The sequence below is a fragment of the Miscanthus floridulus genome, chromosome 18 (genome assembly GCF_019320115.1).
Source record: "Miscanthus floridulus cultivar M001 chromosome 18, ASM1932011v1, whole genome shotgun sequence".
In the NCBI taxonomy this organism is placed as follows: Eukaryota; Viridiplantae; Streptophyta; class Magnoliopsida; order Poales; family Poaceae; genus Miscanthus; species Miscanthus floridulus.
Window position 1 is genome coordinate 55178984 of NC_089597.1, and position 144179 is coordinate 55323162.

General features: G+C 43.9%; 1 protein-coding gene and 3 pseudogenes across 1 annotated transcript; 2 read left to right on the forward strand and 2 right to left on the reverse strand.

The window, feature by feature from the left end:
• Positions 1 to 29510: 29510 nt before the first annotated feature.
• Positions 29511 to 40913, reverse strand: LOC136523870 (uncharacterized). Its single transcript, XM_066517406.1, has 8 exons — positions 40034 to 40913; positions 39833 to 39931; positions 39652 to 39717; positions 39153 to 39259; positions 38842 to 39042; positions 38365 to 38562; positions 38191 to 38245; positions 29511 to 29587 (listed from the first exon to the last, which is right to left on the reverse strand). Exons 1-8 carry the CDS (start codon positions 40911 to 40913, stop codon positions 29511 to 29513), a joined length of 1683 nt encoding a protein of 560 aa, XP_066373503.1.
• Positions 40914 to 50167: 9254 nt separating this feature from the next.
• On the reverse strand, positions 50168 to 117881 carry LOC136523871 (pre-mRNA-processing factor 19-like; annotated as a pseudogene).
• LOC136524804 (uncharacterized) lies at positions 110165 to 110752 on the forward strand (annotated as a pseudogene).
• An 11077-nt stretch (positions 117882 to 128958) lies between the features above and the next one.
• On the forward strand, positions 128959 to 133711 carry LOC136523872 (uncharacterized; annotated as a pseudogene).
• The last annotated feature ends 10468 nt before the right edge of the window (positions 133712 to 144179 follow it).

Here is a 144179-nt window from a genome sequence, read left to right on the forward strand (position 1 = left end):
GCGGTGGCAGCTCGGTCTCTACAAAATCTATATCTTCACAATTAGTTGCATAGTATCGGTTTCAAGAACTACCCCTAAGAACTGTTTTTAACCAAAAAACATTTTTTACACAGTAGTGAGTGAGCGAGTTAGTGTGTGTGAGAGAGAAAATAAGGGTAGAAGGGACTTAAAAAATAGGGACAGTTGCATTTCTGCCCTTGTTTTCAACTCTAACTACTCGTTTGCCCTGTTTTTTAAAGTTTGCAAGTTTGCCCCTGTTTTTCACAATCGAAGGTACCATCTGCCCCTACTTCTCAACACCGTGAGCTGGTGATAAATAATAGCCAAAAAATAAATATTTGGAAAAAAGGAAAAAAGATTGTAGTGCCCCTTATCCAAACAGAGGACTCCTCCCCCTCATTCTCCCATGCCCGTCCACCCGACGCAGGTTCGAAAGAACACCGCCGTGGCCGCACGGGGTCCTTGCGAGGTGGAGGCAGGTCAGCGTGCTGGGGGGGGGGGGGGGGGGGGCGACGAGTGGGGTAGCTCCAGATCATTGGTGAAAGCTTTTTATGGGGTTAGTGGATTTCATTGGTGAAAGCTTTTTATGGGGTTCAAAGCAATATATTTCTCTGTGGCGGGCACTGGAGCATGATTCTATTGAGATTACAACTGATGAACAGCTGTCGGAGTGGTTTGAGCTCAACAAAGAGAATGAGAAAGTCCATATTGTTGGTCAAATCAATGACTTTGATGGTCCATTGCAGTTCTCACTGACCAAATGTAGGTTTCACCCTACTGTTTGGAACTTTCAAACTCTCCTTCTGAGTACTCAACCTATTGATTTGGATCCTTTCATAGATCCAACACAATAGACGGTCATCAACTACTGAGTCATCCATGTGTACTCGTTTCCTATTTCTTATGCTTTGAACATATTTCATGTCCACATCCCACATTGCAAACCTAATGATGCATTTTTCCTATCTGTTTAATTTGAAGTGATGATGCAAGTAATATTGGAGGAGGAAGGCCACGAACTAGTAGAGGTAGAGGTAGACGAAGTTCATCACGTACTGAATCAACCAAGTATGTCATCCATGTGTATCTTTTTCAGTTTCTTATACTTTGAATAGGTTTATGCCCACGTCCCATATTGGATATTTATTGATGCATTTTTACTACATTGTTTTGAAGTGATGGTGCTACTAATGTTGGAGGAGGAAGGCCACCTACTGGGAGGGGAGGGGTAGAGGCAGAGGAAGAGGAAGAGGTGCTTCAAGGCCTGCTACTTTGCTCAATTTATAGAAATGACTACTGATTGGGACATGTAATAACTAGTAGGTGATTTCTTACGTATGTGCTAGACCATGTATGACCTGGACATGATCTTGGCAGTGATGCCTTTATTTTGTTGCGCTTAGTTGTGATCAGCACATGAGAATCTTGATGTGGTTCGTATCAACTCTTGCATGATGATGCAAATATTTTGCTTATAATATTATCTGGATCTCTCTTCATTACCTTGTATCATGTGATGCTTGCAAAATATTATACTTTGATATTTATACAAAATATGTATTGTCATTCGTCTAAAATAAATGAAAAAAAAGCACATAAAAAATCCTATTGATTATTGTGTCATTCATGTCAAGGTCATTTGTGTCTTTTCAGCCTTCAGTTAACACCGTTAGCTCCCCTTCACGGAATAGGAGCAGGTGGAAGCTTCGGATTTGAAAAACAGGGGCAAATCTGCAAATTTAAAAAAAAATAGGGGCAAACAACACTAGTACAGAGACGGGCTTTACTCCCGGTGGGGAACCCCCTCTAGTCCCGATTCCCCACCCGGGAGCAAGCATCCGGGACTAAAGGGGGTCCTTTAGTCCCGGGCCAGGAACTGGGACTAAAGGGGGACCTTTAGTCCCGGTGGGTAACACCAACCGGGACTAAAGGTGCATCCTGACATGCCACGGGGCCGGCACCCTTTAGTCCCGGTTGGTAATACCAACCGGGACTAAAGGTTATTTTTTTGTTTTCTTTTCAAAATAGGTTTTCGAAGTCGTATTGTACGCTGCTAGTAATACATTTATATGCGCATATAGTATGTTTCAGTTCAAGCACAATGAACGTATTAAATGACACAATTCAAGCATAGAACTATATATATATATATATATATATATATATATGCATGCATGCATGCATGCATATGTGTATTTTACATTATATTATTTCATGTGTATATATTACAAAAGATTGCATTACAGTTGCTGTGATATAACAAGTTTTCTCTCATCCTCTAGCTTGGCTTCCATGGCAGTGTTGGGTCGAAGTAGAACTCGCCCTTGGAATCGATGACCTGGTCATTAAAAAATCTGGCTATAGACTCTTGAATTGAACTGGTCTTGCTGTATGACCTTTTCCTCCAACCATCGAGCCTACAGGTTTGAATTAAAGGAAAATAAATTAATATATGTACATACATACATATATATATAAAGACATAATAACACAATTAATAATAATAATTAAATAAATATATAGTGTATTTTTAACGTACTTTGAGTCTCTCTGTAGGAGTTCTTTGGAAGACCTGCTTGATAAACTCACAAACATAGTAACCACAGTAGTTGTTCCCCTGTTCCTGTCTCAGACACCACTTTACGAGAAAGATTTGTCATCAAATCTGGTGATCTGGTGAAAGCTATATGTTTAATGAATAAAGATGATGTGATTTAGGGGACTTACTTTCAAAGGGATTACATTCAGTGGCGCTTTGCATTTTTCCATGTGTTGCTTCTCAATAAAGGTTTTTCAAACACTGCCCAATAAAAAATTTGCCACGTCATCATATATAGTTAATCATCATGTTTGTGTGTATATATAGTTGCTAGAGATACCGAAATTACCTCTGGATAATATCTATCATATCTTGGTAGTCTTGTTGTGGTTTTCTCATCGAGTCATAGATTATCAAGTGACTTTTCACCAGATCGATGTCCATCAATATCCAGTGATTGTTGCATGTGTTTATAGGATATAACGCATAACACTCATTAATTAACTAGAATAAACATATGAGCCATTAAGGATGATCAACATTATTAATACTCATTTGAAGTTGTAGGGGAAGAGTATATCCTTCTTGTGACGTTGGTTCACTAAGAAGTTCATGAGGTTACTCTCTGACTCAGACTTCTAATTAGGCTTTGGAGTAACTGGGTCTTTGAATACTATATGGGGATCAACAAAACCAATTTCATTGCAGCCTTTCTTTCTGCGCTCTGTCATTATAAATCTGCATATATATAGTACTTGTTAGGATAATTTATATGCATATACACACATATGATGAGTTTAATAATAGATCGAAAGAATTATTACTTACAGGCAATAGCAGCTAATGATAACTTTGTCTAGAGAGGTCAGGTGGCACCAATGTTCGTCTCTAATTCTGACACCAATGCTGAAGTATCCACCGGTAGACGCCTGTATGTACCACTTGTTTAGCAGGTATATTTACGTCCCCAGATCATCTAAGGCTTGAGGGTTGTATAGACTCTGGCCTAGTACAAATTTTTTCTTCCAAATATCAACCTCCGCTGCACTCTCAAAGTTTCTATCACCAAACATCTGGTAAAGGTCGAGACCAGTCTCTTCAATAAATTCACCAAGGTGATCCAAATCGATATCCGGAGGTATGTTTGCCTGATGCATTAATCCTAAATTCGAACCATATTCATTACCAACAACTAGCGGGGGGACTGATTGGTGTGATTGTTGTCCGAGTTGTGCAACTCCTTTCCCTGCTCGCTTCTTTTTCTGTGCCGCCTCAATTGACTTGGTAAGAGTGCGGTCATAGTCCGTTAACGTTGCTTTGGACGGCTTACGAGATTCCCGCTGTTGTTGCTGGTAAGAAGCCACCTTTTTTCTTAGAATATCTAGAGCTACGAAGAAGTACGGTTTTTTCGGGTTTCTCCTTACTTCTTGATCCTTTTTAAGTTTGTCATAGAATCTGGACATATTTTTTTTATATGCATTAGTTACTTCTTCCTTCTCTTCAGATATTATTTTAAGAATAGCCCTTGGTTTCACGGTGGCTTTCTTTGCCGGCGGGGGCTGGTTCTTCGTTTGCGGGGCTGGCCTCTTGCTAGTACTTGGCTTCTTGGTAGGCGGGGGTGGGGGAGGTGGTGGAGACCTCCTTGGAGGTGGTGGCAGCGGCATTGGAGACCTCCTTGGAGGTGGCGGCTGCGGCGTTGGAGACCTCCTTGGAGATGGTGTGGATGCAGCCTCGCCTTCGAACACATTGTCATCGTACAGAGCACTATGATGATTTGGCGATTAAACAATTGGACTTAGGTTGGGGGAGGATCTGCTACAAAAAAAGGAATGACATATTATTATGAGCAGATTGTTAATTATTTAAGCCAATATAAATTAATGATGTAGTGTTTTCATCCGCACCTATGGTGAGGTAGTTCAGGAGGAGGTGGAGGCGACATCCCAAGAATGATGATGTAGCGCTTACGCCATAGAATGAATGTCTTCTCTGCTTCTCCTAGAGTCTTCTCGCCATCACCTCCAGAAATGTCAAGAGGCAAATCACTAAAACCTTTTTCAGCTTTATCTACCGAGATGGTAGCATATCCTTCTTGGATTATATTCTCATGAATCCTTGGTGTCTTGGTTCGGTCGATAGGATTAACAAGACCGATAGCCACCTTGATTGTGGAATTCCCCTTCGGAATGTGTAGCTCACACGATGTACAAGGTTTAGTGACGTCATCCACAGGGAAGCGCAGTCCTGTGTCCCCTTGATTTGGTATCTCCGTGGAAGCGCAGCTGCTTTTCAACTGAGCTGGGGGCTAATGTTGATTCCTGGCTCTGATGCCTGCTTGCTTGCACTCACTGCTATTTGCACTTGCCTTCTGATTTTCTCCTGCATTCTCGCTTCAAGGTTTTTTCCCGCTCCTGTGCTTCACGCACCGCTTCCTCCAACCTCTAGAGCCGCTGTGCCTCTTCTTCCTTCTTTCTCTAGCGGCTTCTGTAGGAAGGTCTGTCCTGAGGGAATCCATGCTCCCACGAGACACTTCCTTTGCCTCTAGTTCGACCACCGTGTTCAATAGTCCCGATGGCGTATGTCAGTTCATTCTTCTCTCTGTTGGGCCTAAACGCACCACTAGCAGTAGCTCTATGAGCATAAAACAATCTTTTTGCTGCTTCTTACAGTCTTGCGCCATAAACACACTTCCCTATCTCCTGGTCTAGTGTTCCCCCATGAGCGAAAAACTAATTCTTTGCACGCTCTCCCCACTCGAGTAATTCTGGTGTGATACCCTTGGCAAGAAGGTCTGCTTCCATTTTGTTCCACTTCTTAATGGCAGTCGGGTAGCCACCTGATCCCAAGTTATGGTGGTATGTCTTCTGTTGGGCATTACATTGGTTCTTTATCACCCGACTCACACCCTCTTCTGACGTCTTGTACTGTACAAACTCATCCCAATAGGGCCTCTGCTTTGAGATCGGGTCTGGGACAGTGAAATCTGGTGCTATGTTCTTCTTGACATATATCGTGTATAGGTGTTTCTTCCAAGTCTGAAACTGGGTGGCCATCTTCTTCATTGCCCAATCCCTAACTCACTCCTTCAATTCATCACCATCTATTATATCATCATAACCATCTGTTTGGAGCGTGAAATGTTCCAAGACATCATTCCAAATTAACGTCTTGTCACGATCGGAGACAAAACTGATATGAGGAGCATTGGTCTTCTTCTTCCATTCGCGAGTACTGATCGGGAGCCGGTCCCTTACAAGGTAACCACAGTGGTGCATGAATTTCGTTTTATTTGCCCCCCCCCCCCCCGGTTCGCCTGTATCCACATTGAACTCCGAGATGATAAAACGGCCCTCCAATGGCTTTTTGGAACCTCGAACATTTTTACTCTTCATTGTAGTTATTGATGTTGATCCAGAGGGCTACAAAACATAAACATTATTTTAATGTCATGAGCACACATAAGACATATGATAATATATATAGCTAATAATAAAAAAATATATACTTGGCCAATATCTTGTTGCTCATTTTGTTCAAGAGCTAAGTACTGACTCCCGTCATCTGCATCCTCTTACACGTTATTTTTAGCACCATCATCGCCGGCAACTTGAGTGCCAGTGTTGATCAAATTCATCATCAACTCCTCCTCATCCATGTTTCTCGGGTCAGCCATATAGCTTCAAAAAACAAAACCAATATATAGTATGTCAAATCTTTGCTTACATGCGTAAAATCTATGAACAATATGCATTATTAAATCTTGCCCCTCGGTCACGGACGCAATTCGCCACACTAGGGCAAACTGCGTCGGTACTAGGGCGAATTAGGGCTATACATAAATGGCCGAGGGTGAATTGTGTCGGTGACTAGGGCGAACCACGTCGGTGACATCAACAACGTGGTTCGCCCTAGTCACCGACACAATTCGCCCTAGTGTGATTGTTTAGCATTAACGATAATAATAATACGAATGTTGATCGACTAGGCCACGAGAGAGGGCGGTGTGATGAGAGTGGCGGTGCTCTGCTCCGCCATATATATGTTTGTACACATGGGTGAACGAGGGTGGCGGTGCTCCACTGTATAAACCCTAAACCCTAGGGCGAACGAGGGCGACGGTGCTCCGCCGTATAAACCCTAAACCCTACGGCGAACGAGGGCGGCGGTGCTCCATCGTATAAACCCTAAACCCTAGGACGAACGAGGGTGGCAGTGCTCCACCGTATAAACCCTAAACCCTAGGGCGAATGAGGGTGGCGGTGCTCCGCCGTATACATAGAAACGCATGGGGAACGAGGGCGGCGGTGCTCCGCGACGTATATATACATGCATATGAATACAAATGATGAAAACATATGGATCGCGATCGAGGACAAGGACGTACTGCAAGACGAGCGGCGTGGTCTCAACGTCGACGCAGAGTGGGCTGGGGCGGTGGTTGGCGTAGCAGAGTGGGTCGGGCTGTGTCGGCGCGGTGGCGACCGGCATCGAGGGCGCGCACACTGCGGTCTCTACTGACGACGACGACGTGAGGAGGGCCGACAATGAGGGCGGTGCTCGGCGTAGAGGTGGAGGGCATCGTGGGTACCAAGGTCGGCGGCGATGTTGGGGCCTTGATTCCCTTCTATTGTGGTCTCTACTCCTAGTAGCTCCAATAGTTCTGCATTAGAATGGAATACATGAGATTAGCGCACATTTTTCATGTGGACATCCTTTCATACATGTGAACAAAAAATTCATATGTGAAGAAGTCAATCAAAAAACATTCTTAATTTAGCATTCTCCATATACAGTGCACCGAGTACTTGACTTGTCAATAAGCATTCTTTTGTTCAGTGTGAACTCAAGCATAGATATCCAAAACTCATATGAAGCACAGCACTGTCTCAAGAAGCAACATTTCTTACACTGTAGGTCCAAAATTAGAGCAAGACCTAGTTTTATCTGAAACATAAATGGATAGGCATTAAAAATGACTAAAACACCATAAACCGGTGCTCTGTCTCCAACATCACACATTGGTCAATTTGGCTTCCATCGGTCCATGTTTGCGGTTGTACTTGATAATATAGAAATAGTTTGATAGATTGAAGGTGTAAACTTATTATTAATAGGTTCATCATGGGAAATAATAGTTTCATAATATGTACAGTCCTTTTTTAGACCAAATGCCACAATCTCAAAATATAATGTGAGATAGTCAAAGTTTAAATTTTGTCAACCAGGCCAAAATACAATTTTATATCTATGATCAAAAGGAGTATATTATATATCATGCATGCATGTCCACATGTTTTTTTTCTTTTTGCAAAACATAGTACAAACGTCAATATATAGCATTGCAAACTCTACTTTGAAAAGCAATTCAATTGCCTTGATTTACTATTTGAGAACATTTTATGAACAACCGTCAACGTAAAATGCATAATAAGATGACATGAAAATAGGCATACAATTTTGGGATGGCCGGTCCAGTCAAGGTATAATGCATAATAAAACGCCACAAAATGGCCAGGCAATTTCTCAATTACATGTTTTGCAAAAAAATAAAAAAAATGCACAACATCACAGTCAATCCTCTGCTCTCCTTCAGCTCGCACGCCACCGCGCGTCGGCCATCCCCTCATTCCCGGCCGTGAAACTCCATAGCCACGAGCAAGCCACGGCACCGCTCCATCATCCTCGCCACGGCCATGCGACCCCGCCATGCCCATACTGCGATTGGCTGTTGAATGGCGAAACCCTAGGCACTAGGAGAGAGAAAGCCGAGAGAACTCACCTCACGAATGCGGAGGCAGATCGATGGGGTCGCGGCGGCAGCGGCGTGGCGAACGCGCGCGCGAGGCGGTGGCGACGATCGGCATCGGGCGAGGTGGCGGCGGCGTCCTCGGTGTGGCGGGCCGAGTGGCGTGTGCGCAACGGGGGAGAGGAATCGGCGATGGCGCGCGCGGCGGCGAAGATCGACAACGCAAGGAAGAAGATGGGGCGACGAGGGGTTTGGGCACTGGCATATATATACCACACCCCTTTACTCCCGGTGCCAGCCCCCACCGGGAGTAAAGGTCCTTTACTCCGGGTGCGTGTTACCAACCGGGAGTAAAGGTATACCTTTACTCCCGGTTGGTAACACGCACCGGGAGCAAAGGTATACATTTACTCCCGGTTGGTAATACGCACCGGGAGTAAAGGTTTTTTTGGCGGGCCACGAAACTGCAGCCCACCTTTACTCCCGGGTGGGCTTCCTACCCAGGAGTAAAGGTGGGCTGCAGTTTCGTTACCCGCCTGTTTTGAGCAAATTTTTTTAATAGAAATGCAAAAGTCTTGTTAAATACATAGTAAATTAAATAAAATGCATAAAATTATTTTGTTAAAAATATGGATTTTCTTTTTCTTTATTGCACATTGGAAAAATCTATAACTTAACTTTTTTTATTTTTTGTTATAATTATAAAACATAATGTAACTAATATTTATTATTTCGTTAATGCAAAAATGTAGTGTTTAATTAAAATTATTAAAACTATTGGTTTTGGACAGGAAGTTTATTTTCACATCATTTTAACGTTAATATTTTAATTTTTCATCACTCAATATCCTAATTTAACTTTTCGAGAGAGAAATCCCACCAAATCAAACATTGATTTAATTTGAAATACGATATAATAAACATCTGAATTTACAATTATTACATAATATCTCAAACACACACTATATTAAATCACTATATCATCAAGTGGGCACAGCAGTGAACTTCTTCTTTACGTATGTCCCTTGGTTATGATCGCGTCGTAACCATGGAGTGTCCTCATCATTTACCAAGATGCTACGGTGTTTGTTCACTTTGAAGGGCGGAATTCGGTCATCCTTTTCATAATCTTCTGACATGTCCGACTTGTCCTCAATTCCCACGATGACTCTTTTCCCTGAAAGAACTATGTGGCACTTTGGCTCTTTGGTTGAGTCATTATCGTTTTTCCCTCTTTTTGGTTTGGTAGACATATCATTGACATAGAACACCTGATTCACATCCTTTGCAAGGACGAATGGTTCATCTTTGTACCCAATATTACTAAGCTCTACTATTGTCATTCCATACTCGTTGTCTACTGTTACCCTGCCTCCGGTCACCTTGACCCATTGGCACTTGAACAATGGGATTTTCAAAGTAGGTGCATATTCTAGTTCCCATATTTCATCTATGTGGCCATAATATGTCTGCTTATTTCCATTCGGGTCTGTGGCATCTATGCAGACACCACTGTTTTGGTTAGTACTCTTTTTATCTTGGGCTACTGTGTAGAATATGTTCCCATTTATCTCGTACCTTTTGTATGTGACGATATGCCATGATGGTTGCAAAGCCAATAAATATAGTTGCTCATGGATGCTCTCATCACCTTGACATTTTTTTCGCAACCAACCGCCGAAAGTTTCCATGTGCTTACGCGTAATCCAAGCTTCAGTCTTCCCTAGAAACTCGGATCGTAAGAGATTCTTGTGCGTCTCAATATATGGATCTACCAAAGAGGAGTTCTATAGAACTGTGTAGTGCACTTTATTGAAATAATCATCCTCCGTACCAATATATGTTTTCCTTCCTAGTGTCCCCTTTCTGCTTAGTCTCCCCTCATGTCTCGGTTCAGGAACACCAATCGAGTCAAGGTAGGGAATAAAGTCAACATAGAACTCAATGACCTCTTCTGTTCCATAGCCCTTGGCGATGCTTCCTTCTGGGCAAGCACGGTTGTGAACATATTTCTTCAGGACTCCCATGAATCTCTCTAAGGGGAACATGTTGTGTAGGAACACAGGACCGAGAATGAAAATCTTCTTGACTAGGTGAACTAGGAGGTGTGTCATGATATCAAAGAAGGAAGGAGGGAACACCAACTCAAAGCTGACGAGACATTGAACCACATCATTCTGTAGTTTAGCTAGATCAGTTGGATCAATTGCCTTCTGAGAAATTACATTGAGGAATGCATATAGCTTCACGGTGGCTAGATGTACATTTGGAGGTAGAATTCCTTTTAATGCAACTGGAAGTAATTGCGTTATGAGAACGTGACAGTCATGTGACTTTAAGTTATAGAATTTCTTCTCTGGCACATTTATAATACCCTTTATATTCGAGGAGAATCCAGATGGTACCTTGATGTTGTTTAAGCATTCAAACATGATTTCCTTCTCCTCTTTGCTTAGAGTGTAGCTAGCAGGACGTAAGTAATGGCGTCCATCATCTGTCTTCTCTAGATGCAGGTTGTCTCTTTCTCTCAAACAACGCAGGTCCTGTCGTGCTTCAAATGTGTCCTTAGGCTTTCCATACACACCCATGAAGCCTAGTAGGTTCACACAAAAATTCTTCGTTAGGTGCATCATGTCGATCAAGCTGCGGACCTCTAGGACTTGCCAATAGGGTAGGTCCCAAAATATGGACTTCTTCTTCCACATGGGTGCATGACCGTTAGCGTCGTTCGAAACAGGTTGGCTGCCATGTCCTTTTCCAAAGACGACTTTCACATCATTGACCATATCGACTACATCCTCACCGGTTCGGTTGCGAGGCTTGGTTAGGTGGTCTGCCTTCCCTTTAAAATGCTTGCCTTTCTTTCTTACGGGGTGATTTGCAGGAAGAAATCGACGATGGCCAAGGTACACAACCTTTCGACATTTTTTCAAGAATACACCTCTAATATCACTGAAGCAGTGTGTGCATACATTATATCCCTTGTTTGACTGTCCTGAAAGATTACTTAGAGTAGGCCAATCATTGATTGTTACGAACAACAATGCTCACAGATCAAAGTGTTTCTGTTTGTACTTATCCCACACACGTACACCTTCTTTATTCCACAAAATGAGAAGTTCATCAATAAGTGGTCTTAGGTACACATCGATGTCATTGCCAGGTTGCTTCGGGCCTTGGATGAGCATAGGCATCATAATGAACTTCCGCGTCATGCATAACCAAGGAGGAAGGTTATAGATACTTAGAGTAACAGGCCAAGTGCTATGACTATTGTTCTGCTCTCCAAAAGGATTGATACCATCTGTACTTAAAGCAAACCTTAAGTTTCTTGCATCATTTGCAAACTCTGGGAATTCTCTATCGATTGCTCTCCACTGGGACCCATCAGCAGGGTGTCTCAACATATTGTCTACCTTACGGTCTTCTTTGTGCCATCGCAACAATTTTGCATGTTCTTTGTTTTTGAACAGACGTTTCAAGCGTGGTATTATAGGAGCATACCACATAACCTTGGCAGGGATTTTCTTCCACGGACGTTCGCCCTCAACATCACCAGGGTCATCTCGCCTGATCTTATACCGCGATGCATGGCATACCGGACATGCATCCAATTTCTCGTACTCTTTGCCACGATAGAGGATGCAGTCATTAGGACATGCATGTATCTTCTCGATTTCTAGCCCCCATAGGACAGACAACTTGTTTTGCTTCATAGGTAGTGGCGGGCAATTCATTGTCCTTTGGAAGCATCTTCTTTTGGATTTTTAGTAACTCTCCAAATCCCTTGTCAGATACACCATTCTTTGCCTTCCATTGCAGCAATTCTAGTGTGGTTCACAACTTTTTCTGCCCTACATCACAAGTTGGGTACATCAATTTCTTGTGATCTTCTAGCATCCGCTCGAATTTGATCTTCTCCTTTTCACTTTTACATTCTCTTTGTGCATCACGAATGACCTGACAAAGATCATCAGCAGGCTCATCTTCTGCGACTACCTCTTCTTCAGCTTCTCCCATTGCAGTATCATTGAAGCACGCACCATTGGGAATAATATCATTATCGTCCCATTGTTCTTCTTCACCTTCTTCCATTACAACGCCGGTTTCTTCGTGCTTCGTCCAACAAATATAGTTTGGCATGAAACCCGACTTGAACAAGTGTGAATGAAGAGTCCTTGAGCAAAGATATTCCACCGTATTCTTACATATGGCACATGGACAGCACATGAAACCGTCGTGTTTGTTTGCCTTGGCCGCACGTAACAAAGAATGCACGCCGTCAATGAACTCTTGGGAGCGGCGATCAGCATTGTACATCCAATGCCGGCTCATCTACATTACATGACATAAATACCATATTAAAACCTAGATCATAATTAATTATTTATACAACATGCGTGCCACCACAAAAGGTATAAATTTATGAAAGCATCGCTACAATGTAGACAATCCCAACTACCACTAAAAGAACTAAAGCTAAAATACATTTCAGGAGCACAAGGATTTCGCGACCAATCTCAACTAAAACAGACAGATCCCCCAATTGTACAACATCTTTGGGCTTCTTTGGCTGGATCACTACCTTATTAGCCACCGTATCTGCCTGTTGTGCAAGATATTTTTGCACGAGTTCAACATACTCTTCCTCCCAGTAGAAGCCTGAACATCGTCCACTGCCATCCCACTGAAATTAAAACAAAAAATTAGAACTTTAATCACAACCATCATGAAAATAGGTATAAACTAACCATAATCATAAATACAATAAAATAACTCACATTGCGATCCAGACACTTATAGAAGATACGACTCTTGTTGGGACCCTCCTTCTTCACTCGGTACTCCATCACAATCTTCGTCTCATCACGACACTTGCTGTATGGAATAAGAGGGAGGCCCGGCCTAAGTCGCTTTGGAAACCCATGAGAGGCCGAGGACCCGAAAGCAGTTGCCATCTACTCTCTATACTCATTTTTAATACACTATAAATTTCTCATTTTATAAACAAATAAAATTAAGAAACTATAAAATTATCTATATCTCTAAACAATGAAGTATGTTATGCATGCTAGAAATAAAAAGTGAATACTAATTTTAAATACCTACTTTAACCTTTCTTCATCCAAATATGCAAACTATAAGTTATTTTGAGCTCAAATTGTTTACAAATAAAAAAACATCATAAAAACAGTATATATATAGTGAACAATATGAGATAAGCCAATGATGAAAAATGAGAGTTTGAGATTGGTAACCTTTACAACTGAAGAATCGATGGAGGAATCGAAGAAATCGACGGAGGAATCGAAGAATGGATGGAGGAACAATGGAGGGAGGAAGCAAAAACACTAGTGCAGTGAGCTTCAAAATGTGCTGAGCTCGGGCTCGGGGAGGAAGAAGGAGACGACCGGGATATAAAGGGGGACCTTTAATCCCGGTTGGTGGCTTCAACCGGGACTAAAGGTAACTTTCCAATCCTCGGCGCAGCCACAGCCTGGGAGTAGACATTTACTCCCGGTTGGAGCCACCAACCGGGAGTAAAAGTCTACCTTTAGTCCTGGTTGGCGGTTCTAACCGGGACTAAAGGTCCCTGCCACCTCTGTCTGGCGTAGTAGCCATTGGGCAGGGACCTTTAGTCCCGGTTGGAGCCACCAACCGGGACTAAAGGTCTCTCTAGTCCCGGGCGCAAAAAATGCCGAGGCTAGAGCCCATTTTGGCCGAGAATCAAAGGTCTGTTCTCTACTAGTGCAAGCAGTTATAGTCGAAAACAAGGGCAGAAATGCAATTGTCCCTAAAAAATATTACAAAATTTAATAAGTCATCTTGACAACATAAATGGAAATATAACACACATATATGCACTAGTGTAGAACTGAGCTGTAGTTCTGGTTGGGAAACCCCACCAGTCCGGATTTCCCAACCGGGAGTGCGAATCCGAGACTAAAGACCTGCCCTTTAGTCCCAGGCCAGCCAACCAGGACTGGAGGGGGGGGGGGGGGGGACTTCAGTCCCATTTGATGATACCAACCGGGACTAAAGGGGTCCTCAAGCCTGGGCACGGGAGTGGGCACCTTTAGTCGCAGATCACCAACCGACACTAAAAGTCCCTTTTCTTTTTCTTTTATTTTTTTTTCTTTTATGGTTTCTTTTTCCATTCAATTTGTTTTCATTTCAAATAGTTTTCATATACGTATTATATGCTACTATTATAGCTCCATAAACTATACATATATGTTTCAAAATAAGAATGAAGCTAATTAATAATAGCTTGTATATTACAATGAGATCATTCCCATTCATCAAGTTAATACAAACCATAATAATTTTAACCAAGTCAATACGAAAACAGATGTCCAAGTACACACAAAAGTTCATGCAAACATAAGTAGAGCACCAAGTTTGACTATGTTGTACTATGAACTCAGCGAAGTGTAGGTCACCGATGTAGTATGATAAAATATCATTGACGTAGAGCAACGCATTAAGTAGTGCACTCTCCCTTGCTTGACAAGCACGAGCACAGTCTTTTTTTATGGTAATAGGAGGGGTTTCCCCCTACTGGAATTTATTAAAAACTTTAAAACAGAAGAGGGTTCAACCCCACAGGTTCAAGATACAAAGAAGGAAAAGGAAGAAAATAATAAATATTACACAAGGGACTCTAGCCATTGAACAATATCAGGGAGGTACTTTGCATACGCTCTAAGAACAACTAGAGCAAATTCCGCTTTGAACTTCTGACGGCAGCATTCCACTGAAGGTCGAATACCATTGAAAATTTGATCATTGCAAGTACACCAAATGGACCAGCACATAAGCATGATTATCTCCATAAAGAAGGGGACAGCCAATTGATTTTTTGAAAGCAATCAAAATGTCTAAGGGGAGCACATCCGGCGGCACATGCAGTGCAATCGAGCGCCATCAATCAGTAGCAAACTAACAGTAAAGGAACAGGTGCAAAACTGATTCTTCCAAGTCTGGCTGACAGAAAACACAAGCATACGAGGGCAGATCCATGTTCTTACGTCGAAGGAGTTCTCTTGTATTTAGCCGATCCTTCAGAAGCAACCAAAAGAACACTTTATGCTTATTCTGACAATAGGATTTCCATAACCATCTAAAAGCTGGTAAAACATCACAATGCCCCATAAGATGCTTATAAGCTTTGGAGGGCAGGAAGCTAGGACCCCAAATATAACCCCATATGTCAGAATCTATCGAAGGATGCACTGAGTCTAAGATGTCAGCAATGGATTGCAGCTGATCAAAAGCTATAACCGAGAGGGGCAGGTGGAAGAGATCTGGTAGGGACTGAGAACTCTTAGCTTATTGCAAGGTAATGTTCTTATTTTTAGGAAAGTCTTGCATTGGAGAAACACCAATAGTTCTCCTTTGAAACAATGAAAATTCTAAAAGAGATCACTGGGTAATCTTGAGTTCAGAAGAAATAAAGTCTATTTTTTAGAAGGAGAAGAAATAAAGTCATGGCAAATCCAAAGGTATCTCAATAGGTAGGCATATAAATCCAATTGATCAATTGCTCAGATCCTCGATGGTTTCATGATGCAACCATGCAACACTTGTGTAGAAGTTTGTTAATGGATGTTTATTTGCTTGATTAAAATGTGATGGTGGTAGCGGCTCAAGCAGTTTGCCTTAGTGTGTCTTTAGATGCATTTGTAGCAAGATTCTGGGCCATGGAAGTAGAGAAAATTTGACATGATAGGGAGGAGAATCGGCGGAGGTAGGTACAACATTGGGAAGGAAAAAAGGCGGAGAGGCATTGTTGCATTGAAGAAGGGGGAGAGAAGCTGACCCTACGGGATGTGGCCATAGAGAAATCTCCTAGTGATGGTTAGCTATTTAGACATGAAGATACACACATAAAACATAGCAAAAAATATACCTTCTAGAAACTATGGTTCAATACAAATATACTCGTATCAATTCAAATTCAACACTTAAAAGTTTAGAATTGTTGACTACAGATAATGTTAAAAATTCATATAATAATCCTAAAACTTCACTTATTTGTGACCGGAGGGTGGACATGGGAATAGGTAAGCAACTAGAAGCGAACACAGTTTTACATGCCCTTAATATCAGAGAAAGGTTATAAACCATCAACATACAAGCTTTTTTTTTTCGAACAGGTCAATGTACAAGCTGTATCCTTCTATCTGCAAATATCTCTTGTAGTTAGGAATGTTTCTTTGATGGCTCTCTTTCTTAGTAATCATCTTATTACATGGTAAACCACTTGTTACACACATATCTTACTATTAATATAGGCTTTCAATGGACCCTCTACATTAATCTCCAACAGATGCACAAAAAAGACAAATCTTGTTATTCTAAAAGAATCAGAAAGATATGACCTTACAATTCAATAGACTCTAATCGCTGATCATAATAATAACCATTGCACCAATTCTATTTTTCAAAAAAAATTACCCAATATACCATTGAACATAAACTAACACCTAAATCAACATCTAAATTATCCACCTCATCCATTATGAAACATAATCTAGAATTAGACCTAAATTACCTTCCTTACCGGTTACCATTATGATAGATAATCTAAATAACCTTTTAATATGAATTTAAAATTGCATATTTATGCCATTATTAAAAATAAAGTAACAAATAGCCTCAAGTGTACATTTAAATTAACATCTCCTATGAAAGAAAATATAAATAACAACTAATTACGCCTATATATGTTTCTAAAGTACCCACTCTTACCACTATTAATATATAATAAGCTAAATTAAAGTAAACATATATGTTATAACATCATGTAGATCAAGTATACATGCATACATGAGTATATATATATATATATATATATATATAGATATAGATATATGGTGCATTTTATATACTCTCGAGAGTAGTTACTCCCATAATCAATAACTCACGTTGCGTATGTGTATATACTCATTTACCAGTTTGAGTATGTTGAGATACTAATATTAAGATACTCCAGATCTTTACTATGTGAAAAAAATTCAAAAGAGCACATATTTTTTAATATATTATATAATACTATGATAGTAGCATATAAAATAAGTATAACCATATACTCTAAGTATACATACATACTTGTCATACATTGTACCCTAGATGGTCTAGTATGATGATATACTCCATCTACATACACTTCGTCGGGCCATGTACGCTCTAAATCTAGAGATATACACATGGGAGTAGGAAATAATTTCCCTATATATATATATGTTTTAGCGATAAATATTACTTTATATAATTTTAAGCATTTTGATCGAAATAGTATGGCATAAATATTTATAGTATTATTGTTAACACTCTATTTTGTAAAAAAAAATATGATATGCATATAATTCTTTGATGTAATAACTAAAATTTATTGAGGAGTGGAGGTGGCTAGTGTAGAACAAAGATGGCTATGTCCCCTGGTTTTAAAACACTATTTACTCCAGTGGAATTTTAACACTATTTGACTCTAAACGAATTTAAATGAAAAGGTTATCAACTACATAGTTTTATAACTTTTAGAGATCTACAACTTTAGTTTTGGACGTTTCTCCATCGGAAGTCATTTGAAAAATTTGAATTTGAAACGTAATTTTCCATGCATAGCTGAATTCAAATAAAAAAATGTCAACTACAAATTTACATATTTTGATCGTTTTAAACTTGTATAAGAGTTATAATATAGCACCTCTAGCCACGATATAGAGTCTAATTACAAAATGTGTTAGAACAGATGATGCGATCATCCAAGCCGTAAATCATCTAGATTACCACGTAACAAGCAATTGTAACATGCGGGCATATTTGCAGTTTGCCAGTATAACTTTGCCAGGCCTACTTATTTAACTTATATATCTAACTTTGCCAAGGACTATCTATTAAAACATTTTTTGGGTCATCGTTGAACACTTGTAAGTACTTAAATGTATAGATGGCCAAACGGGCGATCCGGCTTGGGTCTGCTCAGGCACGACCCAATTATGATGGGCCTAGCATGGCATGGCAAATGAATCGGGTAATGTTGTCCCAACCCATGGGCTTAGCTCCTGGCCCAAGCAAGGCATAATGTAGGATTTAATCGTGTTTGGCTAGGCTCCATAGCTTGCCAGTAGCCTAAGGGAGGGGCACGACGACCAAAAGGGGAGGAGTTCACCAGCCGGAAGGAGTATGGCCAAGGTCCGAGGGCTTAGGGCACAATGTAATGGATTTCATCATCCATTTGGGTTCGAATTCCATGAAACTCATCTTGCTCTTGTATTAGCATAGTATTAGTTAAGAAAATGCCTATTTAATCTCCTCAACTATTGGTGTGCGTATACTTCACCCTCACACCTAGAAAACCATGTATTTTTACCCCTTAAAGTATTAAAAATTATGTAGATAACCCCTAAGTGGTTTCGAAGGCAGTCTTGTTGACGTGGCATATTACGTGGATGATAACATGGTTCTAAGTCATCAAACAATAGGAGAAAAGTCTACACAACCCTCTAAAATATCAAGGGTTGACTACATAATCGATTGAACTATAAAACCAAGTATTATAGCCCTTAAAGTATCTAATACCTTTCAAATGACCACCACATATAGTTTTAAACACTATTTCATCTTCATACCCCACTATATTGGTCTGGTTACCCATGCTTCATGTTGGCCCATTTGTAACTGGGTATATATTCATTTTTTTGTTTCCTTTTACCTTGCATCCTCTCTCCTCATTCTCCCTCTCCCATCTCTCTTTCTAGTCTACCCCACCTCCCGAGAGCAACCCATGATCTCTTATCTCCTACTCAACCTCTTGACATTCGTCAATGACATTGAGCTCATCCACCATATCTTCTCGCTCTCGTTTTCTCCTCTCCTATGGCTACCTCACTAACAAGTTTGGTTTCCTCCTGGCCCACACCCACCTTAGCAAGCCGCTAAGCCCACCCATCCACTACTACACAAATGATTTTACGTGACACCCCCAAAAACATAACCGTGGCGGACAAAATGGATGTCCGCCACGGTTAATGCCCGCGATTTACCGTGGCGGGCATTTTTTATTTACCGCGGCGAGCATTTTTGCCCGCCACGGTAAATCAATTTATCGTGGCGGACGTCCTTATATGTCCGCCACGGAAAATATGGTATTTTCTAAGGCGGACGTATAAGGACGTCCGTCATGGTAAATCTATTTACCGTGGCGGACGTCCTATGAGGCCCGCCTCGATTAAGGCCGAGGCCCATATGGCCCAGCGAAAGCCCAACATCAAGTCCGAGTATAAAACCCAACACTTAGGGTTTCAGCTCCCACCCCCCCCCCCCCCCCCCCCCCCCCCCCCCCCCCCGCGAGGCCGCACGCCGCTCTTCGCGAAGCCGCGACCCGCGCGCCGTGCGCTCCTCCCCCCGCGACGCGCTCCTCCCCCCGCGACGCGCTCCCTCCCCCCCCTCTCTCTCTAGTCTCTCCCCTCCGCCAGCGCGCCGCAACAGCAGGCCGGCGAGCCCTCCCTTGCCCCCCTCCGCCGGCGCGCCCCCTTGCCTCCCTCAGCCGACACTTCGTCTCCATGGTGGCAAGGTGGCCGTGGTGGTGCGAGGGCGGCTGGATCTTGTGGAGGGCTGCCAAATCCAGGAGGATGGCAGCTGGATCCGGTGGATCCTGGCCAGATTCGGTGGAGGGCGACGCGGGCGCGAGGCGTGCCGTGCGCGGGCCCGGCGACGCGGGCGCGAGGCGGCTCCCCCCGGCGACGCGGGCGCGAGGCAGCTCCCCCGGGAGTGGGGCAACGCGGGCGCGAGGTGGCTCCCCCGGGTGTGAGGCGGCCCTCTTCCTCAACTTCGGCCGGCATGCGCCCCTCCTCGCGGCGGCGGTGGCCCGCTCCCCGCCACCACACCTCCAGATGCGGCGGCAAGCGGGCGGATCCGTCGGTGGCGAGCTCGTGGAGGCCAGATTTGGCGGCGGCTGGATCCGTGGATCTGGCGGCGGCGGCGACCTCCACCATGGCGGCGCGATCCAGATCCAGCCGAGCCCATATCCAGGCCCGGTGTGGGTTTTTTTTTCTTTTTTTTGTTTATTTTCATCAATTAACCACGGCGGGCATATCTCGCCCGCCGCGGTTAATCTCCCATTTACCGTGGCCTCTGGAGCGCGGCGGACGGCTTTGCCCGCCGCGCAAAACCTAAAACGCCCGCCGCGGATAAGATTTGTGTAGTAGTGATCTTAGAGACGGTGTATCACATTCCAATATGGATAATTAGGCTAGTATGCCAGGTTACCATGGCAAAGCAACCCTATAAAACTATCTCGATCAGGTCATCTAAACATTATTGGATACTTCTAGTACTTGGTATTATAGTTGTGGGGCGTTAGAGGGTTATGTAGACTTTTCCTATTTTACAGCCATATCATCAACCATGTAATATGCTTGAGTATATATCTAACTCGACACGTACGTACGGCTGCTTGCTTCGCTCTGTTGATGTATGTTTGTAACGCTAGCTGTGCGTGTTGTGTTTCTTCGTTGGGCTCAATGAGGATCTGCATGGGCTACCCATGCGTATATAAACTAGGGGGCTGGGCTTGTACGGTTAGCCTAGTAGCTCCTGAAATCCTTGTTTGCATTATTGCATATGCATATGATGTGTGTCATGCATGACAATAGCGCAATAGAAACTCTCTTCTCTAGTACGAGTGTGCACCTGCGAGGATGTTACAGGGCTTCTTCACAGGAACGTTCTAGGAGGGCACTAACCTCACATGCTAATGTGCACGGCTTATTAATGCTATGCTAACTAAACCAAAGAGCAGCAGTGAACAATTCATTGTGGTGTGCATCGACCTTTCCGAGTGGTGGCCCAACCTTTTTTATTATTATTAAGGAAGAATGCGGCGAAATGGCACAACATGATTGAACAACCCAGATAGATTTCATTCGTCAATCATGCATCAGGAATCAGGAGACAAAAGAGCCTTTTGGATGAGAAGGATTCGTTTGATCTGGACGGAATTGGTGCTCCAAGCTTTTGCGACGCAGTCGGAATGATGGTTGGTCGTCGTCATCGTTGGTGTGTACATGCCGTCGTGTGCGTGCAGAAACTGCCTGCTTAGGCATGACGTCACTAGTAGAGAACAGACTTTCGGTTCTACGTTTTAGTCCCGGCTATTTTTGGGTCTGAGAGTAAAGATAGAATTAGTCCCGGTTGAAACTACCAACCGGGATTAAAGTCCCCTGTCCAACGGCTAGAGGCGTAGCTTTTGTAGGAGAAGAGCAGGAGGAGATCTTTAGTCCCGCTTGGTGGTTCAAATCGGGACTAAAGGTCACCTTCCAGTCCCGATTGAAGCTACCAGCCATGACTAAATCTTTAATTCCGGTTGGTAGTTCTAATCGGGACTAGAATTGTACCTGTAGTCCAGGTTTATACCACGAACCGGGACTACATGTCCCGGGCTATATACTTTCTCCTTCTTCCTCTCCCAGCCCGAGCCATTTCAAGCACTTTGCCTACTCTCTGTTCTTACTCGTGGAAGGAGTTCATGCTTACGGGATTGGTGAAGACTTCATTCTTCCATTCATTCTTCGATTCTAAGGTTATCAACTTCATCCTCCCATGTTTCGTCACTAGCATGACTCATTTTGTGGTCTAAAAATAGAGAAATTTATGGTTTTTTAATTGTGAATGATGGTGAATTTTTTTTTATTTATATACCTTTTGAGCTCGAAATCACTTGATAGTTTAAATATGAAGATGAAAGAAGTTTATAGTAGTTCATCAAAACTAGTATGCACCTTTCATTGCCTCATTTCATGGTATAGAAATAGAGAAATTTTTGGTTTTCTAGATTGTGAATAATGGTGGATATTTTTTTATTTATTTGCCATTTGAGCTCAAAATCACTTGATAGTTTGCATATATAGATGAAGAAATCTTATAGTAGCTCATCAAAACTAGTATGCACCTTTCATTGCCTCATTTCATGGTTTAGAAATAGAGAAATAAAATATTTTTTAGTATATAGCTCATTTAATTTCATTGTTCACAAAATGAGAAATTTATAGTAGTTGATGAAAATGAGTATAGAGAGTCATAGATGTTGGCTCGTTCTGGGTCCTCGGCCTCGCATGGGGTCCCTAAGCGACTGAGGCCAAACCTCTCTCTCATTGCGTGCGGTAAGTGTGGGCAGAAGACTGTTAGGGAGTACAGGGTGAAGAAGAAGGGTCCCAACCAAGGGCGCATCTTCTACACGTGTCCGGATCGCGAAGTGAATAATTTTCTTGTCATGTTTTGTTATGCTTTGTAGCCATTTTTTGTGATGATTTTGATTAAAGTTCTTGATTTGTTGTTGTAATTTCAGTGGGATAGCACTGGATCATGTGACGGTTGGTACTGGAAGGAAGAGTATGTTGAGCACGTCCAAAAATCTCTTGCAAAGACGACTAAGGCGACTGATGAGAGTGCACCTTTGTATGATGAAGCAGTGAACCAGCAGAAGAATGATCAGTCTAAAGATTGAATGGAGGAAGCAAAAGGTTATGCGATGTGACTAGATCAAAGCAATTTAAGAGGCATTGGCAGGATTTCTTATGGATGAGGTTATAGATCCCAAAGGCGCGTATCACTATGACCCTAAAGAATTAATATCTAGTAGCCATATGACTGAAGATAATTAAGGTTGAATGAAATCACAAGGACATGATCAGTACAAGGTTTTTGTGACTTTATTATGTACATATTCCATGCATGTACAACCTCTTGAAATATTTGTATATATATAGTTTCATACATTTTAGTGTGTTATTTAAGTATAATGCTCGAACAAAACCTTATATGTGGACGTATATTAGCAGCGTAGATTTCATATAAAAAAACTAATCGAAACAAAAAGAATTGAATTGATAAAAAACCATAAAATAAAAAGGAATGAAATAGAAAAAAAGAATATTTAGTGTCGGTTGGGAACACCAACCGGGACTACATGTGCTAGCCCCGGTACAATGCCTGCGGGACTATTTAGTCCCGGATGATCTGGGACTAAAGATTCACTTTCAGTCCCGTTTACCAGAACCAAGACCCGGATTCACAGTTCCGGTTGAAAAACCGAGATTAAAGGAGGTTTTTCAACTGGGACTGACGTCCAGTCCTGCACCGGTGCGTACTCGTGCTTGACGAACGCATGGATGTACGCAGGTGCATCATATTTGCTATTTTTTGTTGAAAAGCATGAAATGCATACGTGTGCGATTCAAGTAATACTAACTAATGCGTTATTAACCCATGCTCTACACCGGCTAGAATACAGGAGACATACTCTGCTATGCTCAATCAAGCTGGGAGGCTGCAAATCACCAATGCAGTCTTCTCAGCCTTGCCAACCTTCTACACATGTGCACTCTACAACTTCCTAAAGCAGTTGTAAAACACACTGCCTTTGGAGAGGCTCAAATATCAATGGTAGAATACAGCCCAAAGCTACCTGCGAAATGATCTGTGTCCCAAAAGAGGAAGGAGGATTGGGAGTCATCAATATTGAAATACAGAATCAATCTCTACTGATGAAAAACCTGGACAAGTTCTTCAACAGGAAAAACATCCCTTGGGCCAATTTGATTTGGGAGAAGCACTGCAAAAATGGAAAACTGCCAAGCCATGTCAAGAAGGGGTCTTTTTCGTGGAGAGATGTGCTGAAGTTGCTCTCAAAATTCAAAGACCTGGCATTCATTCAAGTTAAAAATGGGCAAACTTGCTTGTTTTGGAAAGATAGATGGCTAAACCAGCCCATTGAGCAGAGCCTACCGGAGATTCATTCGTTTGCTAAAAATAAACTTATTTCTGTTAGCAGAGCTTTCAGCCAAGATACAGTCATAGAAATGTTCAACCTGCCTCTCTCTCAAATTGCATTCACACAATTGCAAAGTCTGCAACAGCTAATGGAAGCCACAACTCTAGAAAATAATGATGACATCTGGTCCTATAATGGGGGTTTGAGCAAATTTGTCTCCTCAAGAATCTATAAAAAACTGATTGGACATCATCCAACGAATCCAGCTTTCAATTGGAACTGGAAATGCTTTTGTCAACCTAAGCACAAGGTCTCTTCTGTTGGTTGCTACTTAAAGATAGACTGATACGAGGAATATTCTTAGAAGGAAACACATGAATCTGGATTCATACAATTGTAATCTCTGTGCTCTTGGAGTTGAAGAAAGCACTGAGCATCTGTTTCTACATTGCCCCTTCAACTAGCAATGTTGGGCCTGATCAATTTAACAACTTCCTTGGATAGTGGGACTCTTGAAAACTTTACTGCTTTCAAAGATCAGATCAACTCCTAATTCTTCATGGTGGCAATCATCCTCATGTGTTGGACAATTTTAGCTGGCCAGAAATGAACTCATCTTCAATGGAAATCAAGTGAGCATATAGGATTGTAGAAGAATCTTTCTTAAAGAAGCAAGAATGGTCTCCCTACAAGTGAAGACAAGCCTTTCAACTCTGTTTGAACAATGGATCCAATCGCTAGAAATGATTTGAGCCTCGGCTTTTGCCTTATTTTATTTGTTTCCTTCTTTGTATCTTGAAGTTGTTCTTTCTCCCCCTAGTTTCTCTCAGTAGATTAACTTTGCATTGTAAATAACCCTCTTTTTCTTTTCAATAAAAACTTTTTGTAGGGGCTGCGACCCCTCCAGTTTCCTAAAAGGCTGTTCCACTCTGTGATTGCATACTCTGATATTTAAGGCCACCACATCACATGGAGGATATTAATTAAATTCTTTGGAAGAAATAACCCTCTACGGTACATAGAATTTTCATCCCTGTATCTCTAATACAAAATAGAGACTGTGTCTATAACAGTAGTCTAAACTGAATCCATCACTGTGTCTACAACAATAGTCTAATAAATAAACTGCTGAATTTAATGCAAGTATCTATATTGGTGTCAAAACTGAATGAACATGTTGATACAAACTGTATTCTCTCTCTTCAATATAATTGTTTAGCACATAAGCAATGTATTCCCTCTGTTTCAATATGTACGTCGTTTTGGCTCTATGCCAAGTGCAGCAAAAATTAACTGAACCTGGACATAGGGGTTGTACAGATGCATTAAACATTGTGTGAATCGAGACACCTACTCCTACTCCTAAAATAACACACGTTGGGGGACAGAGGGAGAGTATCCTACATGGCATCTCATAAATGCGTATGATACTCCCTATCAAGAATAGACTTAGAAGTTCATGTGTTTTGTACCTACAACTAATCAAAATTACTTGTCTTTTTGTGCTCCCTCAGCTCTTTATTCATTTTCAACAAAACACCCATATATAGACACTTATACACTACTATGAAATTGATTTTCAACAATAGGAGCTTTTTTTTAGAGGCGGGTCAATTTACAACCGCCTCTATGGTGGCTCTAAACCGAGCCGCCTCTAGAAATGTATTTGTAGAAGTGATTCTATTTCTAGCCGTCTCTAGAAATCGATTTCAACCTCCTCTAAAAATAGGAGCTGCCTTATAAAATTTGAATTTTTCAAATAATCTCGGATGTAGAAACAACAAAAACAAAAGTTGTAGATCTCGAAAAGTACTTTTATCTCTATTTGATCACCTACTACTACTACTACTAAGACCGGCGAAAACTCTTATGCTCATTAGAGTGGAGGTACCTATGGATTTTGGGGAGAGAGTGAACGACAAAAATTTAGAAGAAATTTTATTCTTTTAATTTCATATTAAGTATACATAGTATAAATAAATTTGGTTCAGCGTGCAGCCACAGCACACACCATGCAATCCGTCGGCAATTAGCTAATCCACGCTCTCCTTCCTCTAGAAAAAGGTAGTCGTCCAAAAGAAAACAAAAAGGGAAAAGGGAGAATTTGGAGGGAGAAGGCTAGTGGTCATGGTCAGCCTAGCTAACGCATAACGTCGTGCAGTCCAAATTCCAAAAGAAAGGCCGAACGCATAACGTCACATATGCGCGCATGCATGTTGCATATGTATATATATATGTTGAAGTTATTGATCGCCAATTTAAACTTGTCAGTTTACGAAACGGAGACCAACAAGTCCAGATTTCCAAAACACCTGAGCGAATGCATTGATCCATTGTTTGACCCCAGAATTAAAAAGCTGTGTCCGTGCGTACGTCCGGGTTGAACTTGGAGTCAGAGGAAACCTAAAAAATCAACATGCATGTGCCATAGGCGGTGGTCCTGCATTGCCGACATATGTACTATGTCTATAATTCTTGTCCCCCTGTACATATGATTAGGCTTTTAACCAGCAATTATATGATGCTATAGTTTTTATATATAAATATGCTCTTTGATTTGGACGTCCACTATACCTATGACCAAATCGTTGATGTGAGAGAACCACAAATTAGACTGTGTTTTCATGCAAAAATATTTTTGAGGTATTGAGCAAATACTGTATGGTTTTATAAAACACTTTGATCATCGAAACTTCCTATGTGGCTCAATGCAATAAACCTTTCCATTTTTAAAATTATGATATCATCGAAACTGTACTTTTTTGGAGCCTTAAAACTCTACTCAACAATTATTTTTTTTCTTGTAAACCATAGTTTTACACATCTTTAGCTTTTTCTTTGGAGCCTGCCGCTGCGCCATTCACTGCTGCACACGCGCGTTCGTCCCACGTCCGCCTCGTCCCGCTCCGCACGGGTACCCCGCCCCCTTCCGCCTCGCCCACCCTGTGCCTGCAGCTCCTTCCCCCTGCCCCCCTCTCTCTGCACGTGGGCAGGACCCGGGAGCCGGGATGAGGATGAGCACGCCCCATCTGCAGGACCCCAGGCGCGCCGCGCGCCCCATCCGCCAGCCCCAGCTCGCCACGCCCCTTACCCCAGCGCCCGGGCCATGACTTTGTGAACATACCTCTGAAACATGAAACACTTGCAACATGAAAAAACACTTGAATGCAACATACGTCTGAAGCAGATGAAATATTTAGAACATACACTTGCAACATGTGAAACATATACAACATCAAGATAAAACACTTGCAACTTGCAACATGAAAACACTTATTGCAACATAAGACTGAAACAACTGAAATATTTCAAACATACTCTTGCAACATAGGTGTGAAACATGTGCAACATTCAGATCAAAATTGTTTGCAACATACATTTGAAACATATGAAACATTTTGAACTAACGCTTACAACATGCCTCTGAAACATTTGCAACATGCCTCTGAAGCATGCAACACCCTGATCTACTTTTGCAAGATCATATTAAACACTTGCAACATATACCTATGATAGCATCTGAAACACCTGAAACATACATTTGCAACATAGGGGGAGGGAGAGAGCCAGGGTCGCTTGATTCCAGCCTCAGAGTGGGAGCCGGCGCCGAGCGGTAGTGTGCGAGCATCACGGGCCACGCTCGTGTGTGCCCTTGGCTAGGTGGGGACCGACTTGAGGCGTGCGACAGCACCACCAGCGCCAATAGAGGCAGGCGGCTTGCCCGATGGCGCGGGTGGGCACGCGGTAGGTGGGACTACAGGAGTAAGGAGCAAGAGGCATGGGTGGGGCACACGGCGGGCCGGAGCGAGGAGCGAGCAGCGTAGGATAAGGGCGCGCGGGGGGAGACGGCCGCTGCGGCGAATGTGGAGTGGGGCGGGCTGACGGCTGCACGGCGCTGTCAAGTATGCGTTGAGCGAGCGAGTAGGAAGATATTTTTGAGAGAGATGGGGGAGACGTACAGAGGTGGAGGCAGGCTTGTTGGGCCGGTAGCGCGCGCAGGCCCGAGAAGCGGTGTGCGATCGGACGGACGCCTGACCCTCAGCATTAGCGTTTTCTATACTATAAGTTTTGTAAACTGCAACATCCAAACAAGCGTTTACTCTGGTTTAATTTTGAGAGATTTGTTCCATCCCTCTCTCTTTTCTTTTGTTTCATTGATCGAATGGTATTATTCCATATTTCCTGTCTTTCTGCCTAGCTAGGGCACGGTCGTGATCCGAATGAGGCAATTTTCTTAACCAAAAAAAAAAATGTTACCTGTTAACTTCGCCTCAGTAGTCACTCTACCCGAATTTGAAACAGTCTGGATATCTCCACATGTTAATTCCCAATTGACTGAATGAGACGGAAATAAACTATATGACGTAAGTTGTATTTTAGAAGTAACAAATCTTTGAGATTAGGTAGAATTCTACCTTTAATTCCTCTTATAATGTATTGTCAAACACTGCACAATTAACATCATCATAAAACTAATTCATATATTAACATATTTAAATCACTTTTGCAAAATGGACATACTTTGACTAATGTGGTCAGAATTTGGAAATTTTGACCTTTTCAAACCAAAATGCAGATAAAATTGGTGGATGGAGTCCTCGATTAGTCAATTCACAAGAAAAGCGAATGATTTTGAATACATTAACGAGTCGATCGGTTAGCAAGCCTGTGAAGTTAGTGCTCGATTATAAAACTTGCCGTAGGTCCCCTGCCCTTTATATACGCATGGACGGTCCATGCAACTTTCATCATCCCAATGTGTACAACAACAGCACACACACAAAGAAGCAGATCAGATCGATCGAACAAAAGCTAGAAGTGCTGCTTGAATTGTGTTGATCGAGATTGACAGGTTGTTGGTGATCATTTATTTGCACTACTACATACATACGGTATGGCGAGAGGGATTGCTGCTGTGCCGGTGATACTCATTCTGGTCATAGCGCTCTGCTTGGCCGTCCCAGGAGGAGCGGCGCGGTCGTTGCGGGTCGATGGCGATGCGTTGTCGTCGTCGCCGGGCATGGAAGCCGTCCCCGGAGATGGTGTTTTGCAATTACCCCGGCAAATGTACCTGAAGCAGCTCCGGGCGGGGCCCTCGTGCGGCACCAACAGCTCGAACGGTGGCTGCCCACAGTCCCCATGATCTCTGCGAAAGATTTGGCTCCAGCTGGTTTACAGAAAAAATGGAGAGACTATAAAACAATATTTGAGCCTTGACACTGTGCATGACCTTTGCTTTCATGGAGGAGGGCGGAGTGTCAACTAGATGAGCGGCCACAGTGGTGCTGATATATTCCACATAGCTTCTTCCTATTCGCTTTGGGACTTTTGCATTGAGTTTTGCGTTGGTATGATTCACTATGTTCAATTTTGGGTTATTATATATATATATCAACTAGCAAATATATCCGTGTGTTGCAACTGGAGAAAACAAAGTTATCAAATGTTCAAATTGTTCTCTTTAGCTTGCTGCACAGCTGCTGCAGCTTAATTTGTACAGGTGACTCGATGTTACGAGTGGTTGCTGCAACAATTACAAACGAACGGGTCTGTTAATGAAAACAAGGATGATGATGTTAAATATTTATTTATTTAATATCTTTTTTATGAAATTTAAAATATATATTCCATTGTATAATGATCATTGTAACCTTAATATAAGTTAATATTGGCAATAATATGACAATGTTATATTAATTTTGTATTGAATTAAATTAGAACCTTGATAGGATTTTTTCTTTCGTTGTAGGGCACTAAAATATTTTCTTGCAAATGTATCGTAATTGTTGTAACACGGCCTCCGAGAGTAGCGGAGACCTACGCGGTCAGCAATTCGCAGAGACGTCTCCGACCGATCACCTAAGCGAAGGCCCAGCCACCATGCCTCCAGACCCTGACCCTGGCAAGATGACAGTTTCCCAGACTGTGCTCGCAGGACGCTGCGTGCAACCTCGGCGCAGCCTCCGCCCGTTAGGCGCGTAGGCACCTCCGGGTGAAGAGGGCGGAGACCGCCCCACTGATAGGCTAATCAAATGCCAACGTCTAATATGTGTGTGCAGGTAAGCAAAGGAAGGCGCTCATGGACGGCGCTGGCGCTCCGGTTCGGCCTCTGCTCATATGGGCGGAGGCCCGAGCAGGAGCACGACTGAACCGGGCGTCGGAGGTCGGTGGCTTTCGGCGTACCTGGGGCGGAGAACGACGGCGGAGGGCCAAAGGCCCATCAACGAATCCTGAGGTCCGCTGGGCCGGTTGGTCACACAGGCCCAATATCTGATGGCGGCGAGGCAAGATTACCCCCGAGACGAAGAGCAAGTAGAGGAATATTTCTAGAATGTACTGTAGCAGTTGAGGGGCACTGTTGTAAACACCGCAAAGGCGATAGTTGAGCCCTATAAATAGGGAGCACTTGTAACAGTACGGGGAGTTTTGGTGAATGTATTAATGAAACCACGGCATTACGTGTCACTCCTTTACATGCCCACTTGCCGTGCCAACCCTTCCAAAGCTTCCGCCCGATTACTGCACTCATCGGGCAGAGGCCCCTACCACTTCCTCACCGTCTGAGATCGCAAGTCTCAACATTGGCGCCCACCGTGGGGCCCGGCAAGGCAAACCGACGATGGCAGGGAAAAGAAAAACCACCACCAGAGCAGCAACGACCATGGGTCAGAGTGGAAGGCTTAGGCGCACCACTCGTAGCACCTACGCAACCTCGCCAGCGGAGGATGACACCAGAGCAGATGCCCAGGGTCAACCACTGGAACCCCAAGATCCAGAGATTCAAGATCCGGAGGCCCAACCAAACTTAGGCACAACACTCGAGCAAGAACTGCAACAGCTACAAGTACAGTTGCAAAGAGCGCAACAAGAGAGGGACAGAATGGCAGCAGCATTCGTAGCTAATCAGCAAGCTACTCAAGCGTCAGCACAAGCAGCAGAAATAAGGCAGCAGTTGGCAGTCCTACATGCTGAGATGCTAAGTATGCAGCATGCAGTACCAGCGTCAACCTCCACAATCCTAGCCTCCGCAGCAACACCAACTGCAACCATACAACAAGGGCCTCCGCTAGTGATCAGCCCGCCCACGATGCCATCTCAGGTGATGCGGAGGCCTATTGATCCTAAGTCCCCACTGTCTGAAGGCATACAACAGTCGCCATGGCCAACGGCGTACAAGCCAATCACACTACCAAAGTTCAACGGAAAGACAGACCCCCATCAGTTCATTATGAGTTATGAGGCAGCAGTAGCCTCCGCCGGCGGAGACGATGCTATCTTGGCAAAGTCATTTGTCATTGCAGTCGAAGGCGACGCGTTGGCTTGGTATTCTATGCTCAAACCAAGCACAGTCTATTCTTGGGAAAACCTCCGGGACAAGATATTGGCAAATTTCAAGGGGCTAACAGTACAATAGCTAACTTCCACAGATCTGTTCTAGTGCAAGCAAATGCAGGGAGAGACACTACACGACTACTTCCGGAAATTCATGCAACTAAAGCCGAAGGCACCAGACGTCCCAGACAAGATCGACATTGAAGCAGCGATCAAAGGCCTCCGAATCAGGCCATTCGCAACACACCTAGCAAGAAAGAAACCAACTTCCATACAGCAGTTGTATGACGAGTTTGAGAAATACTGCAGATCAGACAATGACCTTCGGAAAAGGCTAGAGGAGCAGGGTCAAAACAGATAGCAAAACAGCAGCAAAAACTCCCAGAAAAGCTATACGAACCAGAATGCATCAAATCAGAAAACAAGCCTCAGCATCGAGGGTTAACCTTACCCCGAATAAGGGCGACTGGCGGCGCCAGCAGGGCCAGAGACCCAGACCAGGAACCAAGGTCGGCAAGGTTACCAAGGCAAAAACTGGAACAAAAACCACAAGTAGAAACAACGCAGGCCATATTGCGTTTTTCACGACGAAAGCATAGGGCACATCACCAAAGATTGTCCGGAGACAAAAGAGACACAGGAAAGGATGAAGAACAAACAGAGTGCCCAACCTCCGACACAGCAGAGCGCAAGAGAGGTCAACACCACCTACACAACTGGCCACCAGCAGTACTGCCCAATGTACCGAGCGCTAAACGCAAACCAAATACATCCCTCCACACTGGCCTCTGCCTATTACCCAAACTTCCTACCAACATGGCGGTCAGCGCCTTCACAGCAGCCTCCGGCGGGTAACTACAGGTTGGAGGCAAGCCTGACCTACATAAACCCAAAACCTCCCCACATAATCTACCTCAAAACAAACCCACCGCCATAAAACGAAAGCAGGTTCGTGCCTCCGCTACAACAGCAGCACATGCAGCAACTGCCTCCGCCGCCACCTCACAACCAACCACCAACACCAAAAAATGAGCCAAACCCAGAAAACCAAGTCAACCCCCATGGATCGCTACCAACAATAGGCATGATACTACCAATCGCCGGAGGATCATCAATGGAGTTTCAAACGAAAAAGTAGAAAAAGGATCACCTCCGCCTGGTAAACAACGTAGCAGTCCAAGGCCTAGCAAAATACACAGATTGGTCCAGAGTCCCAATCACCTTCATAGAAGAAGATCTCTAGCTAGAAAGCTACCCTCACACATACGCGATGGTAATCAAGACCAACATAGCAGCATGGGAGATAAGCAGAGTATTGATTGACACTGGTAGTTCAGCAGATATCATCTTCGCAAATACCTTCGATCAAATGAAGCTCAGCAAAAATCAACTACAGCCCTCCGAATCCCCTTTGATAGGATTCGGAGGCAAACAGATACAAGCATTAGGAAAAATCTCACTCCCAATGTTGTTTGGAACCCAAGCAAATGCTAGAACCGAGTACATAACCTTTGACGTCGTCGATCTGTATTACCCATACAATGCCATCTTGGGCAGAGGATTCACAACCAAATTCAACGCAACCCTGCATATGGCCTACCTGTGCATAAAAATACCAGCACTCCATGGTATTATCATAGTCCGAGGCAGCCAGAAAGAAACAAGAAACATAGAAAAAGCAATCTACAGAGCCCAAAGAAACATCAATGCAGTCGAGTCGGTAGACAAAGAACTAGAGCCTCTGGATATGCCTAGAGGAAAAATAGATATGGCAGGTCAAGAAGAGACAAAGGTGACCCCTCTAGAAAAGGAGTTACCAGACAGAAAAGTAACAATCAGCTCAGAATTGAGCAAAGCAGAGGAGGAAGAGCTCATGGAAACTCTAGTAAAAAACAAAGACATCTTCGCCTGGTCAGCCTTCGACCTCTAGGGAGTCAGCAGGGACATCATACAGCATGAACTGGATATCAATGAAAACATGAGGCCAAGAAAGCAGAAATAGAGAAAAATGTTGGAGGACAGAATCCTGGCAGCAAAGGCGGAGGTGCAAAGACTGCTAGATGCAAAAGTCATCAGGGAAGTCAAGTATTCGGAATGGCTTATAAACGTAGTACTAGTACCAAAGAAGAATGGCAAAATGAGAATGTGCATAGATTTCACAGATCTGAATAAAGCTTGCAAAAAAGACCCTTTCCCATTGCCAAGAATAGATGCCTCTGTCGACAAGGCAGCCAGATGCCAGAGGTTTTCTCTCCTCGACTGTTTCTCTAGGTATCACCAAATCTAGATGAAAAAAGAAGACGAAGACAAGACAAGTTTCACCACTCCATTCGAGACATATTGCTACACCAAAATGCCGGAGGGCCTCAAAAATGCCGGAGCAACCTTTGCCAGAATGACAAAGGAAGTTTTGGGCTCACCACTAGATAGAAACATCATAGCCTACGTCGATGACATAGTGGTCATGAGTAAGAACAAGGATGATCATGTCTCTGACTTACAGGAGACCTTCGCCAACCTCAGGACAGCTGGCCTCCGCCTCAACCTAGAAAAATGTATATTTGGAGTCACAAAAGGGAAGATGCTCGGATACATCATAAGCAACAAAGGCATCAAAGCGAACCTAGACAAAACCAGAGCAATAATGACAATGGCAGAACCCAAAAACAAGAAAGAAGTGCAAAAGTTGACGGGAAGAATAGCAGTGCTCAACAGATTCATCTCAAAATCAGCAGAACGCAGCCTACCCTTCTTCCAAGCCTTGAGGGGTGGAGACAACTTTGAGTGGGGGTCCAAGCAGTCGGAGGCATTTCATAACTTGAAAGAGTATCTAGCAAACTCACTGGTGGTCTCCATCCTAGAATCGGACAGCCACCTATTGCTATATGTGGCGGCCTCCGACCATGCAGTTAGTGTAGTCTTAGTTCATGAGCTAGAAAAAGAATCAGGCAAAACTCAAAAGCCAGTTTATTTTATCTCAGAAGCACTGTCCGGAGCAAAGCTAAACTACACTGAGGTAGAAAAAGTTGCCTACGCAGTGCTGATGGCATCAAGAAAACTAAAGCATTATTTCCAAGTCAACGAAATCTTAGTTCCAACATCGCTGCCACTACAAGACTTGCTCAGAAACAAAGAAGCCTCTAGCAGAATAGGCAAATGGGCTACAGAGCTATCACAGTTTGGTATCTCGTACATCCCCAGAACAACAATCAAATCACAAGCACTAGCCGATTTTGTAGTAGATTGGACACCTCCGACAGAGCCCAAGGTACAACCAACCACTCAAAGCTGGATAGCATTCACGGATGGAGCCTGGGGCCAAGCCGGAGCAGGAGCCTTTGCCGTCCTAACAGCACCCTTCAGCGTCAGATTGAAATACGCAGCAAGGCTAGAGTTCAAATCAACAAACAACATAGAAGAATATGAAGGCCTAGTCCTAGCACTCAGTAAAGCAAAGGCCCTAGGGGCAAAAACATTGACAGTCAAAATAGATTCTCAAGTGGTTACTGGCCAAGTAGAGAAAGAATACACAACAAGAGAGCCAGAACTCATCAAATACTTATCCGTTGTTAGAAACATGGAGTGGAGATTCGAGGGCTTCACCCTGAAGCACATCCCAAGATCAGAAAATGTGGAGGCAAATGAACTAGCAAAAGCTACGGCAAACAACCTACCACTGCTACTAAACACTTTTTACCAGATCCTAAAGTCTCCGGCAACTGTGGAGACATCTAAGGCACCTAAGCCCATACTACACCTGCAAAATGAAGATTGGAGAAAGGCGATAACAAAATTCTTGGAAGGCAAAACCACCGAAGAAGATGAAGCAAAAGCAGCAAGAATACAGGCCAGGGCAAGAAATTACACAATCATAGATGGTGTACTATACAAGAAAGGAGTAGTCCAGCCTCTCCTCAAATGCATATCGCAGAGTGAATGCATAGAGTTGCTTCAAGAAATACACTCAGGAATTTGTGGGTCGCACATTGGCTCTAGAGCATTATTAGCAAAGGCAACAAGGCAAGGCTTTTACTGGCCAACACACATACAAGACGCAGAGCAAACAGCCAGAACATGCAAAGCATGCCAAACATTCTCTCCCGGGCAGTCAAAACCATCGTCGGAGACCCAGCTTATACCTCCGACATGGCCGCTACAAAGATGGGGTATGGACCTGGTCGGCCCATTACCACCATCCCAAGGAGGAAACAGATTCACAGTAGTGGCAGTAGAATATTTTACAAGATGGATAGAAGCAAAGCCACTAGCGAAGATAACCTCAGAAACTGTCAGAAAATTCTTCTGGCAAAACATCATTTGCAGATTCGGTGTACCGAGGATTCTAACAGTAGACAATGGAAACCAATTCGATTCAGAGAACTTCAAAGAATTCTACAAAAGCATTGGGACAAAACTAGCCTTCGCCTCAGTATACCACCTAGAGTCCAATGGTGCTGTGGAAAGAGCAAATAGAATAGTGTTTTTAGCAATATCAAAAACATTGCTGGGCCTACGTAAAGGAAAATGGGTAGATGAATTACCCAGAGTGATTTGGTCACATAATACATCTATCTTAAGAACAACAGGATTCACACCATTCAAACTGCTTTATGGAGAAGAGGCCATGATGCCAGAAGAAATCAAGCACGAAAGCCTCCGCACAACAAGACAGCTAATGTTGCAAGATGAAGAATATGCAAAAGAAACAATAGAAGCCACAAGAATGGAAGCAGTCGAAAACATTGCAAAATATCAGTCCCAAACCAAGAAGTGGAGAGACTCTCAGGTGGTAAGAAAAGACATAAAACACGGAGACCTCGTACTCAGAAGAAAACCCAACACACAACTTGTTGGCAAACTGCAACCGAAATGGGAAGGCCCATACACAGCAACAGCAGCAGGCCGCCCAGGCTCTTTCCACTTGACCGACAGCGAAGGTGTCACAACAACCCACACCTGGAATATTGACAGCCTTCGCAGATACTACATCTAGGCAATGTACCAAAGGGCAACCTCCACAAATAATAAGCGGAGGCCCCTCCGTTCATTTACCTTTCAGCTCCTTTTTTCTTTAACCCAAAAAATATAAAAGAGCCTGTACTCTTTTCCTCACAGGGGAACTCCAAGCGGAGGTGAGGTTTTTAACGAGGCAGGATCAATGTAAAAATCCTCTAAAAAATATAAAGAGGTAATTCCCCAGAAGAACGCTCGAAAAGTACGAAACCGAAAGTGACCAGCTCTAGCGCCGCAATATTCGGTAAGTAAAAATAATCACAGGTCCTTTCAAAGTGCCGGCCACAGGCCTTGGCAATTTGAAATGACCTATATGGGAAAATAGGCCTCCGAGCCTTGACAAAGACCTGACCATATTCAGGCATCAAGGCAAAAACAACCTTGGCCAAACAGGCCTCCGAACCTTGACGAAGACCTGACCATATTCAGGCATCAAGGCAAAAAACAACCTTGGCCAAATAGGCCTCCGAACCTTGACAAAGACTTGACCATATTCAGGCATCAAGGCAAAAACAACTTTGGCCAAACAGGCCTCTGACCCTTGATGAAGACCTGACCAAATTCAGGCATCAAGGTTAAAAACAACCACGGCCAAACAGGCCTCCGACCTTAACAAAAAACCACCCCAAGCATCAGGGGCAACATTGATATGGCGCCAGAACCAGGAAGAAGGTCTCCACCATAAAAAACAACAAAAGGAGGAAAAAGGTTGACCAAATCCTATCACTCAGCAACTAGGCCTATTTACTCCAAAAGATCTCTAAAAGGATGAGCGATTCAAACAAGATACAGGCCATTAAAGCCAAGATATGCTCCAACAAACAACGTATCAAAAATTAAACACCAAAAAGCCACTACCCCACTATAAAACAAGCCCCCTCCCCAACCTAAAAACCCCAGTCAGCATAGCGCGCAAGGGGGAAGAAGGCAGAGCACAAACACAAGCCACTTCAACGGCCATGGATGCAGGGGTCTCTTTAGATATCTAAGTCAGCTGTAGATATTGTGCAAAAACTCGTAAAATCGGAGGCACTAGTAGACGGGCGGAGATAGTGGGAAAAGAGAAAGGACCTACGACACGGTGATGAACAGCACAGGTCTACGGAAGAAGGGGGATATCGTACGAAATCTCGTAACATCACCCTGACGCCGGAGACCTAACCTGCCATCCCCACAATCGAAACATATCCCATGGGTGTGCAGTGTCGGAGGCCTATACCACCAGACAACTAAAACACCCAGCTAAACAAATACCAAAAGTCTCTGCCTCATGCACAAGCCGCACCAAACCTCCTATCGGATCCCACACCGACTTAGCAACCCTCGCCAGGCGAACTTCAAGTACGCCTCCGCCGGCCAAAAAAATGCCAGCACTCCTACCCCGGCCATCAAGCAAGCATAGAGAAGGAGAGAACATGGGGCGGAGATCCTGGCCACCACCTCTGTATCACGCACGTTCGCCCAAGCAAAGGCCCACGGTGTGCAAGCTCGGGACTAGACGAGATATGTAAACTAGCACAACAGACATAAGCCCCCGCATAAACAATCAAGAAAGTGAACCTGTTTTGTATTCCATAAAACGTCAAGTAGCATTCTTACAGGACACAAACTTACAATAAAATCCAAACTATTGTGGCAGAGGTCCACGCCAAGCAAGCGCACGAGTAAACCCAGCGCGCTCATCGTCTATGTCAAACTTAACTGACTCAAACATGTCGCGCGCAACGCTGCGGGGAAGGGTCGAACGCCAATACTCCCAAAGCTCTCTGCTCACATAAATACCGTCGTTGTAGAGAGTCAAAGGCACAACATCTTGCGTAGGCTCCTGATTTGGAACCTGCGCAAGGTTAAAATTTTCCACAAAATCATTCAGAACAAAAGAAACTTTACTTACAAGAGTCCAACTGGACTACAATATACAAGTCAAAACAGCTAAGTCCTAGAAAGAGCCTAGACCTCTGGCATCTCGGCTATAGCAGAAGTCCCTGGAATGGAGCCCACATCAACTATGGGCGGAGACGGCGCCTGCGGCCTCCGACCATCACCACTGCCGATCATAGCGCCCACCGGAGCGCAAGCGGTGGCGGAGGCGTCGCCCGCGGTCGCCGAGCACGGAACTGGCGGAGGCCTGCCCGCAAGACTCTTCTGCGCATCCTGTAGCATAGGCTAAAATATCAGTGGCTCAGGCAATGAAAGCCTTCGCAGCTTCGCAAAAAGCAAGGAGAGAAAAATAGTGGCTACAAAGACTAGAAATACCTTCGCCCTCTTTTCCTCCGCCAGTTTCCGGGCAGCAGGTCACCCAAATGGAGCCCAAAAGTACCCAATGAATTTTCTCAAGGTTTTTCGCAAACCAAGAGAAGTCTCACCAAGCTCCTCTGGACTCGACAACGCTCCCTCCAGAATACTTTCGGTATGCGTACACCCGCCACGCACCAAAAGCTTGGCGTAATTCGCTACTCCCGCCAGCGCCCCATAGTCCGTGCAGCCATTGATCAGACCGGGGAGCTTCGCAAGGTGACGCTTTAGCCAGGAGGCGAGGGCATAGACGTTGTCTTCCTCTAGAGGAGCGGAGGTTTTGCCTCCGAACTCGACGACGATGGCCTGGTAATGGCCAATGGTTGCAGCATGGACCCCCTTGACCGAGTCCAAACACCTCATCATCAAAGACAGCTGCTCCCCACCGCAGCTGCGGATTCCTTCTTAGAGGCTAGCTCTCGCCAGAGACCCTCGGCCAACTCATTTGCCCTATGGGCCTGCTCGGCGAACAAAGCTTCTGCATCCCGGGCCTTGGCGAGATCGGTCCTCAAAGCCTCTGTTTCTTGTTCCTTCTCCACTAGAGAAAGGCGGAGAGCTGCAAGGGAGTTGGCCAAACCCCCTTTTTCACCTTCTAGGCGCTCGTTCTCCGCCTTGAGCGCTTCAATCGCAGTATCTTGGTCGGAGACCTCGTGAGTGCAACGCTCTTCCATAACAACGGCCATGTGATACCCCTGCGATCAGAAAGAAGAAGACTAAGGCGATCAACAATAGAAACAAAAACAAGTCTAAAGGCGAACATACACCAAAAAAGGCAAACCGCCAAAGACGCACCAAGCTCTGGTGTTCTAGATGAACACAGAGAAGTTGGAAGAAATCCATGTCCCTCAGACGAAGTTTGAAGCGATCTGTTCAAAGAACAAACAAACACAAAACCATAAGGTGAGAAAAGCAAATCTCACAATAAATACACCAACTGCCAGAGACCACCTCCGATGTCTCCAAGAACCCCAAGATAGCACTCTTCCCAACCTGAGATAGAAGTGTCGAAGGAGCCTACGTAGCAAAAAGAAAACAACAACAACAACAACAACTCAGGTCAGAGGGCCGATCAGAAATAGGCAATAACAACAGGCCAAAAACGAGTAAGATAAAAACACTCTATACTCACTCAGACTCGGTGCCATCGGCCCCGGCTGCCCCAGACCAAACCTGACGCTGGTAGCGGCCGTTCGCTCCTCCGGGGTGAGTAGTCCAGCCATGACATCACCTACAAAGCAACAAGTACATAGTATTAGCACTTGGTAGAATACATAAACAAATAAACCGGGCGAAGACAGTAAACACAAAAATGTGCGCCAAACAAACTTACTCATAAAAAGCCCAGGCTGGGCCGCCTGCCGAGCCCCCTGGGCAGAAGTCTCCACCCTATCATGCGGTGAAGGCCCAAAGGGCCGGCTCTCCTTAGCCCACGGCCTGGTGGGTGGAGGGCTCAAAGAAGACTGAGCCGCCGGGGCCTGCTCAGCAAACACGGCCTCCGGCTGCCCGACGTCGGCCTCTAGCGCGGGGGGAGGTGCAACAACGGCGGGAGACGAAGGAGCGTGCTGCAAGACAACCTCCGTGCCCTCTTCAGAACTTGAATACAACTCACCAAAAATGTCGGGCATAGGATCAGCGGCGCTAGCCTCCGGCTGTTCGGCAACACTCGCCGCACCGTGCAAGGAGCGTGCCGGAGCAGCGCTGGCCTTCGGACGCTCTGCAGCCCCCACAGCGCTGCGCGAGGAGCGCGACGGATGAGCACCGGCCTTCGACCGTTCCGCACTGCTCCCAGCATCGTGCAATAGGCGTGCCGGAGCAGCACTTTCCTCCGGCCGCTCCGCACCGCTCATAGCGCCGCGCACAGGACGCACCGGAGCTCCAGGAGAGCCGTGATCCCCGTCGCTCGTGACCCACACGTCCACTGATGGGACGGAGGAGCTCTGAACATCTTCACTGCTGGTGGAGGCAACGCCAACACTACCGACTGAAGACGCGGCCGCCGCGATCACCAGAGCAACGCTCTTCTTCTTCTTTTTCGCAGGCGCCCGAGCAACAGAGGCGCCCTTCCTCTTCTTGGACTCGGCCTCCACTGTAACATTCTTTGTGGAGGCCTTCTTCTTCTTCTTGTCAATCGAAGCCAGGACCTCCGCGGGAACCTCGCGCTCCCAGTAGCCGATCCCGAGTTCCTCAAAAACTCGATTGAGCCGCGGCATGGTGCCTGCCACGGCTCTCCGAGACGTGTACTCATGCTCGAAAATTCTACCAACCAACCCGACGGTGGCTTCCTCAACCTCGGAGATGAAACTGTGCCCCGTCACCCCTCCCCTAAAGACTGGCCGAAGCGGGGGAACGAGATCCTGGCCTCCGGCCCAAAAATGGGAACCACCACCGTTTCAAGCCAAAAGGATGAATTGTCTCTTCTCAGGGGCCAATAGTCGGAGGCCATAATCTCCTCCACCAGATCGCGGCCCCCAGAGTAGTGGCATGCCAACGCAAAGGCTCGGTCACAAGCCTCCCTCACTGGAGACACCGCCTCCAGCGGTTCCACGCGCGTATGCGGCGCCATCACCTCCATTCTTGAGGACAACAGATACTCCGTGACCTCCGCACCATCCTCGGTGGTGCTGTGGACCCCATAGGTCTTCACGTAAAACCACTCCTCAAGCCAGCCGTGGTCCCATTTGCCTTTCTGGCAAAAAGAAATCTCCAGGCAGTCTACGCCTTGGTTCCTCTTTGACATGAAGGTGCAACTACCATACTGGTAGATCACCTCCACCTCCTTGCCCTCCCGCATCTCATTCTTCTTCTTTGGCTGCTTCTGTAACTCATAGTAAGCACAGAAGGTGTCCACATCTGGCTCGGTGCCATAAGAAACACACGCCCAGCAGAATTTGCTGAGCGTGAGGAAGGCAGTAGGAGTCAGATGATGGAGCTGGACATTGAAGGTCTCCAACACCCAGCGGAGGAAGGTGATGTAAGGAAGGCGGAGGCCGCAAGTGAAGAAGTCCCGAAACACCATCGCATATCCCTCCTCCGGTTCCGGAACAGTCAGGCTAGGTGGAGGGATTTTTACCCTCGAAGAAGGAAAACAAGATTCCTTCATCATCTCTGCAACCGCCTCATCAGTAATGGACGAGGGGCCAAAATCCCATGAATTAATCGCCATATCTTTGGGATCTGCAGCGATCAGGTCCCCGACAGAGGCAGAGACACTCCCCAAATCCTCCTCCACCAGCTTCTCAAATTCCAGCGCAGAGGCTGAGGCAACCATGCACTCTTCAAAACACGCACTCCAGCCGCCTGCCCTAACACCAAGAAGGTGGCGATAGGGTCCGAAGAAGGCGGGCCGGTGAGTATGGGCGAAGGCGGAAAAGAAAGCTACCGCGGTGGTAACCTGGGAGGAAGGCGCAAGCGGAAAGAAGGAACGCGCGAAGGCAGCTCAAGTGAAAGCAAAGAAAGCACAGAACAATTTCTGGCATTGCAACGAAAACGAATGACTCGTGCGGGGGGGGGGGGACCCCGCCACCAACACCGCCCTTATATAGGCCGCGGGTGGGTGGTTCGGCTCTCGCCATACAATGGTCACCCCCGGATAGTGTGCCTGTCGCCCAACGGTCATCTCCAGATAGTTCGCCCATCGCCCAACGGTAACCCCTATATAAGTTGCAAGCTGCACAACGGCTAGATTTGTAGCCCAACGGCAACCTTAACAAGACCAGCGGCCACGCCAGAGTGGGCTAGGGGGGAACCAGCGGGGATTGGTTGGAGACATGACCACGCGCAGTCTCCGCCCCCGTGGACGTCCTCGCTTAAGGCGCTTTGAGCTCACGACACGCTCAAGCGGACCGTGGTCTCAAAAGGGGGGAACTGTTGTAACACGGCCTCCGAGAGTAGCGAAGACCTACGCGGTCAGCAGTTCACAGAGACGTCTCTGACCGATCACCTAAGCGAAGGCCCAGCCACCATGCCTCCAGACCCTGACCCTAGAAAGATGATAGTTTCTTAGACTGTGCTCGTAGGACGCTGCGTGCAACCTCGGCGCAGTCTCCGCCCGTTAGGCGTGCAGGCACCTCTGGCGAAGAGGGCGGAAGCCGCCCCACTGATAGGCTAATCAAATGCCAACATCTAATATGTGTGTGCTAGTAAGCAAAGGAATGCGCTCATGGACGGCGCTGGCGCTCCGGTTCGGCCTCTGCTCATATGGGCGGAGGCCCGAGCAGGAGCACGACTGAACCGGGCGTCGGAGGTCGGTGGCTTTCGGCGTACCTAGGGCAGAGAACGACGGCGGAGGGCCAAAGGCCCATCAACGAATCCTGAGGTCCGCTGGGCCGGTTGGTCACGCAGGCCCAATATCTGATGGCGGCGTGGCAAGATTACCCCCGAGACGAAGAGCAAGTAGAGGAATATTCCCAGAATGCACTGTAGCAGTTGAGGGGCACTGTTGTAAACACCGCAAAGGCGATAGTTGAGCCCTATAAATAGGGAGCACTTGTAACAGTACGGGGAGTTTGGGTGAATGTATTAATGAAACCACGGTATTACGTGTCACTCCTTTACACGCCCACTTGCCGTGCCAACCCTTCCAAAGCTTCCGCCCGATTACTGCACTCATTGGGCGGAGGCCCCTACCACTTCCTCACCGTCTGAGATCGCAAGTCTCAATAGTAACTTTAGTTTTCATACTATCCATATGTTGGTAGTGTTAGATATCAAAGTTCAGTAACTTTTTTTGAGAATCCATAAAACTACCTATGCTAACGCTACGGTTTTAGTCTGCCCCGATCCGCCACCTAGTTCGGTCCACTCCTTTTTCCCCTTCTTAAGTCATAGCTTTTCCTCTCTCCCTAACCACCCGCGTGGCCCAGACGGCTCCTTCCTGCGCAGCCCAGCTGCATCTCCAACCGAAAACCCGCAGCATGCACCCACCCCGCTCGCCCCTCTCCACTCCCATGTAGGCCGCAGCCCGCACACTCCCGTAGGCCCACCAAGGCCCAGCCGTCACCACTAGTTGAAAAACGAGTTGTAGTCCCGGTTCTCAACCCCCTGTAATCCCGGTTTTGGAACCGGGACTACAAAATTGGGACTAAAGGTCTTGATTTTTAGTCCCGGTTCCTCCAACCGGGACTAGAGGTGTTTATTGGGTAAAAAAAAGTTGCAACTATGGAGATTCGAACCTACGACCTCCCACTTCAGCTCTTGCACGCGTTACCATCTCATCTACCACCACACATCTTACTAAGATAAGATACTCTTTCCTTTTAAATTTAGTTTGGAGACACCTTTAGTCCGGGTTTGAGACACAAACCGGGACTAAAGGTACCTTTAGTCCGGGTTGGTGTCTCAAACTGGGACTAAAAGTCACACTTTTAGTCCGGGTTCGTGTCTCAAACCGGGACTAAAAATTCTCGCACTTTTAGCCGTTGGGCAGGGACATTTAGTCCCGGTTGGAGCTACCAACCGAGACTAAAGGTTTCTCTAGTCCCGGACATAAAAAATACCGGGACTAAAGCCAAATTTCGAAGTGGATCAAAGGTCGTTTCTCTACTAGTGCACCTGACGAGGGGAAACCTTAGATCGATTAGAATAGCAGTCCGCTGAAGCACCTTAAAATAATTCATTAATTGGACCAAGATCCAACTATACAAGAGCTAACCAGTCTGCATTTCTTAAAAAAAAGAGCTAACCAGTCTGCAAATGTGAAGAACAAATTAGTTAGCGTATGATATGATGATAAATAGAATGCATCTCAAAAAAGTACACCCAACTATCTTTGAAAAAAAGGAAGCAATAGAAAAGAAGATTAACCCTCTTATTGTAAGTTTGCAAGAATGCATACATCATACAGAGTACTCTATATGTTAAATGAGCCTAATTAACACCTTGTAGTTAGCAGTGTTCAATCGAAGGCGTCCTGCGACTCCTCCATGTAGCTGACTGATAGCTGTCTTTGAGTTTTTTTGTTGTATGTTCTCTCTGTCTGTGTGTGGGGTGGGTGGGGGGGGGGGGGGGGGGGGGGGGGGGTGGGGGGGGGTTGTTAAATTGTTGATGGACCATGGATGGATGTACTCTCTACAAAGATAGAGTCTAACACACACACACACACACACACACACACACACACATATATATATATATATATATATATATATATATATATATATATATATATATATATATATATATATATATATATATATATATATATATATATAGAGGAGGAAGAAGTGACAAGGCATGTTTTCCATCAGATGTTGTAAATAGGAAGTGGACTAACTCGGTGGCTCTTAGAGGTATGGAACATTATATTGGATCGAGGAAGATGATGATGGCATAGACATTGGGAACGACAAAGTAGATGACATGCCAATTGACGAGTGTGTTAGCCTAGGCCCCGTTTAGAAGCCAAAAATTTTTGGTTTTGGGTACTGTAGCCCGTTTGTTTGTATTTGGTAATTAGTGTCTAATTATGGACTAATTAGGTTCGAAAGTTTCGTCTCGCGATTTCTCACCCAACTGTACAATTAGTTTTTTTTCGTCTACATTTAGTACTCCATGCATGTGCCGCAAGATTCGATGTGACGAGTACTGCGCAAAAATTTTTGGAAACTAAACAGGGCCCTAGTATATGACAACTCAAACATAGATGAAATGTCGTGTGATACAAAGCAAATGTGTACTATTGAGATAAGACATGGTAACTTTAAGGCCTTTCATGGGCTCAAATCTGCCACTAGCGCTAAGGCTGGCACCGTGCCTCACATTGAGCCACCGCAGCCAGACCCACTGCTGCGGCTGTGTCCTATGCTATGAGTGCCGCCAACGCCTATGCCTTTACCCTATGTCAGGGACACACCTACGCCCACCACGTTGTCATGGAGAGAGGGCTGGGAGGAGAAAGGAAAAGGCAGAGAGAGAGAGAGATGGTGGGAGAGTGAGGGAGAGAGCCGGAGTGAAGGCCAAGATGCTGCCCGACCGAAAGTGGAGTTAAGCATATTAAATAAAAATATCGAGGATGGAGAATCATGGATCATTGTCTGGTTACACTACTAATCAACGGCAATAATTATTTATCATTGTTAGTTGATTTTTATTATCCAAGACTAATATTTTTTTATGAACTGATAGTGATACTTTTGTTACTGTTATTTTCTAAATTGTGACAGTGATGGGCCGGTAAATGTTGTTGTTATTGTAGCAGTGATACCTGGCCATCGTCTATAGCCGATATATTCATCTCATGGTATCTGACCGTAAGCTCTAAACCGTGTACGCGTGCCTAGTTGAACTTGAAGTCAAAGAAAACCTAAAATTTGCGTGTGACGTGTCAATGTGTCATGCGGCGGCTGAACCGCCGACGTGTCAATGTTGTACTACTGTGACGTTGTCGTCACCAGCTCTCCAGAAATATATTGTCATATATATATATATGTTACATTCTTTGATTTCGACGTCCACTAATACTGATTAGTAGTTTCTTAATCAACAACTAATGTCTAGTTCTTTGGCTGATCGTCATGCACCAACAAATAGTCCAAATTGATTGAATAATGGAAACGTTGAGCCATAAGTACTGTTATCAAAGCCTTACTCCGAGCCATCTAATCTAACGGTTTCTTATACCATGTTACATTACTCGAAGTGAAACATATATTAGCAATATCTTTTTCTTGAGGATTCTCTAGTTAAACATTTTCTTCGATCACAAATTAAGTCATTTAAAATTATCTTAGATTAAACTTTCTTATCCTTGACAAAAATATTATAAAAAATAATTTATAAAGTATAAAAGAATTTTCCATAATAAATATAGTAATATTAATTTTGTGTTATCAGTCTATATAAAATTTTAGATATTGATGACCAATGTTGAAAGTTTGACAAAGGTCAAATATAGATAAACGTCCAAAGGACATACATACACTATGCAAAGAGAGAGAAAAACAAGAACCAAATTAATCATATAATCCAGCACTAAATCTTTAGGTCAGTCTCAGTGGAGGTTTCATGGCTTGATTTTCAATACACTCATATTTTGGAAATAGTATAGAAGAGTTCCATTCCCATGAAACTTTCATTATCTCTCTCTTCATCAACACAGTGTTATGTCAGCATATTTAATGTGCATGAAACTCCCATTGAGATTTGCCTTAAAATATTAGAAAATGACATGTAGTTACCTTGTAGAGTCTCCTTTAAAGGAATTAACAGTAAAACGTCCCCTTAGATTTGCATTTTCTGAGAAATTGTTCGAGCTTTCCTTTGCTTCCTCCTCGCACTACGGTTCTGTCCCAAGTATGAAGAAGGGGGTTGCTCTCTCTCTCTCTCTCTCTCTCTCTCTCTCTCTCTCTCTCTCTCTCTCTCTATATATATATATATATATATATATATATATATATATATATATATATATATATATATATATATATATATATATATATATATATATATATATATATATACTATCCTATAGCTGGCTGCAGAATAATTTATTCTGTAGCCACTTTGAGTTACGTTAATTACTATGTTAATTTACGAGATTTACAGTAACTCCTTACTAAGTGGTTTACTATAACGTTATGGTAAATATTCCCATGTATTATAGTAACCCAACTATCGTAAATATGTATTGACATTATGGTAAATTAGTATATAAAATTATGGTAAATAGAGGTGGCTACAGAATAACTTATTTTGTAGCCGGCTGCTGAATAGCCTCTCCCTATATATATATATATATATATATATATATATATATATATATATATAACTACTAGCCTGTAGCTGGCTACAAAATAACTTATTCTGTAGCCACTTTGAGTTATGATAATTACTATGTTGATTTACGAGATTATAGTAACTCTTTACTAAGTGATTTACTATAACGTTATGGTAAATATCCCCATGTGTTATAGTAACCCAACTACCGTAAATTAGTATATAAAATTATCGTAAATAGAGGTGGCTACAGAATAACTTATTTTGTAGCTGGCTACTGAATATATATATATGAGTAAACTGCATGGCCGGTCCCTAAAGTATTGAGTGAATTTCATCAGAGTCCTCAAACTATGAAATCGCACGTTTGACTCCTTAATGTATTTAAGTGATCTCATCAAGGTCCAAAATAGACACGAGGAGGGTTAGAAGCTGACGTGGCCGTCCATGTGGACATGATTTAAGCACAAAACCCTGAGCCATGGCGTGCGCGGCCAGGATCTTCTAGCCCAGTCACCGCCAGCATGTGAGCTCACCAGGTGAGCTTCAAGCCACTTCGACGAGTGAGTGCTTCTCATGGCTTCTTCAAATGAGGTGGGATCACCCTCTATTTGAAATTCTTCACATTCATAGACTTCGTAGTCATCAGGAATGACTAGTTTTCTAGGGGCCTCATTAGTTGGTGCTTGTTCCATATGGGGCTATTGTGGTTCTTACTCATGTGCGACAACGGGTTCTATAGGATCCTGAAGGATAGGTTCCTCATGTTCATTTATTGTTGCTACGGGAGAACTAACAACAGGTGTTGTCACTGCAGTGTCCTGTACTATTGGTGCAGCAGCAACAGGTAGCGAGAAAAATGGCTCCTGAACCATCGGAGTGGGCACGTATACCCGCTTCTCCTCAAAGTTAATTTCTCACACTACCTTGCTCCCCTTGACCATATCATCCTCCAAGAACACAGTGTGTCTTATTTCTACAAACTTCGTATGTCTGTCAGGACAGTAGAAAGGATAACCTTTTGACTTATCTGGATGGCAACTGACTGTCTTGGATTCTAGATTCCCAATGTTTGGGTTAAATCTTTGGCCTCAGCTGGACAGCCCCACACACGTAAATGGTTAAGTGAGGGTTCCCTTCCTGTCCACAACTCATATGGTGTTTTAGGCACCGACTTGCTTGGTACTCGATTGAGAATATGAATGGCGGTTTTTAACGCCTTTATCCACAAACTTATTGGTAAAGTGGAGTAACTTATCATACTTCTCACCATATCCATTAATGTACGGTTGTATCTTTTAGCTACTCCATTCTGCTGAGGCTCGTCCGGAGTAGAGTACGGACAACTATGCCATTTTCCTATAAGAACTTTGCAAAAGATCCAGGAACTTGGCCATATGGGGTATGTCGACCGTAGTACTCCCGCTATGGTCGGATCTTACTACCTTAATCTTTAAATTGTGCTGATTTTCTACTTCAGCCTTAAATATCCTAAATTTATCCAATGCTTCTAATCTTTCCTTAATTGGATAAATATAGCCATAACAAGAATAATCATCTGTGAATGTTATAAATGAATCATAACCATCTACACTTTTCACAGGAAAAGGACCACATGTATCTGTGTGAATTATTTCCAAAATTCCTACGCTTTGTTTGGCGTCTTTCTTTATTTTCTTAACATACTTTCCTTTAATGCAATCAATATATTGTTCTAAATCTGAAAATTCTAATGGCGGAAGAATTGATTTCTTAATCAATCGTTCTATTCTCACCCTCAAAATATGGTCTAAACGACAGTGCCATAATTTCGATGATACATCATGAATTCTCTTCTGCTTATTACTTACATTCATAGACAAGGAGACATTCTCATTATTAGTGCTCACAACATTCATATTTTCACAAAGTGATAACAAATAAAGCTTGTCTTGTCGGAAGACAAGACCAACATACTTATTAGTAAACACAATCTTACATTAGCCATTACCAAAATGGCAATCATATCCATCATTATCTAAATGTGAGACACTTATTAAGTTCCTACGCAAAGAGGGTACATAAAGGACATCTAAAAGCTTAAGTACAAAGCCATCATTTAATTCTAATGGGAGGTCTCCAATGGCTTCCACTTCAGGTTTGAATCCATTTGCTACCTTAATGTGTCTTTCTCCTCTTATGGAATCCCTATAATGAATTTGCAACATGAATAGTTGCGCCTGAATCAATCCACCAAGTAGATTTTGCATAACTTAAATATAATGACTCATCTATAAGTATAATAATGTTCACACCTTTTCTCATCAGGTGCTTTAGGAAGTCTGGACAATCCTTCTTGTAGTGTCGAGTCTTGTGGCACCATCTGCAGGTGTCCTTGTCTACTTAAACATAGTTGGATTTCTAATGGTGATCTTTCTGTGGAGCCTTTCCTTATTGCTTAGAGGAGCTATTGTCCCACTGAGGTTTCCCTTGTGGTTTAGCATTCTTGTTGTTAAAGTTCTTCTTTTTATTTTCCTTCACATGGTGATAGAGTCACCATGTGAGCTCTTAAGCCTCTCCTCTTCTTGCACACACATGGCAATGGGCTTCTCAATGTCCCATTTATCTAGCTGTAAGTTGTAATTAACAACAAAGGTTTCATACTCTTTGGGCAAAGAAGCAAAAATCAAATGAATTAGGAACTCATCCTTGAGCCCTAAGTCCATTGGCTTAAGCTTGGATGCCGTGTTGCTCATCTTCAATATGTGCTCTCTTATCCCTCCACCATGTATTTCTCATTGACTAACTTCTTAATGAGAGTGCTTGCATAAGCCTTTGAAGAGCCAATGAACTGACTCTCCACCTTCTTAAGATACTTAGTGGTTGTGGTATATTCTGGGATCAAACCCCTTATTGGATCCTCAGTGGAGCCCTTAATCACCATCAAACACTTGCGGTTTGAACTATCCCACTTCGCACGATCAAGATCGTACGTCATTCTCATTGATGCATGGTCACGCTTCCGAGTAGCGAAAGCTGCACCAGTCTCATTTGCTTCCCTTACCGGGTCCACTGGTTTAGTGGGACAGGGAGAGGTAAGTGCTAGATCATTGTCGAATAGCGCAAGTGCTATCTCAAGCTTCTCTCGCCATGTGTTATAGTTGTTTCCATTGAGAGGAGGAATGGATGAGATAAACATCATTGGTTTGTATCCTAAAAACAACGTTAGAGAAAGTGAGTAACATTTGACATGATAATTGCATGCCGTAATTTAACGTTGGTCAAAATTAAAACATACAATGTGCTTCTACATAAACTCTACATCACCATTGGACATAAATAGAGCTAATGTATAAAATTCATAAATAAACTTATAATATTGTTATCATCAATGTTGGTTAGAAAAATAACAATATCATAATTTAACTTAAACAAATATGACTACTCCTCTAATTAAAATTTTCCGTTGGTTCTAATTTAATTAGAGGATGAAACATTAACATAGCAGCGAAAACATGAAATATTCTAGAAATTGATACTTATTTAGAAGCATCACTGAGTACTTATCTACTCTATAAACAAATTATCCCGTTGGTTCAAATTTGAGTAGAGATGAAATATCTAAACTTAACAAATTCATCAAAATGTGCTTCTGAAAAGGAATAAAACAGATCAGAGAAGTTACTGTGCATTCGGCCCAAGGCCCATCGTGCGTTGTGTGCTGCCGCGGCCCAGCCACGCGCACTGCCCTCCCCGTGCCCAGGCCACAACCTAGGCCTGGGCTAGGATTTCTCATTCCCGCATGGGCCGTATCTGGCCTAGAGTTTTGCTGATCGTCGGATCTGTATCGATGGTTGTCCGTGCACTTTGGCAAAACAAAACCACACCACAGCCGGCCCCCTAACCCTAGCTCATTTCTCCCCTCTCCCTCTCTTAGCGCGAAGCAAGGCAGCGGCGGCCACCCACAGCGCAACCGGAGGAAGAACGTCGGTGCCGCCGTAGGCCCCCTCGCCGGCGCGAGTGTTCGCTTGAGGGTGAACGTGCCGTCGTCGAGCGGGCTTGTAGTGGCACCCTCGGCCAGGGCTCGCACGCACGGCGATGAGGGTGGCTCAGCCATTTTCCCGCGTGCCGATGAAGTGGCGGCGGGTACTTCATCCCGCGCTCGGCGGTGTCGACGGCGGCGAGGAAGACAAGGTAGGTTCCTCCCCCTTTTCATCCTTTCCCCTTCTAGGGTTAGGGTTAGGGTTAGTCTATTTCTGCTCGATTCAAACCAATCTATTCATCTCCTACTTGCTAAAAAACAAACTACCCCGATCTAGATCTATCACCTAGGAGGCTCTAATACCATTGTTAGTTCTTAGGATCGTCTAGGAGTAGATCTAGCGGGTGATTCCTTTTTCAATTTGGAATGAACAAGCCTAGATCAGACCTAGAACATGAACTAGAGAGAGGAACTAGAGACAGAGAGAGAGAGAGAGAGAGAGAGCGAGGGGTGCAGAGGTACCTGACCATCAGTGGGCTTGGCGGAGGAGTTTGCCATGGCGACGGTGTCGGTGCAACCCGGGTCAGTGGCGGCGCGGTGAGGTCCAGAGAGTGGCGGCGCAGGCGACGACAAGTCGAAGAGGATAGTAGCGGCGCTTCCCGCCACTGCTGCGCTCCCTTAGATCGGTTAGGGTTTATCGGTGTGCTGCTTTGGCAAAACCGGTGAACCTCGTACCATGAGCCACCGGCCCCATCTCTTTATATAGCACAGTGCGACGGGGGCCCACCAACCATGATTTGGTTGGGCGCCCCTGACCAGGGCGCGGATCAGGGCCCAAGTTGGTCGGCGGGCCGACTTGGTGGAGATCAACCTAACATTAGGGTCTCAACATGCCAAGTTTCTTGGTTTTGGGGATTTATCTCCTCAATCTCTACGGGGACGACGAGAGGGCAGTGTGGAATCATTTTTCCATGGCGGATCTGTTGAAGATGGGGGCGACAACTACGGCGTCAGCATCTTTACCGGTATGACGACATGGAGACTTTTATTTTCGTATGGTGACATCAAGGCGGAGATGGTGACGCTGCCATGGAATAATTTTCCCCGGTCTCTTCTCCATTTTACTGTGGTTAGATCTGGCCACGATGAAGGACCAGGGAGAATAAATTTTAGATCAGTCTTACTCTTTCTTCGGTGGCAGAAACAAGAAGAAGGAAGACACCAGTAAGATGAAGTTTCTCAACTCCACCTATATGAATGTTGGCCGTCGCTCGTTGGGTATCTGTTCTCAGGCCTTTTGCCGAGTGTTTGCCTGTGCGGTCATCCATACTACAAAGCTAGGCTTGGTTTTGAGATCTGGAGCTATTCACAGTGTGGGTACAATTTAGATAAAAAACAGTTTCTGGATATTTGTGTAATCCAGAGTGCTTGTAACGTGTTGATGTACCCAGCTATTATCTAATATAATTCTTCTTTGGTCGCAAAAAAAAAGTTAATCTTGACCGAGTAGTAATAGCAATCAAGAGACCGGTAGAAATACTGACAGACCTTTTCCTAGAACAGGTAGAGCCTTCATAACATTCCAATCGACCTCAATATCGGCTACTTGGTAGACCCTACAAAAACAGACAGAAGGTAACCTTCAGTTTTATGAAATAATATGACGATCAAGATGATTTTCTATAAGACATCTGGCTGACTATATCATGGTATATGGAGTTATGGAGTTCATTAAAAAAACATAATGACGCAGATACACGACTGAGGGTTCGAAAAATTGTCTATCAGTAAGACCACTGTGCCATGCAGTGAATCAACGTAAAGCACTGCATTCCAAGAATAGATACTCATGGAGTAAGCAAGACTGTACCAAAACAACAAATTTGAAACTAAAAAATTGTACAATATTAAGGAATAATGCTGAAATGAATGCAAGATGTAGCACAACCATTAAAGGACCAATAGAGAAAATCCAACCAGCCTCCAAACTGGATGTCTATTTTGCTTGTCTGTATTGAACATAGGATTCCTCCTCAGTAGAAGTGCGAGGAAATCAAGAACCCTAACGGACTAGTACAGCTTTACTAGAACATACCTTACATCACAACCACCAATGGCAAGATAGCTTCCACTGAAATCAAATTCCACTGCAGGACAAAAGAAGTTGCGCATCATATGGTTATACCCAATCAAACCACATGCCATTATTAGCGTCAATCTAATAAGCTCCTCACCAGTATTGGTTGGTGTGTCTGAATCATAGGGAGAGAAGGTCTTGATATTTCTAAGTTTCCGAAGATCCCAAAGCTTGACACCATCAAGGAGCAGCAGTATGCAAAACAATGGTAAAATGTCAAGACCAATAAAGAAATTCAACGTTGTGCATGTTCTTTGTGGAAATATATACACACCGCTAGCAGGTAACCATTTTCAGAGAACGACATAGCTGTGACTGGTCGGACATGTCCTGCAAGCTTTGCAACGATTGACTACAGAAAATAAATGGTTCATTAGCAAAGGTGTTTCAAGGCAAGATCACCTAAAAACATTATTGGAAGTGATACTTTTATACCATGTCATACCTGAGTCTTCACATCCCAAATTTTGACAAAGGCATCAGTAGTTCCTGTTACCAAGGATAGGACCATATGGATGGAATGATGCAGATGAATAACCCTCTTCTTCCAGAAGCCTCATCAACCTGACAAAAATGAGTATTACGTATATATTTACACATCTATATGTATATATATACACACACGCATGATAGGAAACCTGTGTCAAGCAAGATCCTGTTGAAGTATCATAGAAGCACCACGAGTTATCCTTGGAAACAGTCACAAAGTAATTCTGAGTCCCATGGACTGCAACTGCTTCAACCTGATAAATTTAGAAAAGAAAACCTGGGTTTAAATAACAAAATTACTTATAAGAAGAAAAGGGATGGACACTTAATGCAAAGGACTGCCATAACAAGTATGGAAAAAGAACAAAGAAAGGGAGCATTATCAATTTTATGTAAAATGAGCCGGAAGAACTTGGTGCAACAAAGAAAACTGGACGGATGAAAAACATGTGACTTTTGCTAAAGGTGTAATTTTTTAGCAATCAGAAAATGTATTGCAAATTATACCTTATATAAACTTATCTCAATCCATTCATTTTTTACTTCAAAGCAAGAAGTTGGTCAATCAATAAAAAGTTGAAATTGTAAGCAATGATAAATCTATATTTACAGCAACGGCAATCTGAATGCACATGGAAAGGAATAATGAATTCGTGTAAACCATAGCTCCGAAGACAAGAAAAATAGAGGAACTAAACATATGCGCATCATTGCAGGAGCAAAGATCCAGATAAATTAGTACCGCAGCACTATAATCTTTCAATGAATGGATACATCTATAGTTCCCATCCTCCCTGCCTTGCCAAATGCGAACAGTCTGCAAGTTTCCAAGGCTCTTTGATCGGAAACCATTGATGCCGAGGCTTAACATACCCATATGTTAGGATCTCGTCAGGAGCCCCCGAGCCCTTCGTGGCCTCACTTGGCCTGGTTCGTGTTGGCGGCGAAGGGCTGAATTCGATCTTCTGGTGACCGAGCTAGCTACGGCAGGGATGGGCTTCCGCTGACGAGAGTGCGATGCCCTGCGTGGGTCCCTCTCCCCAAGTGTGACGGGGTGCTCGGCTGTTGAGGCCGAGCGATAGTGGTGCTGACCCCTTTTTTGGTCCTATGTCGCGTAGGTCTTTGGCCCGAGCGAGGGTTTGGTGAACTCGTCTGGGAGTTACCGACCTTAGGCCCGGGGCACCTTTCTTTTTGATCGGAGCCTGTCGTGGGTCGGGTGATCGAGAGTGTCTAGGCTTTGGCTCGGGGCCGCCTGATCACCCGGCGCGTCATGCCCTTCTAGGGGCTTCGGTAGCATGACCCGATCCTCTCGGGTTGGCCCTCTTGGGCCAAACTTCTGCGGCCATAGGTCGGGCACAGGGAGCGCGCCGAGCTTGGACGGGGGACCCTCGTTGGGCCCACCGCTCAGTGGCTCCCGACCCAACTCTGGAGAGTTGGTTGGTTTTAGGGGTGCGTCGTCCGGACGCCCGTAGATCAGGGGGTCAGGTTGCTCCGTCTGGGGAGCCAGCGCAGCCCCCGAGGCTGTTGTGGGGCCTCCTTGCCAGTGGGAGTGGTGGCTTCTAGGCGTGTCCCTCCCGCTGACACTTTGCATAGGCAGTTGATGGTGCCTAGGCTGCAGCGCTTGGCGGAGGAGTTATCGCATGCACTCCCGCGCCGTCCCACTTCGTTTGGGAGATGGGACATCAGGCCACGTGGAGTGGATCTGGTGAAGGAGAAGCCGTGGCACTTGGTGCGTGTGGATCTGGGCCGTTGATGGCGGCTGGTGGGCCCGAGGAGAGTCGGATCCCCTCAAGTCCCGTGTGGAGGTGTGCGTGGAGTGGGCGACACGCTTGGTGGAAAGTGGAGCCGGGACTTGACTCGTTGTCAATGCCCTCCTGACTCCGCCTTTACTGCGCGGACACCATCACGCGTCCGCTCTATGGCGTGCTGCGGGGATTGATGGGGTGCCTGGCAGGTTCCTCGAGGCCTCTTGAGCCGTCGATGGCTGATCGGAGGGCCTGGAGCTGCTCACAGCGCATCGACTGGGGCTATAAAGGGGAGCCCCGTGGACGCGGAGCCTTCTATCCCTCGTCCGGCTCCTTCTCTTCTTCCTCTCAGATCCAACTTCTAGCGGCCATGGTGACAATGAAGTGCGATGTCTCCCTCTAAGTTAGCCTGGCTGGCCTCGTGGGGTGATCGCTCCCATGAGAGTGGAAGGATTCCAGCGAGGGAGGGGCGACGATGTGACGCTGGATGCGTTTGTCGTGCTTCCCTCCCCTAGAGGGTAGAAGGATTCTAGCAAGGTATCGCTGGAATTTCCTTCTGCCGTCCAACGGGAGAAGGCGAACACGACGCATTGACCATGGGCCCCCATCCCGGTGAAGGCGGAGGCTCAGTCTTGTTGTCGTGGTGACGGCCTACGCCGCCCGGCTTCGGACCTCGAGGAGAAAGACCCGAGGTCAGCCCACCAGCCTAAACCATGCGCACCGTAGGGCCCTGACCCAGAGGTCAGGCGTGCCCTGCGGTCTTTGCCGCTGTATAGGTGGTAGTAGATCACAGTTTTTGCCACCGTATATTGTAATTGGGTCGTTCCCAAAGTAATGAAATGAAATTACTTTTGTTTGTAATCTCATTGCTCACGAGTCATGCTCGGTAACTTAGGTCCCTTGTTGGGATGGGCTGTTACGACAATGGCCTCGGTGGCCAAGATTGCCGCGCCCGTGGTGCTACCAGGTGAGTCCATGAGAACCCTAGGTTTACGGTCGTTTTGTGCCCCAATCATGTCCCCCTGAGGGGAGATCCTCGGCTTTCCGACCAAGCCACTCGTATAGTTCCCAAGCCCGTTTATCGGTGCTCGAGGGCTCGTTGCCTCCCTCGTTGGGTCACCACGAGCGGCTCGAGGTCGGTACTCTAACATCATCCGATGGTTGGCCGGTTTTGCTTCTAAGGACTCAGCTAAGGCCTCTAGTGCCCTACCGTGAATGTTCCTCACACTTTTGATGCTTCAGGCGGCCTTGAAGCCTGGTGGGCCATCCTTAGAACCCTCATCGACGCCCCTTCTGGAGGGTCCCATACCATCATGGGGCTGGGAGACGCGATTCGATGAAGGATCGAGAGACAAGGAGCTAGCTATGACTAAACAAAATGGACACAAGAGAAGGGAAAGATGACATAGCTAGTAACGTGGCGGTCAGGGCCGTTCTGTTAGTGCTTTGCTGACCACTCGTCCGGTCCTCCCATTCTGTCTGCCCCATCCTTGCCTCACTTGGGGGCCTTTTATTGTGGTCCTCCTTCAAAGAGGGCAATGGGTGGTTAGCTTAGTCTGTCCTTTGGCACAGCTGAGCGGCTACTAGGGTCGCTCGGTACAAAGGAGATAGTTACAAGACAAGCAAAGCATGAGGGTTAGGAGGATGGGACTTATCTTGGTTTTTGTTGTTGGAGAGGTAGGTCAACAAAGGAGGTCGGCAGGCAGGTGCTAGCTCAGGAGGCTGAGCTTCTAGGCGGATGGCTCGGTGATGGCCTTCCCTCATGGGAAAAGGACAGAACTCACCTCGATCAGGTCAACCCCTTCTGGGGGGGCGAGCGCCTAGATGGAAGGTCCAGCCAAGCCATCGCTGCTTCTAGGAGCCTTGGCCACCTCACCGATGCTTGGTCGGCCGAGCGCTGCCACCACCTCGGTTGCTTCCTTCGCTGGTGCCCTTCCTATGTCACAGCCAGGGCCCTCGGGACCATAGGGAGTGATCAGTGCAGCCGCTTGGGTGACGCAATCCTGCTTATAGTAGTAGGCTTAATCGAAGCTGCCCTCGATGGTGATGACCCCCTTGGGGCCAGATATCATTAGCTTTAGGTAGGTGTAGTTGGGGATGGCCATGAACTTTGTGAAGCATGGCTGACCTAGGAGAGCATGTTAGACGCTGGGGAAGTCGACCACCTCGAAAGTGAGCGGCTCCTTCTAGAAGTTGTCTGGCTAGCCAAAGGTGATGTTGAGCTGGATGTGCCTGAGGGGCACGACTTCCTTCCTCGGGATGATCCCGTAGAGCGCCGCCTTGCTGTGGCGCAGGCTGCTCCACGGGATGCCCATGATCTTGTCTAGGGTGCTGGCATAGAGTATGTTGAGGCCACTGCCCCAGTCCAATAGCATCTTGGTGAGGCGAGTGGTCCCCACGATAGGCTGACCAGAGCGGGCTAGCATCCTGGGTGAGGAACATGGTCGGGGTGTCTCCTGGTCGAAGGTGATGGCCATCTAGACCATCAGAGCTACGTGGGGCAGGTGAGGTTGTGGACGGCGTTCACCTTCTGCTCGGTGATGCAGCCTTGCAGGTGGGATTCACACGCCTGGAGCCCTGAAGATCATGAGGCAGCGATCGGCCTGGGGAACTTCGATGTGTCCTCCGGCGTGGCGTCCACCGGCTCCAGCCTTTGGGCAGGCTTCTAGGCCTTGCCCTTTGGCTAAGGTGCCATGATGTAGCCATGATGGTAGCACAATCCTTAGGAGGTGCTTCGCCTACCCCCAATGGAAGGGCAGGGGTATCGAGGCCTTCTCAAAGTGCTCAGGTGTGCACCACGCAACGTGGCTGTCTGGTGGTGTGGTTAGCTGTCGCACCACCATCTTTCACTGCTCTCTCAGTCCTTATTCCTCTTGTCACGGCGATGCTGGGATGAGGCGTTGTCGTCACCACTGTCCCCATTGCTAAGGTGGCCAATAGGCTTGGCTTTGCCACTAAAGTTGGCCTGGACAACCTCCTCACCGGTGGCATACTAGGTGGTGACATCCAGGAGCTCTTGCATCATGTGCGGGGTCTCGCGGCCGAGGGCATGGACGAACACCTCATAAGTTGTGCCATAGATGAAGGCATTAATCACGTTAGCGTTAGTGATGTTTGGGAGCTCATTGTGCTTCTTGGAGAAGCGCTAGATGTACTCTCGGAGGGTCTCATTGGCCCTCTACCTATAATTGTGGAGGTCCCATGAGTTCCTGGGCTGAGTGTACGTACCCTGGAAGTGACCGACGAAGACAGAGCAGAGGTCGCCCTAGTAGCGGATGCTACCAGGCTCGAGCTGCTCGAGCTAAGCTCTGGTCGAGCTCGATAGAAGCAGAGGAAGGTACTAGATGGCAAAGTCATCATCCAACCCCCAGCACTCATGGTGAGGCAGTAGTCCTCGAGCCAATGGTTCGGCTTGGTCTTGTCGTCGTACATGGAGATGTGCGTCGGTGGCTTGAATTGCCTAGGGTAGGGGGCCGCCTAGATCACTACTCTGAATGCCATGGGGCTAAAGTGATTCAGGTTGGCGCCCCTGCCCCTCCGCTTGGGAGTATGGGACTATGCCTAAGTGTGGAGCCTGGCCTCGATGGTGTCGCGGATGTCGCGGTTGTCGCTGATCTATTGGTGCGTGGGGGGACACCGAGGGGAAAGCTCGTGCCTTCACTCCAGCTAGGGTTTGGCACCCCTGATCCATGGGTGGTCGGAGTTGCTGCCAGAGGAGTTACCACCGCTTCTACCCAACGGCAGGGTGTGCACATAGGAGCGATCACCGTTGGCGATGGTCATCGGTTGGGATAGCCTAGAGAGTGTGGCACGATGCCAGGAAGCAAAGCTCTTAGCCTGTTGCTTGAAAGCAACATGAAGAAGCCATCTTGCCTCATGCAGCCGCTCGTTGGTCTTCAGGTCCGGTGTGTCAGAGATGTCCTCCATTTGGCAGGCTACAAGCCTCCATGTTGTAGGCCACCCAGAGGAAGCATAGGGTGCTAGGAGTGTGACCGAACCTGCCCAATTTATACAAGATGAAGGTATGGCTGCCCCCTGTTTAACACTGTTGACTGCGCACATACTTTCACTTATATAAACCTGATAGTCCAGTCGAGTATCACTGAAGGACCTCGGTAAATCAACATCACAACCAAGATCGAGCGATTAAGCAAATACACATCATATACACAGAGTTGTAGCAGAAACTAATGTTTACAATGAGTTCACAAATAATAATACAAGTTTGGGTTTCAAAACTGATTAGTGAAAACAACATAAGCTTTCAAATGATTATAATAATATAAGTTCCAAATACATTGCTAGCATAAGTGACATCCTCCGATAAAAGCATATAGATGAGAAATAAATATAGAGTCACCGAGCCCACCTGGCGGTTAGCCACCATCTTCAATAGACCAAGAACTTCACCTGTAACATGGTGGGATAAACCCTGAGTACTCAAATATACTTAGCTAGACTTATCCATCATAAACCAAAAATAAAGTGACACCAAGGAGTATGCAAGGCTTTACAAGTGGAGCTAGCTTGACAAAATTTTGCATAAAAACAACTAGTTGAGCTATACATTTTATAATTCAGTAACCAAGTTAATTATAGCTATCATCTCTAGATTAGCAACTAACCTGTGCCAAACATATGGAATATCATTTAGTAACATGCAATAGTAACCATAGCCGATGTAACATTTCCATATTCATCAAAACCATCAAATTCCATCAATTAACGCTATGTTGCCGCTGCTCAGTCAAGTTCTCACTATCCAGGAGACACGATGACTCAAATCGATTCCAACCCAGCTAGGGAGTTATTCCTAACACAAACCCAGACATACCTGCGCTAAGGTAGTCTTAGGTCACCTTTGGTACAACTCAGGAACCAACTTCGTGGGTCCAATCAGCGCCGCACCCTTAGAGATTCAACCAATCTGCCAGGAAGATCAGGCCTAGCCTACCCTTGGACTCACGCTATTGGCTCCTCGCACATCCTCACTACCAACCAGGGTGTGCACTTTTACTTACCAGGTCTCGGCCTGAGTTGAGCTACTCGGCTTCACAGTCAGAACGACTTATCCAGCCAACTAAGTGTTAGACATGCATTCAACATGACATGAGGACGTACAACGAATCGATCCTTAACTGACATAGATGGGGATAAATAGGCACCAAGACCTCCATGTCTTGTTGCCTCTCTATTATAATCCCACATGGTCTCTTTTTATTTATCCACATGGTTATTTCCACGATAGAAAACAGAGTCAACTGTGCTTTGGTATCCACATATATCTCGCAGGTGACAGGAAATCACCTGACTTCTACTGGTCTAAGCATTGCTAAGCATACATTCAATCCTGGACATACATCAGGTTCAAGGTATAATTTTGGACAAGGTAGTTCTATGCACAAGTGGTTCCAATCAACTCTTATAACCTAATGCATCAAACATAAAGGACTCAAGTGATATTTGTAAAAACATAGGAGGCTTAGAATGCTCCGGGGTTTGCCTAGGATCCAGCACTAGGTTAGTGTTTGTTAGATGACACTTGCTTGGCGAGCATCTCCCATCTCGGCACTTGCTTAGTCCTTCCATCTTTTGGATGGATTCACCAAACTCCATCTTCGGGTTTGGCTCTAACATCACGTCCTTCATGTGGTTCATCTAGCGCACCTAGACGAGATGCAAGATGCAAGTGCATGAATATGAAGAATGATCACATCATATTGATTTAAGCACTAGAGAGCAAGTCATTCAACTAAGTAACTAGGGCTACATAATTTAGAGCATGTACCAGCAACATCAAGAATGGGCAATCAACTTAAGTGCATACACAAATTTGGACAACAGTACAGCAGTCACGTGTTTCAACCATAACTGGATTTACAATCATTCAATAAAAGTGATCTTGGACTTTATAGAAAGCTAATGAAATTGTCTATAATTTGTTATTTATTCCAAAAGTTAACACATATGTTAACATGATCAAATATGCCAATATCTTAGGTCTATACCGATAAGGACAGAAAGCTAACATTAACTTCAGAAATATATAACTGGAGTTCTAACCATCCAACAAGCATTATACTTAACTTTATATAAATATTATTAAGTTATATACAACTTTCTTATTATCATCTTTAGGTGATTCAATAATTATTTGGCCTTAAACACACAAAGCAATAATTCTATCCAAAACATGGTCAGAATCTGACATGTAACTTTAGACAACAATAAGTTGAGTTCTAGCTTTCACAACAAGGTGGTTCTAGACTTTTTAGAAAGCTTAGCAAACCATGCACAACTTTTTTGATAAACACCATAAGCTAATTCCAAAGTTAACTAGGTCAAACATCATAAAGAAGACATCTCTGTCCAGATTAGAATAGAATCTATCACTCCGCTTCACAAGCTCATAACTGGAGATTTAGAAGACCAAAAGGGGTGATCTTTAACAATTTATAATGATCATGAAAATCACTACACTTCTCCTATTATCACCAATACATTATTTTATGTTTAAATGAGTCAAACAATACAATCATTCAGATCTATCCAAAGGACATGCAAAACCTGAGAGCAAACTTGTGAAATCTATAACTCCTAAATCATCAGGTCTAAAATCATGAAATTTCAGGACAAGCAATATAAGGAAATTATCTACAACTTTTGTATTCAACATATCTATAGAAAACATCATTTGTATCATGAAAATATCATCACATCAGAAAATGCACATGCAGCCATTTTAGAATATAATAATTTGATGTTTCACTTGTTTTGCTAACAAAGGGCATACACACATACTTAGCAACACTTTATTGAACATCAATCACTCAAAGCATCACCAAATACAATTATAAGCTTTATCTACAATTATGCTTTTATTAATCCTTTCTTCTAATAAACATATATATAAATTTTAGTGATATATGAGAACAACTAGTTTGGGGACTGATATTTTTATGAGTGGTAGATGTTGTCAAAACATGTCTACTATACAAAATTCACATGCTCAGGTTTTATAATTTAATTGCTAGGAAAAAGACAAATCTTAATTATTAAAAAACATGTGAGAACAAGATAAATCTAAAGATCATTATTTTATATAAAGATATAGCCATATTATATGTTATTATGGTAGCACAACATCATACAAAGGTAGTGGAACGACATTTTCCATTTTTACACCTACATAAAAATTATAACTTATTTAAAACATTTATCAAGCATTAATCAAGTTAAATCACTAACTGAACCATACTACATCTAATGAACATGAAATATTTACCACATCACACATATAGCATCAGTAGCCTACCATAAAAATTTCACAGCAATAGGAGCACCACAACTTTAGATATGAGAATAACAAGCAAAATAAGCTAAAATTACCTATTTAACAAGATTAAATCAAAACATTATAAAAATAGTGCATAACTAGCATGTTTAATATTTTTATTAGCTATAGCATGTCATCACAAGATTAACACAATTGGAATTACCATTTTTGGACTTCCATAACTCGAGAAATGCATCTGTCCAACTTAAAAGCATTTTAAAGCTATTTAATAGAATAAATAAAAATATTAGAAACTTTCTACTAACACATATCATATTATGACTCTAATGTGTAAAACTACTCACAAGGATTCCAAAAAGTCCTCATTTGCTATTTTACATTTTTTCTACAATTTATTATGATTTTCCAAAGTTGTAGGTAAATAATAACAATATTCTCAAAAAGAAAAGGAAAAACATTTTTATAAAGTGAACACAAACTTTTCTTCTAATTGACTAATCCCATATATGTAAATGCATGTGTCTAGGCATTAAGCAACTAGACCCAGTAAAGAGTTTCTATCTATGATTCACCCCCTCTTCTTCTTTCTCTCGACACGGATGTAGGGGATTGAAGGGCTCCGGCCGGTGAGGTCATCGGCGGCGGCGGGCAAGGGCCGACAGGGCTCTGGCAGTGGCTAGGAGAGGCCATGCCTGGCCCTAGCCTTGGTTGACTATAGCCAGCAGCCATCTTGGCAGCAACAGCAGGAGGTGGCTGACGGGCATGGCTTCGCGGTAATGCTTTCCGGCGCTTCGCTGGCTAGGGGACTACGCGAGGAGGCGCTGGAGGGGCATGGGGCTGGCTTGGCTGCTTAGATGGTTGGAGGTGCCGAGCAGCAAGTGTGGATGGTGTAGGGGCTTTGCCATGGCTGCCATGGGTGTACGGTCACCGGTGGCCATGGCGAGCGTGCTTTGGTGCCCTGGTGCAGCGCAGAGGGAGAGGGAAGAGAAGCGAGTGAGCGAGGCAGGGGGCACTAAGGCATCTTGGCATCACCATCACATGAGGAGAGAGAAGGGGCATGTGGAAAGGAGGTGCGGGTGCGCTTAGGCATGGACGCCATGTCCCGAACACGTGTCGCCCATTGGGGCATTTTAATGAGTACATGGCGGGCAGTGACGTGGGTAAGGTGGGCGCCATTTTTGGGGCAGCTACGGGCCGATTTGGACCTTGGGCTCAAAAGCCCACCTAATGATCTATAAAACTTATTAAGGGTGCCTAGCCATTAGAGCTCTCCATTAGCTCCTAATAAAGCCCAAAGTTGACAGTGTCAGCAACTAATCGAGGATTAAGCCTTGCTCTACTTGAGCTCGAATTACTTGGTCCAAATGTGGTCAAATTGATTCCAACTTTTTGTATGTCCTTCTCCAAAACATATATTCCAACTTTTACTTTTGGATGACCTTGAGGTATTTAACAAATTTTAGAGAACGCAGAACGCCAATGTCAATGACGATGAATTCTAGACTTAGAATTATTTAGAGCCTAGAAACAGCAGCTGATTCCATCTTGAGTCCTTTGTTTGAGCCACTTAGGAGTTGAATCAGGTCTTGGTACAAAAATAAAGTTTGTTGTACTCTACTCAAACTTCATCTTTTATTAAAGGTCAAACTTCATGTCTAGTACAGAAACCATTTCTTCATCTTGGTCAATGCAGCACCTCGTTAAACCCTCGAATTAGGGGTTTTGACCAATTGAGGCCTTTTCTTGACATTTGCTCAACACGAACCTTCATGACTTTTATTGTAGAGTTCAATTAGAATCATTTGGGCAAGGTAGAAAGGTTTGGTCGACATCTCATATTCCCATTTAGTTAATAAGGCAATTCAATCAAGGTCATAACTTATCATTTCATGTGACTTCTTGATTCCAAACTTCATGAAACTTTTCCACTGGTCAAGATGGATAATGTAATGTACATGAAACAAGCATGTTTAACATTACTCATGCATAATCTTAAATAGGGTCCACATGTAAGCAAAGGTGTGTTGTCCAAGTTCAGGTTGGGACTCAATTTCATAGATTAGACCCCAATACCTTCATCATTACTTCCAGATTATGAACTCGAGAACATAATCATTGCTTGACATATCCTACTTACTTCCAATTTCAGTGCTTAACTCATGACTAACATCCAGGGTGTTACAGGGAGCCCCTGTGCGGGCGTCGTTGTCATTGTCGGGAGGCTACGTGACTTGTTGTCGCACAAGGTCCTACCTTTGATGCTTGAGCTCTGCCTTGGTAGCCTCTAGGTCCACCTGCTGAGCCTGTAGGCAAGTGGCCTTCTCCCGAAGGTAGTTCACGTGACTATGGGGACTCTGGTCCGGCGGTGTGAGCTCAGACGCCTCCTCGGCGAGAACCTCACCATCGATGTGGTAGCACATGCGTGGTGGGGTGTTGCAGTCGATGTCTTGGAGTCATACTCTGGGCCATTCCCCGAGAGGATCTCAGGGAAGGTGCGCAACAAGGGGACATTAGCCCCCGCCGCGCTAGATAGGATGGTACTTCGTGGCCCCTCATGGTTGATGAGGTGTTCTAGCTCAAGCTGAAAGGATGCCACAACATTCTAGAACCCAAAAGGTAGGTCTGGGAGGTAGTACCAGAAGTGGTCAGGCGATGGGAGCACCTCACTGGTAGCAATCTGGTAATGGACATTGGCCATCATCTAGAACATCTAGCGGTGATTCGACATGGTGGGGTGTGGACCCAGACTACGCCAGATCTACTAGGCCAGTGAAAGGTTCTTGTTTGGTTTTGGTAATTGAGTGACAACCTTAGGTTGACTAATATGTGTTTGAGTGAGATACATAGGTGATTAGTCCACAAGTACATCATGTGTGAGCAACCTATGCCATGGAGGTGAAATGGCTTGGATTTGTTGTAAGGCTCACACATGTGATGAAGGAGCTCATTGCATATGAGACATGACATTGAGTCATGTGACTAAGGTGGAGAAGATCAAGACAAGACTTGGTTTGATGGACCGGTTGCAAGCGTGAAGGGCAAGTTGGAGGATTTGGAGTGATGGACCGTGTGGCGGTAAAACTTGAGCAAGACTTAGCGCCGATGGATGAAGGTAGTGGTGAAAAGCAAGTGAGGTCAAGATCAATGAACCAATAAGGTCACATGATGATATGAAGTGGATCATATCATTTGTGATATGGTTGGTACATGTGTTGGATCAACATTAGAGGAGATGGAATGAAATGCACAAGGCAAAGGTATAACCTATAGGGCATTTCATTTCACCGGTCATAGGTGAGTAGAGAAGTTTATGACTGAGTTTAGGATAGATGGTCGTACTATCAAGAGGGGCAAACTTGTTTGCATATCGTTGCTTGGATTGTTGCTTGGATCGAGTGACTATTGATAGTAGTTAACAACCATTATAAACCATCAATTAAACATGGATAATGGCATAAATGTAATCATCAATGAAGGTTTAGGGGTTTAAACTAATAAATTCTATGAGTTTTGGTGAATCTGTGTTTTTAGCAGGGTTTATCCAGAAAACCGCCAAGGAGGACCTAATCGTCGAAGGAAATTATGGAATTTCGTCATGGTACCTATGTGGGTAGAGTCTAGAAGGGTCCAGAAGGCAAATCACAGAAGCGGTGCTTGACCCACTGCAATGTGGGGCTGACTACCCTGTAGGTGGGGCCACCCAGCCCCTGTGGGCCCCACCTATCAGCCTGCTTCGTATGTTGGTTCCCCACCACCTTTGAGGATGCATCTAAGCCATTGCTTAAGTCAGTTTGATCCAAGGACTCATGTTGGACCCTCAGGACTATATATACTAGCCCCTGCCCCCCTCCCTCAAGAGAGATCCTAAAACCCTAATTCATATTCTCCTCATGAGGATTAGAGCTAGCTATCAAGAGAAGATTAGACCTCCATAGGATCTAGTCTTTAGAAATAGAGAGATGGAGAGTGAGGGAAGAGTTTGGAGGAGATGCCGGCCTGTTGATGCTCTCTCTATGGCTTGTACCTTGGCGGAAGTCAACCTTGTGTCTGAGATTTCCCTGGTAATCCACTTCCGATTTAAGTAAGTAACATGTTTATATTGTTCTTCTGGTTTGTGAATCTCTTTTGAATGTTTTAATCTACTGGCCTTAGGTTAAAGTATTATTCATAGTGTAAGCATGGTGCTTAGACTTGGGTAACTCGTGGATGTACCCTACACTCCGGATTGGTGGTAGCTCGCAAGGGAGACTCATATACCCTCATTGAATCCTCTGTAGTCCACCTCCCATTTGTAGAACTAGTAGGATTTAGTTATTATAGGAAACATACTCTATCTGTGTTTCCCTTAGTAATAGCTCCAGTTGAACAATAGAAGACATAGCTTATCAAGATTAGAACTAGTAGACCTTAGCGATCTCCTCTACACTCCTGACTTTCTTCAGTCTTGTTGCTCTCCAGGTTAAGTTAGACCATAGTTAATGTCACACATTTCCCTATGGATATGATACTTCGAATACCTCCAGGTGAAAGCTACAGCGGTATTAGTGCGCTTGCAGATTTATCTGTGTGCGTTAAAATATACCAACAAGTGTTCTGGCGCCATTACCGGTGAAACGGTTGCTGAGTTAACTTTGAACCTAGCTTAACCTTGTATCATATTCTTTTATCTTTTTATTCCTTCATTCTTTTATTTTCTTTTCTATTATGAATTCCACTCCTATTTGGTAATACACTAAACCCACGAGCACGAGCTTTGGGCCACCTAAATCTGTCATTTATTGAAAATCTGAGCTAACTAAGATCAAGTCTGAATTCAAGTGATCAAATCTATTTGGATTGACTTGCAATTTGGTATGCATCCTCTAGACTTATGGTATAAGTTGCTTTCGAAATTTCATCATAACTAGATAAGAATTACTTTGGTTTTGGAGTGGATCTTGTGAGCTATAGTGCAACAGTTTTCAACATGTAGCAGTGGTGGAAGAATTGAAATATTGTGGCAATCTAAAAGTGAAATGAAGCTTAAATTTTTACAGCTGCTAGATAATTTAGTGAGTCATATCTCCACCAAATTTTGTGGTATTTGGATCTGTACATTGGGAGTTATGGATTTATCATTGAAGGGTACAGAATCTGCCAGAAAAATGACAATTATTGGATTGATCAAGAGTCACTTTGATTGAAAGGTCCTCAAATTGCAAACAAGTTTATAAGTGATTGAGGTACCTAAGTTTGGTTTTGGATTGATCTAGAAGCATAACAAGCAAAGAGTACAAGGCCATTTGATTGTGGAGTGTACTTGCACATATTGAGTACTCAAATTGAATATCAAGGTCAAACTCAAGATAAAGATGAGGTTTAAGTTCTTGTGACAATTGGAAGTCATTTGGTAGGAAGAAAAGGACTTAAACAAGTAGAAAGAAAATGACTTAAAGAAGGATTCAAGGTTATTCATCAAATCAAGTCCATCATATGGATTAATCAAGCAAAGTCATTTCAAGTGAGTATCAAGAATGATTCTTTGGAGGGAGATCACTTCTCCTTAGTGTAGGGGCTTGATGCCTTTTATAGGTAAATCAAGTGTGGTACTTGGAAGGCTAACATAGAAGTGGTGATCTAAGGGACATTCTAGATGCTTAGTTGAAGCAATCAAAAGGGTTGATCAAGCAAGCAACACCCAAAAGAGAGCTAGTCATGGTAATTCAAGTGGTACTCTAAGTAGTTCTCTCATGCAAGCAATGAAGGATGAAGAAGCAAGCCAACCACAACAAGATCTAGTGCACTTGATCATAAGTGGTTCTCAAATCATATGGGTGAAGAATGGATTTCATTATTGATAATTGGTCTTCACCAAGATATAATTGGACTTCACATTGCTATTAGAGTATTGAATTGGAATCTATGTGACTATCCTCTACTCCAAGATAGCAAAGGTATCATTGTAATGTGCATGATCATTTCATCCCTTATTAGTATGAGGTTAGTGCATATAGTACATGCTTATTAGGATCATGCATGAAAAATAAAAGTTTTAAATTCATAGCCTACCCTATTGCTTGAATGGTTAATTGATCTAGTGGTTAGTATATGAATTTGCTCAAGAGTTAGTGAACCCAAGTACTTGATTTAATTTGGATTGCCAACAAGTGACAAGTACAACCTCGATAAGATAACCTCCCAATGAGTGTGAAGAAGCTTAGAGAGGATTCAAACTGAACTTGGAAGCTTAGGCAAATCAATTTGGTTCAAGTCAACATTAGAAGCTCATGTTAGTGATAAGAGTATAAGCACAATACAACAATGCAAATGGATATCTAGTTTAGTTATTTCAAGTGGTATCTAGACTCAAACAAGAAGAATTCACAAGTGGTGTCTAGATCAACTTACAGGTGATATCCTACAAGTGGTACTCATGAAGATAGAAAATGTTCAAGAGATGGTTTTTAATGACAAATCAATCATACACATGGTATCACACTTCTACACGTAGTATCAATCATACAAGAAGGTGGTTCCACAAGTGATCCTCAACTTTAAGTGATCATCAAATGAAGAAAAGTTTCCTCACATTCAAGAGCTCAAGATTATAAAGTGAATGACCCATGCTTGGACATAGGGGAGGAGCCTTACTACAATTGGTATCAAGGTCACAAGATTCTACACATGGTGTCTAAAGTGCTATACAAGTGGTGTCATTCCAATAATCAAGTGATGTCCATAAAAAATGTAAGATTGAAGGCTCAACCATCTACCCCAATGCGAGCCTTTGCATCAATGAGAAGCATACCTTTTATGGAAATTGATGAGAAAGGGGGAGAGATTGTACAAAGATATGAAAAGCTTTGGGAGAGATTGAGACAAAGAAGTAGAAGTTGGACATTGACATGGACAAAGAGGGAGCAACATTGAGGAATTAAGAAGGATCAAAATTCTTTGACAAGAGAAGCACACAAGTAGGAGGAGCAAGCTCATGAACTTTGATTGATTGCATTTGATATGTGCATATTCAAGTGCTTGCTTGCATTGCATAAGTTTTACATTTTGATATGCATGCTTGTGTGGTGTATACTAGTTGTAGAACTTGAATGATGATTTGATAACTAGCATGCATAGGATAGTAACTAGACTTGTGTTTATTTTGTGAAAACTAGACCCTTACTTCTAATGTTGATCTCATGGGGTATTCTAGTGTTTGTGAATGTCTAGTTACCAATGGTGCTAAGGATGGTATATTTGGTGCACTCCAATTGGTATCATGCTTCAAAAGTCCATCTCTTATATCTTAACATATCATTTGGTAGACATTACTCTCCCACAACACAAATCCATGCATATGTGCAAGCTTCAATCCAATCTCTTAGCACATATGTAGGGGGGAGCTAATACCACCAATTCAGGTTTGCGGTACTTGTCTAAAATCATTTACACATGGTAAAATTGCTTTGGCAAGCAACATGAATCCAAAAGAGCTTAATTTCCATATCTTTGTAGAGTTATCATCAATTACCAAAAAGGGGGAGATTGAAAGGTCCTTGTTTGGTTTTGGTAATTCAATGATAACCTTAGGTGGACTAATATGTGTTTGAGTGAGATACACAAGTGATTAGTCTACAAGTACATCATGTGTGAGCAACCTATGCCATAGAGGTGAAATGGCTTGGATTTGTTGTAAGGCTCACACATGTGAGACATGACATTGAGTCATGTGACTAAGGTGGAGAAGATCAAGACAAGACTTGGCTTGATGGACTAGTTGCAAGCATGAAGGGCGTTGGAGGCTTTGGAGCGATAGCCCGTGTGGCAGTGAAGCTTGAGCAAGACTTGGCACCGATGGATGTAGGCAACAGTGAAAAGCAAGTGAGGTCAAGATTGATGAACCAATAAGGTCACGTGATGATATGAAGTGGATCATATCATTTGTGATATGGTTGGTGCATGTGTTGCATCAACATTGGAGGAGATGGAATGTAATGCGCAAGGCAAAGGTATAACCTATAGGGCATTTCATTTCACCGGTCATAGGTGAGTAGAGAAGTTTATGACTGAGTTTAGGATAGATGGTTGTACTATCAAGAGGGGCAAACTTGTTTGTATATTGGTCATCTAGTGACACTCGAGTGATCTAACTTTGCATCGTTACTAGGATCGAGTGGCATGGTGATTTGAGTGACTAATCCTTTGGAAAATGTTTGTGAAAAGCTAACACACATGCACAAGTTGGTGATCACTTGGTGGTGTTAGCATATTTGCAAAGGTGAAGAAGTTGGTAAAGAAGAGGAGTCGAAACCGGGCTCGGAGTGCTGCCTAGGTGGCACCACCACCCCTAGGGCAGTGCCCACTAGATCGAGGCCGAGAGCAACAGCGTGGGTGACTTGGTCACCGCCGTGTCTGGTGTGCATCACCATGAGGAGGGTAGTGGCACCACCAAGGGCTATTAGTGCACCATCCCTTTTATCCAGAGAGCTGGTGTTTCACACAATTGGCTAGGGGGTCACCGCCACCCCTATGGCGATGCACTGCCCCTAGCTATCCGATGACCACCATTGGAATTCGACCATTGGGGAGGGCACCACCGTGTCCAGTACTCTCGCAGAAACCAGCAGCTTTGCTCCAACGGCTCTATTTGGCTTGGGGGCTTTAAATAGAGGTGGAGCTCAGGCTTGGGCTGGTTGCTGAGCACACTAGAGCCTTGGTGGCTTATGTGGTGGTGCTTGGGAGCCCTCTAACTCACTTGTGCTTGATTGTGATCATCCAATTGCGTGAGTGAGCGATTCTAGTGTGATTGCATTGTGAGGTTGCATCGAGTGGCACTAGGTGATCATGTTGCATCGAGTGCTTGTTGCTCTTGGAGGTTGTGTCGGTGCGGGACCCACGGGATACCCCACATGGAAGAGAGAAGACCTAGTCTAATTAGGATTCTTCTCCTGTAATCTTAGTAGTAGTATTACTTTGTAATCCTACTAGGAACTCTCGTCGTAAACCAACTAGGACTCTAGCCTCCTAACTATATAAAGGAGGGCAGGGCTCCTTAGATCGGGAGTTCAGACAACAATTGTACAACAACACTTCGCAATCAATCCAACGCAAGGCTAACGCCAACTAGATGTAGGGCTATTACTCGATCATCGATCGAGGGTCTAAACTAGGATAAATCGACTATCTCTTGCGTTAACCGTCGAGTTCTGCATACGCTGAAGCCCGAACATACTGCCCTGGGTACCCCCGTGGTAGGCTATTGGTGGTCAAACATCGATAGCTAGCACGCCAGGTAGGGGCTTTCGGCAACTGTGCATCCGAGAGCTCGATGGACCTCAACAACATGATCTTCTCAAAGGGATCAACCTTCATCTTCGGTTCATGGATCTATGAGGCAGGCGACGATGGTAAGCTCCAAGGCCGTCTCCTTAAAGATTCAGATCATCATCAGGACTTTTCCATTTCGGCGACAACGATAGATCAGCTGACCAGAAGATTCGCACAGCTCATAATGTCCAACCCGACTCAAATTCCACGACTTCACGCATCCAATCTAAACTTAAGTTCTGCTTCCGAAACAAAGTCTTATCCAAGTTCTTTCGGAAAACCAAGTTCTTTTCTGACAAAGCTCCGGAACATGACGTCAACCTGTCAAGAATACTACTCGGAGTATACCCAGAGTACTTCAAAAAAGTCGGGTCCTCTTCCGTTCGGATTCCACAACATGGCAACATCTTGTCAGACATGGCCCGAAGGATCCACTTATCCCATGCTTAGAATGCCACTGAAGGGAGCCTAGGAAGGTCTCGTTTTAACCATAACATCTCAAGACTGCATCATTCACTAGCCAGGTACTGTTCCTGAGAATGACGGCACCCAACTAGTCGATGATACGACAACAACAATTCTACCCTACCAAGGAGATTTGATCTATGACTTTGAAACCTCTACTGAAGTTATCAATGGCTCTGGCAGTACGGAAATCAACAACGATGACAGAACAACTCACGCTAGAGAAGTATTCATGATTCGCCGCCCTTGATCACCATTGATCCCCCCAGAAGCGCCCGACGTAAGATCTTCAGATGAGTCTGAATCCAACATATCACAATTTATCCAGGGGCACGATGGTGAGACTAAGAGTCAGAGGCAAGCGAGAGAAAGAAAGAACAAATTGAAACAAGGACGTCAACGCTGTGCTAAACAGCGAAAGGACACTTGGATCAAATATGAATCAGACCTAGCCGAGTACAATAGAAGGAAATCAGAACAAGAGGTCGAAGAAGGATGAGCAGCGAATACACCCTACGATAAGATCTGAGAAGCACTAGAAGAACTCAGGGCGACCTCATATCCCAATGAAAAACAAGAACAGCTCTGAGATTTTTTCCGATCAATAGTCTTTAGGACAAACGATGGAAGGGCAACATCTCATGAACAGGAAGATCAAAATCAAAGGAAGTCTGCTTTCAAAAGACTTAGACTAAGTGGAAGTCACAACAGAGAGAGCCAAAGAAATCTCAGTCAAAACAACAGAGTCGAGCAACCAAGAAAGGCTAAAAGCAGAGCACCTACTCGAACAGCCACACAGAACTACTCTCACCAAGACGACAGTTGGCAAGAAGAGGGCGCAGAATTAGAATATACAAAAGCCAGAACGCACGATAGATTCCCCTATTTTGCAAAAACAGACTTGCTTCAATACGACTACCTCACAAGTTCAAGCCATCCAACCACTCCAAGTATGATGGCAAGACCGAACCAAAGCAATGGCTCAGGATTTACTCACAATCGATTGAATTGGCCGAAGGAGACGATGACATCAAAACCTTGTTCTTTCCCATGGCCCTAGAAACCATGCCACTCCAATGGTTTGACAAATTGAATCTAGGATCAATCAGAAATTGGGAAGACTTGCAAAGAGCTTTTTGTGAAAATTTCGTGGGAATTATTACACATCTAATCACCCATGCAGAGTTAAAAGGACTCAAGCAGAAAGGAGGTGAAAGTCTCAAAAATTACTATTGACGATTTGGCGAACTACGAGCTCAAGTACATGACATCACACAACGAGAAGTAATCAAAGCCTTCTCTCACGAAATCATGGCTAGGTGGCAATTTCAAGATTTCTGTAAAGAAAACCCAAGAAACAATGAAGAATTCAGAAGAACAGTGGAAAAGATGATTACTGCAGAGGAGAAGACATGAGAAAGATTCCCGAATAGAAACAACAGAGACAACCCGGACAGGCAAAATCCTCGAAACAACAGACATCAGGAGAGAAAGCGAGGTCCAGACAACAAAGTAGCAATGGTAGACAAATCAAAGAAATTTACCAAGCCCAGAAGATATGACGACATTGAGAACATATGTTGCCCCTTACACCCCAACGGAAAGCATACCATCAGAAATTGCTACACCTTCAACGAAAGATACACTAGAAAAGATAGCAAGGGAAACAATAAAGAAGACAATCAGAAAAAAGAAGGAGACAACCATGAAGACAAGGGATTCCAAAAATCCAGAGGGATAGTGGTAGTAATCTTTGCTGGGGTTCCAGACTCCAGAAGCAAACATCAAGAAAAACTAGCATTATGAACCATCATGGCAGCAGAACCTGCTACACCAAGATATCTCAACTGGTCAGAGTATCCAATCCAATTTTCAAGAGAAGACCAATGGACCAGCGTAGGAAACGTAGGCCATTACCCACTGGTTCTAGATCCAACCATTGCCGGTATGACTGTTATGAAAGTACTAATCAACGGAGGAGCCGGACTCAACATCATTTTTTCAGAAACTCTAAGGAAGATGGGACTACAACTCACCGGAATGATCACACCAACAAGCACACCTTTTTATGGCATAGTACCCGGCAAGGCAGCAATGCCACTCGGACAAATCACTCTACCGGTTACTTTTGGTACTCCCTCGAACTACTGCACGGAGTTCATCAAGTTTGAAGTCGCAGATTTCGATTCATCATATCACACAATCCTCGGATGCCCAGCACTAGCAAAATTCATTGCAATACCGCATTATCCGTACCTGTTGCTCAATATGCCAGGGCCTAACGGTGTTCTTTCTCTTCAGAGTGATTTAAAGCACGCATTTGACTGTGACGTACAGGCAATCCAAATTATAGCAAAGGCACAGGCAAATGATGGAAGAAAAGAAATAGCCACTATCGCCGTAGAAATAAGCCAAGAAGAACTAGAGATATCGGCTAAAAGACCAAGCATCCTAGCACCACCAAAAGAAGCCGACGTCAAGCAAATCGACCTAGGCACCGGTGATCCATCAAAAACAACAACCATCAGTGCCCACCTATCAGCAAAATAGGAAATCGCGCTCACCAACTTTCTTCGGGACAACAAGGATATCTTCGCATGGAAGCCGGCCGACATGCTAGGGGTCCCAAGAGAGTTGGATGAGCAAGGAATTAATGTTAATGAAGGCTCCAAGCCTGTGAAGCAACGACTACGACGATTCTCTCCCAACAAGAAGGAAGCAATTAAAAAGGAAATTACAAAACTAATGGCAGCTGGATTCATCAAGGAAATTCTCCGTCCAAATTGGCTAGCAAATCCAGTTCTGGTACAGAAAAAGAACACAGACGAGTGGCGCATGTGTGTTGACTACACAGATCTCAACAAACACTGCCCAAAAGATCCATTTGGGCTACCATGCATTGATTAGATAGTTGATTCAACAGCAAGATCTGCCCTATTATCCTTTCTTGATTGCTATTCCGGATATCACCAGATCGCATTAAAAGAATAGGACCAAAGCAAGACATCTTTCATCACTCCGTTCGGCGCCTACTGCTATAGGACCATGTCGTTTGGACTTAAGAATGCTGGAGCCACTTACCAAAGAGCCATCCAAACATGCCTTGGTGATCAGATTGGCAAAAACGTAGAAGCTTATGTGGATGACGTGGTTGTAAAAACAAAGAACCCGGATACACTGATTGAAGACTTAAAACAAACCTTTGAGAATCTGAAAAGGTGGAGGTGGAAATTGAACCCAAACAAGTGTGTATTCGGAGTTCCTTCAGGACAACTACTCGGATTCTTGGTCAGTCATCACGGAATAGAAGCAAGCGCCAAGCAAATTCAAGCCATAACAGAGATGGGCCCTCCTTGAAGCGTCAAAGATGTACAAAAACTGATAGGCTGCATGGCGGCACTCAACCGTTTCATATCAAGACTCGGCGAAAAAGGGCTGCCTTTCTTTAAACTACTAAAAAAGACAGACAAGTTCGAGTGGACGGAAGAAGCCAATGAAGCTTTCAAGAAACTTAAAGCATACCTCACCTCTTCACCAATCCTCACACCTCCAAAGAAAGACGAAGACATGATGCTATACATTGCAGCAACTTCTACTGTAGTCCGCACGGCGATAGTAGTGGAAAGGGAAGAAGAAGGGCGCGTGTATAAAGTACAACGCCCAGTATACTACATCAGCGAAGTACTATCAGAATAAAAAATCCGGTACCCGCATGTGCAAAAACTACTCTACGCCCTACTGATCACTTCATGCAAGCTTTGTCACTATTTTGAAAGCCACAAGATTACCATGGTGATAGATTTCCCACTAGAAGACATCTTACACAACAAAGACGCAATAGGATGCATATCCAAGTGGGCGGTTGAACTCGGTGCTCTCAACATCGATTTCACCCCACGGAAAGCAATTAAATCTCAAGCCCTTGCTGATTTTGTTGCCGAATGGATAGAAATTCAACAACCCGTGTCAAGCGCCATCCTTGATCATTAGAAGATGTACTTTGATGGATCACTCAAGCTAGGCAGAGCCGGTGCAGGCGTCCTCCTAATCTCTCCAGATGGAAAACAACTAAAGTATGTTCTTAGATATTATGGCAAGCTACCAACAATGAAGCAGAATATGAAGCTCTCATACATGGGCTAAGAGTGGCTATTACCCTCGGAATCAAGCAATTACTCATATACGGCGACTCAGCAGTAGTCATCAACCAAGTCAACAAAGATTGTGATTGCACCAAAGAAAACATGGGTGCTTACTGTGCTGAAATCCGAAAACTCAAAAAACATTTCCAAGGATTAGAAATTCTACATGTCCTACGGGATTCCAACATTGCAGCAGATGTCCTTGCTAAGCTTGGATTAGACAGGGCAGAGGTACCACCTGGTGTTTTCATAGAGGAGTTATCAGCCCCCTCTATCAAACAACCCGATGAAATAACCCCTCAAATCTCAGCAAAAGGCACCCAGATCTCGGTAATCACCACTTCATGGACCCAGGTTTTTATTGATTACATCAAAGAGAATAACTTGCCAGCGGAAAAATAGGAAGCCACACGAGTCATTCGCAGAAGCAAGAATTATGTTCTAGTAGGAGACAAGCTATATAGAAGAGCCGCATCATCAGGAGTACTCCTAAAATGCGTCTCATTTGAAGAAGGCAAACAAATCCTAGACGAAATACACTCAGGTTGCTGTGGAAATCACGCCGCTTCAAGAACACTAGTCGGCAAAGCATTTCGCACTGGTTTCTACTAGCCAACCGCTTTAAAAGACGCAGAAAAACTCGTCAGAAGATGCAAAAGTTGTCAGATGTTTGCAAGACAGGCTCATGTGCCAGCCCACAACCTCATTTGCATCCCACCCACTTGGCCTTTCTCCTGCTGGGGGCTAGATCAAGTAGGACCTCTCAAGAAAGCAAAGGGCGGTTTCGAGTACATCTTTGTAGCAATTGACAAGTTCACCAAGTGGATCGAATACAAACCACTCGCAAAATATAGCGCAACCAAAGCAGTCGAGTTCATCCAAGACATCATGCACCGCTTCGGCATGCCCAATCGAATCATCACAGACTTGGGTTCTCCCTTCACAGCTACAGAATTCAAAAGTTGGGCAAAGGATTGTGGCTTCAGTATTGATTATGCATTAGTCGCACATCCAGAAGCCAACGAACAGGTAGAAAGGGTAATGGACTCATACTGGCTGGATTGAAACCAAGACTATATGAAGAACTAGTAGACTATGGATCAAAATGGATCGAAGAATTACCCAAGGTTGTATGGGGGCTACGGACTCAAATAAGCAGAGCCACCGGATACTCACCTTTCTTCCTGGTGTATGGATTAGAATCCGTACTACTTGCAGACCTGATCTGGATGTCACCAAGGATAGAGCAATACGATGAAGGAGAAGCAGAACACACACGAAGATTAGAACTCGACAGTATAGAAGAAGTCAGAGTAAACGCTACCCTACAATCAGCAAGATACCTCCAAGGACTAAGGCGCCACTACAACAAGAATACCCAGTCTCGATCATTACAAGTCAAAGACCTAGTAATAAGAAGAGTACAAAAAACTGACGGACGCCACAAACTACTCAGTCCATGGGAAGGTCCTTTTATAGTCACAAAAGTCATCGGACCAGGCACATACAAGCTCATAACTGAAGACGGAAAAGAAGTCAATAATACATGGCACATCAGTCAGCTACGAAGATTTTACGCATAAAAACAACTCAAGGGAAAATATGTATACAAGACATAAGAGATCAACGTTCATGATCAACAAAGATAGTGCTATGTATCATTGTAACACATCAATATTCATGATCAATAAAGATGATTATCTCTTGACAAACATATGTCTCATCATGGCTTCCTCTGAGTTGTTTCCTAAATGCAAAATGGCTGAAAATACGCCTGAGCATCCTGGCCGAGAGCAAAATAGCTGAAAAGACGCTTGAGCTCGCCGATGAGGGAAGCTAACAAGCTAACACCCGAAATAAAATGCAAAATGGCTGAAAAGACGCCTGAGCATCTCAGCCGAGAGCAAAATAGCTAAAAAGATGCTTGAGCCCGCCGATGAGGGTAGCTAACAAGCTAACACCTGAAATAAAATGCAAAATGGCTGAAAAGACGCCTGAGCATCTCGGCCGAGAGCAAAATAGCTCAAAAGACGCTTGAGCCCACCGATGAGGGTAGCTAACAAGCTAACACCCGAAATAAAATGCAAAATGGCTGAAAAGACGCCTACGCATCCCGGCCGAGAGCAAAATAGCTAAAAAGATGCTTGAGCCCACCGATGAGGGTAGCTAACAAGCTAACACCCGAAATAAAATGCAAAATGGCTGAAAAGATGCCTGAGCATCCCGGCCGAGAGCAAAATAGCTGAAAAAATGCTTGAGCCCACCGATGAGGGTAGCTAACAAGCTAACACCCAAAATAAAATGTAAAATGGCTGAAAAGACGCCTGAGCATCCCGGCCGAGAGCAAAATAGCTGAAAAGACGCTTGAGCCCGCCGATGAGGGTAGCTAACAAGCTAACACCCGAAATAAAATGCAAAATGGCTGAAAAGATGCCTGAGCATTCCGGTCGAGAGCAAAATAGCTAAAAAGACGCTTGAGCCCGCCGATAAGGGTAGCTAACAAGCTAACACCTGAAACAAAAAACAAAAACGACTGAAACTAAGCCTGGGCATAGACCAGAGCAATTTCAAGACAAGACCCTCCAGCTACTTGTCCCAAATAGCAAGAGGCTCGGGGGCTACACTCAAAATACCCAACAACACAAAGACCTACATATAATGAGTTGTTTACATGACACAGAAGAAGGCCAGACAAGCACTCGACAGATCAAGAAAGGTTGTCAGCACAAAGATCTATATATATAACGAGTTGTTTACATGGGATAGAAAAGTACTCGACAAATCAAGAAAGTTTGTCAAAATAGCGCACAGAGTTGTTTACAAGGCAAAGACGAAAGCAAGAGAAAGTACTCGGTAAGTCAAGTAACTCTGACCAATTGGACAAATCATCCAAGGAATAAACAAGGAATCCTGGCAGAGAAGACATCAACAAAAATCTTCATCCAAAAGAAGCATAATGTCATATTACAAGGCACGGGCATAAAGGTCAAATACATCAAGCCTCATCATCAGGAGGAGAGAGAACAATATTAAGATTATCTACTATTCTACTAGCTAAGTCTTCAACCTCAGGCTCCATCCTCTCAATGGCATCAATGTACTCTTGATTATCAGCTTCCTCTGCTATCTTGGACAAAGGAGCCACTGGAGAAAGAACCCGGACCTAGGCTAGGACATTCTTGGTACATAGTTGAGTGCACCTCTTCACAAACTCTTGGAAATGAGTCGGAATTTGAGGAATCAACTGAGCCCAAGATTGCCCATCATTCGCTGGAGTTCGGAGAACATCGGCTACTGAATGAAAGGATTTCCACAAAGCCTTCCAGTTTTCAGTAGCCGTCGCCAACTTGCCAGATAAGTCTTCAATAGTTTTTTTGGGCCTGCACAAGATCTCTATCAGCTCCACACCTAATCAACTTAGCAAGCACGAGTTCCTCCTTAGCGTGAGTAATTACCTCCTCAGCCTTGTTGTGACTTGTACGAACAAGAGTCTTCATTTCTTCAATGCCCTCCGAGAGCTTCTGCTTTTCAACCCAGAGAGCTGGACAAGACAACAAACAACAAGTCAGTAGAAAGGAGAATTTGAATGCAGAAGGAAACAAAAAGAACCTGCAATACCGTTGCACTCCTTCTTCATGGCCTCCAAGTTCTTCACGGCCTCCGAATTCTTTTGAGCCTCCTAAAAAGCGGCATCCCTCTGCTTTTCGGTCTCAACAACTCGGGCATGAAGAGATTTTTCCTCCTCCTGATGCGTTTGACGCTCAGCCTCCATCTCAGCCTAGAGGACGTCAAGATCAGCTTTCAGGGCGCTCACTTCAGAAGACAACTTTTTCTCGTTTTTAGACAAGAAAAAGAAGCCAGTATGATCATGAGAGAAGGACTGAGTAGAAAGAGACAAAGAAAAACAAAGCATAAGGACAGAAGAAAAGCGAACATCCAAAGAAGGAACGGCGGAAAAACCTACCTAGAGCTTTTCTCCAAAAGAAGTCGCAAGGGTCGATAAGCTTCCCCAGGCAGCAGTTAACTCCGATAGTCGGTGAGTGGCGTCAAACTGCTGCACCACATCGTCAGCAAAAGACAGACCATCGGAGGCAAAAGAAGGAGAAAGAGAGGCCAGCCAAAGCGAAGAAGGCACGACCAGAGCGACCTCCCGGGAAGCCAAGGCTGATCCCTCAGAAGGACCCGCCGTAATGGCCACGGTTACCTCTGGGGCAACCAAGTTTGCAGTGGCACCGTCGCCAGAAAGCTTCGTTGCCCCCATAGCCACTTCACCAACAGTATGCTATGAGTCCTGAGGCTCAGTATTTAGTGGCGCAACAGAGGGCTAAGAAGAAGTCGACGGAGAAATGAGAGAGGACGAAGGACTGAAAGTTGATAAAAGAAATCACCAATGAGAACCAGAGAAAAGGAGAACAGAAACAAAGAAACGAAGCCAGAATCCACTCACCAAGCCACCTTCTTCTTCACAAAACAAAAAGAGGACCTCGTAGGGGGGACCATGGTGGCAAAAACGTCCCCGCCACTTGGCGGCAGGAGCGGTACAGCCGATACTAGAGCCCCAAAAGAAGCTGGTACCGGAGCCCCAGAAGAACTCGGCACCGGAGGCACGGAAGAACTCAACACTAGAGCTACAGAAGAAACCGGCGCAGGAGCCTCAGAAGAACCCATACCTGACGTTCGATTACTACAAAAAGATCAAGACTAAAAGTCAAGACAAAGAGGAGGAATTCAACGGCAGGAGAATATGAAAACAACTCACCGCCGCATGATAAGGGGTACTTCATCATCCTCTTCCTCCTCGGTCTCGACCAAGGCCACCAGGGCACCCGCTAAAAAAGAACAAAAGTACCCGGTTCAAGACAAAAACAAGAAAACAAAGGGACAGAGAGTATTAATATGCTCACCTAAGAGCATGCTAGCTACAACTGGAGTACCTAGACGACTACTTGGCTTGCGAGACTTCTTGGAAGCAGACAGACCAGATGAAGAACCATCCGTTCGGCCCCTCTTTGAGACACTACGAGGACCTCGAGGGACTGGACGAGGAACATATTCTTCATATACATCAACAAATCCAGAAGAAACTCCAGGAAACACTGTGGCGATTGGAAACTTACTAGTTACGGAAGCCCCAGCAAGGTTCTCCCTAGGATTCACCATGGCAGGGAGGACATCAAGAGGGATCGGGTCAACAAAGTTGCGCCCAAATTCCTACGAAAAAGAATAAAACAACAAAACAAGGAAAAGTTAAGTAAAAATGGATACAACAAAAGTACAGAAAGTACCCGAACGAAGAGAAAACAACTTATAGCTGGAGGTGGGTTGTTGGCAGAGAACTCGAAGACAGTAAGCGGGACAACGCTTGCTCCTTTTAGCATCTTCTAGAGACACTCAAGTACCTCCTCATCGGTCAACTCAAGGGCTGGGACCATGCGTGAAGGATCCTCAGCCCTAGAGTACTCGAAGCCAAGGTGCTCTCGCTCCTTCAGAGGCTAAACTCGGCGATAAAGAAAGCTCAAGACAATACCAAAACCGGTCAAGCCCTACTGTTTCAGAATACTGATCCTATCAAGGAATGGCTAGATTGCCTGAACCTCAGCAGTCATCACAAGGTTCTTATCCCATCGGTCATTAACCAAGGGACCAGATCCAGAGTGGACAGCAAGAGAAGGGATCAGATTAGCGGCATAAAACTAGTCGACACGTCAATCCCTTATAGAATCAACCAGGTCATAGTCAAAGAAGTTGCTCTTAAGACCCTGGCGAAACTGAATCCCACAACCACCAAGAACACTGGTATCTTCACTGCGGGGTTGGGGTTTCAGGCAAAAGAAGTAACGAAATAGAGAAAGAGAAGGGGGAATTCCAAGGAAAGTTTCACAAAGATGAACAAAGACAGAAAGGTGAAGGACTGCATTAGGAGAAGATGATTTAGGCAAATCCCAAAATAGTTGAGAAATTGATGAAGAAAAGCGGAGGCAGGAAGGCAAAGTCCAGCATGAATGAAGGAGACGAAAAGAACGATCTCACCAGGACCTGGAGCAGGGACCCGATGCTCGCCTAGAATTCTCCATTCAGCGATTGCCTTGCTCTAGATCAAACCATCGCTAACGAGTTCCCAAAGCTGATGCTCAGTCATCGTCGGAGACAGCCAGGACTTCTGGGCAGCCCTCATAGCCACGAACTCTTGGTTCTCAATCACGGAGAGTGATGATTCCTCGTCCACGAAGGTTGACTGGGACTTGCTCGTGGCCTTCTTCTTACCCATGTACTAACAGAGGCAAAAAAGCAACTAGGGGAAGAGAAAGCTTGGACAGCGGTGCTAAGACGGCGGCGGCAATGATGATGGTGGATGTCTGAGAGCTAGGGTTTTCAAGGCAAGAGAAGGGCAATAAAGAAAAAGAAGATGAAGGGTCTTTAAATAGATTTTACAATGATAAAAATGGCCCACCAGGCCTGTTAAAGCACCGTGTGAGAATGCAACGGTCCATTTACTGACACAGCTAAAATGACGGAGGGCACAAATCCACACAACGGTACAATTCAACGGACAGATTTTAGACTTATCCATCCAGCACTACGGTGGAGTTATCAGATTGCTGCAAAAAACAACCCGTCAGCCATGAAGAAAAGAAGGGCTACCTCGCAAGGAACATAAGAACTCGGTTCTTACAGAAAGAACTCGGGAATCTGATGAACAACCAGGACCATAGCAGAAAAATAAATGACAACTTAGAAGACAAGATTCTCTCCATTACAAGCAACTTCAAAAATAGAAGATTACAAATCTTACAAGACCCAACGAACTCGGTACCATGAAAAGCAAAGTAGCAAAGAGGAACCCAGACACAACTAGGCTCTGGAATGACTACATGTCCCAAATTGCTACTCGGAAGGACAAACCGCCATCAGCTACACTGTTTTCTTCAAAGGATGAACAAAGTGCATCCAAGGCGGAAATCAGTAACATGGTAGGACAACATGGAGCAGAGAAGGCCAGTAGGCATCTGTCTACCCAAGACCGATGTGATGTTGGATATGGTGTTGATCTGCACCGGATAGTCTCAGGACAGGTGACGAGGATCAACCTAGAACTGCCAGATGAAGGAACGAAGCCCACATCACAAAACTTCCTCCAACTACCGCCACGTACATCCTGGTACAATGCTGCTGTGGGATTAGCCTACCTCTAATCCCTATCACAAGACTTCCTTCAGCTACGACAAGACACACAAGAACTACAAAACACGCCCAAGGGCTGCTCTACTTCACAAACTACCATGTTCATGACCACGAAGGTCTCAACAGAATGTTCAATGGATGAAAACAAGCAATCCGGGAGGGTATTTATAGATCAAAGGAGCGGTGCACATGGACTAGGAGTACCAACGAAATAAGCCTAACAAAGGACATAGTGAATGGAAGACTCAGGCGAGAGGGAATAGTACTCGAAGATGAGCATATTCGAAAGAATATACCAACACAGTACAACCCGTGAACAAAAGGCATTTAAACTCAACCACCACCATACAACTACATCTGACAACAGCAGACTACAGGAGAATACGCCAAGACTCTGCATCCGAGTTCTTCCTGAACAAAACAACCCGGATATACACTTGGGGGCTGCAAAAGGAAAGGTATATAGTTTTTTCGGACAACTCAGATTCAAGACCCTCCAACTTTTTGTTCCAAATAACAAGAGGCTCGGGGGCTACACTCAGTGAGTGCACTTTTTTCAAAAAAAAAGCGCACGTCACTCAGAAGACTTCTTCAGGACAGACGACTTCAAGGCCACAAGATAAAAAGAACCCGGACATAGCTATACCCGAGCTCTTTTCGACAAAAAGAACCCGGACATAGCTAAATCCGAACTCTTCTCAACAAAGAAGACGGGTATATGCTTGGGAACCTTTCGATGAAGAGTCAGAGAGATTTCAAGAAAAGACCCTCAAAGCTCCTTGTGCCAAATAGCAAGAGGCTCGGGGGCTACATACAAATGGGAGTACTTTTTTCTTCAAAAAAAGGTACACACCACGCAAAGATCTCATGAAGCGCTACACGGTTTCACTCAAGAAAGCACTCGGACGACGCTTGTTCCTACTCGACGAGACTTGAAGGAACAAGACGAGGCTTCCAGAACTCAACCATGAAGTGCTCGGGGGCTCGTCGGTGCGGGACCCACGGGATACCCCACAAGGAAGAGAGAAGACCTAGTCTAATTAGGATTCTTCTCCTGTAATCTTAGTAGTAGTATTACTCTGTAATCCTACTAGGAACTCTCATCGTAAACCTACTAGGACTCTAGCCTCCTGACTATATAAAGGAGGGCAGGGCTCCTTAGATCGGGAGTTTAGACAACAATTGTACAACAACACTTCGCAATCAATCCAACGCAAGACTAACGCCGATTGGACGTAGGGCTATTACTCGATCATCGATCGAGGGTCCGAACCAGGATAAATCGACTGTCTCTTGCATTAACCGTCAAGTTCTGCATACGCTGAAGCTCAAACATACTGCCTCGGGTACCCCCGTGGTAGGCTATCGGTGGTCAAACATCGATAGGTTGCCACCTCCTAGATGGCTTGGTGGCTTGTGAGTCGTTGAAGCACGCGAGAAGATTGTGCGGTGCTCCAGTGGAGGATTTGTGAGGGGGATTGTGCTCACCCCATGGGGATCGCGAAGAGCAACTCTAGTTGAGCGTGTCATTGAGCTACTCTCACTTTTGGGGTAGGTTCTTGTGGTGCCCGACATGCAGGCTTGGCGGGTGATGCCAATTAGCCGCCAAACTACCAAGTGAGCGATCAACACAATGGGGACATAGCTTGGTGGCAACCAAGTGAACCTCGGGAGAAAATCACTGTGTCAACATTGTCTTCATCATCTTCTTGGTGGTTTACATTCTATGCAACACAAGCTTGTATTTACATTTCATACATTGTGCTTGTGTAGTTGCTCTTGTGACTAGTTTAGCTTTAGTAGCTTGCTAGTTGCCTTCCTACTTGTGTAGCATAGAAGTAACTCCTTTATGTGGCTAATTTGGCTAATTTGCCATGTTGAGTGGATGAATCTTGCCATAGTAGTCAGCGACATAGGCCAGGCTCCTGAAGTTGAGGACCTGGCCCAGAGCGAAGGCGCTGGCTGTGATGAAGAACTTGCTAGGGAAGCGAACACCGCCGTCTGGGGTGGTGCCACTTGCTCCGATGATGAGGCGGGTGGCTCCGGCCACTGTAGAGCTTTAATCGCACTTGATGCTGTCCCTACCTGGTGTGCCAGCTATCGTGGGGTCAGAACTACGACAAGCATTGTTGTTCGAGTCGGTGTCAGAGTACGTGCCTTCGGTGGTTCGGATGGACTCAAAACACAAGAATCACAGAGACAACGCAAGGGCCTATCCTGGTTCGGGCCAATCGATGCCCTACGTCCAGCAGCTGATGATCCTTATACTCAAGAGCATCCAAAATTGGGGAGAGTGTACAGGAGGCAAAGAGAGATTTTGTAGGGGGTAGCTCGGTGCTAATCCTGAGGTTGCCTTGCCGCCGGTGGAGCCTCCCCCTTGTCGGCGAGGAGGAAGACGACGGGTGAGGTAGAGGAGCTCTTGGTGCCCCTCTTTGGGTTGCCCTGCTCTCGGTGCTGAACAACAATGGATCGGTGAGGAATGGAATGATCTGTCTAGGATCATCCTTCCCCCTCTAGGATCTGACCTTACCCCTTATATATCAAGATAGGTCAGGTACATGGCGATTTGGGGGGTTAAGCCTATTGTCTACATGCGCCAAAGTCTAGGAGGGTCTTGCAGCGGCGCTCTATGGACCGTGGTGACGTAGTGGAGACGAAGAAGTGTAACACCCTAGGTGTTAAGCATCACTAAAACTTGATCATGTCATCATCATGCATGTTAATCATCTATAAGTAGCTAACCATGCCTTGCATTAACTAAAAATTAATATTTATTTTATAGAAATGTTATGCATGTGTGATGCTTGAGTGAAAACTTAAAATTTCTTTTAAGGTACTTTGTGGCCCCCTATTTTCAAATTTCACTAAAATACTTGAAATTATGCTCTAATAAACTTCGAGGTGTAAAGTAGGTGCTTTACACTAGTGACAAGTATGAAGCATGAATTCAAGTTCAAACCCTTAAAAATGGAGCCCCAAATTTGGATTCAAAACATGGATTTCAGCACTTAGCCATATTTGGTTAAGTATTGAAAATCAGTATTGGATTCACTTTTGTGGGAATTATTAAAATGAATTTTATAAATAAACTTGTTCAAACAGTAGTATCATTGTGAAGTATGAAATGTGTACTTTACAATGGTGTCATTGGTTAATTTGTGTGATCACTAATTAATCACCAATTAATTCACAAGCATCCCTAATCAAACAGCTTTGTAGAACCTTTACTGAAGATCTGTCAGTTTAGGGCTTGTTGTTTCTTTTTTTCCCTCTGTTCTTGGATCCCTATCGCTTGATCTAGCTAGAATTTGGTGATGATGCCAAAGGCAAAGGTGGAGATCATAGTTAGATGAGCAATTTTTATTTTTGGAGCTCGTCAAGTTCATGTTTGGAATCTAGAGAAAATGGAAGAAGGGGACAGTTTCAGTCGCTACTGTGCATGTCGACGGCAGCAGACTGCCTGCCTGCTTGCCGCCGGTAGCCGCTCTTGCTCGCCGCTTCTCGCGCGCGTGACATGCAGCTATTTCCCTGGCCACATCACAAGCAATAACTGGACGCCCAGAAGCCTCCCCATCGTCCTTATCTTGATGAGTCGGCCGTAGTGCTCACCTCCTCCTCCTTCTGCCACCGTCGTTGAGCTCTCGGTTCACCGGCGAATTCACCGCCACCACTCCACCTCGCCGCAATTCATCTGGCAGCCACGCTCGCCTTACCCCTACACATCGTTTGAGCCACACCATACCGTCCCTCGTCACCGGAGGCACCCGCAGTCCATCATCTTCCTTGACGACGTTCGTAGCGCCACCGTGAGCCCCTCCGCCATGGGTAGTCCTCTGTGATGCACTTTCGCTCCATCCATCATGTTCTTAAGCTTCGTTGGGATATCCTGTTACTTATCGGCTCGCTCATTTTGATAGTTGACCTCTAGATGCGTCGTAATGTCATCGTCGTCATTGGTTCACGCCGCCGCCGTCACCCCCAACACCGGCTACTTAGCTCTGCCTAGCCTCCGTCTCAACCTGTAGGAGCACCAAAGTCACGGTGAGCTCTGAAGCTAACCCTGCTGCCCATTTAAGTTTTACTATGGCCTTATGGCCGGACCACCGCCGCGCAGGCATGCTCTATTTTGCCGAGCCGCCGCCACCGCGGTTGTGAGCGTAGTTAAGTTGTGCGCGCTCATCCGACCCCTTGAGCATGTGCGTGGGAGCGAGTGGAGTGTATCGATGGCCTTTGCATCGCCGGGTCTACCATGCCGGAGCTCCGCCATGCCACCATGGCCGCCGACGTGGATGCTACCGTGCCGTAGTTGATCGACCATCACCGTCAGTGAGTTCGCGAGGTCGAGAGGGACATGTTGGGCTACTTGGTGTCGCCAGAACCACCGTCGATGACCTTAGCCGCCGTGCCAGAATGTCGCCGACCCACTAGAGTTGCCGTCGTGCTCGCCGTCATGCACTAGTTGACCAACCCGTACCACAGGGTGTGCGCGATGACGAGAGGAGTGCAGCGGGGTAGGTCTCGTTGCCATGAGCTCACTTTCGGCGAGCACCCGCCGGTCAACGGCCACTGGTGCCACGGTCAGTGCGGGTGCACTGTGCGCGGTTGACCGGGCCTGACTGTCAGTCAGGGAGGGTGAAAGGGTAGCGGGTGAGAAAGAATTTCTATTCCTTTTCATTTTTCTGAAAATATTAATAAGTGCTGAAACTTGATTAATTCATAACTAAATAGTTAAGACTGATAAAATGATAAAATTTTTGTGTAAGCTTGTTACATGGTGTTTGATCAGAGAAAAGTGTGAGTTGGTGGAAATCAGTTTTTTTGCTAGGTTTAAAAATTACCTCTTTTAATAAATAAATGATCCTTCCATAATTTTTATAGATTAAAAGAACTATCTAAAAATCATGAAATTATTTATATAGGCTTTATATGCTTAAATCAACCTTCACAAAAAAAGTTTGGCTCTATTTTGATGAAAATAAATTGCCCACTTAACTTAAATGTCTTTTATTGATTAATAAAAATACAAAAATGATTTCTATAAATCCCTAAATGGTTTTGGTGCGATTTTGGACTTATTGTGGACCTTGGAACACTCACACTTTGCTGTTCCATGGCAATTACTTACATGATTGTGTTCTCATGATTAACATGTTAATAATAAATAACAATATTGTTTAGTGAGTAATTAATCCAATTCTTTAGTGAAGGAAAGTTGTACTTAAGTTCAATTAATCTTATTAATCATCTTGATGCCTGTGTAGCACTTCATCATTCTAAAGCAAGCATAATTATTTACGTTTAGTGAACGAGAGTGGTGACCCTTGTGTTGAGCAAGTCTAAGAGGAGGGTTTTCTCTCTGTGGAGGTTGGTTCCGAGGGCTGTGTTGTTTCTGAGATATCTGACAACCCCGACACCACAGTGAAAGGTCCTTATTTGGTTTTGGTAATTGAGTGACAACTTAGGTGGACTAATTGTGTTTATGTGAGATACATAGGTGATTAGTCCACAGGTACATGTGTGTGAGCAACATATGCCATGAAGGTAAAAATGGCTTAGAGATGTTGCAAAGCTCACACATGTGATGATGAAGGAGCTTATTGCACATGATACATGACATTGAGTCATGTGATCAAGGTGGAGAAGATCAAGACAAGACTTGGCTTGATGGACCGGTTGCAAGCGTGAAGGGCAAGTCAAAGGCTTTGGAGTGATGGACCGCGTGGCGGTGAAGCTTGAGCAAGACTTGGCGCCGATGGACGATGGCAACGGTGAAGAGCAAGTAGAGTCAAGATCGATGAACCAATATGATCATGTGATGATATGAAGTGGATCATATCATTGTTGATCGTGTTGGTGCATGTGTTGCATCAACATTGGAGGAGATGGAATGGAATGCGCAAGGCAAAGGTATAACCTAGGGCATTTCATTTCACCGGTCATAGGTGTGTAGAGAAGTTTATGACCGGGTTTAGGATAGATGGCCGTACTATCAAGAGGGGCAAACTTGTTTGCATATTGATCATCTAGTGCCACTCGAGTAATCTAACTTTGCATTGTCGCTAGGATCGAGTGGCGTGGCAAGTTGAGTGGCTAACATCCTTTGGGAAATGATTGTGAAAAGCTAACACACATACACATTGTGGTGTACACTTGGTGGTGTTGGCACATTTACAAAGGAGGTGGTGTTTGCAGGGGTGAGATGGGTTTTGGGTCCCTCTCTCCCTCCTGCCGAGCTTGCGAGACAGGATTTGGCGCTTTTGGGAAAATGGAATGCCTATTTTCTATTGCGCCGGATGCAAGTTCTTGGTGGTTAGCACATTGGAGCAAGGGTGAAGAAGTTAGAAGTGAAAACGAGTTGGTCGCGAAGATGCCGGCGTCGGTCAACTGACCGGACGCTGGATCTGAATGCACCAGACGCTGGCAGGCTGCGTCTGGTCGCACTGACGTACGGTGACGCAGTAGCTAGAGAGTGACCGGACGCTGGCTGCGTCCGATCGCGTTCAACCGGACGCGTCCGGTCATGCTCGGGAGCTTACTGGAAACGACCGGACGCTGAGGGTCCAGCGTCCGGTCAGTTGAGTGCTGCTGCGTCTGGTCAGGTCAAGTGGCGTGGAGCACCTCAAGGGACTTAGTGTCCATGCTTGTGAGTGCTTGGGAGCCCTCCATCACACATATGCTTGATAGTGATCATTCGATTGTGTGAGTGAGCGATTCTAGTGCGATTGCATCGTGAGGTTGCATCGAGTGGCACTAGGTGATCGAGTTGCAAGCCGGTGGTGCTTGTTACTCTTGGAGGTTGCCACCTCCTAGACGGCTTGGTGGTGGTCTCCGTGGAAGCCTGCAAGAAGCTTGTGCGGCGCTCCGGAGAAGAGCTTGTGAGGGGCATTGTGCTCGCCCCACGGGAGTCGCGAAGAGCAACTTTAGTAAAGTGTGTCATTGAGCTACCCTCACTATTGGGGTGGGTTCTTGCAGCGCCCGACGTGCGGGCTTAGCGGGTGATGCTAATTAGCCGCCGAACCACCAAGTGAGCGGTCGACACAACGGGGACTAGCGTGTTGGCAAACACGTGAACCTCGAGAGAAAAATCATCGTGTCAACCTTGTTCTTCCCGTTGGTTTGCATCCCCATTACACAAGCTTGCAATTACTTTTATACATATTAAGCTTGTGTAGTTGCTCTTGTAATTAGATAGCTTGTGTAGCTTGCTAATTACCTTCTTGCTTGTGTAGCATAGAAGTAGCTCCCTTGCGTGGCTAATTTGGTTTAGTAACCTTGTTAGTCACATTGCTTAGTTTGTGTAACTAAGTATTTGCGCTCTCTAATTAGGCATTGGTTGCCTTGTTATTGAGCATTGCTAGTGAGCTTAGTTAGCTTTGTGCTTTTGCTTACTAGCATGTGTAGGAGCTCCCTTGTTGCTTAAAGTACTAGTGGCATAGGTTTGTGTGACCTTGCTCCTAGAATTGTTTAGGAGAGCTCTAGCTAGCCCGGCACCTTTGTTGCATAATTGTTATCTTTGCAAGGTGCTAGTGAACATATATAGTGGGGTATAGTCTTGGCTAGACCGATAGTTTTAATTCTGCATTTATATCGGTTAGCCGACGCGATTAAGTTTTAGAAAAGACTATTCACCCCCCCTCTAGTCGCCATCTCGACCCTTCAATTGGTATCGGAGCCCGGTCTCTCATTTGTGGTCTTCACCGACCCGAGAGGATGGCGAACTTTGGGCTAGAGGTTGTTTGTGACACACACATTTTTGATGGCACAAACTATGCACGGTGGAAACGTCATATGCTTGATCATTTCTGTGAATTGGGTCCCAAGGCATGGTGGATCATTGTTGTTGGTTTTTCTCGTGATGCTTTGGATAAGGACAACCTAACCCAAGCACAAGAGGATTGCTTACAACTTGATCATCGTGCTCTTTATTATCTAATATGTGCTTTACATGATGATGTTTTTAGACGAGTGTGGGACTTGAAGAATGCACATGATATGTGGCTAGCACTCCAAGCCTTCTACGGTGATTCCTCCACATGGGATGATGGCAAATTCAAGAAGGAGGATGAGCCTAAAAAGGAGGTGCATGAGTGTGTTGAGCATAACCACAATTTGGTGATTGTGGAAGATTGCTCCACCTCATTGTCAAGTGAAGATGATGATGATCAATCCACTACAAGTTCACTTGACAAGGTTGATGATGTTGCCACAAGTGTTGCATGTGACGATGCTACCCCATGCACACTTGATGGTAATGATGGTTCATGCTCAAGCCATGATGATGCTACTACAAGCCCATCCACTACACCACATTGCTTCATGTCACAAGGTGACACTAAGGTATCAAATGATAATATGGTTGATCATGTTGATTCATATGATGAGCTTGTTAGTAGACTTGCTAGCATGACCATGTCTTTAGAAAATGAGAAAGCTAAAACAATGAAATTAGAAAATGAAAACTCATTTCTAAAGAACTCTTGTGAAGAACATAAGAAATTACTTAATACTTATAAATCTTCACTTGATGAGCTTAAATTGAATCATGAGACACTACTTGCATCTCATGATGAATTATTAGAAAAACAAGCTTCTCTCATTAAAATATTTACAAAGAAACTTAAAAATAATGAGAGCTCATCACATGGGTCAATTGATCAATCACATACTATTGCTAACCCTTGTGATGTAGGCAAGAAGCATGTATCCACCTCTTGCGATGATTTATTAGATATGCCATGCTCTTCATATATAAATGCTTGTTCTACTTCTATGTCCTGTGAGACTAACCTTTTGAAGGAGAACAATGAGCTCAAAAATGAAGTGAAGAAATTGAGCCACAAGTTAGAGAGGTGCTACAACTCAAAAGTCACCTTTGAGCATATGTTGAAAACTCAAAGAAACTATGGTGACAAGTGTGGCATTGGCTTCAACAAGAGCAAGATCAAGGGCAAAAGATGGGGTAAGAGAAGATATGAAAGAGAAATGAAGAAGCAAGAACAAGAGAAGCTCTCTCATTTCATGTGCTTCAAGTGCCATGAAGTGGGACATCTTGCAAATGGTTGCCCCAATGAAGAAAAGCTCAAGTTGAAGAAAGAAGAAGAGAGGCTAAGGCATGTCAAGTGCTTCAAGTGCCGCACTTGGGGTCATCTTACCTCAATGTGCCCAACCAAGCAATTGGTGAAGCAACAAGTGAAACCTCAACCAAAGCCACAAGTTGAGCAAGAGAAGACACCCCAAGAGCAAATCAAGATCAACCATGAAGATGATGGTGATTTGATGATAAAGAAGAAGAAAACAAGAAGGGGTGGAAAGGCAAGGCATCCAATGCAAACTCAAGATGCCAAGATGATGAGCAAGAATGACAATGAGAAGAAAGTCTATGCTCACATCAAGTGCTTCAAGTGTGGAAGTACAGGACACTTTGCCTCTAAGTGTCCTAACAAGCTTGAGAAGAAGGCTCAAGCAATCCATGAGAGGCAAGGCAATGAGAAGCACCATATGAGCAAGGAAGAGAAGGCTCAATCAAAGAGAAAGTGCTACTCATGCCGGGAAAGGGGACACATGGCACATTCATGTCCCCTAGGTAAAATTTCTAAGCCTATTTCAATTGATAATCATGATATGCTTAGAAAGGATGGCAATGGTACCTCATTGGTTGCAATTGCAAAACATCCCGCTATTCATACTAAGGCTACGCCTAAGTATGTTGCTCCTAACTTGAGAGGACCCAAACTTGTTTGGGTACCATCAAAAAGTGGATGATTGTTTGTAGGTACCATTGGCATTGGAGGCTTGATTCAATTGATCTCACATTGTTCATCATATGTTGAATCGAGTTATGAAGCTTAGTGCATATCCTATCCCAATGCCATGATAGTTGAATGAAGTCTAAGTGCTACAACATACAAGTGCTATAATTCAAGTTGTTGGTGATTCATTGGATATATTTGATGGCTTGCAAATAATTGAGATAAAGCTTGCTAATTGGATGATCATGAGCTAACTAAGGTATATCTCTTGTTGATCATTTCATTTGGGTGCATATGAGTTGATTGAATTGGATAAATATGCAATGTTGCTTGCTATGAGATATTTGAATGGATAATTGCTTAAGTAATCAAGTTTGGATTGATTTGTGTTGGATAAATTCATAAGATGACATTTAGTAAGTGGTTTGAATGGATATATGTCTTATGGAAGTATTCAAACAAGTTAGTATCAAGTTTGATTCATATTTGATGAAGTATAGCTCAATTGCTTGAAATCTGTCCTATATTCAAAATCTGAGCTAGCTGTGATCATAGCCATCTTTGAGTGATCAAATCTTATTGGATTGGCTTGAAAATTGGTATACATGCTCTAGACTTATGGTATGAGATGCTGTAGAAATTTCATGGAAATTAGATAAGAAATGCTTCGGTTTTGGAGTGGTTCTTGTCAGCTATAGTGCAGCAGTTTTCAGCATGTAGCAGTGGTGGAAGAATTAAAATTTGGCAGTCCATATGAGATCAAATGAAGCTAAAATTTTTATGGCTGCTAGATAACTTAGTAAAGAACATCTCCACCAAATTTCGTGGTATTTGGATTTGTACTTTGAGAAATATGCTTAGTTCTTTGGAGAGTACAGAATCTGCCATAAAAGTGACAAGTATTGGATTGATCTAGAGTCACTTTGATTGAAAGGTCCTCAAGTTGGAAACATGTTTACAAGTGATTGAGGTACCTAAGTTTGGTTTTGAGATGATCTAGAAACATGTTAAACAAAGAGTACAAGGCCATTTGATTGAGAAGTGTACTTTGCACACTTTTGGTACTCAAATTAGAAGATCAAGATCAAACTCAAAATGAAGACGAAGTTTAAGTTCTAGTGACTATTGGAAATCTCTTGGTAGAAAGAAAAGGACTTAAACAAGTAGAAAGAAAAGGACTTAAAGAAGGAATCAAGGTTACTCATCAAGTTAAGTCCATCACTTGGATCAATCAATCAAATCATTTCAAATGAGTATCAAGAATGGTTCTTGGAGAGAGGTCACTTCTCCCTAGTGTAGGGGCTTGCCGCCTATGTGTAGGTAAACCAAGTGTGGTACTTGGAAGGCTAACATAGAAGTGGTGATCCGAGGAACATTTGAGATGCTTAGTTGAAGCAAATCAATAGGGTTGATCAAGAAAAACAAGCAACACCCAAAAGAGAGCTAATCATGATATTTCAAGTGGTATTCTCAATTTGATGCTCTTATGCAAGCAAAGATCAAAAGATAAAGCAAGTCAACCACAACAAGAAAAGTGCACTTGATCATAAGTGGAATTCATTTCATATGGGTGAAGAATGGAATTCAAATTGGTATCTATTGGTCTTCACCAAGCTTTTAATTGGACTTCACATTGCTATTGGGGTAATGAATTGGAATCTATGTGACTATCCTCTACTCCAACATAGCAAAGGTATCATTGTAATGTGCATGATCATTTCATCCCTTACTAGTATGTGGTTAGTGCATATAGTACATGCTTCATAGGATCATGCATTACAAATGAAATGTTTGAAATTCATAGCCTACCACTATTGCTTGAATGATTACTTGTTCTAGTGGTTAGTACATGAATTTGTTCATGAGCTAGTGAACCCAAGTACTTGACTTAATTTGGATTGCCAACAAGTGACAAGTACAACATTGGCAAGATAACCCTTAAAAGAGGTGTGAAGAAGCTTGTCATTGGTTCAAACCGGACTTGGAAGCTTAGGCAAAACAATTTAGTTCAAGTCAATCATAGAAGCTCATGATAATGATAAGAGTACAAGCACAAGACAACAATGCAAATGGATATCTAGTTTATATGTTTCAAATCACAAGTGATATCCTATGAGTGGTACTCATGAAGATAGCAAATGTTCAAGAAATGGTCTTTATTGATAAATCAAATAAGTGGTTCCATACTAGAAGATTCTTTCAAATGATACTCACTTCCTACAAGTGGTATCTATACATAGTATCAATCATGCAAGATGATGGTTCCACAAGTGATCCTCAACTTTAAGTGATCATCAAATGAAGAATGCATCCCTCACCTACAAGAGTTTAAGTGAAATAAAATGGATGACCCATGCATAAGAATGATAAGATACAAGTAGTACAAGTTGCAAATTCTAAAAGGTATCTACTTGTGGTGTCATTCCAACATTCAAGTAATGTCCATCAAAAATGCAAGTCTCAACCATCTACCCCAAAGAGCATACCTTTGCATCAATAAGAAACACACCTTTTTATGGAAATTGATGACAAAGGGGGAGAGATTGTACAAAGATATGAAGCTTGATTGAATGGGAGAGAGATTGTACAATGGGAGAGATGAGATACAAAAGAAATAGAGGTTGGACATGGACAAAGAGGGAGCAACATTGAAGAAAAGAGATGGATCAAAATTCTTGGACAAGAGAAGCACACAAGTAGGGGGAGCAAGCTCATGAACTTTGATTGATTGCATTTGATATATGCATATTCATGTGCTTGCTTGCATTGCATAAGCTTTAAGATTCAATATGCATGCTTGTGTGGTGTATGCTAGTTGTAAAACTTAAATGATGATTTGATAACTAGCATGCACAGGATGATAGCTAGACACTTGGTATGCTTTTCAAGTAATGCTAGTACCTTGCTTTTAATGTTGATCTCACAAGGTATTTAGTGTTTTATTATCAAGTGATATTTAGCTAACCATGGTGCTAAGGATGAACTTAAAGGTGCAACTCCGATTGGTACACGCTTCAAAGGTTTATTCTATACACCTTAGCATCATTTTGTAGTATTTACTCTCCCACAATTTCAATCTATGCATATGTGCAAGCTTCAAATTAAATACTCTAGCACATATGTAGGGGGAGCTAATACTACCATTTCGGGTTTGTGGTACTTGTCCAAAATCATTTTGACATGGTAAAATTGCTTGGGCAAGCAACATGAATCCAAAAGAGCTTAATTTATATATCTTTGTAGAGTTGTCATCAATTACCAAAAAGGGGGAGATTGAAAGGTCCTTGTTTGGTTTTGGTAATTGAGTGACAACTTAGGTGGACTAATTGTGTTTATGTGAGATACACAGGTGATTAGTCCACAGGTACATGTGTGTGAGCAACATATGCCATGAAGGTGAAAATGGCTTAGAGATGTTGCAAAGCTCACACATGTGATGATGAAGGAGCTTATTGCACATGATACATGACATTGAGTCATGTGATCAAGGTGGAGAAGATCAAGACAAGACTTGGCTTGATGGACCGGTTGCAAGCGTGAAGGGCAAGTCGAAGGCTTTGGAGTGATGGACCGCGTGGCGGTGAAGCTTGAGCAAGACTTGGCGCCGATGGACGATGGCAACGGTGAAGAGCAAGTAGAGTCAAGATCGATGAACCAATATGATCATGTGATGATATGAAGTGGATCATATCATTATTGATCGTGTTGGTGCATGTGTTGCATCAACATTGGAGGAGATGGAATGGAATGCGCAAGGCAAAGGTATAACCTAGGGCATTTCATTTCACCGGTCATAGGTGTGTAGAGAAGTTTATGACCGGGTTTAGGATAGATGGCCGTACTATCAAGAGGGGCAAACTTGTTTGCATATCGATCATCTAGTGCCACTCGAGTGATCTAACTTTGCATTGTCGCTAGGATCGAGTGGCGTGGCAAGTTGAGTGGTTAACATCCTTTGGGAAATGATTGTGAAAAGCTAACACACATACACATTGTGGTGTACACTTGGTGGTGTTGGCACATTTACAAAGGAGGTGGTGTTTGCAGGGGTGAGATGGGTTTTGGGTCCCTCTCTCCCTCCCGCCAAGCTTGCGAGACGGGATTCGGCGCTTTCGGGAAAATGGAATGCCTATTTTCTATTGCGCCGGATGCAAGTTCTTGGTGGTTAGCACATTGGAGCAAGGGTGAAGAAGTTAGAAGTGAAAACGAGTTGGTCGCGAAGATGCCGGCGTCGGTCAACTGACCGGACGCTGGATCTGAATGCACCGGATGCTGGCAGGCTGCGTCCGGTCACACTGACGTACGGTGATGCAGTAGCTAGAGAGTGACTGGACGCTGGCTGCGTCCGATCGCGTTCGACCGGACGCGTCCGGTCATGCTCGGGAGCTTACTGGAAACGACCGGACGCTGAGGGTCCAGCGTCCGGTCAGTTGAGTGCTGTTGTGTCCGGTCAGGTCAAGTGACCGTTGGAACCAGGACACGTGGTCGTCTGTGGGCGACCAGACGCTGAGGTCCAGCGTCCGGTCAACACGACCGGAGCGTCCGGTCGGCCCGACCGTTGCCCAATGAAGGGGTAACGGCTAGTTTAGCCCTTGGGGCTATAAATAGAAGTGGCCTTCGGCCATGACTGGCGTGGAGCACCTTAAGGGACTTAGTGTCCATGCTTGTGAGTGCTTGGGAGCCCTCCATCACACATATGCTTGATAGTGATCATTCGATTGTGTGAGTGAGCGATTCTAGTGCGATTGCATCGTGAAGTTGCATCGAGTGGCACTAGGTGATCGAGTTGCAAGCCGGTGGTGCTTGTTACTCTTGGAGGTTGCCACCTCCTAGACGGCTTGGTGGTGGTCTCCGTGGAAGCCCGCAAGAAGCTTGTGTGGTGCTCCGGAGAAGAGCTTGTGAGGGGCATTGTGCTCGCCCCGCGGGAGTCGCGAAGAGCAACTTTAGTAAAGCGTGTCATTGAGCTACCCTCACTATCGGGGTGGGTTCTTGCGGCGCCCGACGTGCGGGCTTAGCGGGTGATGCTAATTAGGCGCCGAACCACCAAGTGAGCGGTCGACACAATGGGGACTAGCGTGTTGGCAAACACGTGAACCTCGGGAGAAAAATCATCGTGTCAACCTTGTTCTTCCCATTGGTTTGCATCCCCATTACACAAGCTTGCAATTACTTTTATACATATTAAGCTTGTGTAGTTGCTCTTGTAATTAGATAGCTTGTGTAGCTTGCTAATTACCTTCTTGCTTGTGTAGTATAGAAGTAGCTCCCTTGCGTGGCTAATTTGGTTTTAGTAACCTTGTTAGTCACATTGCTTAGTTTGTGTAACTAAGTATTTGCGCTCTCTAATTAGGCATTGGTTGCCTTGTTATTGAGCATTGCTAGTGAGCTTAGTTAGCTTTGTGCTTTTGCTTACTAGCATGTGTAGGAGCTCCCTTGTTGCTTAAAGTACTAGTGGCATAGGTTTGTGTGACCTTGCTCCTAGAATTGTTTAGGAGAGCTCTAGCTAGCCCGGCACCTTTGTTGCATAATTGTTATCTTTGCAAGGTGCTAGTGAACATATATCGTGGGGTATAGTCTTGGCTAGACCGATAGTTTTAATTCCGCATTTATATCATGTCATCATCATGCATGTTAATCATCTATAAGTAGCTAACCATGCCTTGCATTAACTAAAAATTAATATTTATTTTATAGAAATGTTATGCATGTGTGATGCTTGAGTGAAAACTTAAAGTTTCTTTTAAGGTACTTTGTGGCCCCCTATTTTCAAATTTCACTAAAATACTTGAAATTATGCTCTAATAAACTTCGAGGTGTAAAGTAGGTGCTTTACACTAGTGACAAGTATGAAGCATGAATTCAAGTTTAAACCCTTAAAAATGGAGCCCCAAATTTGGATTCAAAACATGGATTTCAGCACTTAGCCATATTTGGTTAAGTATTGAAAATCAGTATTGGATTCACTTTTGTGGGAATTATTAAAATGAATTTTATAAATAAACTTGTTCAAACAGTAGTATCATTGTGAAGTATGAAATGTGTACTTTACAATGGTGTCATTGGTTAATTTGTGTGATCACTAATTAATCACCAATTAATTCACAAGCATCCCTAATCAAACAGCTTTGTAGAACCTTTACTGAAGATCTGTCAGTTTAGGGCTTGTTGTTTCTTTTTTTCCCTCTGTTCTTGGATCCCTATCGCTTGATCTAGCTAGAATTTGGTGATGATGCCAAAGGCAAAGGTGGAGATCATAGTTAGATGAGCAACTTTTATTTTTGGAGCTCGTCAAGTTCATGTTTGGAATCTAGAGAAAATGGAAGAAGGGGACGGTTTCAGTCGCTACTGTGCATGTCGACGGCAGCAGACTGCCTGCCTGCTTGCCGCCGGTAGCCGCTCTTGCTCGCCGCTTCTCGCGCGCGTGACATGCAGCTATTTCCCTGGCCACGTCACAAGCAATAGCTGGACGCCCAGAAGCCTCCCCATCGTCCTTATCTTGACGAGTCAGCCGTAGTGCTCACCTCCTCCTCCTCCTTCTGCCACCGTCGTTGAGCTCTCGGTTCACCGGCGAATTCACCGCCACCACTCCACCTCGCCGCAATTCATCTGGCAGCCACGCTCGCCTTACCCCTGCACATCGTTTGAGCCACACCATACCGTCCCTCGTCACCGGAGGCACCCGCAGTCCATCATCTTCCTTGACGACGTTCGTAGCGCCACCGTGAGCCCCTCCGCCATGGGTAGCCCTCTGTGATGCACTTTCGCTCCATCCATCATGTTCTTAAGCTTCGTCGGGATATCCTGTTACTTATCGGCTCGCTCATTTTGATAGTTGACCTCCAGATGCGTCGTAATGTCATCGTCGTCATTGGTTCACGCCGCCGCCGTCACCCCCAACACCGGCTACTTAGCTCTGCCTAGCCTCCGTCTCAACCTGTAGGAGCACCAAAGTCACGGTGAGCTCTGAAGCTAACCCTGCTGCCCATTTAAGTTTTACTATGGCCTTGTGGCCGGACCACCGCCGCGCAGGCATGCTCTGTTTTGCCGAGCCGCCGCCACCGCGGTTGTGAGCGTAGTTAAGTTGTGCGCGCTCATCCGACCCCTTGAGCATGTGCGTGGGAGCGAGTGGAATGTATCGATGGCCTTTGCATCGCCGGGTCTACCATGCCGGAGCTCCGCCATGCCACCATGGCCGCCGACGTGGATGCTGCCATGCCGTAGTTGATCGACCATCACCGTCAGTGAGTTCGCGAGGTCGAGAGGGACATGTTGGGCTACTTGGTGTCGCCAGAACCACCGTCGATGACCTTAGCCGCCGTGCCGGAATGTCGCCAACCCACTAGAGTTGCCGTCGTGCTCGCCGTCATGCACTAGTTGACCAACCCGTACCACAGGGTGTGCGCGATGACGAGAGGAGTGCAGCGGGGTAGGTCTCGTTGCCATGAGCTCACTTTCGGCGAGCACCCGCCGGTCAACGGCCACTGGTGCCACGGTCAGTGCGGGTGCACTGTGCGCGGTTGACCGGGCCCGACTGTCAGTCAGGGATGGTGAAAGGGTAGCGGGTGAGAAAGAATTTCTATTCCTTTTCATTTTTCTGAAAATATTAATAAGTGCTGAAACTTGATTAATTCATAACTAAATAGTTAAGACTGATAAAATGATAAAATTTTTGTGTAAGCTTGTTACATGGTGTTTGATCAGAGAAAAGTGTGAGTTGGTGGAAATCAGTTTTTTTGCTAGGTTTAAAAATTACCTCTTTTAATAAATAAATGATCCTTCCATAATTTTTATAGATTAAAAGAACTATCTAAAAATCATGAAATTATTTATATAGGCTTTATATGCTTAAATCAACCTTCACAAAAAAATTTTGGCTCTGTTTTGATGAAAATAAATTGCCCACTTAACTTAAATGTCTTTTATTGATTAATAAAAATACAAAAATGATTTCTATAAATCCCTAAATGGTTTTGGTGCGATTTTGGACTTATTGTGGACCTTGGAACACTCACACTTTGCTGTTCCATGGCAATTACTTACATGATTGTGTTCTCATGATTAACATGTTAATAATAAATAACAATATTGTTTAGTGAGTAATTAATCCAATTCTTTAGTGAAGGAAAGTTGTACTTAAGTTCAATTAATCTTATTAATCATCTTGATGCCTGTGTAGCACTTCATCATTCTAAAGCAAGCATAATTATTTACGTTTAGTGAACGAGAGTGGTGACCCTTGTGTTGAGCAAGTCCAAGAGGAGGGTTTTCTCTCTGTGGAGGTTGGTTCCGAGGGCTGTGTTGTTTCTGAGATATCTGACAACCCCGACACCACAGTGAAAGGTCCTTATTTGGTTTTGGTAATTGAGTGACAACTTAGGTGGACTAATTGTGTTTATGTGAGATACACAGGTGATTAGTCCACAGGTACATGTGTGTGAGCAACATATGCCATGAAGGTGAAAATGGCTTAGAGATGTTGCAAAGCTCACACATGTGATGATGAAGGAGCTTATTGCACATGATACATGACATTGAGTCATGTGATCAAGGTGGAGAAGATCAAGACAAGACTTGGTTTGATGGACCGGTTGCAAGCGTGAAGGGCAAGTCGAAGGCTTTGGAGTGATGGACCGCGTGGCGGTGAAGCTTGAGCAAGACTTGGCGCCGATGGACGATGGCAACGGTGAAGAACAAGTAGAGTCAAGATCGATGAACCAATATGATCATGTGATGATATGAAGTGGATCATATCATTGTTGATCGTGTTGGTGCATGTGTTGCATCAACATTGGAGGAGATGGAATGGAATGCGCAAGGCAAAGGTATAACCTAGGGCATTTTATTTCACCGGTCATAGGTGTGTAGAGAAGTTTATGACCGGGTTTAGGATAGATGGCCGTACTATCAAGAGGGGCAAACTTGTTTGCATATCGGTCATCTAGTGCCACTCGAGTGATCTAACTTTGCATTGTCGCTAGGATCGAGTGGCGTGGCAAGTTGAGTGGCTAACATCCTTTGGGAAATGATTGTGAAAAGCTAACACACAAACACATTGTGGTGTACACTTGGTGGTGTTGGCACATTTACAAAGGAGGTGGTGTTTGCAGGGGTGAGATGGGTTTTGGGTCCCTCTCTCCCTCCTGCCGAGCTTGCGAGACGGGATTCGGCGCTTTCGGGAAAATGGAATGCCTATTTTCTATTGCGCCGGATGCAAGTTCTTGGTGGTTAGCACATTGGAGCAAGGGTGAAGAAGTTAGAAGTGAAAACGAGTTGGTCGCGAAGATGCCGGCGTCGGTCAACTGACCGGACGCTGGATCTGAATGCACCGGACGCTGGCAGGCTGCGTCCGGTCACACTGACGTACGGTGACGCAGTAGCTAGAGAGTGACCAGACGCTGGCTGCGTCCGATCGCGTTCGATCGAACGCGTCCGGTCATGCTCGGGAGCTTACTGGAAACGACCGGACGCTGAGGGTCCAGCGTCCGGTCAGTTGAGTGCTGCTGCGTCCGGTCAGGTCAAGTGACCGATGGAACCGGGACACGTGGTCATCTGTGGGCGACCGGACGCTGAGGTCCAGCGTCCGGTCAACACGACCGGAGCGTCCGGTCGGCCCGACCGTTGCCCAGTGAAGGGGTAACGGCTAGTTTAGCCCTTGGGGCTATAAATAGAAGTGGCCTTCGGCCATGACTGGCGTGGAGCACCTCAAGGGACTTAGTGTCCATGCTTGTGAGTGCTTGGGAGCCCTCCATCACACATATGCTTGATAGTGATCATTCGATTGTGTGAGTGAGCGATTCTAGTGCGATTGCATCGTGAGGTTGCATCGAGTGGCACTAGGTGATCGAGTTGCAAGCCGGTGGTGCTTGTTACTCTTGGAGGTTGCCACCTCCTAGACGGCTTGGTGGTGGTCTCCGTGGAAGCCCGCAAGAAGCTTGTGCGGCGCTCCAGAGAAGAGCTTGTGAGGGGCATTGTGCTCGCCCCGCGGGAGTCGCGAAGAGCAACTTTAGTAAAGCGTGTCATTGAGCTACCCTCACTATCGGGGTGGGTTCTTGCGGCGCCCGACGTGCGGGCTTAGCGGGTGATGCTAATTAGCCGCTGAACCACCAAGTGAGCGGTCGACACAACGGGGACTAGCGTGTTGGCAAACACGTGAACCTCGGGAGAAAAATCATCGTGTCAACCTTGTTCTTCCCGTTGGTTTGTATCCCCATTACACAAGCTTGCAATTACTTTTATACATATTAAGCTTGTGTAGTTGCTCTTGTAATTAGATAGCTTGTGTAGCTTGCTAATTACCTTCTTGCTTGTGTAGCATAGAAGTAGCTCCCTTGCGTGGCTAATTTGGTTTTAGTAACCTTGTTAGTCACATTGCTTAGTTTATGTAACTAAGTATTTGCGCTCTCTAATTAGGCATTGGTTGCCTTGTTATTGAGCATTGCTAGTGAGCTTAGTTAGCTTTGTGCTTTTGCTTACTAGCATGTGTAGGAGCTCCCTTGTTGCTTAAAGTACTAGTGGCATAGGTTTGTGTGACCTTGCTCCTAGAATTGTTTAGGAGAGCTCTAGCTAGCCCGGCACCTTTGTTGCATAATTGTTATCTTTGCAAGGTGCTAGTGAATATATATAGTGGGGTATAGTCTTGGCTAGACCGATAGTTTTAATTCCGCATTTATATCGGTTAGCCGACGTGATTAAGTTTTAGAAAAGACTATTCACCCCCCCTCTAGTCGCCATCTCGACCCTTCACATAGGCAAACCCCGGAGCATATAACCATTTCCATGTGTTTTACAAATATTATTCACATAAATCTTGTGCTTGTTGCATTAAGTACTGTAGGAGTTGATTGATCACCTTTTGCTACATCACCTGCCTTGATATTCTTATACCATTCCTTGCTACCTTTTTAGTATCATAATCTAGTTATGCTTAGTCATGCTTAGAGGATAAGAGCTGAGCAACAAAGTAAGTTTCACACATTCTTACCCCAGGAATGCCCTGTGGTTTGATCATAATCATGATTTTAATTTGAGACCGGGTGGAATCTTGGCTTGCGTCTAGTTTGAGGCTCGACGTAGTGCCCTGCCTAAGTCGATTGAGGACTGTACCGTTGTAGACCTATTGTGAGTCGAGACCTTGTAGTACTGGCCACATACTCCGGTAAGCCTAACACCCTGGCTATTCCATTATGTGAAAAAGGCCAACCACGCCCTGGGAGTGGAGAGATAGCGAGAATAGTGTGTACACATCTTGTGAATCCACCAGGAGTGGCGCAGGGAGTGGAGTACTATGCTCTCGGGTAGTGCCGGACCCATTCATGTTTTGGAGGATCCGAGTAAGGGTTGATATGTAGGTTCGGGGCCGGTCCTAAACCTACATATGTCGTGTGGTAAGGAAACCCCAGCTGGGCCAAATCGATTCGAATCGCCATGCTTCTCGGAGAAGACTCAATTCTCTGCTTTACATCATAGTTAATAATGAAAACATTAGTTATATGATCATGAGATGAGATGGTTAAATAAGTGATTGCTTTAGATCAGGTGCGAATGAGAGACCCATAAGTACTTAACTTGAGCTAAAACCTTGAAAGTAAGGATCAATCTTTAGTAAGCGTTTCTGCAAAAGTAAATTTTGATTCTTGCTTCAGACTTACCTTGATTTCCCATAAGCCTGCATATCTCAGGAGTCTTTCCTTTTCGTCGGTTAAGCCTTGTTGAGTACCTTTGTACTCAGGGTTTGTTAAACCCTTGTTGCATGTGAGCCTCATCAGCAGTTAGGCTTTTTCCCCTGCTGCATGGCGGTTCTGGAAGAGGAGTCCCAACAGTAGAGCTGATGTTGTCGTGCACCCTTGGGCGAGGTGAACTTCTTTTGATTGTAATATAAAGTGGTACCTGTTTTGCTATCCCACTACCTAAATGGCTAAAACTTATGGTTTGTAATAATTTAGTAACTGGTTTGTAAACTTATGGTATTGTAAGACTTCCGCCACATACTCTGATGTAATATATTTGTATATTTGTACAACGGTTGTAATACTGCAATGCTTTCTGTAATAGATCGTGCTCGAGAGAATAAATGTGGATGATTCAGATTTCCCAAGGACACCCGATAGACTACCGGAGTTGTCTGGCTCTCATGTGTAGCAGTCAGAAGTCTAAAGGACAATGATAGGTGCATGTGGGCCATATAACTTGGGCGGTTCTGCCACAAGAAGCCCTGGGCATTGTCTGGCTGGCCTGTTCTGACACGCTGACTCTCATGCTGTGTCGGCTTGGACCGGCCTCCCCCAGGCGCGTCTTCTGGAGTCTTCTTGGTGGTGAGGGGACTAACGCGTGTTAGTCCCCTCGCCACCAAGAAGTCTCCAGAAGGCGCGCCTGGGGAAGTCCGGTCCAAGTCGACACAGCCTAACACTCAGTGTATCAGGACAGAGCAGTCGGACGATGCCTAGAGCTTCTTCAGCTCCACGACATCGCTATGGTCCACAGAGCACCGCTGCAAGACCCTCCTGGACTGCGATGCATGTAGACCATAGGCTCATCCCCCCCAAACCGTCATGTACCTGACCTATATCGGTATATAAGGGATGGGTCAAAATCTAGGGGGGAGAAAAAAAGAGGAAGAACAGATCATTCTGTTCCTGACCGATCCGTTGCTGTTTGGCATCGAGAGCAGAGCAACCCAGAGAGGGGCACCGAGAGCTCCTCCACCGCATCCGTCCTCTTACTCCTCTCCGACGAGGGGAAGGCTCCACCGATGGGGAGGCAACCTTAGGATTAGCACCGAGCTAACCCCCTACCAAATCTCTCTCTTTCTCCTGTACACTATGTTGTAACCCTCTAATTTTGGGTGCTCTTTGAGTATAAGGATCATCAGCTGCTGGACGTAGGGCATCGATCGGTCCGAACCAGGATAAACCCTTGCGTTCCGTTTGTGATTCTTGTGTTGTTGAGTCCACCCGAGCCATCAGAGACACGTACTCTGACACCACCTCGAACAACAATGCTTACCGTGGTTTCGACCCCCGCGATAGTACTCCTATGTAGACATCTCATTCTGCTGAAGCTCATGAAGTCCTTGCATTAGAGTAAGCAAAAGTGCACCACTGTTCTGAACATATCTCCCTTATAAGTAGTCCCACATCTCCTTAGCAGATTTTGATGGTGCTCAAAGCTCATTATTAGTGAGGGCTTCATGCTGGTGACAATGGCACTCATGAAACGACCATCATCATTAGTACAAGCCATGACGGCAACAGCACCAGAACCATCCTTGGACTTGTCAGTTGGAGGAGCATCTGTCAAATGAGATGCAAGACCATGTCCCCGCAATATAGTTTTGACTGAAAAAGCCCACTCAAGATAGTTGGATGAACCATCAAGCTTCATAGGGAAAACAATGATATTTTGCTGTGACATTATGATCGACTAGTATCACTTCAACGGACAATCGCCACTGGACAGAACACCAGCAGAACAGAGGACGGAGGGACTGGCAGAAACAGTGCACCAGCAGAAAATAGAGTACCAATGAACGGACAGGCGTTCGATGACGGTGAAGCACGAGACGATCGCAGACGTGTCCGCAGGTGGACTGGAGAAGACGAACGGGAAGCCGCACAACCGGGCGGCCACTCTATCCGGGAAGAAGGCGGATGCGATGTCCCGCGGATGGTGCACGGTCGGGAGACGCACGGACGGAAGAGCCGCACGACCGGCGGCTTCCGCGCGAGATCAGCCGCACAAGCAGATGATGCGGCGACGGGCCACGCGAGCAATCGACGTGGCGACAGGCCATGTGAGATGACGTGGTGACAGAAAAAAAAAAGAAAAAAACACGAACAAGGATGATCAAGGAGAATGGATCGTGGGTGATTTAGATTAGTCTAAACCTAACCCTAATCCATGGCTTTGACACCATGCTACTAACCTTGGAGATCTGATTAGATGAGTTATCACTCCATTAGTGGAGAGGTATATATATAGAAACTCATATGGCCATATGGGCCAGTAGTAGACCGGCCTTCACTTAATAGTTGGTAGTTTTTAATCAATTGCATTATGCCAAAGATACATGAGATACACCAAGAAATAAAATTCTTTCAAGCTGAATCACCTTTTGGCAACACTACTTAGTTGCTCACTTCTATAAAAACGCAAATGTGAACTGACTACCGTGCATAACATTGATCCACCCATGTCCACACACATGATGAGAGTTAAGGACAATGTTGCGTGAACAGCTGATCCAAATGGTGGTGAGTATTAGCAATTGTTTGGTTGGACGACAAGGTGGGATGGGATGGTCCTGTCCCAAATTTTTGGATGGGATGATCCTATTTTTTGTTTGGTTGGAGTGATAGGATGGTCCTAGTTTTCTGTATGGTAGGAGAGACATGGAAGAGAGAGGACAGACTGCCGTCAGTCACCATTAGCCATGGGACCCGGATGTCAGCCTAGAGAAGACTGACGTCTCCACCGATGACCACTGGTCCTTGTAGGCCCCCTGCTCTAGCACCATTGATGCCTCCACAGCTCATGCTCGCCACTCCCGACAGCTGCGCACTTGGGCCATAGTTGACGGAATCCATCATGCTGGTCCACCTCTCACTACCGGAGACGGCTTCTTTGCCGAGTGTCCCAAACTTTGCCGAGTGCTTTTTATCGGGCGCTCAGCAAAGAGGCTATTTGCCGAGTGCCAGAGAGAAAACACTCGGCAAAGAGGTGGTTTGCCGAGTGCCGAGCACTCGGCAAACAATAACACTCGGCAAAGACCAGATTTGCCGAGTGTCGGGCACTCAACAAACCAGAACACTCAGCAAAGGGCCCATTGGAGCGGAGCCGGAGTACCTCGGCGACCCCAATCACCTTCCTCGCCGCTGCGGGTCTGCCTGCACCGCGTCGCCTCGCCACTGCACCGACCCACCATGGCCCCGCTAGCCTGACTCCACCGCCACCCTAGGTATAACCCATCTTTCCGTATCATGGTTGTAGATCACGTAACCTAGTTAGGTGTCTCCCGTTCGAAAGAGATACGGTTGTAAATATGCTGATATTTCCATATCTAAAACCGTATCTGTTTTGAATTGTCCATGTTTTTTGGACAGCCCACGGATGCATAGGTGGGATTAGTTTCCATGGTCTGCTCCGATCCGAGACAGAGTTTCGGCATCATCTCCCTGTTGTTCTCTGGATACACACTCTCCCTGACAGGACGTGTATTTGGAGAACAGTAGGGAGGTGCTGCCGAAATTCTATCTCGGATAGGAGCAGAGCATGGAAACTAACCTCATCTACGGATCCTCGCATGGGATTAAGACCTATCCTCACCTATTAGATAGTAGGAACGTCGTGTACATGCAATTGATGTTTATATTACCCGCCGCTATAAATGTTAGAGGATGGAGGACCGTGAGTGGATGTACACGGGCCGCGCAAGTTAGGGTCAGGTCACCAATGAATGGATCGACAAGGCCGATGCTTTCTTGGAACGGGCATTTGGCGTGGCTGCTAAAGGAGCGAGTAAAATTTGATGTCCCTGCAGCAAATGTGCAAACATGAAAAGACAAACGAAGAAGGTCATGGGGGAACATCTTTGGAAGAATGGATTTATGGCAGACTTCTTCCTCGCACTACATTGCTCAATACATCGCATTCATTGGACATTCTTGAAATAATGAATGGATACATCGTGTTTGTATGCAGGATTTCTTTAGATGCCAGGACGGACATGAGGCTAGGGTGGATGCAGTGGCTACCAAATGCTGCAAAAAACTCATCGTGGACATGCATTACGAGGCGCGCATCCAGGCCGTCGTAACTTACCACGGGACCATCCTTGAAACAAAGGTCACCAAAAGGGACGCAAGAACCATGACGCTAACCTGAGACCAGTACCTGCAGGTAAATACAGAACATTAATACTGGTTCCTTTTGAGATTAAGTAGGCTTAATTTCATCTTCTAATATGTCATGTACTTGATGGCATGTAGATGGTTCCTTATTGGTGCACCACGCATCCCTAGTGCTGGGTACAGATGGTGGACAAGTGGTGCTCACACGAGTAGGAGGAGACGCACAACTTGTGCTAGGAGAGGAGTTTGATGATGTCAGGTGTAGCACACCATCAAGGCAGCCGCAGCCTCGGCGGATACGCAAAAACATGGGTACGCGAATTTATTTATTTATTCTAACGCTCAATTCTGCATGATTTCTAATCATCTTACTGTTTTTCTCACAGTCGGCGTCACATGGTGGCCAACCTTGCTCCATCTTCAAGGCATTTGCTATGGCCCACAAGGGCAAGGCGACGTCCGACGTCGACTACAACCCGGAGGACAGGCCTAAGGCGTCCAGCAATGCGACCATCCACAACCACCTTAGTGAGTACACATCGATGGCAAGGGAGGTCCATGGGCCAGAATACGATCCGAGCACCGAGGACCTTGATGGAGAAGTCATCATGAGGGTGAGAGGAGGCAAGAAGCATGGGCGGTACTGGATTGACGACAGCGCAATCGACTCGGCCACTACTCCTAGTCTCTCCCAGATTCGAGCAAGCAGCACGAGCACGAGCTCGGCCATACGACCTCGGCAGGACACTTCACACCATTAGGTGGAGGCACTCGAGGTTATTCCTGGTTTATTGGTTTTTTTATACCTTTCCTTTGCATTATTGTAACATTGGGGTGAATATATTGTAGGCCCAGCTGGAACAAGAGAGGATGATACGGGAGCAGATGCAGGCGAAGATGGAGAGGGTGGAGGTCGAGCGGGAGGCCGAGCAACGGAGGATGGCGGAGATTCTTCAGTACATGCAAAGTCTTGGCGCCGCTACGGGTGTAGTTCCACCACCTTCGCTATTCACTCCACCTCCACCTCCACCTCCTCACTATTCTACTCCTATGAGTATAAATGTTTTAGTTTGTATGTTCATGCTTACAGTCAAACCTAGTGGAGTATGAAAGTTTTATTCATGTATGGTATATATTTATCTTGTCTCACACATGCAATCTCTTCTCCTTTGTGCAGAATCAATCGGCGGCATCGAACGATCCTCATGCTTCAGCGAATCCTTCACCAAATCAGTCTCATTGGCCATTTGGTTAAGATTCTTGTGGTTGTTAATGGTACTTCTATTTGCAATTGTGGTTGTAGATGATGGAGCACTTGGATTACTTGTGAACTTATTTGTGATATATTGTGAGACATGTGACGTTTGTGATATATATGTGACGTTTGTGATATATATGTGCTATTGATGATATATATGTGATGTTGGTGATGTTTGTTATATATATCTTCTGTTTGTTTGGATGGGATGTAAAAAACAAATAAAAAGGTCGTTTTCAGTCACTTTGCCGAGTGCAAAGGCCATTGCACTCGGCAAACATCACAGATTTGCCGAGTGCCATGGGCCAGACACTCGGCAAAGGTCACCTGTTTGCCGAGTGTCTTGATAGGACACTCGACAAATAGGCTACCTTTGCCGAGTGTCTTGCCGGTGGCACTCGGCATAGTGGCCACCTTTGCCAAGTGTCTAAGTCAACGGCGATCGGCAAAGCGGCGACATTTGCCGAGTGCTTGACCTTGACACTCGGCAAAGGCGCTGTCATTGCGACTTTTCTTTGCCGAGTGTCAGATTAGCACTCGGCAAAGGCTTTGCCGAGTGCCCGATAAAGTGCACTCGGCAAAGAGGTCTTTGCCGATAAACTGTTTACCGAGTGTAACACTCGGCAAAGGCTTTGCCGAGTGTATATCGGCCTTTGCCGAGTGCCTAAGGCACTCGGCAAAAAAAACTGAATCCGTTAGTGTTTGTATCTGGTGTGTTGTCCTCTTACTCTTGCCCCTTCTAGCTCCGATTGCATGCTGCGATTGTTTCGATTTGGCCATTGTTGCTCTAGAGTTAAGCTAATTTTTATTCCAATCCATACGAACACCAACCAGAAATCCATCCGTATGATCACAAGCGGGGTGGACCAGTGAAATAAGGCAGCAAAAGCAAATCGAGCAGGCTGACATTCCAGATTACCTTGGCTGCAGAGACCATAACCTACTAGCTCGAGCCACCGCCGCCAGAATCCATGGCACGCCAACTCGCCTCCAACAATGCCCTAGGTCCCCGCCATTAGCAATTGTGCTCATGCCACCACTCGCCTCTAGCCGCACAAGTTCAACTTGCCCTCCCGCTGGTAGCGCCCATGCCCCGCTCCAATCAAGCTTGCTCATACCTATGATGAAGAGGAAACGACATGAATGAGGGACGAGTCTTCATTTTGGGCAGACACCCTGTCCTGCATCCAAGGTGAATATTTTCCTGTGGGATGAACCTATCCCACTTCATTCCCCAACCAAAAAAAACAGTTAAAATGGGATCGACCCATCCTGTGTCCCAACTTATACCACCAACCAAACACACGTTACACATTTGAACTACTGGTCATTGTTTATTTGGTTTGAAATTGAATACGTCAAAAGTTCAATTTGTCCAAATTCAAGCCAGAAAGCTCAAGATGGCAATATTTATGTGATCATGTAAAATCATAAACTAGTGCATAGCAGAATCCTAGGGCTAGGCGAAGATGTGAAGAGAGGCATGGGGTCATCCAAAATTGACATAAAATGAGCAGTAAAAAGAGACATGAAAGGATGTAATACACCCAGAGAATTGTCCTTGAATAGGAGTGCATGGAAGGCAGATACATATGTTCTTATTCGTATTGGGTTTCAACTTTAGCCTACCTCAACTTGCTTGGGGCTAAAAGCTTTGGTTGTTGTTGTTGACTTGTTGTATGTAAAATCATAAACCAAAAATAACTGTACTTACCTTATCTACATATCCTGTTATGAATAGTTCATCCCGGTTGACAAACTTCAAACTGGTTATCTATGTAATGTAAAGTTCTAATGTTATTACACACACATGATGCCAAAAGCACATGGGTAAGTACCTTCTTTGAGTGACCAATAAGGGTGCACAAAATTTGACCGGACAGTGCATTTTTATCGACACCCCCAGTTGCAACAATGTCCTTCTAATCCATGATAAGAATCAATTAAATGATCAACAGATGAATCAAAATTCTCTAGGTTCTGGGCACTAAGGTTGAAACATACAATGTGGCCACGCAAAAACAAAATTACATCAATACTCAAGTCATGATGACTGAAACTAGTGATTATTCAAGAGAGCTTGTGAGAAGGGTTGAGCTTGACACAAGAACATGCGTTGTTTGCCTTAAACATATAAGTACTACATTCAGGACTAAAGCAATTTTTTGTAAAAAGGTGATTCTTGCCACAAGAAATTGAGCTATTCCAAGCATGATTACTCATGGAATAAGCATATAGCACACATAACACAACAAATTTAAAAGAAAAACACATCCAAGAATATATAACACCGAAATGAGTTGCTTTGGACAAATGCAATGTAGCACAACCATTTTATGCTAATCGACTAACATAAGACAAATAAAGGTAATCAAGAAATCTTAATGGATAAAATCTAGGTAAAAATATAGTGCATCACAGAGAGAGCTGATGTGCTATTACAACAATGTGAAACAATGTGAAGCCTAAGGCCTAAGGTCCAGTAACAATGCAACAATTTGAAGCCTTAAGTCCAGTTAACAACAATATGCAATCTGAGAGGTTCAGCACAATGAATATAGAACATTCAAAGCACAGCGTAGAAACAAACTAACTTTCAAATGATGTATGTCTATAGATAAAATGCCTGGCTTCTTCGCCCAGTGAAGTCGATGGCTTGAGATCAGAGTATATCTCTCAAGTGCATCAATCAGCGCCAGACTTGGTGGAACATGAGAGAAAACAGAAGAAACATTGCTTCGTTTTATATAACAAAATGAAACTAAAGCCTAAATATAGTTGAACTTATACCAGCTCCATAACAACTATCAAGTGAAACAAAACTAACTTGCTGCAAAACTCTGGAGAAGTATGTGTATTCATTCATTTCCTTTTACGTTTTTGGCCTTGTTCTCCTTTTAAGTGTGATCATATAGAGCAAGAAGCATACCAGTCTTTTCTTACATTGTGATGAAATCATGGAATCATACCATGTGAGTTCATCAATAATGGCACTACTAATACCAGGACAAATCTTCTTCACATCAGGACCAATTTCATGACCATTTGTAGCTTCACATGCTTGCTCAGCTTTATATGACTTTTTGGGCGGCTTGATCAAAGGCACCAATTGTCGAAAAAACTTGAACCTTTGTTTACGGAGCCATAATATTTCACCATGGATTGTCATGCAAGGAAACCTTAATAACTTATTTTCATATTTCGGTGCATCTTGTTTCATCCTCCCCAATTCTTGACTTGAAAACAGGGTGAATGAAACAGACTGGCATTAGTTGAATGACAAATTTTCATCAAATGCATACACATTCACAAAATATTTCAGTTTACCTGTCTCGAAATGAAACTTTATCATTAGGGAAACATAACATCTTGAGTGCTGTCGCAATTTTTAATAAATCCCAACTTGCAGTGTCAATATCAGATATTTCCTTAATGTACTCAGCAGCATCGCGCAAGGAGTCCCTATGTCTGTTCACACAACGCTCACACTCATAAATGAAACCTGCCGTCTCAATAATACGCCTAGAAATCTGGATACAAGGAGCATTGCTACGTCAATAATATAGAACAATAACAACGAGAAAACACTAAGGAAAAAATTATGTAAACAATATTGCATCAAAATACTTTGGTCAACGAAGATTAAAGGCTTAATGTACATGGGGAGAAATTACAGACATCTGGGAAAGGAACTGATGGGCTCACCTTCATATCTGGTTTGATTTCACACCCAAGCCCATTCAGGAATGAAATCATTCCAAAACACATTGGCATTCGATCCTCATCGAAAAACACTGATGTTTCTGCAGTCACTAAAGACCGCATTTGTATCTTTAAGCCCCACATCAACTCCTCCACAGAAGGAGGACAGAGGAAGGATATCCCCTGAAATAATCCACAGAAGAGTTGGTGACTAAAAACTGTTCATAGACGTAAGAAAACAAGGAGCTTAACACTAACCGTGTTGTTTTCAATGATTGTTTTATAATCCTCTCATTTGCAACGGCTAGTTTAATCTCAGGCTCAATATGCTTCGAGATCATCTCAGCAAGCGCGTCACTGATACCACTATGTTGATTAATGGCACTGACCTTGTCCTAAAAAATTCTAGAGTCTTTGAGGAAAACAGCCTGTCAAAGACAAAAACAGCGACAATCATGTTAAGGGAAAATGATGTAGTGAAAAATTATGTCGCCCGGGTGGGGTTATTCAGTAGTTACATGCATCAATTGTGATGGCAAATACTTGTGACTCGATTATTGCAGTGTAAATCAACTGGATTCATGTGTTAAGCTAATACAGTTAGAAAGAATCTATTTTGAAAACAGGCCATACTAGATAGCTGTAATACCATCACCAAGTCAGGCCTCAAATCATCACTAGCTAGACAGAAATTGCATATGCAAATACCACCTAGGATATCACCAATGTGTGCCGATCTATTCTTTGAATATCTCTTCACACCGACCCATAATGACCTTTCTAGAAAAAATAGCTTTTGGTGATGCATTCATAAGCATTCATAAGCAAAAAATAGCTTTAAAGTTCGAGGATCTCAATCCACAGCCCTAAGCCGGTGTGGTTGTGTCTTCTTTTCTACCTCTAATTACTATTTCAGCCGACACTTGATGGAGGTATACTCTTGGGGTACCCTCATCGGCATGAAGCCCATGAAGACAGACAAAAATCCAACCCATGTAGCCCATGGACGGGCGCCTGGATATCTTGACTTGTACTCGGCGGTTCCATGCAGAGATCAACGGTTGTAACCATAGCAAGATAAGGCTCCTTGTAAATCGCCTAGGCGATAGAATCCTACTCAAATTATAACCCTACCTCCCGAACTATATAAGGCATGTATGGGGAACCCCACAGGCATCCAATCTTTTCCGCAAACTACAGCAATACAATCCACCAGAACACAGGACGCACGATATTACTCTATCGCCTGTGGCCTGAACATTGTGTTACCATCAAGCTCCAGGTCTCGGTGACTCCCTACCTACAAATCTACTAGATGGGCATACCCCTTGTAGACTGTCTAATAGCTAAATTCAACAGTTGGCACACCAGGTAGGAGTTGTTGTCAAGATCAACGTGGAGAGTTTTATGGCATCCATTTGAGGAGTCATCATCCTCGTACACCTCAAAGTCACCTTCTTGGAGGGAACCATGTTCCACTTTGGATCGTTGGCCTTTATCGCCAACGCCACATATCAACTCCTCATCGAGCTGGAGATCGACACCAATGCGCTAATAGCTCACTTCGAGGCTTGACGCGCTATAAGCAAGTCGAACATCAAGATCTGATCTTCAAGATGGATCACATCACTGCAACCCTCGCCGAATGCATCTTGATTTCTAGGTCGATCTCGCACCCGACTCCAACAACTTCAAATCGCACTTCTACTCGTCCCCTATTAGAGGTGAATACCAGGGTATCTCATTAAGCCTGTAAGATAAGCCTTTGTGCACCAAGGCCCAACAACAAATGGTGGAAATGGTTGAAAGGGCCAACAGGCCCCCCAACCTATCACCCATGGGCCCTACCCCTTTGATGGGCGCACCACAACTGACCAACCTGCCGAGACCAAGAGCATCACCCGACTAACGGCAAAAGGTTGGGGCTCCGATCATTCGACTCAAGGCCCCGAACAAGCAAGGTTGGGGGCGTCGGTCGGAACACGCGGCCCCCCTATGTCAGGCTCGACCCTGGCTGAATAGGGCCCACCAGCAGGAGTAGTTAGCGATCTCCCGGAGTGAACTACCGTACCAATGACAAAACTGCCCTGTCCGGGACTGTACACTGTGCTGGACGGAGATTCAACTAGTTGAGAAAAAGGTAAAAAAAAAAGTAGAAAAAAGGAATAGGTAAGGAAAAAATGAAACGTTCGGCCGGCGCCGTTTGCATGCTGCGGAACGAGGCCGGCCCGCACGCACGTAATGTTCGAATGGTAGAATTAAAAAGAAACAGAAACAGAAAACAAACATTCCTCTGGCATCCGGAGCCACGCAGATAGGAAAAAAAATTAGGTAGAAAATAGAGACGGTCATCACGGAGCAAGCATGGACATCCACCATGGATTTGCGACACGTATCCATACGTATGCATCCAACCCATGAGTTTATTGCTTAAACTTAGGAGAAATAATTACAAAGAAATACTACATCTCTCTCATACCTCAAATGCATGCGCACTGCGTTGCTCGATTGGAAACGAGCGGTCCACCAGATTGGAATTGAGCTTCAGCACGCCGAGCCCTTCGCGCGCTGTGAATGTATGTTACATTTTCTTGTCCTTGGATAGGTCCCCGAAGATGATGCGAGGCCCGAAGGAAGGTGATGCACGGAGGCCCGATTGGACCAAACAACTCGAGAACAGAGAGACCCGATGGGCGATGGCATATACATACGCCAATAAATAATGTTGAAACCAAATCCTTGTACCACATTGCGTAAGTTTGGAAAGCAGCACTACGTCCATATGCGTGTGAAATGAAAAAGGCCAAAGTATTTTTTGCAAGCCCTACAATCCTGTAACCTGTTATGTAGTATGCCTTTTCGCCACATTCCTGACGCGCATTCCGCAAGATCTTTGATCATCAAGGCAGGACCACTTAAAAAGGTGAATGCCCACCACAGCAATAACATGGGCTAGCTAAATAGTAATCCTTTTCAGAAACTGGGTGCAGTTAGCACTGAGCAGTTGAGCAACATGCATGTGACGTTAGTGCTCTTTGAACATTCCTCCTTGCAATTGTTGCGACATCCTCGCAGGTGCAAGTGCAGCCATGCATATACTGCAGGGCATTTATGTCTCGTCATGACACACGTAACATGCAACATAGGTTCGAGAAACTTACCTCATGACCCCCTGCCATATATATACCCATGGATGCCCATTCAACTCTCATACCATCGTGTTTCACAGATCACTACAAGAAGATCAGATCGAAGCAAGAAGCTACTGCTTTGAATTGTCCTGAAGGAGATCGAGAGGAGTTTTTGTTGGTGACTACTGTAATTAGCAGCACAAAAACAAAACATGGCGATGGCGAGAGTGATTGCTGCGGTGCCGGTGATACTCCTGCTCATCATGGCGCTCTTGGCCACCTCAGGTGCGTCAAGGCCGTTGGGCAGTGATGCGTGGGTTCCGGCCAGGGGGGCCGTCTCCGCCGACAACTGTGTCATGCAGTTCCTCCGGCAAATGTACCTCCAGCAGCTGGGAGCCGGGCCCTCGTGCGGCACCAACAGCTCAAATGGTGGATGCCCACGGCGCCCATGATGAAAGATTCTGGATTTCAGGAAAATGAAGAAGAGCACATTAAAAAATCTTGGAGCTTGACGTCGTGCGTGACCATCGCTTTCATTTAGAGAGAGGAGGGTAATGTTAGTTAGATGAGTAGCCGCACTGGTGCTGATGTTCTTTATTAATTTATTATAGCGTGTTTTTTTTTTCTTCACTTTGGGTCGTATTTTATTTGGTTTGAATTGATTCATTGTGTTCAGTCTGGGTGTATATCCATTCTTCTTCAGTTCTCTGTAAAAAGATTGAGACGTGCAATCTATTATCTTAGTATTGGGAACTACTCCGGTACTCTACTGACAAAAGAAGCCTCCCAATCACTAATTCTTAACGCCTGATTAAATTACCACGTGAAGGACCTAGCACGCGGCCAGAGGGGGTGAATGGAAGCCAATAAATTTTTCTCAGAGAGATCTTGGTTTTCTTCCCATGTCAATCCCCGAAGCGCTCGCAGACACCAAATACTCCCCATCGAGTATACATAGGCCAACTAGTGACCAAATACAATGAAGAGACTTAAGAGAACACAGCCGAAAAAGACCGGAAGCGGAAACGATTGAAAACATAGCACGTAGGTTAATTAAAATCGCAGCAACGGATCGAAAACAACCCAACAAAACCGGCCTGGCTAATTCTGCTGCCCTGGAAGCTGGCCAACCAGCTTGGCCGGTTCTAGGCTGACCTGGCCCCCCGTGAAACTGGTCCGGCCGGTTCTACGGGACCTGCAGAACGTGAATTTTCCCCAAGCCAAATTCAATCTAAACAAACTTTATAGGGGTGTTGTGGATGTATTCTCAGAAGATCAACACCCAGAAACTCCTGAATGAAAACAAATCTCAAAATCCATCTCAAAAAGAGGGTTTACTCAATTTTTCCTCCAAAGAGTGGGTCTGAGTGCTCGTGAGGAATCTGTCAAAACAAGTTGGTAGAAACATTCCTCAGGGATCCTAGCACATCTTGATCGGCCAAAACACCATCAAAAGATCAGATTCAAGAAAATCAACAAAATACCAGAAGACAGGCACCGGGAAGGGAAAAACCAAAAGAGACCAATTTGAGAACGAGATTCAGAGAACTTCTGTATATTCCCAACAATATCTGGTTCTTACAAGGTCTAGTATTTTCTCAGATGATAGAGCACAGACAGAGGCACTCACTCTCTCGACAACGGATCTCCTCTTAGCAATACAACTCTAGCTGGACTTAGGAAACTAAAAACTAGAGACTGAAAGACACAACTAGAAGAGATAGCTGGCTTGGGATCCGTGCATCGGACGGACACAGGCCCTCCACGAGAAAGCTTTGCCTCGGCACAAGATAGATCTCCGATGATGCCACATGCCGCCCTTAATTCCTCCTTGGGTTTTGAGGCCCAAACCCAGCAAACTGTCCGCCCGCAATTTTGAGGGACGAAACCGCCAATCCCAGCTGGAGTTGCGAATGTGCTACGGTCACCACTTGTCCTTGAACGCCTGATCATCAAGTACTCACGCTTCCGCTTGACTTGGTCAACTGCCGTCTTGACTTGATCAACATGGTCTATGCCATTTTCACATGTATACTTGCTTGTCGATGTCCCCCAAGTGTCAGCCACCCACGCTTAGTCCTTCGGCCCTCGGTCCAAACCTCCACGTTCGTCCTTCACTACTCTCAGTCCATCTGCATGAACTCGCTTAACCTTCTTCATTGCAGTCAACCGTCTCAGTGCTCCGCACCTACACATTAATTACAAGACAAGAGACATGTTGAACAACACCCCACTCACACCATAGTTAGTCTCAAACACTAAGAAGAAGCTTGATCATCTCTTGACAATCACTCATCCCTCATCACACAGGGTACATATCAACCATGTGTTCGCACCATGTTATTCAGAGAAAATAAAATCAAATTGTCCATATACATGATAATTTACCCCGCCACTGTTATTACATAGTAAAACATTAACCCAAAATACACTTATACCTATTTTGCTATTACCGTCCATACCATTAACTAATTGTTAAAATAAAGCCAATCACATAGGTTCAGTGGAATCGGTATACAGAAGATGAGGCTACCTAGGAAAGAGAAGAGGATCTGAGAAAAACATACCCGTAGTTATTTGAGTAAGAATTGTCTGAATCTTGAGGACAAGATTCATTTTAAGGGGTTAGAATTGTAACACCCTAAAATTTGCAAGGTTTTAAATTAGGAGAAATTGATTTAACTATGTATTTTGTGAGCATTGAAATTTAGAAAAAATAATGAATTTTATCAAATTAAAATCAAATATAAGGTTTACCCACATGTTTATGCATTCATGCTGCTGCATATTATTTTTGTATTGTGTGGTTTGAAATCAGATTTCAAATTGATTTGAATTTGCAATTCAAAATTCGTTTGGAGAATTAGAAAAGAAAAGAAAGAAGAAATTCTCTCCCTCTCTCATTCATGGCCTGCTGGCCCAGTCGGCCCGCCCTTCCTCCGCAGGCCCAGTTGCTCTGCTCGGCCTTTTCTTCTCCTGCACTCAGCAAGCCGGCCTAGCTGTGGCCCAGCTAGCCGCGCTGCGCGTCTCCTTCCTCTCTTTCTCTCTCGCTAATAGCTGGGACCGCTCTGTCAGCGCCGTCTTCCTCCCATGTCCGCGTCGGAGTCCCCACTGTCGCCGACGTGCGTCGACTCCGCCTCCGCTATGCCATGCCTGGCGTGACCCACAAGCCAGCTCCACCCATAAATAGTAGCCCAAGCTCGCACCGCCTCCCTATCCCATCCTAGAGCCAGCGCTGCCCTCACGCAAGCCCTAACAACTCTGCCGCACTCCCTAGAATCGCCAACGCTGAGCTTTCCCCACCGCTGTTCGCTTCGCCACCGACAAGGAGTACTTGCCGTGCTTCGGGACCAGTTAATGAAGCCGCCCGCTTAACCGCGCCCCCTCTTTTGTTTTTTGCCACACTCATGCCGCTGCCGTAACCTCGCCGGCAAGCCCGAGCCACCCCAATCAAGGCGAGCTTGCCTTCGTGCCATCGAAGCCCCGTCTGACCCCCAAGATGAATTTGCCATCTTTTGCTCTTTCTCCTGGTGCCTTGATTTGCTTTCAACCATGGCGCCACCGTGGAGCTCGCCGCCGACCTCGTCGGCATCTCTCATCCCTTTCGGATCTGATTTGCACCATCCAATTCCGATCCAACGGCCTAGATTAGAACAAAAACCCCTTCGCCTGTCATTTTGCAAAAAGGCTCTTATAATTATTTCGATCTCAACCCGCCGTCCCTGCAATTTTGTAAAAGAGCCTCTGTATTTCTTCATTTTCATGACCGCAATCCTTATTTTGGTTTTAAATCAGATTTTAATTATTTTAATCTCGAAAATCAAGTTTCATCTATTTACAAGATTGCCACTACCTTCTGTAGGCCCTAAAATCTCAGTTTTATCTCCGATTTGATCCGTTCAACTTGCGTTAGCTTCGTAATTCCATAATCTACATGTTCATACTACTGTTAGGTATGTTTTCAACTCTTAAAATTTGAGGTTAGATTTAATCTATTATTTTACTAAAGGAAATCTTATTTAATTCATAACTTCTTCGTTTTAGCTCCGATTTTTGTGATCTTCACATCTGTGCGTTTGTAGCGAGACGTAGATTCATTTTACAACCTTTTCATCTTGATTGGTGTGTTGTTCTAATCTATAGATTTTGTTTGCTATGCATGATTGCTTTTGGATGCTTGTATGTTGATGTGATTATCGAGTATAGACGGTGAGTAATTCGTGGGTGAACAAGAGTACTACTTTGACGAGCAGGATCAGCAGGAGCATTTTGTTTAAGGCAAGTATAGCATGGGATTATCCTTATTTCCTATCAACTTTAATACATTAATTCACGTTGCATGTGTCACCTTGATAGGGATTCCCTAGAAATTGAACTTATACCTTGTCTCCTATGGGATATGCATTTGGGTAGCTTTGCTAGTGCTCAATTAAACCATGATCTTGTGACTTGACTAATGGTATATGCAATAAACATTAAAACATAACTTTTTAGCAATTTGGAAACAGGGGGCTGGAGTGTTAACTACTTTCTAAATGCTTCAGATTCCTCTCCCTAAGGACTTATCTGTAAGTGATCATCAGGGATTTATAGTACAGTTGTGAGGGCTACATGGCTCTGGCTTTGGCTCAGTATGAGGACCTTTTCTAGCTTGTTAGAGGTTACCTTTATTGGTGTAAGAATGGCTTGACGAATTGGGTATAGGACAGCCTCTACTCTTATGTGTATAGCCACGATGGAATTGTGTCATTCGACAGGGGTTCCTATATCTGTTTGCCGAGTGAATCTAATGGCCCTAAGTTGATAGATGAACCTTTGAAAGGCTTCATAGTGACCCCTGCCTGCTCACCTTGGAAGTGTTTTGGGAGTAAGTAACCCGGGCACATGGGTATCACAACTCACAGTGAAAGTGTACAACCTCTGCAGAGTGTAAAACTGGTATATCAGTTGTGCTCATAGTCATGAGTGGCCTTGGAACATTTATGTAATAGACGATCACTAAGAATTATCTATTTGTGCTATTCATTAATTATGTTTACTTTGATCATGTGTTTTACTTTGGGATTGAAACAATTTGTTGCTACTCTTATGCTAAAATTGTGACAACTTAAAGCTGAATGTTGTTAAACCTATGTCAAGCCTTTTGAGCCTCATCAACCCCATGGTACACTTGTTGAGTAGACATGTACTTACACTTGTTTATTTTCATTATTTGGATAAAAATCCCGGATGGGTAACAGATGGCTATGGTAATGACGACTTTCCTGAGGATTACTAGACTTGTGGTCAATTAGTTGACGTCCCTGTGATATGGAGCTTCCGTGAGAGATTTTTCTTTATACTTTCGCTACATTTATGTGAAGACTATGTCTTGCTATTCGTGATGTAATAAACACTTGTGATTATACTATTTATAATTTGTCGGCTTATGTGTGTGACTGATCTCTAGATGCACATAAGATTATGCATCCCATTTTATCCTTAAAATCGGGTGTGACAGCTTCCCATGTAGGATCATGATTGTGATGTCATGCTCACAACGATGCTTGCAATTGGTATCCGGAACATATTGCCAGAAAAATCCCAAAAGGCAATCATGAGCCTCTGCTTATTCTTTAATGCAATCTCTCAGAAAGTCATTGATGAACAATCACTGGACGATCTTGAAAAGAACATGTGTGAGATGATGTGTCTCCTTGAGGCTTACTTCCTGCCAACTTTCTTTGACATATCCATCCATCTCATTGTACATTTGGTTAAGGAGATCAGGTATCTTGGACCGATGTTCCTCCACCACATATATTCGTTTGAGAGATTTATGAGTACTCTGAATAGGTATGCCAAGAGTCAGGTCCATCATGAGGGAAGCATGGCGCATTGTTATTCTACTGAGGAGGTGGTCGACTGGCGCCTCGGTTACATTGACCTCACTAATCCAATCGACATCTCCAAGTCTCTCCATGAGGGAAGGCTATCGGGCAGAGGGTGTGTTGGGGAGAAGCAAATTACTCCAGAGAGAGATGCCTACGAATGAGCCCACTTTCTAGTGTTACAGCACACAACAGAGGTGGAACCTTACATCGAAGAGCATATGGAGATGTTGAGGCAACAAAACCCACACCGGGGTGAAGCTTGGTTAGCGAGGGCACATATGAGTGGGTTCAACATCTGGTTCAGAGATCGACTTGCCAATTCAACCTCTTGCACAGCTGAAAGGCTTTGAAAGCTGGCAAAGGGCCCTTTCTTCACAGTCACAACCTATCAAGGCTATGACATAAATAGGTACACCTTTTACACAATTGATCAAGACAAGACGAGCGTGTACCGGAATGGTGCTGTTCGTGTAGATGCATTTGACAGCAAGATGCAGAAGACAACGTACTATAGTTAGATTGAAGAGATATGGGAACTCTTGTATCTAGGCATCAAGGTGCCCATTTTTTGGTGTCGATGGGTTCAGGGAAGTCAGGGTGTCATGAAAGATAGGTATGGCTTCACTACCATTGACCTCCACCAAGTTAGGTACAGGGACAAGCCATTTGTAGTCGCAAGTCTGGTTTCCCAAGTCTTTTATGTGCGTGACGCTAGAAACAAGAAATGATAAGTGGTTCTCCCTGGGAAAAAGTAGGTTGTTGGACTTGAAAATTCAGTGGACGACGAAGAGTTCAATCAATCCAATGAAGTGCCTCCTTTGGATACTTCCATCCTCCCTGTGATTTTGGTGAGCGGGCTAACTCCATACCTAAGAGATGGCCATAAAGAGGATGCCCCCATGGCCAAAAGACGTCGAAAATGGCAAGTACGCAAAACATGATGCTCATGTGAGTTTTTGAACAACGTGCAATCTCATTTTTTATTTAACATTATATATTTGTCATCACTCTTACTTATAATGTAATGCTTCAAATATATTTCAGAAACCTGATGGATACTCCATGTTGTACTATGGCTATGTGGAGTGACTCCATGTTCATCTCATTTTAGGTGCCCACAACCCCTAAAGCTACTGCTGTCAAGACTTTACATTTTGCTTAGCTTGTTCATCTTGCCTAAGACTTTACAATTTTTAGTCAAATTGGAGAAGGAGCAATTGATCCATGATACTCTCCAGTGAAGATACAACTATCAAGAAGCTGCTGACTCCAAAGAAGGGAGATGTGGACCTCTTAAATTCCTACGAAAACCTTGTAATGTGTATGGTACCTTGTAACTGCCTTTGCTGGAATGTATGTGGTTTTCAAATAAGTGAACAAGCAGTTGGTGATCATATATGTTTTCAAAATGAACAAGCACTTTGTGATCTATTCAGATCACCTAAACACATATGAGCAACATCTAGTAGGTGTCCATACATATCACATATGAGCAACATTTAGACCACCTGAACATATATATAGATATAAACATGTAGCTGTCCATACATATCACCAGCAGCATCCAGTACATGTATTGGGCAACATCACAGAGTTTTGTTATGCCCTACATCATCACCAAAAGTCACAGAGTTTCATCACAGTACATATATAGCTAACATAAGGTGTCCATACACAATACATATACTCAATAACTTAAGGTCATCACTACTAGTCTTGTTTAGCACTTGTCAACCATTACAGATAGGTTGGGCTTCTTAGCTAGGATGTCGTCCAGCTCCTTGATTAGGCCCTCCAACTTCTGAGACACAACCACCTTCAATTCTTCCATTTCCACACCATGCTTGTTCTGCAACTCCTTGATGTCGTCAAGCATCCAGAGAATAGCGGTGAGCTTTTGCTGTAGTGGTTTCATAACCACTGACTCTAGGGCCTCACGCATGGTAGCTAGAGGGACCACAAAAGATGGAGCCTACATATATGCACAGAAACAGTTATCAAACAGGTAGCCATGCGCTGAAACTGAAATTGAAAATGAAAGTCTGAAACAAAAACTAAAACTAAAACTGATTGCTATTGTTGCTAACAAGTAAAAAGCCTAAAAGTCTAAAAGTAGCATTCAGTGCATAAGGAGCTAACAAGTCTAAAAGTCTAAAAGAACCATTACTGCTGCTGTTGCTAAGCTTCTTGCTAACAAGTATGCATGATATATCACACCTTTATATAAGGTTTCATTCAGCGCATGGATTAGATCCTGAGTAATTTATATAGCATAATATATATAGGTAGTGACATGCATGTTCACAGTCAATTTAGCACAAACATATCATAAAAATTGCAACAACATAAAGAGAGAAGCATATCATGCCAAGCACTGATCATGAATGGGGATTGAAACCCTAAATAAGCAGGTCGTGGTTGGAGCTTACCTTGTCGGGGTTGGAGCTTGAACCGTAGACTTGGCCGCACTTGAAGCCGGTGCACATCCAACGACGGCACGTCTTCCCAGTGCTATCAAAGCAGTGGCTGTACTTCCCCACCAATGGTTCGCTATCCGATGAGGTATCCACCTCTAGCACGACCACCGCCGGCTTCTTCTCCTTCATCCTCTCCGCTGCTAGCTTCATTGCCGCCGACCTCACCACCAACGAGGAAGAGGGCCCCATCACCGAGGAAGAGTGCGTGCCCTTCTTCTTCAATGCCACTAATGAGGCGGGCACGGCCTTCTTCCTAGAAGCTGTCCCACACCTATTCTTGAACTTCTTGAACCCCACCAGGCGTAGCAGGACGTCCTCCACCTCCTCCTTCACGTCCACCACTAGGATGGCCACTGATGATGAGGGCGCAACTGTGGAGGAAGGGGCGAACCGCCTAGTCCCTGGGTCCCTCCGGCAGTGGCGCCTCTCGGGCCTCGTCATCTCCAAGGGCGGCGGTGGCTGTGGCGGCAGAGAGGAGGTGAGAGGCATTGAGGGCGGCGGTGACAAGGGAGGCGAATGGAGGCACAACGCGTGGAGTATGAGGGTGCCGAAGTGAGCGAGGCGAGAAGTGCAGTGTGAGTGGGCGGCGGGGTGGCAGTTATTAATGGAGGGACGCTAGTTCAGATCTGAATCTGAAGGGACGCACTAGTACGTATGTGTCTTGACTATATGCGTCGGAAGTAACAACTACTCCAGATGCGCCTTTACGACACGCGTCTGTAGTAATTAATTACTGCAGACGTGTTTTCGCAACACGCGTCTGTAGTAGTTAAATTGATAATTTCAATTTCAAATCTTTGAATAGAATTTTAGTATAGTAAATGATCTAAAATGGAAATAATGTAAACATAAAAGTTGTAGAACTCATCAAGATCTACAATTTTTGTTTTGGAAAACTTTTCATGTGACTTTGTTTGAACAATTAAAAATTTCAATTTCAAAAAATGAGAACTTCAAATAAGATTTTGAAACACCAAATAGTTTCAGATGAAAAAGTCATGAACATGAAAGTTATAGATCTCATCAAGATCTACAACTTTTATTTTGGTCATCTTTTCATCTAACTCTGTTTGAATAATTCAAATTTTGAATTTCAAAAAATGGCAAATTCAAACAACATTTTGAAACACCAAATGATTTCATATGAAAAACTCATGAACATGAAAGTTGTACAACTCATCAAGATGTACAACTTTTATTTTGGTCACTTGATCATCCGAGAAAGTGATGATAACATTGTTCATAAATTTTACATATTTCTCATATGGTTTCATAAACTACAAGAGAGATATGTAGATTTTGTGAACAATGTTACTACCACTTTCTTAGATGAAGAAATGACCAAAATAAAAGTTGTAGATCTTGATCAGCTGTACAACATTGTTGTTGATGACTTTTTCAGCTAAAATCATTTACTGCTTCAAAATGTTGTTTGAAGTTGCCATTTCTTAAAATTCAAATTTTGAATTGATAAAACATAGTGACATGAAAATATGATAAAAAAATAGCTGTAACAACACAATAAATAGGTAGACCATGATTTTACAAAATTTTAGAAAAAAATCATCAAATTTGAAGTTAGCATGAGGGAGAAAGACTAGTTACAAGTTTTGGCCAGAGATTAAAAACAAAAATCACACATGTTCATCAATCTTTCAATCAATTTAATTGACACGGACCCTATTTTACCAATTAAAACGACTTCTTGTTCGAACTCCTTACTTAGCCCAATAGAAACACACTTAATTCTAGCCCTATAGGTCTCAGGTTCGATCACTGGGTGGGCACAACTTTTTGTAGCTTTTTTTTAAAATTACTACATACGCGTCTTGGTAACATGCGTCTATACTAATTATTTACTACAGATGCATCTAGCCTACACGCGCCTGTAGTAATCAATTAGTACAGATGGTTTGTAAGAACACGCGTCTATTGCAGGAATTCTAGTGTGAATAAATGCATTCAGATTGCAATCTGATGGTTCATTCATGTTGCAATCTGATGCAAACTCTTTCCAACATCATTAACATTAATAGGATCATCAACTTATGTGAATAAAGTAAGAGGTTCCACATAACATTATATTAATTAGCAATAGGACATCATCATCTTTATATTACACATAGGAAAGGAAGAGGTTCCATAGAACATTACATTCATTAGCAATTATCAACCACAGATCTGGAGGCCATCATGCCATCCTAACATTACACACAATGGCAAACAACATGCCCAAACAAAAACACACAACCATACATAGAAATTACTACATCCAATATTCTTCCTCAACCTTGCTTGCAATGCTTCCAGCTCCTTGTCCTTTGCTTCTCACTCTTTGTCCTTGGCCTGCAATTCCTTGTCCTTTGCTTCCAACTCCTCAACCTTATTCACCATCTCACTCTGCAATTTCCTCTCTTTGGCTTCAAGCTCTGAATCTTTCTTTAGGAGCTCCTTTTGTAGGAACTGGTTCATCTTATGAACTTCCTGACCATGCTGCATTGCATTGTCTTGGTCTTCAACAATAGCTCCCTAATTTCTCTCCCTCTTCAAACTCCACACAGCATCCCGCAGCTCCTGCAGCAACTACTTCATGAATTTGGATGATTCCTCATCGATCCAAAGATAGAAGCCACAATCTTTTATCGTCTGCAACATAAAAAGCATCATATTTGAAGCCTATTGGGGATTTCATCAAAAAAACAAATAAGGGATCGAGACTTACCCTAGCAAACCTACATCTATAGTATCTATGGCGTGGTTGGCTGTCACTCCACGAGATCCACCTACATGCCTTTAGCTAGCACCAGCATTCCACTGGTGGCTGATAGGCCAGAGGCTGTATGCGGTATAGCACCGACAGGTCAAGGCCATCGTAGGCTCTGCCACCATGGCTGGTTAAAGTGGACCCCCGAGACAAATGCGAGCTTGACTCCACCATCAGATGAGCCAACTCCGATGCCCCGATGATGGTCACCTCAACCCTAACTCATTGGACTTTTAGTGGGTGGAGGCAGAGATAGAGAGGGAGGCAGAGAGAGAGGGAGGCAGAGAGAGAGAGAGGGGTGGAGATTGAGAGTGAGGCGGAGAGAGAAGGAGGCAGAGAGAGATTGACTCCATCACCGGAGCCGCTGTGACACTCACCTGTCAGCCAAAGAGGGATAGAGATAGGGGAAGCATGCGTGACAGGGATAGAGGAGGGGAGGCATATTTGGGGGGTGCAAGACTTTGATAGGTAGGGCCCTTCTGGCATGCAGGACCAGATGCCAACATGGCAATAGGACCAGACGCCAATAGTGTTATGTTTTTAATAATTAAAACCATGCCATGATCGAAATCATGATCATAGCACAATGGTAACACACTTACATCTAGACTTGAGGTCTTGGGTTTGATCCCTGGGTGGGACATAATTTTTTGCCCTACTTTTTTATTGCTACAGATGCATGTTAGACACACTCGTCTGTAGTAAGAAATTTCCTTTTGCCTGCCCTTTTTTCCAAATTTCTTATCCTTTAGCCCGCCTTCCCCAAGTCCATTCACATCCAACTTCCCATATTCTAGGGTTCTGCTGTCCGCTCCCCGCTGCCACCGTCGTCACATCCACGTGCCTCCGCCGTCTTTGCCACAGTTCGTTCCCCGCATTCTAGGGTTCCACCGCTGCCGCATCCGTCAGCCATCTGCATCCACCCACCGTTCACACATCCGTGGCAAGGAGGCACCTGTCATGGCTACTGGTGGCCAGTGGTGGTCTAGCATCCCCTCCTCAAGCACTCCCGACGGCGACCTCTTCACCAACCTCCTTGAGGCCTTCGCCTACTAGTACCTGTTGGGGCTAGGGCTGCTACTGCTAGTCACCAGCACCAGCGCCAAGGCACTACCACCGCCAAGCGAGGTCTTCGCCTACTTGGACACAGCCGTTCAGTGCCCCCAACACCGCATCAAGCTTGCCACCATAGGTACCAGTCTTCTTTCCTGCTTTTCTTTGTTCTTTTCTGGTCAATTGATTGATGGTTAGTTCTCTCGCTGAATGGACAGACTGAATGGAAATATCTTAGTTTATGCTTGCTAGGATGTTATCTTGTTGTGTTCTCTCTACTTAGTTTGTGCTTGTTGTGTGCTCTCTACTTAGTCTCTACTTAGTCTGCGTATTGTGGAACTAGTTAGAGGTAGCAGCTTAGTCTAGATTCTTCTAACATGGAATTTCTTTAGTGATCCGATCTCTAAAAGATCACTGAAGAAATATAGATATGTAGGACTTCAATCTTTTGGTTTGCCTATAAATGAATTTAGATGTTCTGTCCCTAATCTAATTACATGTGTTGATCAGTACCTCTATGAGTGTTCTGTCATCCCTCATGTTTGCTAAACACTTGTACTAGACTGAAGGTAGTTGAACTGTAGATGTTGAACACTTCCTCTAGATTTAAAAACATTGAATGTTCTATTCTAGTACTAGTCTAAGTTAGCTAAAAATGGATAGCCTACATGCCTACACTATCCTAGCTGTGCCTACTAGGTCCATATTTTTTAGTTGTAGGGCGAGCCTAACTTTGAACAGTTGACTGCTACAATGTTGTTATCTATTTGTGTTGTCATAGGCAGCCATTGAATTTTAGTGCAACTACTTTTCTATAGCTACACAATGGCTGCAGCTTCTGCTGCTTATTTTCTTTATAGATGAACAATAGCTATAGGTGTGTTGTCGTTAGAAATACTGTTATCTATTCTGAATTGTACATGATCTCATGACATTTCAAACATTGCCTAAACTATTTTTAGTGTTGTTTTCACTAGACATGTGTCAAACATGGATATGCAGTGCTCTAAAAGGAGTTTACACTGCTAGCTATTTACTACTATTAGTGGCTTATCAGAATGGTAAGATGCAGCCTTGTGATATACTAACACTACTTACTGTTAGATGGTAGTGCTCTATGATGTTCACTAACAACCTTATTCACCTTTGTTTGATAGGTGTCTGAGCACGCATCTACGATATCATGATTAAATGAAGATGAAGAACCAACTAAAAGTCAAGAGGAGGGACATAGCATAGATGCTAATGAAGAGGAGGAAGAGAGAGATGTAGATGCAAGGGACCAAGAGGGAGATGCTACTACAGAGGATGAAGAGAGAGATGCTAATGCATAGGCATAGCAATCTGAACCTCGTCGTCAACCCCGGAGAAGAAAGAGGACAGTCACCCGGTGGCTAGAGGACTAGCTAGTTGTCACGGAGCTCACTCCGACTAGGATTCCCATAGAGAAGAGGGCCTAGATAAGAATGAGGAGGTTGGTTGGTCTGATGCTAGACAAAGGATCTCCTTGGTCCTATCTTCATTCAATTCACTAAGTGAACAAGACAAGATGACTATATTTTATGAGTGTGTCCAGCCTTGGTTGGAGTTTCTAGAAGAATTGAAGGCTATTGCATGTAAGAAGATAATGCAGATGGTAGCCAAGAGTTGGAGAACCCACAAAAGCGACCTTACACACAATTTCATCAACAAAAGGTTGGATGCCACGGTGAAGCACACATACATTTCGAAAAAAGATTGGGCAAACTTTGTGAAACTGAAGGCCAGCGAAGAAGCAAAGACAACAAGTGAGAAGTACAAGAAGCTTCGGGAGAAGAACTTGCATGACCACTGTATGGGGACAGGAGGGTATGAAGGAAAAGCCACAAAGTGGGAGCAGGAGGACAGGGAGTTAGCCGGCCAAGGCATCAGTAATCCTTGGGACTAGTTTATAAGTGGTCGCCCAAGGAATTGGCTGCGTGCACAGAGTACTCTGGTGAAGTTAGAAGGAAGTGCTGAGATTCGTTGGCTGAAAGATTCAGCTAAAAGTGTATCTAAGCAAATTATAGAGAAGCAAGGAGACCTTGAGTCTTTAGGGCTCACTTTGGTTAGGGAAAAGGATGTGCTCACAGAGGTCTTGGGCTGCCCAGAATAGACAGGGCGTGTGCGTGGTGTGTCTAGTTATAATGGTTGGAAGAATTAGGCAGACTGCACCGGCATGTACAGAAAGAGGAAGCAATCAACAAGTGATGTGGATGTGGAAGCCATCAAAGAACTTAGAAGCCAAGTAATAGAAGAAGTTACCAAGAAGGTCACACATGATATCATGGCCATGATGCGTGACCAAAGAGTGCATTTGAGGTCGCCTTTCAACACCCCTAGCCCTGTAGGTGGTCGGAAGAGCAGCTGTGCCTCAGCCTCAGATGCAGTCGAAAGAGACTACTTCGACGAACTTGTGTCAACTCTAGATCTAGATACTGTGGACCTTCTGACAGAGCCAACACCGTGTAGCCTAGTAATCAACCCTGGAGGTTATCAGATGGAGGTAGCAAGTCGTTGGGTGTTCCCACAGTAAACTGACCTATGTTCACAACCAGTAATGGAACATTATGCCATTGTACATATTGATTATGTACATCCAGAACATGAGGACAGACCACTGAGTCCGTGCCCAAGTGATGAGGTAAGAACTCTTGGACAGGCTCTATACAAGAGGGTCCAGTGGAGGAGAGGCCAGATTGTGGTATCACCAAATGTGCTCTCTTCTCCAAAGTTATCAAGACCTCCACTACCTGTGAGCTCCAAAAGCAATCTAAAGGACTTTATGATAAGCGAGGAGAAGGCGAAGAGTGCAACTGTTGACAAACCGAAGAGTGGCACTACATTAGAAAAGAGTGCTTCAAAGGAGACTATGGTAGGGCCAAAGCCAGCGTCGAAGCCAGCTAAGTCCACAACTCCTCTAGCTAACCCACTGACAAAACCTGGAGCAGCCAAGAGTGACAGCAAACTAGAGCAGTAGGTGGGTGCCAAGCAGCAGAAGGTGGAGAAACCCCTCAAATTGTCTAAGAGTGCCCCTGGGGGTGCTATATGGACACAGGCCAACCCCAAGTTGAAATTTGGAGAACAATTCCTATCAGAAATAGAGCTTGAGAAGGTAGGACCTGGGTGTGTCACTCTTCATGCTTGGTACATGAAAGAATGTGAAGAGGACAGCCGGGATGGTTGTTGAGTTTAAGAAACAACATTTTTTGCGTGAGGCAGACACTGAGTTTTTCATTGTGGGATTAGAAGACTTGTTTAACCTCTTCAAACTTGATGGATTAGATGTAGGACTTTTTTGCATGTTGGCACTATAAGTACAATTTCATCTATTTTCTGGGCTTGTTCATTTTTAGTTAGGGATGCTCTTCATATATTTGCTTGCTAAATTGCTTTTGTGTATGCTTCTTTATTCCTAGATGTCTGATTGTAGAAGCTAGGGCCAAAGATGTGCCTGTTGGCATTATTGATCTAGATCCAGTGTTAATAAAGACTATAAACACTGATAGACATTATAGTGTGGGGTATTTAGAATATTGCCTAAGGAAATATACTAAGAAAAAATTGGTGATGTTTGCACATAACTATAGTGGGCACTGGATTGTTGTCATCATCGTTCAAAAGTGGTAGAAGGTGATATACCTCGACTCCAATAGAGACAGGAAGTCAGATTTGAGTCGTCTCAAATTTGTGATAGATGAGTGAGTATTGTCTAACCTACTATTGACCTATGTATTTCTTTCTTAATTATGTTATTGGAAGTCAAAAAAAATTTGATAACAACTTATGTATGTGTAGGGCTTTTGGCAATTGCCAACCTAGGCTGAAGAAAGGGCAGAAAAAATTGAAGTTGACCCATGCAACCAAAATTCTAGTAAGTAGTGCTTCACTTCCCGTTGTAAAGTCTTTTTGTCAATTCAATTATTAACCATGTGTTTCCTATGTTCGCAGTGCTAGCAGGGTTCTTTGCGGCCCACAACTTGATGCTGGTGATGGCACATGCCAATTTAAATGATCCTCAGGTACAACTACAAATATATATGTATTTATTAGTCCTCAACTACTATGATCTACTTGGAATGTCGTGATCCTCTTTTGTTGTCATATATACTGCTGCTGTCAATTTTTGAAACTACTGTTGTGATCTGGAACAAGATGAAGCTGCTGTTGTGATTGCTGCTGTGATCTGCTGCTATGATTCTTTTGTAGACTATGGCTAGCTTATATATATTTACTAGTAATTTTTGGTACTGCTGCTGTCATATATATATATATATTGTCATCTCTTGTTGTGCAGCTTCATTTTATGGATAATGGCTATACACATGTGCAACTTCATCTTATGACTACCTTTCTTTGTCTTAAGATTTTGAAGTGCAGTCCACTCCAATCAACTTTGAGGACAACATTAGAGAGAAGCTCGCCTCATTTACTGTGTCGCAGGTCATCGACAAAAAAGGCGAGTTTCATTGTGTAGGTACACCACCATGATGAAGTGTCTGGTATATATGTTCATTCGATCTGTCCTATAGCTAGCTGCTGCTGTGCCCAATCTATGAACTATGTTTGGAGTTGTGAGATACAATTGGAGCTGCCAGATACATGTGAATAACCTAGTGATGAACAATCTATGAACTGTGTGTGATGAACAATGTGTGTACTATGTGATGAATAAATTAAGTTTTGAGATGAACAACTGTGATCTTGTATATATATGTCATTTCTGTGAGATCTGTGTAATCTGTGATCTGTGTATATCTGTGTTGTGTGGGCTGTGCTATGGGCTATACTACAGACGTGTCTTTAGCCTAGACCTATCTGTGGTAAGAAAAATACTATAGACGTGTGTAGAGAATACAAGTCTGTGGTATGCTACATACTACAGACGCATTTACAAATATCGTCTATAGTAGGATCCTTACCACATACACGTGTACAAAACACGCATCGGCATTATGGTTCTTCACACAGACATGTTTATAAATGTCGTCTGTAGTAGGATCTTTACTACACACGCGTATAATAGACACGTGTCTGCACTATGGTTCTTCACATAGATGCGTCTTAATCTTGTTAAGGACACGTGTCGGCAACATGTGTTTCGTATGTGCTTATTACAGACGCGCATAAGCCTTATTACAGACGTGTTATGGCAGGCGTGTCTGTGATGTGACTGAACGCGCGTCTATGATGTGCTATTTTTACATAGTGAAGGTTTGTCACTATCTCGATTCAGATCCTAGAATTTTAGGATACAATGATCCTACTGAGTCGAAACGAATCTTCCCATATGTTCAAAAGTTCATAGTGTCGTGATGGTTCATGAAGTTTCATAGTATCCTCACATTATGATCTCTTTTTATGATTCTACCTAATGGATACTGTAAATAAATTTAAATTGACTCAGTTATTGTCCCTTTATTTTTGTTTATATGTTGTATCAGGTTTGTAAGTCAAACATTTATAGCTTTGACCATCAATTTTAAAAATCCGTATAATTTCTCAACAAGTTATGAAAGTATTTCTTGTATTGAATCTAAAAGCATAAATTTTATATTGTTAAACTATATAATTTTTTCTTTTAAAAAATTGATGGTCAAATATAGAAATATTTTAAATTTATTTCAATGATGATGTTAGTGGTATATTGTTTTGTAACATGTTATTAGACATGACTGTTATCCGTCGTAAGTTAGCTAGATGTGCGGCAATGAGAGGTAGATGTTAATTTAAATTTTTTTATAATAATACTTTATTAAAAATTCTAAAGACAATACATCAAGTTGATATTAAAATAGATGTTAATAGTCTTAGAGGGCACTTCCGTCTCTGCCTAACAAGAAGCATACAACCAATAAAATAAAATAGATCACACACACTCTACAGAATAATAATCCGTAGACTCCGCCATCTATGTGTCTGGAAAAAAATCCATGGCCACCTACACAAATTGTTGTGAGGCCTCTACAACCAAAATCTATGAATCCGGCTTCTGGAGGATGGACCAAGTACAAAGCTAGTTAGAAACTCCGAAGATAACCTGCAAAGGATAAGTATTTTTTTTCTTTTCAATAGCCATATTATTTCTGTTTAACCAAATGTACCAACAAGTAGCTAAGGTACCTAGCAACACTAGTGGTTCCACATCTTTGGCTAACCCTGTCAACCAACTACCGACATATGTGATATGCAACGAGGTTGTGTTAGTCCAAAAGCCAAATGAGTTGTATTCCATACTGCTCGTGCAACTCGGCATTCGTAAAACAAGTGCCTAATTTTCTCATCTTTGTGACAAAAGGAGCATGTTTTGCTTCCTTATCAGTTGCGCTTAACTGAATTATCTTTGGTCAAAACCACTCTCCTATATAGGTACCAAAAAAAAAACCTTAGCTTTTAGTGGGGCTTTTAGTTTCCACAAACTTTTTTTTAAGTTGGGTATATGTAAGATTGGATCATGGCTTGATAATTTGATTGCACCGAGAATTGACAATTTGGGTGTAGATTTTAATGAAACACATCATGCTCTTGGGTCAATTGAATGTTAGCTACACGTGATAACAAATTATTCTAGGCTACTAACTTCTGACCAATGAGATTTCTGGGCCATGAAAAGTTTTGAGATGAGCTTCAACCATATTGTCTAAGAATGAGTCGCTGCCGGCTGCTCCTCGCCGGTGGCCGGTGCTCCCAACACTCACGTTGGTTTTTATTTGGATCTAACTAGAAGCATAACCCGCGCGTTGCCGCAGAATTTTCTTAAAAGTAAATCTGTTATATACATAGCATTACTATATGGTATTCTGTATACTATGTATATATGAGAATTTGACTCGCACATTATTTTGTTGTATCATATCTCTTCACTACACCTAAAAAGACTCTAAAGTCGTCATCTACCGGTGATACCAAATCTTGATCTTGCTCACGTGTCCGCGTCCGATACGAATCCTACTCCACTCGGAGCTCACGCGTCCGCGTCGTACCCGGTTACGATATGAAGACCGGATCCACGTGTCCGCGTCCGATATAAAGTCCTCGATGCTCATGTGTCCGTGTCCGATTACTGATGTTCAATTCAAAAAATTGTGACTCGGTGCAATGCATGGGCATATATCTAGTCTAGTAAAAAATCGGTAAGCTAATAGAAGAAAAATCAATAGAATATTTGATTACATTATAGAGGAATAGGTGATGAAACAAATAGCGTATGTAGATGACTTGTATATATGTTAATCGATTAAATGATGTGGATATTTTTTGTAATTAATAAAGGATGATATGAACTTAGAGAAGAATGACGTGGACACCTTACACGAAGAGATAGAACATCAAGTGAGGTCATTTAGTGGGGAATGATGTGGACACCTTGTATGAAGAGAAAAATCATCTAGTGGGGTTTAGCTTTATAAGAGTATATAGATGAGGGGAAAGAGAGAAGAATGAGTCGGCCTTGGCAGGGAGGGGACTACAGAAAAGGGGGAAAAAAAAAGGGACCATGCACGGCTGAAAAGGAAGAAGAGACCTAACCGAATAGTTTCTAGGCTGTGTGGTGTACTACTCCATCCCATAAAAAGAGTCGCTATAGGACACGGATTGGTTAAAATTTCTCAAGTTTGACTGGATTTATAGAAAATATTAGCAATATTCATATCTACAAATAAGTTTATTATGAAAATATATTCAATGATCTCTCCAATGATACCAATGATATAGCATAAATATTAATATTTTCTTATATATATTTGGTCAAAGTTAAAAATCTTTGACTTTTTAGAAAATGAGAATGACATTTTTTATGGGACGGATGGAGAAACTGCCTAGTAGTTTTAAAGTTAGAACTACCATAACGTGCCTCAGTTTGATCTACTAGTAGTAGCAGACCAACACCCAATGCTCAAGTGGCCTTTTAGAGCATCTCCAGTAACACCCCCTACTTGACCCCCCTAGTCTGTATTTGGGTAGTGGGGATAAAAAAAACCAACTCTAGCAGCCCCCTACTACACCTTCTACTTCTGTTGCCCCCTACTTTTCCCCCAAAACCCTTATTTCTATTGGCCCCCTACTCCACTCCAACTTTTTTTCGCCTTTCTTCTCTGCTCGACGCACGAGTGAGCGACTCGCTCGACTCCATGTTCACCGACGGCACCTCCGCCCCGGCCGTCCGTACCAGCCCCAGGCGTGACCCTAGCATGACGAGGCGGCCCTGCCCAGGCGCGGCCTCTGACGAGGAGGCCCTCCCCTAGGCGAGGCCGGCACCGGTGGCGCGCCCTGCCTCGCCGGGCGCCCATCACCGGCGCGGCCCGGCCCGGCCTAGCGCCCCTCACCGGTGCCCCTCCCCCACCTTGCAGGCTCCCAACAACCCACCCTCGCCCTGCAGGCTCACCGGCACAGCATGGCATCCGGCAGCGTCCCTCCCCGGCATAGCCGGCTCCAGGCGGCGTCCCTCCCCGGTGGGCAGGCTCCTGGCAACATCCCTCCCCAGCGCGGCGAGGCAGAGGAGCTGTTCCATGGAGAAGAAGACAATAGAGAGAGAATGACATGTGGGTCCCACGTGTCATCCTCTACTAGGATAGATTTGGGGGTGTGTTAGGTAGTATTGCTGGAGCAAATAATAAAAAATGAGTAGTCTCAGAATAAGTGACTACCTAAATTGAGAAGTAAGGGGTCTGTTTTAGATAGTATTGCTGGCGATGCTCTTAGGCCCTATTTGGATCCACCCTGGCTAAACTTTAGCAAGCTAATTTGGCCAGCTAAAGTTTAGCTAGCTAGCTAACTTTAGCTAAAGTTTAGCTGAGGTTGTTTGGATCCTTTAGCTAATTCGTGTTTAATTACTATGCATGTAACTCTTACTTTTGTTAAGCCTAATATAGACACGGAAAAACAGAGGGGCATTTTGCCTTTAACCATGCTTTAGCTGAGTTGAAACAGCTAAAATGATTATGTACATTTTGGTCTCTAGCTAAAGTTTCGTTGAGTTTTATAGAGCCTCAATCAGCTTTTATCTATGGATACTGCAACAGCAATGGCATATTAATAACTCACCTGCACTGCACGGTGTCTTATCGTCGATTGCCAACTAGAATTTTTGATCGTACGCACGGTTGTTCCTTAACCTCAAGGAAACATTTTTATAGGTTCTGGTAAATTTTGATAGCGTAGTGTGTGGGTCGATTGGTATTTGACGTGTAAGTGGATAAATTAAGCAAGTTCTATTTGATTGTAAAAAAAGGCTTTAGAGGTTTAGTCAAAGTGAAGCTGTTGTATAAGCTTGACTATGTTCGTTTCAAAAAACAAAAGTTTGACTAAGTCTATAGAGAACAATATCAATATTTATAACTCAAATAGTTATGATACAAAATTATATTACAGGAAAAATTAAAGTGCATTAATTTGATATTATAAATATTGATTCACGTTTTTTTTTCAAATTTGGATAACTTACAACAGTTTCATGTTTGACAAACCTAACATCGTTTTTTCTTTTTTTTTTCAAATAAAGTACAGTGTAAAGATTGTCATTACAAAGTCAATGCAAAAGAATTCAAACATGGAATTTGGATCGGTCTTAGGTACTGAGTCCGAAGTCCACGAAGCCAACGGAATGTAGAGGCCATACGCGGCCGATGACTATATTTTGTACTTTGTACTTGTGATCGATATATGTGGGCTAAATCCGGCAATTTTAGTTTTTCAGAGAAAGAAGAAAATAATTAGAAGATCGTGTTGTAGTTTTCACTCTATCTAACAAATGACTCGGTTAATTACGTCCTCTAACTGATAACAGAGTATATCTCTGATCAAAACGTTACGGGTAAAGAGAGCAAGTTCTGCTTCGTCTTCCTGTCGTTGTTCCCATCCATTTTATTGTGTCACTTGTTCCATGCAACAATTTTTGTGGCAAATGTTGACCGACCTACGGGCCGGCCAAACCTATCTTACCTAGTTATACATTATTAATCATCACAAAACATGATAGGATCTAAAAATTATTCTCACAATAACAAAAAAATTCATTCGCAAACAAAATAATAAAAACATTAGCCTTTAATTTTATATAATTTAACCATTATTGTCAATAATAGTTATTGAATATGTTCTATTTTATAAAAAGTTACCTGCCGCAGTCATTATTAAAAAAAAATGTACTCCCTCCATAGTGGTAGCGGAGACACGGTCTCCAAAGCATAATTTTGACTTCTTATTTTTATAAAAAATATTTATTGGAAAGTGATATATGTATATTTTTATGAAAGTACTATTTAAGACAAATATGTTCATATGGTTTTCACATTTCCAAATTCAATAACTTAAAAGCTATTCATGATTCATATTCCCAATGTTTGATCCAAACCTAGTCCAAAACAACTTGAATTACTAGTATGGAGGGAGTATAAAGTAACCCTCTAAGTTTAAATCTCAATTACTTGATCCTACCATTATAAAAGATAACTTAAAATAACCTCTAAATTTGCATCTAAATTGTCACTTCTAAATATCAATATGAAAGATAATTTAAAATAAATTCCACCTAAATTGCATCTAAATTACATATATCTACCATTAAGAAAGATAATGTAAAGTAACTTCTAAATTTGCTTTGAATTAACCTGTGTACTAATACGAAAGATAATGCAAAGTAACTGTTTAATTTGTATATCTAAGTTACCACCCTTATGTTATAAAAAATAACAAAAACATCCCACGAATCTATGTCTAAATACCAATATAAGTTATTATGAAAATAATTAGATAACCATAAAATGCTATAAATATTTCTAAATTGCGTATCTCTACCATTATTAAATTTAAAGCATGCTATGTGCTACTGTGTAGATTAAGTAAACTTGCATACACTAGGAAAAATATTTATTTTAATTTACTAAGCATTGAAGAAATGTAATATTAACAAACCATATGTCAAGGGAACTAATAATTTTATTTTAAATTATTTTAATACTCCATAGCAATATGTTTTGTAAGTATGTTGTTACTTTAGATAAGTTTATATATTTTGAATAAAACATTATATCATATCAGTATAGGTAATCTAATTCAAGCACTCTATACTTTTGAATAAATTCAATATCTTGAGTACTATTTGTAGGCTGAAACGACCGTTTATGCCACTGTAGCAATTAAGAGAGTAGTCTAGGACCTAAAATCTGTTTTCAATAAAATACGAAAAGATACAATAAGCACTATGGTCTAAACTTAACACATGTATAGATAAAATAATTACAACAGGTAATAATATAAAAAGTTGAAAGTCAAATTATCCATTCATGATTTCAAAAAAATGGATGCAGCAAGAGCTAATATTACTTATCCACGGTGCGCAAACAAGAAATTGTCACCGATTGATGGGCACATTAACAATGTTTTCGAAGAACGTCACCTGAGAAGCGTCACACGTTACAAGATTTATTGTAGGGAGTTAAGATTTTAATAAAATGCTTATTTAAAACCTACATATATAGGCACAGTACAAAGGCATCGAAGATATTATAAGTGGTAAATTTAGCACAACCGGATAAGGATTAAAGAGTAAAAATTAACTAAAGATATTCCATTTTGATCAGTAGTACATTAATTTAAGAAACTTCTAATACTTATGTAACTAAGAGATTTTTTTGATATAGTGGTAAGAGATTTTATGGGCTAGTGTATACAATATGCGTGTACACCCTGGGTTGATACATATATACTCAAGACTTTTACCAGTATATATATTCCATTTTATTTGCAGCTGCAACTAGCTAGTACGTACCGGCCTTCTAAGAATTGGTCGACGTCGACCAATATCACGCTTGTTAGACCTTGAAAACCGCGTGGACGATCAGATGGGTCACGGCATGCATGCAAAACTGGTCGCACACGTAAGAAGAAGCTCTGATGTATGTTTACATGCATGTAAATTTCTCAACAAGCAGGCTAGCTAGTTTCAGTCCACCCGTGCATGATGAAGGAGAGCTCATTAGCGCAGTGTGAGCAGCTGATCGTGGAGCTTTCACGTAGCTTGATAGCCTATATATAGAATACTTGCTGGGGCTAGCACATAACACACAAGCCTAAGTTTGGTGATACATCGGCCAGTGTGATTGTGAACCCAGCAGAGAGAGACAGAGATCACTAGTACTGACTAGCTTAGCAACGTAATCGCCATGACGAGATCAAAGGTTGTCATCCTCCCATTGTTCCTGTTGTTCGTGGCCCTGTCAGGATCCTGGACGACCTGCAATCGTCCGGCCGCTGCCGCAAGGCCGCTGCTGGCTCCCGGCGACAACGACGGCCGCTCGAAGCAGGCGGCCCCTGCTGGCATTGGCTTGGTCATGGTGCTGCAGTCTGTCTGGAGGCCGTGGCACAAGCTGCTGCCTCTAGAAATGAAGCAGGCTGGACCCTCGTGTAGTACGTGGGATCCCAACAATCCCTGCCCACCACCAGCACCAAGGGGGCCATGAAACTAGGTGGTCACCGTGGCGAGGGGAAAATGCACGCTGCGTGCGTGCGTGGACAGAGGTTGTAGCAATAAGAAGAGCACCCACAAAGATAGTTACATTTAGTTTGGTATACTACTCAAATATTTTCTGAATTTTCTCTTGGTATATATAAAGGTGCAAATCGTTTGTTCTTTCTCCTCTTGTCAGGCACACATGTATTGGTTCAATTGTGATAGAATCGGATTATCAGTAATCCTATTCATTTAAGAATGCAGGCAAGTAACATTTATTATGGCTTTCACATGGCTTATGAAACAAAATTGTATTCGTTGTTGAAAATCAGGCGCATGTAAACGAGATTTGCCACTATCACGATTTGGATCCTAGAATTTTAGGATACAATGATCCTACCGAGTCAAAGCGAATCTTACCATATATTCAAAATTTCATAGTATACCGATTGTTCATGAAACTTCTAAAAAAAAAATTGGTTGTACTACCTCTGTTTTTTTGCATTGTCGAATTAGGTTGTCCTAAGTCAAACATTTCTAGATTTGGCCATCAACTTCAAAATTTTCATATAATTTCACAAAACGTGAATTCTATATTACGAAAGTATTTCTTGTAGTTAATCTAAAAACATAAATTTTATATTGTTAACCTATATATATATATATTTTAAATGATAGTCAAATAAAGATGGAAATGTTTGAAAATAATGTTAACCGTCGGTGGTATATTGCTTTGTAGCAGGTTATTAGACATGACTGGTATTCGTTGTAATGGAAAATGTTGAGAGATAGATGTTAATTTAAATATTTTTTGATAATGGAAGACTTTATTAAAGACTCTACGGACCATACACCAAGTTGATGCATAGTCTTGGAGGGTACTTCCAACCTCTACCTAACAAGAAGCATACAACCAATAAAATAAAACAAATCACACACTCTACTAGCTATTAATCTGTAGACTATTCCGCCATCCATGTGCCTGGAAAAAAAACATGTGGCCACCTGTACCAATTGTCCTGAGGCCTCCACAACCAAAACCTATCAATTTGACTTCTGGAGGATGGACCAAGTACAAAGCCAGTGGGAAACTTCAAAGATAACCTGCAAAGGAGAAGTAGTTTTTTTCTTTCCAAAAACCATATCATTTCTGTTTAGCCAAATGGAACAACAAGTAGATGGGGCACCTAGCAAAACTAGTGGTTTCACATCTTTGGCTAACCCTGTCAAACAACTATCAAAGATACACTAGTAGAGAACAGACTTTCGGTTAAAGGCTATAGGCCCGGGACTAAAGAAAGGATTAGTCCTGGCTATAGCTACCAACCGGGACTAAAGTCCCCTGCCCAACGGCTAGAGGTGCAACTTTTGCAGGAGGGTAGCAGGAGTGGACCTTTAGTCCCGGTTGGTACCCTCCAGTCCCGGTTGGAGCTAACAGCTGTGACTAAACCTTTAATCCCGGTTGGTGGCTCCATCCGGGACTAGAATTTTACCTGTAGTCCGGGTTTATACCACAAACCGGGACTACATGTCCCAGGCTATATACTTTCTCTCTTCCTTCCCCAGCCCAAGCCATTTCAAGCTCTCTGCCTGCTCTCTGTTCTTGCTCGTGGAAGGAGTTCATGCTTGCGGGGTTGGTGAAGACTTCATTCCTCCATCCATTCTTCGGTTCTAAATGTTACAAACTTAATCCTCCCATGTTTCATCACTAGCATGGCTCATTTG

Coding starts and splice junctions, on each gene's coding strand:
- LOC136523870 (XM_066517406.1), bottom strand. CDS start 40,913: ATGCCGCGGCTCAATCGAGTTTTTGAGGAACTCGGGATCGGCTACTGG. Junction 39,932..40,033: donor CCAGCCTGGGCTTTTTATGA/GTAAGTTTGTTT, acceptor GTTGCTTTGTAG/GTGATGTCATGGCTGGACTA. Junction 38,246..38,364: donor CTATAGCCGAGATGCCAGAG/GTCTAGGCTCTT, acceptor AACCTTGCGCAG/GTTCCAAATCAGGAGCCTAC.